The following is a 121896-nucleotide window of genomic DNA, read 5'->3' on the forward strand; positions in this document are numbered from 1 at the left end:
CAAAATCCCCGATAATAAATTATTGATTATAATAAGCCCATATAATTACATGGTGCAAAAAGCTGTACTGTAACCCATAGCAACTAATTATATCCGCTATTAGCAGCCAGACAATGTAAGGTAACATCTGACTGGTTGGATGTAACATGTGTTATATTAGTAGCCTTTAAATACAGAAGTCTGATAGTAAAGATTAGAGCACCTGTTTTCTTTCCTCCTCTCTGCTGGATCTCAGCAGTTAGTAAATCAGCTCTCTACCTGTGGACAAAGAGTACTGAAATTGGTACATACTCACCTTTCTCTCCCAGTTGGCATTGAAAATCACCAACCCTGCCACACTATACAGGCAACTGACACTGCTGCCCTCGTGTGACCACTTCGGAAACTGCAGCTCTTCACGGTTTTCAAAACACCTCTGTGTTCTGTAGAACCTTCGGATATCAGTGTAAACCAAGATTTGCCTGCCCATGACATACTCTTCCCAGGCCGATGCTGGCACTTCTTTGTTCTTCTTTCCCCTGTAGACCCGGGTAGTCCTTCCGGCGGAGCAATGACTGATCTCCCTTAGATCTTCTCTAAGCCCAGACCCAGACGCACACTCTACTCTCCTACAACTTACTAGGTAGAGTGTATCAACTTGTATACTACGACTTTCTCTGTTTCTCAACACCACACGCTTCAGCATTTATTGGTGCACCTATGTCACATTAAGCCAAAATATCTGCACCTTCCGAAACACCTGTCATGTGCGGCAAGTGAGAAACCGAAACGCACAACTTCTCTTGCGCTCTGACACTGATGAACCAACCACCCCAGGAGTTATATGCTCCACTCCCAAACTCATAAAATGGATTCAAACCACGATTCAATCTGAAATGTGAGGTGTGATACAAGATCTCACGCCCACCATCTGACCCACCCCCGAGAGATGTAGTAGTACACGTCCACTATTTTACAGTGGAAGAACAACTTCTAGCATCAGACCACGATTGTCTACTAATCCCTTACTCACGCCACAACCTGCAAATGTGGGCCACAGCTAAAAGTTATTGGAATGCCACTAAGTCCCCCTGCTTCAGTGACAACCTCCTCCTCCGAGAATCCTCCTTCTCCCGAATGGTCCAAAGCATAATCTAATCCTGGGACCAGTCTGGTATAATGTGACTGATCCGGTTTCCGCTCATTCATTTGTTGCACATCTACCTCTCCCTGTTTCTCTCCTTTCCTCTTAGAGAACCAGCAGAACTTCGCAGTGACTGCAGCAATACTCCAGATTGGACATTGATTTGCATTTTACAGGTCTCCTTTACTTGTTGATAACGGTCATACACTATGGGAAATGGATTTCTCTGGACCCTTCCTTTAGGTCTCTCGGCACTTTACTACAACCCTATGGAGTCGATCCTTACTAATGGCTGCTCTTCATCTCCTGTTCTCCAGACAGTGGTGCCCTTTGTCTTCCCTTTTCTTTGCCCCAAGAACGGAACCCTTGGCAGCTTAGCCTTCTGAATAACCCAGATGTCACAGGTATCAAAATCAGCTCCCATGATCACAAATTAGCCCTCTATGCTGATGACACACTCCTCACATTAACCAATCCTCACATCACTGCTCCCAGGGTACTAAACACAATTAACGAATATGGACAACTCTCGAACTTCAATGTTAACACCGATAAGACAAAAACACTCCCCTCAACATCCCCCAGCATCTCTTGCATGTACTGAAATCTAACGTCCAATTTCGCTGGCAACCACAAAAAGTTAAATATCTATGGATCCATCTCACCCAATAATACAGTCAATTGTTCACTGCAAATCTCCCACACTTAAAAAATATCTTCGCTCCTGGACTTCCCAACATATTTCTTGCATTGGTGAAGTGTCAGCGGTCATGGTGAATGTCCTCCCCAGACTACTCTATCTTTTTCAAACCTTCCCAGTCAGTCAGAGCCCTTCCTGTGTTCTCAAAAACCTTCTGAGCAGCATCACATCAATCCCTGAGTTCAAGCCGGGGGACATCCCTTTGTTATAAGTATGACTATTGCCGCCAAGAGCTCATTTTACAACAGAGCTCCCAGGAGCTAGTACTGCGTCGTGTATCAGGGTTTTAGATTTTGCCAAACAAAGGATCCCTGGATTCATTACAGATGAAGAGGATACCATGCTTGGATCTAGGTCGATCTAACAATGTTTTGGCAGCAATGGGTATACAGGTGCTTCTGGTACTACAAGCGCCAGCATGCTCAAACACTTAATGACAGCCTGAACATGCTGGGATCTGTAGTGCACTAGGATTTTTTTTATTTTTTTTATTTAAAACAATTATTCCACCAACCCAGGGGCATGGGAAGATGCTAGTGCTTTCAGTAGTGTTGCCGTTTTATATCTAGTCATTAACTTGAATGACAAGTTTACAACCACATCTATATTTTACATGTCGACATTATGAACGTGTACACATTCTAAAGACTTTATAACCGTGTCAACATTTTAACAGTCGACTTTTCACCTACATTCCGTGACACAGACTTAATGGGAGGTGACAGCAGATTGCCGCATACAATGTGGGTCAGAGCCAAGTTACAGCATCAATGCCTACATCCCTAAAGCTGCAGATATGGAGCTGCACAGGTGACCTGCAGAGAGGGTCCCTGGAGTGAGCCGGGGCTAGAGGAACGCTGCATTATGGCCAGAATCACAATAGAAGTGGTCTGCCGGCATGGGGAGCAGGCTGAACAAATAGTTATTAGGAGCCCCTGACATTAGAATGTCAGATCGGAATAACTTTGAATTCTCTCCCCAAACTGTATACCTCCACTATGAAAGAATTAGGATTACCTGCCGGAGAACACCAGAAATAAGCAAGTAAGAATCTTCCATTCCTGTAAGTTTCCTCAGATGCTGGTTCATGTTCCCGAGTCCATACAGAGAGAAAGGATCAGGTCACTGGTGGGGGCTATGTCAGGCTGTTATTTCTTAAATCACCACATGAGGGCAGCAAAGCTCTATCTCTGAAACATGTATCTGCACAATTTCATAATATCTACATAATAAACATTAAATGCTCTATAAACATGTTCTCTCCATTCCCAGCATTATAATAAATATTCTTTACTATCTGTGGAACTTTTCCTAAACAAACAACAAAACTTAAACAGCCAGGACAGTGGTCCCAAAAGTAAATCACAAACCCTTCAAGAACAAACTGAAAATCCACCGTCCCCTACAGCTGAACGTCCTATAGATACGCAGCCGGGCATCAAGCATACAAGCAATCAAACAAGAAATATTGGGATGATCAGATCACCCTCGCTTGATGAAGTCATTGGGGGGTATAGGAACCCATTGACTCAGCCATATCAAAATTATACACTGTAGCCAAAAGTAGCACAGAAGTGTGCCAAAGACTCTCAGCAGTGGAAGACTTAATAAAGAACTGGGCCATACTCAATTCAAACAGAACCAATTATACATGTAAGAATTCACCGCCGAGGCCCTGAAAAGAAAGACATCCAGCAAAGACCAGCTATTAGTTTCACTGATAACATAACTGGCTTATCTCAGACATTCCAACCTATGTTATGAAAGAGATTAGATCTTGTAGTTTCAAGACTACTCTGCTCATACTGAGATGAAGCAAAGGGTTTCCCTCTAATTTTTAAAGAACTTTATGTCAATGAACTAACATTTGACTTGCAATACCCGGTTACATTGAGGGCAATTTACAATGGAAGACCAGTTTGTTTTCAAAAAAATAAAAAAATATATCACACACACACTTCAAACCTAGCAGTAAATAAATCTTGTTACTCCATATCAAGAAACAAAAAACAAACAAACAAACAAAAAACACATATGATACACTATGTACAGAATATGGTACAGTGACTCTAGATTATCAAAGGAACAAATATTTTCTATGGGGCAACAAATCTGGAAAGTTATTTGCTAATTTGTGTAGACAAATACACCTAAACCCAGTATTTCAATTAAAGTTAATACAAACTATTTTAGATCCCCCAAAAACTCTCTGAGGAATTCTTAAGCGATTGTCAACAACTATATGAACCTGCTCAAGATAATCTTCAAAAAATGTTTTAGAGAGACCTCCTCAGGATGGCAAGAATAGGAGGTAAATTGATTAAAAAGTGTTTTGTATGAAAAAAGTTAAGCATTTTTTCCATGAAGAACAGTTTTAACATTTTAATATTTAAAATCTATTTTTAACAAGTTTCAGCTTCGGTTCCACTGCACATGCAGAAATTGCCTAATTGAGACACAAATGCACAGACCCCAGCAGACTGGACCGGCGCAGTGATAAATTAAGCGTAACACCACATCAGGCCAGTATCGCTGAAGTAAAATTTCAATGATAAATTGCGACAAGGTTTTACACTGCAGCGGTAAAAAATGAAATAAAACTCATTGTTAACGCTGCTTGTTCTTAAACAAACCCCTTAGATTGTATAACGAAGCCACATAGACCCTTAAAAGAAACTTACAAAGGAAGAATGAGAGACCCTTACAGCCTCAGTAAGTGCATTGGGAATTAGGCAACAACACAGCCTCACTACATAATACTCCAGGTCCAGATGTCCTGAGCACAGAGTACTATAAACCGCTCGCTCCACCTCACCCCTTATATATAACAATATTTAACTCTTTCCTCACAGCCAACATGCAGCAAAAGATTTTAATTTAGACATAAATATAGTATGACCCAATCCTCCAAAAGACCCAGAATTGGTGCAGTTTTATCAACCAATTCCTTTACAGAACTAATATATAAAAATTCTAACTAAAATCATTGTTACCAGACACCAAAATATTCCCTCATGTTGCTGCAACCAAATCAAACAGGTTTTATCAAAGGCAGATACTCCGTACACAATATATGCCACGTGATAGCAGACGTCTGACATACATACTTAAAGAAAATAACATTATAGTCAGCCCAGATCAGTCATGTGACACTTAAGGGGCTGCCCAGTACCCTTAATCTCAGTAATAAGTTAAAACAATACATTTAATCAAATAGAGACACCTATATGTAATAACATATCAGCAGGTATGTTAAACAAGTGTTACAAGCTATAAAAACAAACAAAACAACAAAACAAACGGACAATAAAGTATAGTTGTCTACACTCCCAGAATGTCCGGGAGACTCCCGGGAGAGCAGGGCACTCTTCTGGTTCCCGGCCATCTCATTAGTTAAGTGGGAGGGACGGGGCTTAGGACGCAATTCACGCATCATCATGGCCCGCCCCCTTTTTGTAATAGGCTAGAAATTGTGATGGCAGTTTAGGGGTGGGGCCAAATTACAATTCTTCGAACCCCGTCTTCGAACACACACACACCTCCCCCCGGTTCTCTTGGAGGTCATCATGCCAGAGTTGATAAACAAGCAATAAAGCAGGAAGCAGCTGGAGGCCACCGGTGGCGGCTCGGAGGGCCGCCTGTAGCCCACCACTGGCTTAGATGCAGGTAAGGCTTTTGTCCGTATTGCCTGGTCACATCCAATTAGATTATTTAAAACTTCAAAATTGCATCTTGCAGTTATCCAGAACCATGTATGACCAACCCAAGCAGTTATCAGTAATATGTATTAAATAACTTATACACTGAATATTTTTCTCTTCATAGAGGAAAAAGACCATAACATTATCCCTCATTCTATTTAACCTGGCAGTAGAGCATCTTCTAAGGCATTTATATAAGACAACAGACTGGAGAAGAATACAAATTTGTAATACAATACAGAATTTAACATATCAGCTTTGTGATGTACTTTTATATCTACATAATGCTAAGAGAGCCATCCCAATTATTTTAAATAAATTAACGAAATTTAAGTCTATTTCAGGATTTACAATTATTACCACCTTTATAAGCTGTGTGCAGGTAAGCCTTAAGCCCAGATAAATAGCATAGCATTTGATCATGTTAGGACTGACCAGAATGGGAAGACTTTGGCGTGAGTTGGTCAGCTTAGCTTAACATATATTGCAATATGTGGAACTAACATTCCCTGTTTTTAATATAGAACAGTACTTGGTACAGCATTAATTATGTGTTTGGAGAGTGCAGAGTATCCCTGTTTTCTTGTCTATACAATGTGGGCAACCCCCTCTTGCACCCCAGTCTGTACATAGTGAGTGCAGAGGATCTATGTCTGTTTTTGTTATTACCACCAAAAGGAAAGTCTAGCGCTCACCCCAGTAGTTAAGAAAGGTTGGGAGGACGTGCTTCCTTGACGATAGGTACCACACACGCCAATATATTTATTCAGGGGGTCATATGCCCCCGGGCCGGACAGCCTAAGACCATTTTGGGCTAGTGCAGGGACTGGCCCAAATCTCTAGTACTTGGTGGCTAGTCCCACCCTGGGACCAGCCACCTAGCATCGCTGCCCAGGCTAAAGTCTGCCAGCCAGACCAGATGACTTCTGACCAGATTTTCCAGCAGCTATTGAGCCAGGTATAAGGCTGGAACAGGACGGAGGTTTCCATCACAATACGTGTGTATATGAAATATAGAAAGATAGTGCACACTGTGATCTTACATGTACTGCTGGTGGCTGCATTGTGTGACGGAGGTCATGTGATGCAGAACTATACTGCTCTGGGCCAAAATTAAGACCAAGTTTAGCATTATTCATAAAGCAGATAATAAGAGACAGAATATAAAGCAGAGAAAAGGGTCTTCATAAAGTAAGAATGATCTGGGGACTGTCGAACGTTTGGCGGGTCGCCCGTTGCCCTCACATCGCCAGCCAGCATACACAATATTCCTCAATAAATCTAGAGCAGTGTTGGCTAACCTGTGACACTCCAGGTGTTGTGAAACTACAAGTCCCAGCATACCCTTCCAGCAATAAGCTGCTATATACTGGCAAAGCATGATGGGGCTTGTAGTTTCACAACACCTGGAGTGTCACAGGTTAGCCAACACTGATCTAGAGCAGGCCTGTCCAACCTGCGGCCCTCCAGGTGTTGTGAAACTACAAGCCCCAGCATGCTTTGCCAGTAGACAACCTGCTGATAGTTAGAAGGGCATGCTGGGACTTGTAGTTTCACAAACATCTGGAGGGCCGCAGGTTGGACAGGCCTGATCTAGAGCATCACTATATTGCTTATAACAACTGCTTACACTGAGGGATGGGAGGTAATCTCCCCAACAAGAAAGTATATAATTTGGCAGCAAAATGATAGATACATCACAGATTATCAACCCAGATACATAGTCTTATTTGGATAAGGCTTTCAGTCCAGGCATACATCTAATAGGAATACTTCACACAAATCCTAAAAAAAATCTCCCAGATAACCAAGGACAAGCACATATAAATAGATTTAGAAGTTAGACATCCTACAAGCCCATATGAACATAGACAAACATTTGATTTCCAGTTTCTATAGAGAAATCATGTTAGATATAGCATACCTCATAACAATCATTATAAACCTTATCTGCAATTCCCTAATATTCAAGAGTTTTGGGATGTCATACACATGTACAATACCTGAATACGTAAAATACCACTTACTTTGACCGCTGATTGGGCAACGTGGAATATCTGCGGGAGACAAAAATACTCTTAGTTATGTCTGCAGATTCGTGAAAAACTTCTCTCAGTAGATCTAACGAGACATACTATCAATACGTGACAAATGGAAAGAATCAATTCCACATGGATTGGATAGAAACAAATACTAACGCTGGGTACACAGTACAGAACATTACTGCAGATGCCATTTCTGTAGCGATTTTATCAACGACTGAAAGTCCCAATGAGAATACAGATTTATGTGTACACACCTACACGATTTACCTTCAGATCTGTGCTCCTCGTCTGTTATAACCATCGGCTAAAAAGATCCTGACTCTGCACACTCCATAGAGATCTGCCTATACTGCTGGTCGTCAGTGCGTACACACTTCCATGTGCGCCTGATATTGTTCCATCGTTAATAGTGATTTTTAGGAAGTTTATAGAACCAAATGAAACAATACAATGTGCTTTGGTACGATAAAACATGATTGTGATAGTGTACACACGAATGCAATATCTTAGAAAATGGTCATTTATCAGCACGATAATTGGATGAAAAAACTTGTAGTGTGTACGCAGCTTAATTTAGAGAAGTTGATTGATGCATTTTTTTTATAACACGTTTAACTTATGTACATACATTTGCCAGTAAACATCCTTAAAAGGAGTTTCCAACTTACATATTCACATAACTTATCAGTTTAGACTGTCTAACAAGAGTACCGGTTATAGAAAACACTTTCTTAATGTTTTGTAGGTCATTCTCCTGATCAGTTTATTAGCCCAAGGAAAATGACCAAGATTTTATGCATTTTTGACTTGAGTTCTATATTATGTTTTCCCACCTCTTATTATTTACAGTAGGGGGCTCTTAAGCTTCTTCCAGACCCCCACAACATAACATAATTGGGTACACTCTTCACCTATATGCAAGAAGTTGGATGTATGTTTTCATATAGGAGGTTGCTGCTCCTTCCACTATCAATAATCTGCATACCACTATAATATAATCTGTGCTGTGATGAGCATTGTGATGATCTAATTGGCTATAGATTGCTCTATTCTCATATACCTCAAAAAGAGAGACGTATGAACATACAGGAGATGATTTGTTAATAGAAAATATTATATGACCTTAGCCAAACACGCCTTTAAAAAACAAAAACAAAAAACACACACACACACACAAACACAGTCGTTTATGAACTGCAAAATTACAACTCTACAGAGCAAATGTGGCTTTAGACCAGGGGTGTCCAACCTTTTAACTTCCCTGGGCCACATTGGAAGACGACGAGTTGGTTTGGGCCGCACATAAAATACACTAACACTAATACTAGCTGATCATCCAAAAAACCATAGAAAACATAGTTAACATATTAAACTTACTTGGAAATGAAGTTAGTAAGAGTTAGGAAACCTGTTGCAGAATCATGATTAAAGCAGTAGTCCCATTACCAGCTACAATTTAACTTACCTACATCTGCCCCTTAGTGGGGTTCGGGGAATTAAATGCCAAAAACGTTTTTTTCCTCTCTTTCTGCACCCATGAATCAATCTTTTTATTGACCAGTTTGAAATGGTCACCGATATAGGTAGCATCAGGAGGACGAATATAAATCTACAGAGATTTAAAGATAGGATGGTGGGAAAAATGGCTCACGGAGCAGCCTCCGATGAGGGTAACAGTGGGTGATATTTTCACCCTACTCAGCACTGCACATTTAAAATGGTTTAAAATATTAAAAATACAATCATCTCTTAATATTTATATTAGATACATACAGAGAACACAGCTAGTTCATAATTGCATGGTGCAGAAAGTCCAAATTCAGAGTAACAACAATAAGATACTGGATAATCTTTCACTGCTGCTGATAGTTCGCGCGGGTGACTCCTCTGTGCTGCGCTACGCAATGGATGTCGGGTGTGATGACGTCACCCCCGACATTCACTGCGAGCGCCACACGGAGGAGGAGACCAGGGAGGGAGCCGGAGCGCCAGCTGACGTGACCGCAAGGTAAGTATTTTATTTTTATTTTTTTTCCCAGGATTTTTTTTTTCAGTGCTGCCCCCCTGGCCACAACCAAAACTCCTGCTGGGCCACATTTACAGGCATGCTGGGCCGCATGGACAACCATGCTTTAGACCCACTGATTACTAGATGTACATCAGGCAATTTGCTAAAACAGTTCACATACAAAAAGGTCACTGTGCACAATAAAAAATAAACAAAAAAAACGTGAATACTTCACCAGAAAAAGCCTGTAAATTCCTGAAATTGTCTGACATACCTCCCCCAAGTACAAACTTTACTAGAAAAATTGTCTAATGCATTCCATGTGCATCAGCCGCCTGGTCACATACTTTGTATTTCCTCACCTCCCGTCCACAGTGTATATCCCCCTGTGAGATACTGTGCATGTTGTACCCTCCATCATTCACAGTATATCCCCCTGTTATATACTGCATCACCCTATGATACCCTGTGCATGATTTATCGCTCCACCATACACGGTCTACAGCGATCAGCGAGATTACACCACCTACCTAATATTGCTTAGATCCCCCTCGTTCCGGGAGTACAGCTCTGACCCGTGGATGCATGGACTGCACAACACCTCTGAAGGTGTCCTGTGGTATCTGGCACCAAGACGTTAGCAGCAGATCCTTTAAGTCCTGTAAGGTGTGAGGAGGGGCCTCCGTGGCTCGGACTTGTTTTTCCAGCACATCCCACAGATGCTCGATCAGATTGAGATCTGTGGAATTTGGAGGCCAAGTCAACACCTCTTTGTCATGTTCCTCAAACCATTTCTGAACTACTTTTGCAGTGTGATCGGGCGCATTATCCTGCTGAAAGAGGCCACTGCCATCAGGGAATACCGTTGTCATGAAGGGGTGTACGTGGTTTGCAACAATGTTTAGGTAGATGGTACATGTCAAGGTAACATCCACATGAATGCCAGGACCCAATATTTCCCAGCAGAACATTGCCCAACACACTGTCTCCGCCGGTTTGCCTTCCTTCCATAGTGCACCCTAGTGCCCTCTCTTCCACAACACACGCACCCGGCCGTCCACATGATGCAAAAGAAAATGTGATTCATCAGACGAGACCACCTTCTTCCATTGCTCCATGGTTCGGTCTGGCACTCATGTGTCCATTGTAGGGCGCTTTCAGCTGTGGACATGGATCAGCATGGGCACTCTGACTATTCTGCGGCTACACAGCAAGCTGCGATGCACTGTGTGTTCTGACACCTTTCTGTCATAACCAGCACTAACTTTTTCAGCAATCTGTGCTACAGTAGCTCTTCTGTGGGATAGGACCAGGCTGGCTAGCCTTTGTTCTCCACGCACATCAATGAGCCTTGGGCGCCCATGACGCTGTTGCCAGGCTGTTCTTCCTTGGGCCACATTTGGTAGGTACTACTGATAACCAATGCATACCGAAAAAACCTCACAAGAACTGACGCTTAAGAGATGCTCTGACCCAGTCGTCTAGCCATCACAATTTAGCCCTTGTCAAAGTTGCTCATATCCTTATGTTTGTCCATTTTTACTGCTTCCAACACATCAACTTCAAGAACAGACTGTTCACTTGCTGCCTAATATATCCCATCCACTTACAGGTGCCATTGTAACGAGAAAATCAATGTTATTCACTTCACTTGTCAAGGGTTTTAATGTCGTGGCTGATCGGTGTATATATAGATGTACAGTGAGTAGGGCCCCATCCTACAGCTGGAACTACAACAATGCTTCTTGCCTAGCCAGAAGGTAAGGGAAAAGAAAAGGAAGTGCAGTAAACAAAAGAAAAACAGAAACAAAACATTGAGGTAAAGTGAAATGTGCTGTACTAATACACAAGGACCAACACTCCAATGTGATATTCAGCCACCTGAGATCGAGGGGATAGAGGGCCCGGTTCATGTGAGCTTGTAGCAGGGAGTACTTGGAGCCCCCTTTAGTAGAAATAGAATCAACTTACAGGACTATCCATCCAGTGCAGGTAAGTCTGCTCGATTTCCAGCGCTCCTCGGAATTGGCGACAGCAAATATGAACAGATTCGCCGTCAACCAGTCAGTGGCCAGAACGGTAAGCCAATCAGGGCTTACGTCCAGCCATTTGAATTTTGGTGCTGCGGTGAGCCAATCTTGCTCATCACGCTTATACACAGCCAATGTGAGCCAGTCAGACGAAGGAGAAAGACAACAGAGGAGCTCTGGAGACCAGTCAGCGAGATCCAGTAAGAATTGTTGCAGTGAAGTAGCGGTGCAGAGTTCATGCAAGAAGATGGCGGACAAGCCAGAAGAGTTCCAATGGAAGATAGAAAAATGCAACAGGCAGCGTAGAGCCAGAGAACATCAGGATCAACAAAGAAGTCTGCTGGCGGCCTAGACGGAGGAGATTTGTAATGCATAGCAAGTAAACTTATAAGATATCTCTATGGTACGAGATGTTGTTAATACAGAACGAAAACGAGTGTTAACCTTTGCTGAGATCTGTTCTAAGTATGATTTTATTAATATTCCTACTTTATCTGTTCTTCTGATGCAACATTACATGAGTTCGGTAATTCCTAAACTTTTTTTGGTAGATTGGAATAATCCTTTTGATATTGCACTGGGTAACACAAAAGTTATGAAAAAAGCTCTGTCGAATTATTATAAAATTTTACGTATACCTTATTATGATATTGAAAGACAAATGGGTATATTATCTACATGGTTGACACGTTTTCCACATTACACCTTTCTACTATTGAAGAGATGTTTCTTTATTCTAATTGCACTTTAACTGCGAGTACATATCATGAAATGTTTTTGACCTTTTTTATAGGGGATATTTATCACCTAAAAGATCCTATAATACAGGGATTAGCAACGTTACAAAATGTTTAAAATGTCATAAAATGGATGCGTGACTATATCACTGTGTATGGGAATGTTGGTATTTAAAACGTTTTTGGATTCAAGTTAAGGAATATGTTATAACAGACTTAGTAAATTTTGTTCCATTATCTCCTGGGTGGACGGTGTTGGGGATTCTGGATAAATCTTTAAAATGCACTAAAGGAAGTAAAAAACTTCTTCTCATTATCTCAGCAGTTGCAAAAAAGTGTATTTTACAATTTTGGATACAGCCCCAACCTCCTTCATTAACGGTATTTAAAGATAAGCTGGCATATGTGTTTAAAGTGGAAGGAATAGAAGCCTCTATACATAGAGAGAAACAGGTAAATCAACTATTTAGTGTATAGGAGTTAAATAAACTCACTTCTGTTGGATATCAAAGTACAGATCTATAAATGTATCAACTCTACGGATTGGTATAAAACAAGAGCACTGAAAAATAATGAACCTATAGAATTATAGATATTTGGAAATAGTCGTTTCCGCATCATTTAAGTGTCAAATGAGCTTAATGCATAGACCCAAAAGTATCCTACCTCCGAACAGTCCCCATTTTGGAGGACTGTCCAGATTCAGACTCAAGGAGTGTGTCGCCATGAGAATGAGGGCATAGTTGCAGCAGGTGGGGGGTGGGGCTTGAAAATTAACATAATTGGTCCTGCCCCCTAACCTGTCATTGACATTTTTGGCCTACACCACCAGGGGTCGGGACCAGGATGATGCGTGAATCACGTCATTAAGCCCTGCCCCCTCCATTTAATTTATCGAACGGCCGGGGCAGCACGGTGGTGTAGTGGTTAGCACTTCTGCCTTACAGCACTGGGGTCATGAGTTCAATTCCCGACCATGGCCTTATCTGTGAGGAGTTTGTATGTTCTCCCTGTGTTTGCGTGGGTTTCCTCCGGGTGCTCCGGTTTCCTCCCACACTCCAAAAACATACTGGTAGGTTAATTGGCTGCTAGTAAATTGCCCTTAGTCTCTCCCAATGATCTCTGTCTGTGTGTGTGTGTATGTTAGGGGATTTAGACTGTAAGCTCCAATGGGGCAGGGACTCATGTGAATGAGTTCTCTTTTCAGTGCTGCGGAATTAGTGGCGCTATTTAAATAAATAGATGATGATGATGGTTGGGCAGATCCGGGCATGGTTTGAGTAGATCATGGAAGGTACTTATTGTGTCCCAATTTTCCTTTTTAATACGTTAGGCATGTAGTGGCGGCAGCCATTTCTCAAGCTAAAAGGACAAACATGAGAATGCAGCCTATGAATCTACTACTGACCAGTGACATCACAGAGGCACAGACTGATTCTTTGGGTATAAAGTGACATCAGAAAAGCAGATGGACAACATATATATAACAGGCCTGTTGATTCATGTTTACAGGTAATATGGGATAAATGTTTCACAACTTCTTTCCCTCATAGCTACTGATTAGTACAACCAGGGACAATGTGTCGCAGTGATGTCACTGGCTCCTAAAGAGCTTATTGGCTGCATTCTGACAAATACCGATACAGCTCACAAAATGGCTGCCTCTACTGTGACAGGTTTTCAGCTGTGCTCGCATTGCCTTTCTTAGCCATGTTAAGCAACACAATCTGAAGAAAAATTATGTTCTCTGTGCCAAATGACAAATTATTCTTTTCTATTTCAATGTTTGTAAATAATAAACACTGCAAGTGACCTCTCACTCAGAAAGTCTGTGTTCTTTAGTAAGATGCTGGCCCTATGATGACATTTTAATAGCTTTGGACTTAACCTCCTGAAACTTCTCCATATAGTTATGTGAATGTCACCATCAGCTCTGTTAGGTTACATTCATATACACAATCCCTGCGATGATCCGACGGACATACAGCTATGTATACACTGATTTCCGTGTACTACATTATCCAAACATCGCTGAATTCCTACACACCTTTATGGGATGCTCAGAAAAATCAGTGTACATACATGGCCGCTTAGTGCCACCATGACTGTTCTGGATGAACCACGTCCTTGAGAATTGAATCCCCCACCATAAGAATAGATTGTATACACAAGCGTTGTCAAGAGCTATGTGAATCCTCCTTGTGGTTCATAGTCTAGCGCCCCTTAACTTCACCATAGAATCATGAAAGGATATTAACTGCGTATAATACGTCCCAAGCACATTTATGCAGATTTATTTTAACACAACTCTGAATGGTGTTCTGAATTAAAATAATAATTCTAAAAAAAATACTTCTAAACTGCTCAGCAAACATAAAATAAGCGTATACTGAACTCCTATAGGACGTCTGCTGTCTCACCGGTTTGGCATGCAAGGCTTAACTATAAAACAGAGTTTAAGCAGTATGTACACATCCTAATATAGTCCAACTTGAAATTTATGAAGCATAAACCAAAACATTCAAAAACTCTCAAGCTACTGCCACACAAAAGAAAAGCATAAAAAAAATAAAAAAAAAAGTCACCAGTAGCTGAAGAAAACACAGTATTTAATCTCTGCATTTCCCTGCCTCTGTGACCTCTGCAGATTCCTAGGTCATGTCACACATACTGCATTTATTTTTAGCAACATGACATTAGCCCAGCTCTGTCAGATTTGGCTGAACATGTACATTTGAAGACACATAGGGGTATATTTACTAAACTGCGGGTTTGAAAAGCGGAGATGTTGCCTATAGCAACCAATCAGATTCTAGTTATTTATTTACTACATTCTTCAAAATGACAGCTAGAATCTGATTGGTTGCTATAAGCAACATCTTCACTTTTCAAATCCGCCGGAAACTCCCAGCTTGATAAATCTACCCCATAGACATCATTAGTGTAGACGGACAATGACCACATTCACGGTCGGATGCAGCTATTGTGTGACTAAATTTATTATCTGTCAGTGCTCATCATCATATGTTGATGGGGATCTGTGAACATTTTATTATTATATTTTATTGATAAGGCAGCACTAAGGTTCCACAGCGTCGTACTTAGGGTCTTAGAACATTCAACAAAAGTGACAGAATTCTATAAAGGCAAAAAAAGAAATTTACATTAATTTATGGACCCAGACACGCAGATTTGCAGCCAATGTGGGCTAAAATGACACATAAGTCTGACATATTACTATACTACTGATCGGTGAGCAATATACTGAGAAAGTTACAGGAACTGAGCGCTCTGAGCCTCCAGGCAAGAATATGACACCATTAGGAACAATATCACTGATCCTACACATACCATAACATGGTAGAAAACAACATGATCTAGACAAGCGGATATTATGCAGTGTCTCATGTGACACAAAATACATACAGGTAGAACCTATATTTACATATAGTACACGTATTACTGCTTTCCTCAACAGTTTCCATGCACAAACTTCCTTAAAACAACTTTTGATCTATTGTGAAACGAGACCTCTGTCCTGAGAAGCTTACAATCTAATACAAGACTATTATAGCTTTATGAGACCATTCTCCTCAGGAGTGTACAATCTAATAGTAAAATAAAACATTCTTCTCTAGAACAATTTAAAAAGGTACAATGAGATGCTGGCCTGATTAGTTTACAGTCTAATGCAGTGTTGGCTAACCTGTGACACTCCAGGTGTTTGTGAAACTACAAGTCCCAGCATACCCTTCCAGCAATAAGCTGTTACATATTGGCAAAGCATGCTGGGACTTGTAGTTTCACAAACACCTGGAGCGTCACAGTTTAGCCAACACTGGTCTAATGGAATACCAGACCACAGCCCTGCAGTACAGTTTACAATCTGTACAGACAACAGCAGATCCTAGCAATAAGTTTATTATTACAGTATATATCATAGTTATACCCCCATGGCTATACCCTGGCTCTCTGATCAGTAATAAAAGCAGATAGATAATAAAATAATACACTTACCTGGCCAAAGAGGCAGATGTAGGTTTTATAAAGCACCTTTATTCCCCCAACTTGTGCAGACACAGGACTCCTGTCAAGCAGGGAAGTGGTAACAAGACACCCAGCTGTTGTAGATTGGACAGAAGCCTTGTATCCTTCTCACCCCCATCCCACAAGCTCAGACCCTCCCCAAGCTGCTGCAGGCACCACTTTTGTGTATGATGTTCAGAATTGTTGTTGTTTAACCCTTTGCAACACAGGAAGAAGGTGGTTTGGGGGGAAGCTCCGCTCAGGAGGAATGGAACTTAATGTGCTTTTCTGAACAGGAGCAGTCAACAATCTGAATGCAAATGAGATGTATAGAGTGTTGCAGACAGTTTGTAATAACTCAATAAGGTTATGAAGCACCAACATGCTGAGGTTTATGCGAATATATGGTAAATATGTAAATTGTAGACAGATTTTCAGCCCAATCAATTAAAAAAGAAACAAAATGATAGTACAGTGCTGGTGTCTACACAATGATATGGCAGGGTTACTAAGCTTCAGTAAATTTACCAACCATCAGTAACAAAAAAAAGTTACAGTTTCACTGGTCAATAACAACAAAAAAACAAGTCTCACCCCCTTCCGTCACCAAATAAATACATGTAAAATTAATGACCTTTGAAATTTTGTAATGATAAAATCTATTCATATACCTGAGCTCATTCGTGTTGTAGGTGCTGCTTCTTTGTACAGATATAGACACATTTTTGAAAGAGCGTGATAATGTATCAGTAAAGATAAGGCTACCCATCAGTAAATGTCTATAAAACTGACTGACTGTCCTCTTAATGTTGATATATCAGACTTGCCTATTTGTTTAATTCAAGTGGCAAGTGCAGGGAGGGGACGTGGTAATGGGTATCACATGATCATGCTCTGCCCCCACAGCTGGGGGAGGGGCCATGATGACCTGATGCGCCGCACTAGTGAAGTGGGCGAGATGCGGGAGTCCAGGAGAACTCTCTTACATTCGGGAGTCTCCCGGACGTTCCTGGAGAGTAGACAAGTATGTGACACATGTAATGCTGGGAGAGACAGCAGCTTGAGCGTTACAGGTTGTCTATCTATGATCTAGACTGCATAGTAATTTGTTTATATGTGACATCCCAGCGGCAGACCTAGGGCGTGATTCATTAAGGATCTTGACTTAAGAAACTTCTTATTTAAGTCTTCTGGACAAAACCATGTTACAATGCAAGGGGTGCAAATTAGTTTTCTGTTTTGCATATAAGTTAAATACTGACTGTTTTTTCCTGTAGCACGCAAATATCAACTATAAATTTCAGTGTACAAATAAGCTATCAAGTATGTGTGTGCATGAGAAAACAGTCAGTATGTGCAAAACAGAATACTAATTTGCACCCCTTGCATTGTAACATGGTTTTGTCCAGAAGACTGAAATAAGAAGTTTCTTAAGTTAAGATCCTCAATGAATCAGGCCCTTAGACTTTTTGTTAAGGGGTGGATTTAGCATTGTCCCACCTCATCCTTTACATTGATTGTCTCTCTGGGCCGCAATTTAAAGATATGTGAAATACAACTGGGGGGGTGTGGGGTGATTGCCACGATCGCCTCCTTCTGGGCTAGGGTTAGGGTGAGGGTTAGGTTTATCCTACTCTAACACTATTAATATCATTGCATACAACACCCTAACTGAAAAATCAGCTTTGGATGAAATATATTTAATACAACCCGGTTACTTACCTGCAGTGCGGCATTCAGGCTATCTGATGGCTCTCTTGATCCTCAATATCTTCAATATATCCGATTCTCACTCCTTAATGATCCCGCTGGCAGTGTGTTTCCAGGTCAGCCATAGTGAGGAGACTGCAGCGCACATGGTCCATTAAACGCTTCTGGTGACTCTCACAACAAACCATGAACCACTCTTTAAATGGAAATACATACTTAGATTTCAATCTGGATGAGTCTAATTTCTTCTAATTTTCTTGCTTTTTCATTAAAGCATCAATGAAAACATGCAAAAGATAAAACATTCCAATAGTGCAATACCATCAATATCAAATGACTCATAAATAACAAATGTCACTAAAATGGTCAAAATAATTAAATCCGTAATCTTTAGTAATGATCCTCTCTATATTCCAGAGAATGAATCTTCATTCCCATAATGGTATTAAACTCACCAAAGTGGATCTCATTTAGGCCTTATTCATAAATCTTGAATCCATTTGGACAGGAATCTTAGTTTCAAATATCGCAGATTCCTCCTCAGTTACCCATGTTCATAGGGAAGAAAATGAGAGGAAAATATCTAGTACAATAGGTCACTCACATACAAACAAAATATAAAAGGATGTCACAGTATCCAATACCAGATACACAAAGTACTCATGCTGAATGGGTTAGAATAATCAGACAGCAGAAAAATATCTCAACTTCTTCCCAGGGTGAACGGTGCTGGACGATTAACCAAATCCTAGATAGTAGATCAGGTGGTGTGGTTGTGCATCTCTCAAACCCAACGCGTTTCGACTGAGTGTCTATTTCAAGGTGTTAAATTCTCTAACATACACACAAAGACTAGACTCAATTTAATAGCAGTCAAGTAACCTACCAGTATGTTTTTGGAGTCTGGGATGAAACCGGAGCACCCAGAGGAAGCCCATGCAAACATGGGGAGAACATACAAACTCCACACAGCTAAGGCTATGGTCGGGAATCAAACTCATGACCCCAGCGCTGTGAGGCAGAAGTGCTAACCACTAAGCCACCGTGCTGCACACAATGTATGTGATTGTGCATAGTAAGATACGGTTTAGCAAAATCATGCTGATAGAGATCTTTATGAAATGCAGCTATCAAGTTTTAACAGTAGGATCTTGCTGTACTGAATCATATATCTTAAACACAGCTTGGCTGTTCCATCACTGCATACATCGTAGACACAGCGTGACTATTCCTTTGCAGCAGATACTGACTATGAATTTGCAATGCTTTCTTCTTGAGCAGTCAGATTTAAATTTATTGCTCCCATTATATCTCTAAAAAACTAGTATTAGGAGGCTGTCCCTGGCTAATCCTCTAACGTACGTTTCACAAACGCTTCATCATCACTTATTTGGTGATGAACTTATTTAAGAAATTAATGAGGTCAATTTGCGCCCACACAAAATTCATATAGCTTCCCACTATATTCTCACATATTTTATCATTTTATATTTCGTCTTTCAGCTTTACTGGTTTTTAGTAGGTTTAAATAAAAGTTATAGGTATATTAAATAAAAGTTACATTATTCCAATGATTCCACTGCTTTGGGTTATCCCACAATGACCTTGATTTACTTTTGGGAGCCAGGATTATCATAGCTCATTCATCTTTTCATACCATATTTGTTTTAGTGTGCTTCTGAACCATAGTTGCCTACTCTGCCGGAATGTCCAGGAGACTCCCGAATTTCTGGGAGTCCTCCAGGACTCCTGAGAAAGCAGGGCAACCTCCCGGATCATCATCATCATTTATTTATAAAGTGCCACTAATTCCGCAGCGCTGTACAGAGAACTCACTCACATCAGTCCCTGCCCCATTGGGGCTTACAGTCTAAATTCCCTAACACACACACACACATAGACAGACGCACACAGACAGACAAACTATGGTCAATTTGTTAACAGCCAATTAACCTACCAGTATGTTTTTGAAAAGTGTGGGAGGAAACCAGAGCACCCGGAGGATACCCACGTAAACACGGGGAGAACATACAAACTCCTCACAGATAAGGCCATGGTCAGGAATTGAACTCATGACCCCAGTGCTGTAAGGCAGAAGTGCTAACCACTACGCCACCGTGCTGCCCCGGCCGTTTGATAAATTAAATGGAGGGGGCAGGGCTTAATGACGTGATTCACGCATCATCCTGGTCCCGACCCCTGGTGGTGTAGGCCAAAAATGTCTATGACAGGTTAGGGGGCAGGGCCAATTATGTTAATTTTCAAGCCCCACCTCCCACCCCGGAAAACAAATTGCCAAAGTGGAAAGTATGATCTTAACAGTAGGATCTGTTATACCATACCGCCACTTCTCCCACTGTCGTCACGGTAAAACTATCAAATGCCATTTACTTGCATTAGCTGTTAAATTCACTGTTAAATTTCCATTTCATCCACTATATATAACTGCTTCATATTAAAACCTATGTAAAGAATTGTATTTTTGAGTAACACACATACAAACCATATATTTCACATAACAGCTACATAGTGAGTGCTCAGACTCCACTCCTCCAGGCATTGGCAGCTCTTACACTCTCCTGCCTGTGCCCGTAGCTGCTGCTGGGTACATGAGACACACAGATGACAGACATCAGTCACTGCAGGCCCCACCCATAGGTTGGAGCACTAATCATCCCGGAGAGAGCGGACAATGGGCGTGGCTCCGCCCAGTGACGTGTCGCGTGTCCGGCCTGTTCTCTGCTGAATTAGCTGGGCGGGATATATTTCTGATTGACGGGGAGTTCCAGCCAATGGGTGGAGTAGTCAGTGTGTGTTGCCTTAGTCCGGTGTTGCCGGAAGCATGGCGGCTGTGTGAAGGGGAGGAGGAGGGTGAGAGGGGGATGGCGGGGTCGGGAGGCCGGAGCGGAGAAGTTATACACCTCAATGTTGGGGGAAAGAGGTAAGTATGGCAGGGATGTTAGTGAGCACCGGGACAGGACACAGTGTGGTGCTGGGGGGCGGTAACATCCGGGGTCACAGTGTAAAGGGGGGCACTGTGGGTGAGGGAGAGAGGATGGGTCTAATATATATATATATATATATATATACACATACATATACACACATATATATACATATACACACACACGTTTGTGGATGAAAGTGTCAAAGGGAGACATGTACTGAGGGGTGTTCATATCAGCTGTCTCATGTTGGACCACAGTACCTATATCACTCTTTGCTTCCAAATAATACCACTTCTGGTAGATCTATATATAAAACACTCCCCAAATCTAAAACATTTCAGTGATTCCTAGTCTTGATAGTATCTATTTTTTTTTTTAAATTATGGCTGGGGTGTTTTTATTTATAATAAAAAACAAAGCCAATGGTAGAGTGCTCCTGCAAAAGCAGCCTCAAAAGTGTAACTGGAATGTCACCCCTTCATCGCATGTAAAACATAGCATACAAAATAGCACTTCCCATAGGCGCTAATGCTGAAATCACTAGAATATGCAACATTTATATGTGAATGTCTTCATATAGGAGTTGTTATGTTATTACCATATAAATATATGGATTGGATACAACAGTATGACAGTACAAGATGAATTGCAAACCAAAAAAAAGGAAAATAGTTATCAACCATTTAGTACAATTGTCCGCACATAGTGGTCCGCAATAATTGCTTTAGGTGGTAAATTCTTATGGAGCATCAATGGTCCGTCCATATTAGGATTGGATTTTCTCCTATAAGACATCTTCATATTGATATCCTCAAGGAATGTCATCACACCATATATATTGAGAGAGAAATAAAAATTCTAATAGTGTGTTATCATTTAAATAAAAGTCCTTTAAAGGATAACACACTATGCAAATTTTTATTTCTCCATATATTTATATGGTAATAACATAATAACCTCTATGTGAAGACATTCACATATAAATGTCGCCTATTCTAGTGATTTTAACATTAGCGCCTATGGGAAGTGCTATTTTGTATGCAGTGTTTTTATTTATGTAAAGTAAGTTGTGCCTTATGTTAATTTGTACATAGACTGCTGCTGAGTTGCATTTAGGGTTGAGAGTGTCAATTACTTTGGGACATGGAGAAATTAATGTAGGTCTAGGGAACATAAGGTGTGAGTCTATACCTAGGGGAGAATGAGTGCCCCTGTAGGGGGATAAATGTTAGTGGGAGAGAATGGGGATGTATATGGTCCTATGATATGTTAGGGCGTATAGGGTTGTGGGCCAGTGTAAGTGAGATGGAGAAATAAAAATGATTGTGTTTGGGAGGATAGTTAGGGTGAATGGACAGGTGAGAAAATAGGTCAAAGAATATGGGAGTATAAAGTGGTACAGGTTCTCATCAATGTGTAAAAAGTAGGAATACGTCAGGATATAGATGTGTTTGGTCAAAGGGTGAGTGTGAGTCGAGTGCTGGATTGGTTTTGCATTTTATGATGACAATGGTATTAATATGTCGTACAACATGCCTGAGCAGTATCTTTCAGAAGATAATATAATGTAATCCTTGTGCACAGGTTCAGCACTTCTAGGCAGACTTTGACGTGGGCTTCTGACACATTCTTTTCCAGGTATTGTACAATACATATTTGTGCATATATACAAAATGACATCATAATTTATATAAAAGACAGCTAAACGTTTATTCCATTAGTTACCAGTCCTGTAAAATCAGGTCTTCTGGTTCATTAGAGGTTGTGCCTTAGCATGACTAATACATCGCCTTATTTTCATGGTTCATTTGCTACATTGATTACATTAAAGAACACTTTTTTTTTTTTATAGCTGTCACAGAAAGTTGATAAATGATTTGCCAGGAACAATCAGTTCATTTTCTTTTCCAGCCTTCTCAGTGGCCGCATCTCCTCCCTTAAGGATGAAACTGGAGCTGTGAGTTAAAAGAGCTAATATTAATTAGAAATGGCAGCCTCTGCTAGGTCTAAAATGTTGCCCTGTTTGTCTTGTCATGTCAGATCTTCATAGACAGAGACCCGATAGTGTTCGCTCCAATACTGAACTTTCTACGTACCAAAGAGCTTGATACAAGGTTGGTCTGTGAAGTTGGCATATGTCTACTCGCGGTAACACTCGACTTTCATCACCCTTATTATTTGTATGTTTGGTATCTTCCAGAGGTGTGAACAGCTCCCTGCTGCTGCATGAGGCCGAGTTTTATGGCATCACCCCACTAGGTAACCCTGTTCTTTTCCCTGCGTTTGTTGCTTGCCTCAGTATTGAGCAGAGGTAACTAACCGTATCCCTTGTTGCAGTGCGACGCTTACAGCTGTGTGAGGAGTTGGAGCGCTCCTCGTGTGGGAGTGTGCTATTCAATGGATACCTCCCACCCCCAGGTAAGTGCACTTTGGTCTTAGGAGGGACTATCCCAGTTCGTAGGAAAAAAAGAAAGAGTTGCGCTGTAGAGAAACTGGATGTGGTCTATGAACCAAAATTAATAATAAATGCAATATGTCCGGAGTTTCTCTTTCTCTATTTAATAGTATTACATAACATTTATTGCTTAAGAATAGTAATATTATACAGATGAACAGAATAAAATAGATATGTCACCAGCAAAATACTAAAGGCACATACATACCATATAGAGTGAATATAAAAATAAACTTCAGTACTGAGGTAATTAGACTAAATGGCCAAAAATATTGGATAACAATTATAATCTGCGTATAGAAAGACCTTTTAGGGCAAATCAAGGAGCTGTCCCTCCAGTGTATAATCCAATCAATAATAGTTGCCAAATCGTATGACGTTGAAAGAGCCGGAGGTTCTTAATAGTAATCACAGATCCGAGGCTAAACTTCCTCCAAGAGTTATTCCGGCGTATAAAACACAATCACGGCCCGGCTGCTTCCTAATAGATAATGTGAAAAACTAAACCTCCATGGTTGGCTCGAAATACAGTCAGTTCAAATATGTATTCACTTCGCTTACCAGTATTGTGTTCAACCCTCCGGAGGGAGTTTGTACGACAAAGCGGGCTCCAATCACAAGCCTGACTCAGATCAGACTTCAAACACGGTCCTCCGTTCTTAGCGCGGTTGTGCAACTTCAAATGCCTATCCCAGTTGGTGTTACTGTCATTACTGCACTCTGGCCTTGGGAAGAACTCGCCATTAAATGTGTCCGGCGTTAGTAGGCTTCCCTTTTAAATGACCAATAAACATTAAAATAAATTTATATTATTTTTTATTTTGTTCTCCCAATTCCCCTACCCTCTCCCCCATTGTTACACCCTAGTCCTAGAAATAAATGATCCATTATATTGTCACTTTGGTCCCAGTGACAAGATCTTTTGTGTTCCAGTGTTTCCAGCAAAGAGGAGGAATCGGCACAGTGTGTCCGGGCTGCAGGTCGGCTCTAGGAATGGGGGAAGTGAACGGGCACCTGTCCGGAGGAGTAACACCATGCCCCCCAACCTGGGAGGTGCCGGCATCCTTGGGCGCTTGTTAGATGAGAGGAGTTATGGAAGTGGGGGAGGTTTGTATCTCATTATAAACACTTTTATATTCAAATTATTCAATAATATGTGATCGGAATGTGTGTAGGAATCTTATTTACTGCTTATAGTGCAGCAGATGTCAATAGTGTGTAGGATGTTGGGTCAAGCGACGTATAATACATGGATTTTATACTCTAGATGACATCACACATACTACAGCAATGGATATATGATATTGGGGTGTGGGATTAAGAATACATTGCCCAAGAGATGGGGTCACAAACATAACACGAGTGGTTCACATGACATAGTATGCAGAGACAAGCACGTGTTTCGTGGATGTAGTCATACCCTTATTACATGGGTGGTATATAGTTATGTAATATTTCCTTAGTATCGGAGGGCTAATATATATATTCTCAGATAATGATGTGATTTTGTGGCCACATTTCGAACATACATAATTGTAATTGTTTCATTTTAGGGAGCTCCAGTGACCCCGGCATGGTTCGGATCATCTGTGGACACCATAACTGGATTGCCGTTGCTTTTGCTCAGTTTATAGTCTGTTACAGGTAATTTTAGACTGTCGGAGTCTGCTCTGCCTCATCGTACATGTCCTATGAGCTCATTGTATTCAGTAGATTTATAAGCTACATATACAAATATATATATATATATATATATATATATATATATATATATATATATATATATATATATATATATATATATATATATATATAAATATAATCCCTTAGGCACTGAGTACTAAAGCCACCAAAGTTGTAGTTACAGGATCCTGACTCTCCAAAAAAAGCAAACCATAAAATATGTTAACAGGACTTATTATTATTATTATTATTATTATTATTATTATTATTATTATTATTATTATTATTTATTTGTTAGGCGCCACAAGATTTCCGCAGCGCCGTACACAGTACAAACAGTAGACTATACAGGGTGAAACAGTACAGAACAATAAACAAAAATACCAATACTTCAGAAACTCCAGGCAGGCTGCTGCAATAAGCACGGAGCAGAAGTACAGGTGAGGAGACAGGAGGGAAGAGGGCCCTGCTCATGTGAGCTTACATCCTAAGGGAGGGTTAAACAGACCAGGCACAAGGGGAACCAGAAGGGAGAGCGAGTAGCGGAGGTGAGGGGTTAAGTAGATGGTTGGTAGGCTATGTGGAAGAGGTGAGTTTTTAGTGCACGTTTGAAGCAGCACAAAGTAGGAGAGAGACGGATGTACGAGGGAGGTCATTCCAGTGAAGGGGGGCTGCACGGGAAAATTCTTGGATTCTGGAGTGGGAAGAAGTGATAAGAGAGGAGGAGAGGCGGCGGTCATTGGCTGAGCGCAGGGAGCGGGCCGGAGTGTGTTTGGAGAGGAGGTTAGAGATGTAGGGGGCAGTAGAGTGGGAGAGAGCCTTGTAAGTGGTGGTGAGGAACTTGAAGAGGATTCTGTAGGGGAAGGGGAGCCAGTGTAGGGCGAGGCAGAGGAGGAGTGGCGTGAGAGGAAGATGAGTCTTGCAGCCGCGTTGAGTATAGAGCGGAGGGGAGAGAGGTGGGAGTGGGGGAGGCCAGTGAGGAGAAGGTTGCAATAATCCATGCTCCAAAGAATTACAAATAGGACCATTTTACCTGTGGATATAATGAATAAAATCATACTTATTAAAACATAAAATGTGCTTCATTAAAAAAACATATTTAATAAGTTCATATATAATCCACTAGCTGGCACTAATAATTCAGCACTGATTATAATAGCACAAAGCACAGCAAATAAGATCTATTGTCCTCAAAATGACAGCAAATCATTCCATTGGCCTAGAAATCCATTGGGAAAAGGGAAGGACTTCCATAAGTGTTCCCATAAATTTAATCCAGTGACTAGGAGTAGAAGCTACCATAAGCAAATAATCACTTTGTGGCGTCACAGATTTATATCTCCACTTGTCCGTCCTGATTCCAGGTTATGGTCATCGTAGCGTTGCGGTCATTTCCAAATCTCAGTCAAAATAGGTTGTAACACCTAAAGTAATAGTAATGCTGTTGACGTGCAGATGATCTTGCACTACTGTGCGAATTCATGTCAGTCATGTGAAAGCTCAATTCGTTTGTGTGTCATTAAATTAAAATGTGCTTACGCGTTTCTTCGTGCTGGTGATCCAATTTGGCAAGTCAGACATTTTAAAGTGTTGTTTTAATAGTTTATTTTATGCTGTCATTGGACCATTCGACGACTAATAAAATAAATGTTATAAATATTTAAAATAAAACCCAATAAGATAAATGGATGACGAGGATGTCAGTTGTAGTGTGTGTTACGGTCTCCGCTGAAAGGCTGTGTCATGTGTCCTCTTTTTTTTTTTGTTATTCTAGAATGAAAGAGACCTCTGGCTGGCAGCTGATTTTTACTAGCCCCTGTCTGGACTGGGTGATTGAGCGGGTGGCGCTGAACGCCAAGACCATTGGAGGGTCACTGGGAGACAATGACAAGATGCTGGCTGTCTCCTCTTGTAGCGAGATTATCCTATGGGCCATTACTGGTGACGGCACTGGGAGTGAAATAGGTGAGAGAGACTACCACAGAGAAGACGGGCAGCAGTGGGTAGGAGAATGAGCGAGATGTCCATCAGGAGTGGGTGGGAGAGATTAAATATGGTATAGTCTGTGGAGGGTCAGTCGGTTTGACTAAGATGGTCATTATAGGAGGGGTCCTTGCCCTCCCCAGTTATGTCTGTCATTTTTGTCTGGGGAGACATATACATTTTCTAATATGTAACATTTTCTAATGTGTGTCCTGTCAATTCTAAAGACATTTAGTGTGTTGTGTTGTTTGTTTGTGCCTAATGCAAACTATATCGCATCTGTTTCAGGGATTTTTAGTCTTGGGGTACCAGCAGAAGCTTTGTTTTTCGTGGGCAATCAGTTAATAGCCACAAGCCACACTGGAAAAATTGGGGTATGGAATGCAGTGACCAAACATTGGCAGGTGAGCGATTTACATTCTGGTGTGACTTCATGTTTATCCGTGCTCTGTGCTGTCATTTTAATATGTACAAACTCAACTCCGTTCACCACTTGCTATAATTTTGCCTTTGAACCATGGCTCACTAAAGCAAAAACTTACTTATCGGCATTTTCATGAGGGTGCAGTTCCTTATATTATCCTTTTATTTGGTGCTGTGTCATCAAAAAACCTTTATAGACTACAGCATCCGGGAAAGACAAGGGTCTCCAGTCATATATAATCAACATTATTCGGTATTTGGGATAATTTATTTTACACAAAACTTCACTGAAAACTCTACATTGCCTTGTCATAAAGGAAGGAGATCTAGGGCTGCTTCAGGGCATGTGTAAACAAAGCTGTCCGATCATTGTGTATTAATAGGATTTCACGAGAACTCGCTCTATCCAAATTTCTCAAGAATTTCCAGACTTTATGTACACTGTTATCGTTCCTTTCTCTAGTTTGGTTGTACTTCTTATGTATTTTTCTCTACACCTCTTCATGTTTACACATGTACCCCCTCTTCTTTTTCCTATGTTGAGACCATCTAACTTCCCCATTTTGTGATAGATCCAGGATGTGGTGCCCATAAACAGCTATGACACAGCCGGCTCCTTCCTGCTGCTGGGGTGTAACAACGGGTCCATCTACTATGTAGGTAAGTGTCTTTGACGATGGTCGTGTTCTCCTTTGCGGCAGACCATGGCATTGACTTCTGTTGTCTCCTAGTATTTATCTTCTGTGCGAATGGTGCAGCTGAAGGGTCTTTCTTATGGAATATTGACAAAGCAGCCCTAATTTATTAATCTGCTCTTCCATGTGACGGTGAACCGGACAATACATTCTAAGTACAGTTTCCCTCTCTTCCCGCAGATGTCCAGAAATTTCCGCTGCGCATGAAGGACAATGATTTGCTTGTTACTGAGCTTTACCGCGACCCCACAGAGGATGCTATAACCGCCCTCAGTGTCTACCTCACGCCCAAAACAAGTAAGAGACTCTCCCCTTATCAGTGTTACCTCACTCGCAGAGACATACACTCCTCTGTGTCACCTCCCACATGTACGAGAGATGTCACTCCTCCGTGTTCTCTCGCCTGTCTTGATCCTGTTCCCTGTAATTGTCTCATCTCATTCCGGTGATAAACCTGTTCTCTGCAGGTGACAGTGGTAACTGGATCGAGATTGCATACGGCACAAGTTCCGGTGTTGTCAGAGTTATAGTTCAGCACCCCGAGACTGTTGGATCCGGCCCTCAACTTTTCCAGACTTTCACTGTCCACCGGAGCCCGGTCACCAAGATAATGCTGTCCGAGAGACACCTCATCTCAGGTAATCGTTGTTCTTTTATTTGTGCACTTAAATCCTTGTCGGTAATCTCCTATTCATCCTTCATTGGCAAAAGCAAGTCTGACCACTTCTATCACGTCAGACTGTAGTGTGCAGGTTTTCTCTACCCAGTACTTAAATGGTCTGCATTAAAGTGATAAAAGGCCGGGATTACAGGAATCATTGGCTGCAGTCAAGAATACACAGCAAGGTAGAAGGATGGCAATAATCGTATAACAGGGGATTTGTAGAAATAATATTTACTATTTTGTAATCGGTCAAACGTAAATCAACATATCATTCGTCAGTTTTTCAGACTTCCAGTAAACATTGTGAAATCACACATTTCTGAGTGATAAATGCAGGATAGATCGGTTTAGTTAATCAATCATGGAAATTATCAAAAATCTTTTCACTAGTCTCAGCCAACTAATATTGGCTCCGACCCAATGAGGTGGGGATCTGTGTAGGTACAGACATTAAAATGAATGGGTACATTCATTAACGTGGTATTTACTTAGATGCACTAATAGCTCCATTGAAGTGAACAGGTGCTTTTGAACTGAATGTTAATAGCTCCATCTATGCATTTTTCCATTACTAACAAAATGGACCAATTATAGAATAGTTTGACATCCGTAAACCCTTGTGGACTTGTTAGGTGAATTTTTTGCTTTGTGGATTAGAGCTGGGGTAAAGAATTTACTTTTGTTTTGTCTCCCATTCCCTCAACTGGCTCCTCTTGTGCCTGGTCTGTTTAACCCTCCCTTAGGATGTAAGCTCACATGAGCAGGGCCCTCTTCCCTCCTGTCTCCTTACCTGTTCTTCTGCTCCGTGTCTATTGCATCAGCCTGCCTGGAGTTTCTGAAGTATTGGTACTTTTGTTTATTGTTCTGTACTGTTATACCCTGTATAGTCTACTGTTTGTACTATGTGCGGCGCTGCGGAAACCTTGTGGCGCCTAACAAATAAATGATAATAATAATAATAATAATAAGCATGGCATTGAGCAGGTCAGGATTACAGGAATCCAGATGCATTCAGGAATACAGAGCAAAGGCACATGGATACAAAGTGTAAGCATAGAGCAGGTCGGTATTATAGAAATGTAACAGTGGTTGTAGTAAGGGAGTACAAAGCAAGATAATCAAACTTGAATTGAAAGCCCCAAGCTGGGCAAGGCAGGAATCCGACAGGAGCTGCTGTCTGGTGTATAGAGTAAGTTACCTGGATACCAAATGTATAGCTGAGAATAATGCCGGGCCTTATTTCTTAGAAGTAGCACAGTCCTTACATTTCTACCTTGGTAACGTGTATAGTAACGCCATCTAACGGATACTCTTTGGCCATTATATGGTTTAGTTATGTTTTCTGCATATTGCGGTGCATTTTTGCAAACACTATGTACCTGCAGTTATCCTGACATTGTGTCTGCAGCCTTAACCTCCTATGCTATTATCTCTCGCTCAGTTTGTGCGGATAATAACCATGTGCGCACGTGGACGGTGACGCGCTTCCGTGGCATGATCTCCACCCAGCCTGGATCCACTCCTCTGGCATCGTTCAAGATCCTTTCCCTAGAAGATATTGACGGACATGCCGGCTGCAGCGCAGGGAATGATATTGGTAAAGACCGCAGATATTTTCTCGTAGCGATGATTGTACAACTAGTAATATCTCCAGTAGACTTGTAAAATCTCCTTTATTCTGGAATGTAGTAGGATGTTCCTGCTAACAATGTGATTTCAACTATTGCTGATCACCAGTGTGTTTCATAGGGCAGAGCTGCCCAGTAGATGGTCTGCTTCCTATCAGGCCTGGCTTAGTCCAGCTGCTTATTGAGTTGGTTTTAGATCAAGGTTAACATTTCACCAAGTAAGTAGCCAAATCCAAAGGTGGATTAGGTAAACATACAAAGCTCACAAACCAAAACCGGGCACTGTGACATATAATCCAACTGCATTACTGTAGGAATCTGGGACAGTTCCAGAACTGTGGAAGAAGTTTAGTAGGTAAACATGCGGTGCACTGGGTAGGGAACATGGAAGTCTAATAGATCAAATGACACTTTTAATGATCAAATAGGCATGCAAATTACATTTACATGCAACAAGCCTTGGACATTTATACAGCTGTACCAGCATTACATAAGTGTATCTAGGTTAACACGCCCAGGCACTCTTTTTGATTCATGTTCAGGAAGACTCCTCCCCATTTATCAGACATCCTGGAACAGCTTGCTGCTGAGTGTAGAGTCAGGTATATAAAAGCTGATCTCATTAACGTAAACTAGGCTAACTACCACTTTGAAGCAATTTGCATAAAATCCATTCATACTACAAGTAATAAAAATGCATATATAAAATGAATGCATATAAAAACAAAACATTAGTGAGGTTTACTGAAAAAAACAAGTGATATGGTCATTGGCCTTTAAGTTTACAAACAGATTATAGGATCATTAACCCCTGGAGGAGGGGATGTCTATGTGTGTAGGGGTTATTGAAAGTTAGGAGCCAGCCAAATCTTTTTTAGGAGCCAGAGAAGAAGTACCCTCATGGACATGTCTAGATATACACCCAAAAAGTTACTGCAACTCCTGGCGTTTGTCCGGCCCACTGTAATTCTATGTTCTGTCCCGCACATTGATCTGCAGGTCCTTTTGGTGAACGAGATGACCAGCAGGTCTTCATTCAGCGCGTTGTACCTGATTCCAATATTGTCTATGTCCGTCTGTCCTCCACTGGGAAGAGGTAATCTCTATCATGTGACCCCACCCCCCTAATCACACACAGTGGTATAAATGTACATCATATGCATAAGGCAATATACACTTTTGTGCTATTGTGTACAATAATACACAGCTATAACTTGTATTTATTATTCCAACTGGTCAGAAAATGCAGCCTCTTTCTCCTGGTATAACGGCTTCCTCATTCTGTTCTTCTGTTTTAGGATCTGTGAGGTCCGGTCTGTGGACTGTACCCCCATTACTTCCTTCACCGTCCATGAGTGTGAGGGCTCTAGCCGCATTGGCTCCCGCCCACGCCGCTATCTCTTCACTGGCCACGCCAGCGGATGTCTTCAGATGTGGGATCTGACCACTGCTATGGAGGTGGCAACCAAGGGGGAAGGTGGAGGTATATATGCGTGTCTGTTTTTTTGTAGTTAGAAGATTCCTTAAAAGCGCATTGTTTTAAACACTCTGTTATGAGGAATCTAATGGTTGGTTAAAGCAGGACCTCCTGTTTGGCATGGCTTAGTAATTATGTGCCCCACTCACTGACCCTGTACCGTGTTCTCATCTATGGTCGCGATCCTGTACCACGCAGGCCTCATTGGTTTAATGTTCCACCCTGTTGCTGACCTTGTAAGTCTTTGTATATGCTTCTCTGATCCCCTAAATGTGCGTTCACAGTCCCGCTAACCTGGTTACTGATCTGGCCTCTATGCCTCCCCTCCCCACTTCCGTTGTATGTCTGAGTAGCCCCCCCCTCCCCTCCCCTCACTGACTTTGCATTTATGTGAGTGAGTTTGTATGCCTATATCTTCCCCTCTATCACTTATGTCATTATCTCTCCCGCCACTTTCAGCAGAGCTAGGGGGTCTTACTCAGAAAGAGCTGCTGGAACAGCTGGAGCAGTGTGACCTGGCTCTCACCCGTACCCCAGAAATGAGCCCTGCTACATCCGTCTCCCATACCGCCAACCACCGTGCATCAATAGCCAGGTAAAATCTGACAGTGTAACACCCAACAGAGGATAAGTAGTTCTAGAATGCAGTGTGCTCTCTGAAGGCAGTAACATTCCTGTGTACTGCCTACTACTCGTTATGTAGTCCAAGACGCTCTCTCAGATCACAGCAGGACGATGCTGCAAATCAGAATTGTATTTATCTGGTCGGATTTGTACAATTACAAACTTTTTTTTTCTAAATGATTTCAAATACATGTGTGTATGAGTTGATATGTTATAATGAGTAAGTGCTCAAGTTCAGAGGCTGCAAGCTGCCTTCTAAATGAACCCTTCAAGCTCCCCAAAGTGAACTGTAAATATTTCCGTATATTATAATCCCAAAATCGACAGATCATAGTGGTGTTGGAATAAATGTTGATCTGTTTGTTACAGCGTATGTTTTATCTGTTGTTTAGATTCTATGGAAGCTTTCAGCACAAGTAATACACTATTCTAATGGTCTCATAATATATTTATGAGGAGACATTTGTCTTCTCTTTTGTCCCTGTTCCCCCTCTGCTGCGAGCGCTGGCTTTGTACAACTTGTTTTTCTTTCCATCTTGCAGCTTGCAGTCCCAGCTGAGTGACAGCACACGTGATCGATTCTCCAGGCTGGTGTCGCCCACCTCACATCGCCCCCAGGCTGTGGCTTCTCGCCCCTCTGAGGGTTGGGCTTCTCTGTGCAATCTGCAGCCGCACCTCTCAGGGAGCTATAGTTCTCTGCACAAGTCAGACACCCAGCCTCATTCCGGCACAAGACCCAGCAAAACTCCGGGCATCCAGTTGAGAGCTGAGGGCCAAGGTTTGGGTACGGCCTCTGACCCACCATCTCCCTGTATCAGCGGCAGTTTTGTGGAGCGTTGCCAAGAGCTTGCCCGCTTCACAGAGACCCACCAGCCTGACCCACGCCGATCCAGCATTGAGGGGGCATGCGCCAGGGGCAAAACACCATGGGGCTCTGCACCAGTTAGACGACCATCCTCCCCAGCCCCTCCTCAACCCTCACCTCTCTGTGTTGCCCCAGTGCCATCTTCCTCATCCTCTGCTGCAGTATCTGATATTCCCACACCTTCACCTTCCCCGTCGCCTCCTAAACTGCCCCAGAAGCCCAGGCTGAATGAGACGTCTTTCTAATTCTGGCAATACCGAGGGGCAAACTGGCTGGCGGAGAAGGAGAGTGGGATAAGCGATAGCAGCCGTTTTATGGTCCACGAATATATATTGATAGTATTAACAGCTGGTTTTGCAGAGTTGCACGCTCATAGTTGCAAAGCACTCTGGGAACAATCTGCCTGAAAAAGCAGCCGCCAGCTCCACTCATTCATAGCAAGTTTATTTATTGTGCATTCCTTTACCTATATTTTATATTATTGTTTACTTATTCCTTTTGCCAAAATGGTTTTATCACAGCACAATGAAGAAGTGGGATGGGAAAGAGCCTCTCTGCCATACTCCGCCGATTCAGAAACAAGCCGCAGATTTGTGCACACCCTGCCGATTCCATTTTGTGCCTTCTTAGAACAGTGCGCCTGAGTGGCATTACCCAGCAGTGCCTTCTCCAAGTGCCACTTCTGCTTTGGGCATTATACCAACAGGCCTGAGAAAGCAGATTGAGTTAATTTTTGTTACATTGTCCATAACCTCACCTATAAGAAGACACAGACCTTCATTTTTATGTTGAGAGCACCACTAACGTCTCCTTGAACTAATCGCACCCTATGAAGCTGTGCGACCTCTGAACTGTTCACCTGGCAGACCCTTTAAATGCCCCCCATGGTCAACCTAGAAGAGACATGCATAGGAGAATGGTTCTTGGGTATTTTGTCATCTTACATTAACAAGTGTCATTGTAGTTTTAGTACAGTCATGTTTTTTGACTTGTCATTGTATTACCATCTAAGCTTCCAATTCTACAATGTTCAGACAGGATCTGGTACTGGCAGGATCCAAAAAAAAATAAATGTTAACAGATTATACTTCCTATTTAGGCATTACTAGCCCTTCCGACTCTTAAGGGCAAATGCACATGGGCTTTTTTGTTTTCATTACAAAAAAATGCCTCTTTAAAACACATTTTTTCAGATTTATTCATTTTATTAAAAAAATAATCAATTAGAAAAAAATACTTTATTACTTTTTTTTTTTTTTTGTCTTTTAATAAAGTAGGACTTTTTTATGTTTGCTTGGCTAAATGGCTTGTGCAATACATTTCCGGAACGAGGGCCCATATGTGGTTTGTGCTGGTCTCCTATACACGTATGGCAGCACTAACGCTCTCTACCCGAATTGGATGAACCATCTCTTTTTGTCATTTGAAGTAGGACACAAAACTTGTATATATTATTTTTCTACTTTATCATTTTTGGATCCAATTTTTCAAAACCATGGAAGAAAACCCAGTTCCTGTGCATTGCTATTGCTTTCATCGTAGGATAACATCTACTTTTATTTGGGTCCTTTATCCTCCAGTGATTACCATCCTGTCTGACAGGAAAGGAGAGTTGCTATCGGAGTCTCTATCTATTCCGTGTAGTACAGTGTTCAGCAAATTGCATTATCGGTGCCACTAGACATTTATTTTAATTCTCTTTGTATTTTAATATAATGTGTCTGACATTTTCTTTAACTCCTTTTTTCTATAATAACAATAATAAAAACAACCTTTTCATTTGTATCCTCTTTTATCATTAAAGGTGTTGGACGTGCTCCTGCTGCATTTTCTAAATACATTAAACGGGTTTCCCACTTTAGAAGACATAACGCTGGTCTCTCTGTACAATTGTATGCTGTGCATAGAGATTAGCATACATGTTGTATTCCAGGGCTATAAAGTAGACCACTGTAACACCAGTGAATTAAAGTTATCTGGAAGTAGGAAAACCTGTTGGCTATGTCTAGGAGCTCTGACCTGCTTTGGCTGCAGAGGTCATGTCTGCATATAGTAATGGAAAAGTGCTGAACAATCTGGACCTCACATTGTGCTGTGCATTCAGTGTGCTTAGTATTTGCTTTGGGTTTGTCCCGGGGCTCCCATGTGGTCTGATCAATGTATATAAAGATGTATAGCTCTCTCAGGAGAAGCCTCTGCAAAGTAAAAGTAGCTTACGGTCAGACACTTTTTGTTTGTTTTATGTAGAGCTTTATTTTACATGGGGGTAAAATGTGTTTAAAAAGATGCTTCTCCACCAAAGCTTAACATGCATACCATTAAAATTATAGGATTAGACCCTGATCTTGGTCATCTCAGAGCTGCCGTAGAAAGTCCCCCTGATTGGAAATGGCTGTACGAACTTGAACACTCATAAAAACGCCCTCTGGAATCTGATGAGTTCAGATTTCTTACCTGGAAGGTGTCCCTATTATTATTATTATCAATTTTTATTTATAGGGATACACAAAGACAGCAATCTACAGGAACAAACTGTAGGACAGTACAAGGTATAACAGTACGGTACAATAAACAAATAACACTATAACTCCGGTACCTAAAAGCATAGCTAATAGGAAAGGGTGAGGGAAATCCAGCACAGCAGGGAACCTGTGCCCAAGAGTGTGGGCGTAACTAGCAGGGTAAGAGCCACTGAAAAGGTGCAGAGAAAAGCAAGAGAGGAGTCAGTGGGTAGAAGGCTCAAGAAGGAGGTGGGCAGAGTATCTGGAGAGCAAAGTTAAAAGTGATGGAAACAAGAAGAGAGAAGGCCCTGCTCAGAGGAGCTTACAATGTAAATGATTACAATCTCTATTATTAACTATATGTTCGAGACGAGTGTCTGAATTGGCTGCCCCGTCTTGTAGGTCGCCCTTTTATTGCTTTTCACTCTGACAGAACTGTTCTGCGCACCAGGACTTATTTACAGCCGAAGATGGTGTCAAAATTTCATATCGACTATGATATTGTCATCCCTGCGATGGGCTGGAATCTGGAAGTCAAGACTCCCTTCTCCTGCTGGATGTAGTTAGGACCTTGCGGGTCTATGTGGGCTGCTCGGCTTCTTTACATAAAACTGATAGTTACTTTGTCCTGTCCGATTCACAGCAGTGGATAGCTGGAAACAAAACAGACATTTTCAATTTACATTTTTTTTTGGAGTTTGCATGTTCGTCCCATCTTTGCGTGGTTTGTTTTTGGGTGCTCCGGTTTCCTCCCACACTCCAAAAACATATTGGTAGGTTAATTGGCTGCTATTAAATTGCCCTTAGTCCCTCTCGGTCTGTGTGTAAATGTTAGGGATTTAAATTGTAAGCTCAAATGGGGCAGGGACTGATGTGAGTGAGTTCTCTGTGCAGCGCTGCGGAATCAGTGGTGCTATATAAATAAATGATGATGACAGTTGCCAGGTGGGTCAAGGCTACTATCCGTCAAGCTTATCTCTGGGAAGACTCTCCAGTTCCTGATGAGATTTCTACTCACTCTACCATATTAGTTCGCGTCTCCTGGACGGCGTGAAACGGAGCCTCAGTCGGACAATTGTTTTGGTCAGCTAGCTGGTCTTTTTTGTCACACATTCACCAGATTTCAATGTTTTTGTTTCCAAAGACGCTTTGGCCGCAAGGTTTCGCGTTCCACCCCTAGAGGCAGTTGTGGAACGTCCCCATGGTTAGCAGAGTCCCCCAAATGGAGATGTATGAGAAAAGAGGATTTTTGTACTCATCGTAAAATTTATTTCACTACATCCATTTGGGGTACACTGCGCTCCCACCCTAATGTTCTGGGTTTTTTTTGCTTGTATGTTTGAGTGTTACTTTAGTCCTATCCTTAGGGACTTGAAAGTTGAAAACTGAAGGACCTTTGTACAGGGAGCTAAGAGGGGAGGAAGCAGGCCAGACAAACTGTTTTATTTTAGTGCCTTACTCCTGGCACAGGGCTCTCTATACCCCATGGTAAGCAGTGTCCCCCAAATGGATTCAGAGAAATGAATTTTTAAGACGAGTACAAAAATCATAAATGAGACCTAGAAACTCTGTTTCTTTATTTTGTCTGTAAGAAAAGCAATTAAAAAAAGTGTATTTTTATTATGTCCTTTTTATTTTTTAGAAATTCCTATTAAATGGATCATGTGCATTCTGATGTGGATTGATTGGTTTAGCCCCAAAAAATCTCATCTATATACACGTACAACTCTTATTGCAGTTCTGCCTTCCAGCAGTTTAACAATAGATCTGGAATGCTGCATTTTTAAATATTTACTATTACTTTGAAGGGTTTTTAGATGTGTTTTGTAGTGTTGAAAGCGCCTCTTTTATCCACTATTTAGCTATTGCATGTCCATACATAACCAGTGTTGATGTGGGATAAAGAAACCTGAATGTTGGAATGTTACCAGCAGTTCGGAATATTTCAACTCTGTCAACGCCTTTGTGTCCATCTGTAGATGTTTGAAGTGGAAGGGGCTTGGCTACATGTTGACCTATCAGTATATCTCAAAGTTAACCAAACTGATTAGTGAACTGGTACGGGAAGATACTCCTCTATTGTAGATACACTAAGGAACGAGCTGTAGTGGGAGTTAGTATTTGTGGCACATACACATACTATCTCCTTCATCTAGAGTAAACTAGTAAAATGGCCATGGAACAGTGTTATGGGGTCTTTTGATGTCCTATGATTCGATGCGTTTGGTGGTGTTGCACTGGAGCCAGAGATCTGCAGTATTCTTCTTGAGGGTGAGGTATTTGGGAATACAGAAAACGAAATACTCAGAGGGGGAGGAATGGATGTGAGTAAAGGAAAGTGCTTAGAAAATGTAATGGAGCTGTGGGGGTCAACTGTGCAAGGCGGGTAGGCAATGGATGGGAAAGGAGATGTGGGGAGGAAAGGGGGAGAAGGGAAACGTTAACAGAAATTGGATTAAAATTAGAGAATATTGTGTATACAATGAAGCGGAAAACAGTTGAAAGTGAGAAGATTAAGAGTTATAACAGGAATGGATGGGACGGTCAGCGGGGCATTGGAGACAGGTGGGTAAATGTAGGATAAACAGGTACAGTCTGTATATTTGGGCTGATGGTGACAAGGTACCACTAATCTCTGTAGGTCTTTTGCTTTTTTGTGTGGTAGCAAGGGGCCTATGTCTTCATCGCTTTTAAGGATGTTCTAGTGCTTCTATAGTATTTTCTTTGTTATACTGTGTAATAAATTGAATTGTACTTACTTTGGGTTGTTCAGAAGTGGGTGGGGTATCTTGTTTTTTTACGGTTTAGACCTGTTCTACCTTGGTTCTAGCATCATTTAGCATTGTTCAGTTGTCAAATACATCTCTATATGAAACAAAGTATATACAACCAGCTTGTTTCAGAAATAATTGTTTTATGGTCTTCGTTTACAAATAAATTACTAAATGAATGGACCAGGACAGGTTGGGCAGATGGCGAGATGGTCATGTCATGTTCACCAGGCTTACCCATGGAGGACCAGCAGATCTGTGGACATTAAGGTACATATTAGATATACTACTAGGAAGTGTATCTGACCAATGGAATCTTGCTTTATTAATTCACCACTGTTGTGGATTAACTCATGAAACCCTGAAGTGTGCACTCACTTTGTACACACCCACAGTTGAGTCCACCATCTGCCATGGTGTATGTGGCACCTAGCAGTGTGTTTTCTGGCTGTACGGAGGCCTGTGTCCTGCACATTTCCCGATGCCCCTATCACTGTGCGTTCAGAATGTACAGATGCAAACCACTCCCAGCACCATGATATTGCCCACCGTAGCTAGAATAGCTATCCACAGCCAGACTCTATCACTGGCCGTGATCCCCCTGTCGGACTGTTCTGTCCTCTGCGCCGATCCAGAGCTGAGAGTGGAGAGAGAGGACTGGAGAGATAGGTCCCCGTTGTAAGAGGCATACAGGAATATCCCACTCATCGCTGATAGCTGTGGGGACAGAACAGGACGGTTAACTACAGTAAGATCAATAATTATTATACAGCACTTATGCAGCTGCCTGGGTCCACACCTATATAATCTTGCCTCCATAACCTTGTCTATGTGAATTATGGTTACTAATAATTGATACTGATACTATATTTCAGCAGTTGTTTGCTTGTAGTGTTCTACTTACTGAAATTGTGGCCTCATGTATTGCTCTAAAAAAAGTTTCTTAAAGTGGAGAGTACAGGATTTATTATAATTTAAAATATGAAAAGCAAAAAGTGTGACCAAATATTTTGAATCTATAAATAACTAAACCAAAATGCGCTCCAAAGACCAATAAACCTCCGAAGCCACCGTCACAAAGCTCCAATATACAAATTACAACAAACAATGAATGACAAAGAGTGACGACGATATTGTCCGTTATAACATGCAAAAAAAAAAATCTAATTCAATGACAAAAGGACCTTGAGAAAGATATCACTGTATCAAAACGCGTTGGTCATTGCTGACTTCCAGCGGGACTTTATTTTTTGGGGAACATTCTAATCTGGTTCAACTTTTAACATCTATACAAGAAAATGATCTATAATTTTCATGTACCTTCCATCTGGTAGGAGTCCTAATATACTTTATCTAAGGTGTCTGTTGTTTTTAATTTTCATGTATTATTGAAATGTTTTAAACAAGCTACACAAGAGGATTTACTACTCTTTTCTGTTACGTGTTGCTGGAGATCGGTACATGCTTCTGAGATTAAAGGGTTTTCCAGAAAAGGATGACTATATACGTGCTGATTAATTTCTATGTTCACGTCAGTGTAAATTCGTTAGTTACTGCATGAACCTACAATCTAACGGTATCATACTATTGTCATTTCTCTTTTTTGTTTTTTTGAGGATATGATCAAAGTTTTATCAAGACACATTTTTTTCATTGTATGTTAATTTTTTTGGTGCAATTGCGCCGTCGCTCTTTTCCTTTCATTTTTTGTTGTTGTATTTTAACCGAATTAAATAGAATGTCCAACAACGCCCCTCCTTCCTTAACATAGTCTGCCCCACTGTGTAGCACCCACCTGTTATCTGTAGACAACCTCCATAACAATATGGGTGTGGTAATTTTGTGGTTTGAAATGCCTCTCTACATGAAATAATGTTTCCACACGACAGACGTCTCAGATCCCTTTTGTATTCTGCTTCATTCCCCTCCAAAGATCATGGGCCTGAATCATTAAGGATCTTAACTTAAGAAACTTCTTATTTCAGTCTCCTGGACAAAACGATGTTGCAATGCAAGGGGTGCAAATTCATTTTCTGTTTTGCACATAAGTTAAATACTGACTGTTTTTTCATGTAGCACACAAATACTTGATAGCTTATTTGTACACTGAAATATAAAGTTGATATTTGTGTGCTACATGAAAAAACAGTCAGTATTTAACTTATGTGCAAAACAGAAAACTAATTTTCACCCCTTGCATTGTAACATGGTTTTGTCCAGGAGATTTAAATAAGAAACTTCTTAATTTAAGTTCCTTAATGACACTGCAGCCTTGTCCTCACTAACCTAATCATACAGGAGGACAGCTCACTGTCTCTCACACAACATCAAACACCGCTACTGAAATTATCTGTGCTGCTGTCTACATTCCGCTGCTCTGATTGGCTATATGTTCTATCTCCCCAGCCCACTGCGAACTGAAAAAAGGTACTTTGACCCTAGTCTTAGAAATACCCCCCAAAGTGTCCCAAATGAGTAATATTTGTCACCTCCTTGTACTAATTTTGGACTTTTCTGGAATTTACTATGCCCCCTCTTATTCCATGCCACTAGGCTACACCCATAAACTGTTGTATTGTTAGAGGATTATTACAGCTCAGTAAGACTGATAGGATATCTGAGGGAAGATAAAGGAATTATGTGCAACTCCTGCTTCTAAATCTGTACATTCAACAGGAATTAATCTGTCATTGTAGGCAAAAATCACAGATATGTGCGTCATCTTAACAACTACGTAGTCAATTAGCTAAATAGCAGAATAATGCTAGAATCAGGGGAGTCTGTCATCCCAGCTCCATGATCGTAATGATTTCTTGTACGTACGTTGCTATCTAATCTGTATTATACATAAAATGTACCGATCTACTGTCATGGGTTTTGCTGATTAGAGGCTTTCTTAAACTGACCGATGCTATAATGTGTATTCTGAGAAAAGCTAGTACTTCAGGATTAAGGCTGGGTACACACTACAGAGTTTTCAGCTGATTATCAGAACAATCACGCGATAAACAGCCATCCGGCCCGACATCGCATTAGTGTGTACACTGCACCAGTGAACGATTATCGTCCCAAAGCTCGTTGTATTGTTTCCTTTGTTTTTTAAATCGTACTAAAAATTCCGTTCAGCGATGGAACAATGTTGTTCCAATTCTGCAGTGTGTATGCACTCAGGACCGGCAGTGTCCATAGATCTCTGTGGAGTGTGCAAAATCATGATCTTTTCAGTCGATGGTTATGACAGATGAAGAGCACAGATCTGAAGGTAAATCCTATAAAATGTGTATAGTGTGTACACATAAATAGGCATTCTGACCGGGACTTTTTTTTGGGGGTAAAATCGTTAAGGATATCGCATAGGGAGAAAATTTGTATAGTGTGTAGCCAGCCTAATAAAGAGACTCAACTGGTCTCAAAAAAGCGTGTGTGTAATATAAATATATAATATTTATATTCTCTCAAGTAGATGGAATTCAAGCTAGTAAAGTGGCCTAAAAAATGGAAGGATAACGGCCCTATAAAAAAAATTAAACGTTTTTCTTAGTGTCCGTGTCACTGTGCTATTTGGAATGAGTTGCCATAGCTACTTTTTGAAAACATGCACTACCAACTAATTATCATATTTTCATATTTTTTGCACACATTTCTCTTACTTTCCTAATTAATTTACTGTTTTACACAAGTTAAACATAATTAAAAGAAAATAAATGTAACTGTGAACAATAGGTAAGAAAGTCTGTCTAAAGTACTGCAAGTCATCCAGCCATTAAATGCTATTTCCTCTCGTCAGTCTTCTGTCCACCAGTTTAGGAACTATTACGGATGTGATAGCATGCTCTGAGATGCTCTGCAAAAATGTTATCTGTGGAGGGGTGGACTGAACATTGCTATGTATGGCAGATATTTTTTTTTATACAACTATGTTCATCAAAACAAACAAACATTTTTTTTTTATTGGTTGTGAGCTTATTTCCCAGAGCTATAAATATAGTGATTTTCCCCCTACCTGATCATCCACCAGAGAGAAATCCATTGTTATAGCCTCACGCCAATCACAGCTCCGCTGCCTGCACAACCAGGGAAGGATTGATCAATCCACTATATGTAATGTCATATCACTTGTATCACTCTCATAAGAGGGGAATCTGCCTGCCCCAATGTAATCGTAGTCTCTGTGCAGAGAAAGAGAAACTCTAATTTATTAAATCTCTCCAGATGTTCGCCGGCTGATTGCATTTGGTTTGTCAATAGGATTACAAAAGTCTATTTCTGGCCCCATCCAAAAGCTTTATCCTGGCACTGTATAGAGGGCAGAGCCTAGAGGACACTCTGACCTCTAGGATAGAGGCAGGCGGACACCATGGTCTTATAGGATGCTCAAACTTGTAGGACAGCAACAGGAAGAAAACACTCTCTTACGTGTTACTCACACCTCAATCTTACAGGACACTCTGACCTATAGGACAGACCCAGGAGAACACATCATCATCAGCTATTTATATAGCACCACTAGTTCCGCAGTGCCGTATAGAGAACTCGCTCACATCAGCCCCATCGGAGCTTACAATCTAAATTCCCTAACATACACACACACAGCTGGAGAGAGACTAGGGTCAATTTTAATAGCAGCCATTTAACGTACTTGTATGTTTTTTTTGAGTGTTGGAGAAAACCCACGCAAACACGGGGAGAACATACAAACTACACACAGATAAGGCCATGGTCGGGAATTGAACTCATGACCCCAGTGCTGTGAGACAGAACTGCTAACTACTGAGCCACCGTGGAGCCCCATTATACATCTCTTTCAGAGTGGACATGTCACGTTCTAAGAATATTAAGTAATAAAATATACCTCAACCATTATTAAGTCTAGAAAAATAATAGAATTAGTGATTGTCACTAACAAGAAGGGAAACTGAACTACTTAATTGGTGAACTGAACAGACTTCGATTGAAACAACTCAGTTTGTCTTAAGGCGCCCATACACGCTGCAATTCTGCCACCCAATAAGTAGTTTCAGACCTAATTGGCAGCAAATTGGAGCATGCATGTTGTCAAAAAGACCTGCTAAATATTATTATTATTATCTTTAATTTATAAGACGCCACAAAGGGTCCGCAGCGCCGTACATAACATACCAATAACAGTGAGCCATGACACAACATGATACAGAAAGAACACAAATTAACAAAAATATATACACAGACACAGGTAAAATGGTAATGCAAATCAAATTATTACTGGGACAATGAGTCAAAGTGATGGTAGAAATCACAGAGAAGTAGGCTTAAGAAAACAGGGCTAGGGAAGCAGGCCAAGAGGTACAGAGGGTGATGGAATAGTAGAAGATGCACACAAAGAAAGAGGGCCCTGCTCCTCAGAGCTTACATCCTAAAGGAAAGGGGAGACACAAATAGGGTGGTACTAACTAGGGGAGAGAGCTGGGACAAGGGAGTTAGGAGGACTGATAGACTTAAATAAAGAAATGAGTCTTAAGGGCACGCTTGAAGCCTTTGAGAGTAGATGCTAACCTGATGGAATGTGGAAGATCATTCCACAGCTGGGGAGCAGCCCGGGCAAAGTCTTGGAGACGGGAGTGAGAAGAGGTGATCAGTGAAGCAGTGTAATCAGTCCCAAACTGTGTGTTCCCTTACTGTAAGGGAACACATAGGATTCCAGCCCAAATCTCACACTCACCTATTCCTCTAAGGCTACAGATTTACTGGTCCCTTTCCCAACACAGACACTCGCTACCACACCTCTCTGCCAATTACCACCAGCTACGTATAAGGCCTGTAGCAAACCTATGATTCAATTAACCCCAGCCAAGCAATCTCTCCCTGCTAAACAGCCAGTGGATTTGTTTAGAGCAATAAGGACACAAACTATTACATTTTTAGATTTAATATACAAAAAGTACAATGCTTATAGGTTAATAAAAAAAACCAATTAATAAACAATTGACATAACATACACAAGCAAAACAGTTTAAAAGAAAGGGATTAAATTCGGAGTATAACTTACATCGAAGTGGTATATTCTGAGCCAAGGGAAATTGGCTTGAAGATGGACAGCTTATCAATAATGATTGATTTCCCAAAAGACTGACAATATATTGTCACTGGTCTTAGCTTTTTAAAGACACCTTTACACATTTCTCCACCTCCAGGAGGGCTGTGGTCTAATCACCGTTTGCATGTTACCTGATTTACTACCCAATTCTACTATGTGGCCTAACTTTTCTGTGGAGTGTCACAAAGGCCTAATTTTATTATTAATAGATCCCCTATTAATTTACCCATCTATTGATACTAAACAAGCCTAGGTACAAGGTATCAGTTGAGCTTATACTCATTTCCTCAACTTCTCTGTGTGGCAGAATTCTTAATTTGACAGATGAGTTGCCCTTCATCATGCTATTGAGGAATATGTCTTTGATCCCTACTTTTATTGATTTTAAGTGGCATATTTGAAACTACATTATTTTTGTTTATATGAAATATAGCCAAGTCAGCACATGGTCTCCTTGAGCTAGACATCATGCTGAGCGGTTCCTAAAAGTCTATTCAGGTGTCAAAACTCCATCCTTTTCCAGGATATATCTCACCGCAGGAGCCTTTCAAGCTGCCACAGGTTACACTGCTATCTTCTAACACTGGAATGTGCAGAGCCACCGAATATACACACAACAGACTCTTACACTTTAGTAGCTCAATTTATCAATGGATTAATTTGATATATCATATTTATACTGCAGATATGATTTAGACCTTGTTCCCCACAAATATGTGATAGGTTAACTCTTATAATTAACTGTAAGTTCTCTATGTTCACAACACAAACCCACAGACCATCTGATATTTCAGGTTAGTCAAGCTTGTAAACTACTGATAGGCCGAGATTGGAAAAAGACACCAATCCCCCTTACCAAACTAAAACTGATAAATAGATTATGTCACATTTCATCCATATCACAGCCCTCCTAAACAACACACTTACAAAATTCAATGAGACATGGACCCCATGGTACAGACTACATAATTCCCCCGTTCTGGTCAATTTGTAAACACGAACTCCTGACCCTCTCCACCTCTGCCCCCCCCTCTTTCTCTCCCTTTCTACCAGGTTCTCCCTCTAGTCCTTTCTCCTTTACAATATTACTGGAACACCCGCTTTGTTGTATTTATCCCCTTTGATAAGACATAACATGGAATCAATTTACAGTATTTTCTCATTGAATATGTTCTACACTGTTGTCCTTTGAACAAAGTGTGAAAATAAAGAGATTAAAAAAATAAATAAAAGAAGTGAAGAAGGAGGAAAAACCGAAAGTAAAGAAAGAGGAAAAACTGAAAGTAAAGGAGGAAAAACCGAAAGTAAAGAAAGAGGAAAAACTGAAAGTAAAGGAGGAAAAAATGAAAGTAAAGAAACAGGAAAAACTTAAAGTAAAGGTGGAAAAAACGAAAGTAAAGAGGAAAAACTGAAAGTAAAGGAGGAAAAACTGAAAGTAAAGAAAGAGGAAAAACCGAAAGTAAAGAAAGAGGAAAAACCGAAAGTAAAACAGGAAAAACCAAAAGTAAAGGAGGAAAAACCGAAAGTAAAGAAAAAGGAAAAACTGAAAGTGAATATTACCTTTTATCTAAGCAAGTGCATATTCAGTATTTTTATATATAATTTTTTTTTGCAGTTAAAAATTATCTCTCTCTCTCTCTTGTCCTGAATTTGGGTGACGCTCTTGCTTAGTCAGTAGTGTACACAGTTTTGCCTGTGTATTTATCTTAAATGATAACCCACTGTCTTAAGTGCCCCAGGCCCCCACACCACCCTTTGCAGCGCTACATGGTATTAGATGGGCCCCAGTCATTGGTTTCCTGGTGGGCCCTTCATGTCCCAGTCCGACACTGTCAATCTTTTGCCCATTTCAGCCTATCGGTGGGTGGGGGCGGGCCAGGATGACGCGTTTAGCTCCACCCACTTCACAAACGAGGTGAACTGGACCCGGGATGTTGTCCTGCTCTCCCAGGAGTCCGGGAGAACTCCCAAAAATTCGGGAGTCTCCCGAACATTCCGTGAGAGTAGGCAACTATGCATTAATCCCACTTTTTCGTTTGCACCATCACTCCTTTGGAAGTGTAACACCTATAACTGGTAAAACAGTAGATTAAAAGGTTGGCTGATTACTAGCTGTTGCACCATTTAGCCTAAGCTGGACCTAGAATATAGGACACAAAATTTGCTCTTGCCACGTTCCAGATTAAAATTCTGCAGACATCTGAATCACTGATTGCTTGTTCAGACGAGTGGTAATGTAATCTGGTCAGCTTCTATTGCCGAAAAATTGTGTGAGCATGATTTCCCAGAAATTTTGCTTTGGTGTGTGGTTATTACCGCAGATGCCCACAAGGTGGCAGTTAAAGATCACTTATGTGATTGTGATTGGCACTAGCATTTCTTTTTATAATACTATGTAATATGGATAATCAATTCACACAAAATGGAAGTTGAATTAAAGCTGGTTATAAAATCATAGTAGGATGCTTAAGAGTTAACGAGCTACAGTGCATATATATATATATATATATATATATATATATATATATATATATACATATATACAGTGTTGATTAAAGTGTATGTAGAAACTTGTCTTAAGTGTATTGCACAGCGTAACGTATTAAAAATGAAATGTGCCCTCCGTTGATAATATCAGGGAACAGGGAAGCTGTGGTACAGTAAGTTAACGCCTGATAAGATATGGCCAGGTCTACTTGGATGTCTGCCTATATCTGGGGGATGATGGGAGATGTTGATAGACCCTGATATGTGGAGTGATATTATTGGTCAAAAGTCTTATATGATAGTTTGTGGTTTTAGGGCATAAAATTCCTGCAAAAGTTATATGAAATTGCCATTGTCCTATTTGAATTGAATGGTCTGTATCGCGCATACATAATGAAATAGAGAAAATTCTGAAGAGACTTCGTTTTTTGGATTATTTCAGAATTTGTCCATAACATTATATTTGAAAATTTATTTTTTTACTGCAAATTAATAAGCACATTATTAATCATTTATTATATTATTATATTGTACAAATCCCCAAATTATAATTTTCACAAAAATAGTATTATCTAATTTGCACACAGTACAATTAAAATAATTAAAAGCTCAAATTATCAATGGAAAATGGGTCATAGGTCTAATTTGCAGACATGAACGAGACATTTGTCACCATCGATTTACAGATTATTCTGCTGGGAATTTGGGAAGTAAAGCCAGAAACTGGACGTTTTCCTGCGTGATGAGAGGCGTTGTGTGTGTCCTGTATGAAAATCCACCATCACTGCTGGTACACAAGATATGGGAAATCCTGAAAGTTTTTGGAAAGATTTTGTGGCAACAACTGAGGGCTAGATTTACTAAACGGCGGCTTTGAAAAATTGGAGATGTTGCCTATAGCAACCAATCATATTCTAGCTGTCATTTTGTAGAATGTACTAAATAAATGAAAGCTAGAATCCGATTGGTTGCTATAGGCAACATCTCCACTTTTTCAAACCCGCACTTTAGTAAATATACCCCTGAGACTGGAATTGGACATCAATTTGCAGCCAGTTCAGCTATGCCATCTGCACTGCATTAAGTTGATTCCCCATCCTCAACTAATCGCTTTCTGGACATGGAAAATCCACACGGTTTAACAAACAATAAACAACATTTGAGGACAACCAGCAACAATCTTCAGCTGCCACATCCATCATCTGAACAATTCATTTTGCCGATTTTTATTCTCTCCAATTCAGTTATTTATTTGTCTTAGTCATTTGCAACTTCTCAAATCCCTATCAAATCTCACAATGTTTACTAAAGTGTTTACCGTACTATCCTTCCATGGCATTATCTTTAGAATTTATAGAATTTAGAATCTTTACAATTTACTTAACACTCCTGGGGGTAAATTTATCAAGCTGCAGGTTTGAAAAAGTTGAAATGTTACCAATAGCAACCAATCAGATTCTAGTTATCATTACATTCTACAAAATAATAGCTAGAATCTGATTGGTTGCTATAGGCAACAACACCGCTTTTTTTAAACCCGCAGCTTGATAAATTTACCCCATGGATTTCCACTTCACCCACAGGTCAAGGGCTGGAAGCAGACAAAGAGATGTTTGGTCTCCTCTTACCACTATTTCACATTCACATTGATTTTGTTTTGTTTCTGATTTATTTGAAAGCTCTTTCCCTCTCTCAGGCCACCGCCTGATCTTCTGCATTTGCTTCTCAACCACCTGACTCTACCAAGCCTCCTAATCCCAACAGAAATCTCAGTTCTAATAATTTGTAAAAACTTTCTGCAGCAACCACTTTCCCCAATTTCTGCACCCTCCTGTCCTCATCTGGCAGTAGCACATCGTAGTCACCCCCTAGCAACAGCCCTTGGTCAAGTGACTCCATCTACTTTTTCTTCTTTGATTTATTAAAATTTCTAAAAAAGGAAAGGTGGAGGCATTGCGAATAGTAACCAATCAGATTCTAGTTATCATATAGTTAGTACATTCTAGAAAATGATAGCTGGAATCTGATTGGCTGCTATGGACAACATTTCCATCTTGCCCTTTTAGAAGTTTTTAGTAAAACTCCACCTAGATCTTTAAAGCTAGGAGTGTCCCTGCCAGGGCCGGATTAACCCGAGGTCTAACTGGGCTATAGCCCAGGGGCCTCGGGCATCCAGGGGGCCCTTCAAACTCCTCAGCAGCATTATTGATCGGTCGGGGGCGGGGGCGCCCCCGGCCCGATCGATGCTGCTGAGTACTGTCAGTGCAGTCCTCCGTCTCGGCGCGCTGTAGTCTGCTTACTGAGGATATCTCGCGAGAGTTCATGAACTCTCGTGAGATCTCCTGAGTAAGGAGCTTACAGCGCGCCGGGACGGAGGACTGCACTGACAGGTAAGTGCTTGGGGGGGTCCTCGCGGGGGGTGGGGGGCGGCGGACGGCTCACATTGGGGGCCTCGCGGGGAATGGAGGGCCCCTTAGCCCAGGGGCCTCCATTCCCTTAATCCGGCCCTGGTCCCTGCACAAGTGGCAAAGATTCATTTGAAATATGATTTTTATATAAAGCTCACATTGAAAAAAATATGTTAATATGGTCACATACGCAGCCAGAGAGGCAAGTAACTGGATCACCGTACCCCTGTGGACAAATTGGAGATTTTGCCAATCGGCAAGTAGCCAGATTACTTCTGCCGTCAATGGGGCCTACCTGATGACCGCACACAGAGGTCAATATAGGTCGTCATCTGGTAGCATTTACCAACATGATTTGATAGGATCCTTAGGGCTAGATTTACTAAACTGCGGGTTTGGAAAAGTGGAGATGTTGCCTATAGCAACCAATCAGATTCTAGCTGTCATTTATTTAGTACATTCTACAAAATGACAGCTAGAATCTGATTGGTTGCTATAGGCAACATCTCCACTTTTTCAAACCCGCAGTTTACTAAAATATACCCCTTAATGTGCATTATGATTGTTTTGGGGAAACACAAGTGGTGATATCAGGACAATTGCTCTATGCACAGTATTGCATCTACTGTCATTTATGTTGTATCTGTTGTTCTGTATATACGAATAGTGGTACAGTAGAAATTTTCTTTTGTGTGCATGCTGGATCTAATTAAGTATTAGTATAATCATTCTGTGTATATACACAAACACGCACAGTGCCACTTCTCTAGTTCTTTATCATGGATATAATTATCCACACATGTTGCTATGCAAGAATTGACAAATGCACAGTACAACTCCTTTTCTTGCACATGCTTGGTGCAATTCCTTATTCTGTATATGTGGGGAACCAAGTGTACCAAGCAGACAGTAACACTACTCTCCTATATGCTTGATAGCAATTTTATTATCTGCTCTTACTATTTTATTATTTACACTATCGTAGACATAGGCAAACCAAGTGGAGTTTCCTAGTGCCTGGAAACCCCCCTCCAAGCCTGGGGCACTGTATAATTGAGGTGGCTGGACCCTGCCCCCGCTTCACACGGCTCTGCTTGAAAAGGGAGAGCTGCATGCACCTAACAGTAGTGCACGCAGCATTGCCCATGTATATTATGGGGATAGGAAGAGTTGGAGAGCAGCCAAGCACTCTCTAAAATTATAGCTACGTCCCCATGCATGCTGGTCACACCCACTGGTGGCGTGGTGTGGAAACCCCCTTCTACAAATCCTGCGTTTGCCCCTGGTAGAAATGTATTTTGTTGTATCACAATGTAATGGTGGTGGTGTAAACCCAGAAATCGGTCCCCGTGGGTGGCACACATAGAGTGCCCAGTTCGTTGGCGAAGTGTACATGGAGATGGTCTTTAAATGTTGGCAGATATGCAAAACTGTATTACAATGCTATGATCAGTGGCCTGTACTCCGGTATGTTGTGTAAGTGAACGCTGGTGTGCGCATAGATCGTGGTTCTTAGGTATCACTGAGGTTTAATCAGCATTCAGATTTATTCATTAACTCTCAGCCCCACCACCGCTGTGGAATGGAAAATACACTTTTATTATGCAGCTCCACTCACACCAGAGTATCTGATGCTTGCCAGCTCCAGTAATGATTAGCGCCAGGCACTAACGATCTCTACTAATTAACAAACACATCATCTTAATTTGGGGGCTTCGATTTTCTATCAGTTTTCGCACTGATGCTTAACCCTTCGCTGCTCTCCCTCTGCCACAATGTTCCTCTGTTGTAAGGTTCTTTTCCGCACGTAGAAAACAGCGTTCCGGGATAAAAATAAATGGCGCTAGCTTATTCTTAAAGTAGGGATCCAAGGTTTCAATTAAAAAAATAAAGTAAAAAAAATAGGATGTTATAAGGTTTACAGTAGAATTTAAATTTAATTTATTGTATCCACTGGTAGAAGATGATTGTTATACAAGTGATAGATTTTTTTTAATCTTGCTGTGTAGAGAAATTGTAAAGTGGGGGGTGGTCTTGAAAGCAGTGGGGAATTTCAAGTAATCTATTTAAAATATTTAAAAAAACAATGTTTATTTGCAAACATTATTATTTTTTTTGGTAGAAGATTGGAATTAATAAATGTTACCATTTTGGGCATATTGAATATGATTGAACATGACATTCTGTAAAATTTGGGAAAAACGAATGAATCGGTTTCACTGTGGATAGTAGCCCTTGTGATTTTCAGCAGGTCAGGTTAGGCCAGTCTGGAAACTGTGCAACATTTAAATAAGGCAGGGTAATCTAGGGTGATGTTTTCTTTAAGATGTGTTAGTCTGGGAAATAATGTACAGTCCAGAGCAATTCAACAATTGCCCCATTAATATAATCTAGAAATTATTACACAAAAAATGTCCTTTTCCTAAAACTACTTGAGGATGAATAATTTGGTTTATAATAAAAATCTTTTTAGCATTGTATATGATCTCTAATCTGTAGTCCTAGGGGCATATTTACTAAACTGCAGGTTTGAAAACATGGAGATGTTGCCTATAGCAACCACTCAGATTCTAGCTTTCATTTCATATTTACTGCAAAATGACATCTAGAATCTGCTTGGTTGCTATAGGCAACATCTCCACTTTTTCAAACGTGCAGTTTAATAAATATACCCCCTAGTATCTAGAAATCTAAGAAACTCAGATCTAACAAGAAAAATTCATAAATGAAATTCAAGTCAAGTTGTGTGGTGGAACCCTGTGAGATCCTTGTTCTGTTCTCCTACAATAGCTCATGAATTAGTTTTGGAGTAAGATGTAACTGGTTCAGGCTTGTTGCAGATCCTTCTCCCGTGGTCACCTGAGGAAGGGACGGAGCACTCGAAATATTGAACACTATTATTGTACACTTGCTGTTTTGGAAGAAAATGACTGATATTGGAGAATTTTCGTTTTCATCTGAATGAGTGGTGACTTCTTGGTTATTTTTGGTTGTGAGGAACTGCCTATACCTCAGAGACATAACCGATGAGATCTGGTTGTCTGGTGGAAGTGATGTCTCTTCCTATGTAGGACAATAGAGCTAAAACGTATGGTTCTACAAGGAACATTGTTTAGATACGTTGTATAACCTACATTAGTGGATGTTTTCACAAACAATGAGCAGTTGTAGATTTAAAAACAAGCAAAAACACATTACAGTTTTCATTATTGTTATATTTGGGTGGTAGCACCTGAAATCCATCCTTCATGAGACACAATCTGCTTTTTGAAGGTTGACAGCACTAAAAGTATGTTACATCTCAAATCTATATACAGATGAATGGAAATGCGTGTGATCTACTGTTCTTACGCCCCAACAGCAAATCTTCCAGTATGACAACCGGTCTAGTATAGAGTCTGACTACAGTAACCCAAATGTTCATGTTAGTCTACTGAAAGTTGCAAATCTTTCCTTTAGTTTAAATGGAAGCTGCTATGTGGTGTCCAGACATTTTAGTGTTCATGGCTCAATCCAAGCTTTTTCCCGGTGGCTCCAGAGCAGTTACATTTTGGCTTCCAGCATTTCCAAAAACAGTTTGTGCATTGGGATTCTCCCTTCCAGCCGGATCTGGCAGAAGGTGCGGACGGCTTCGTTTGCAGTCTGGCGAAGTAGCGGCAAGGTCATGAGCAGTTTGCCGGAGCGGTGGGGGTCCTCAGCGTGGTGCTCTCTCTCGTAGTCCTGCAGGGCCTCGTGAAGACGGTCTTGTAGGCTCAGAACAGATTCCGCATTCTCAATGCTGCTGGAGTCTGTACAAGAGAAAGCAGCTAGTTTAACAATCAGGGTGGAGGTACCTTCTCAAATTCGTATTCTCCCAATTAATTGGCACTTTCTTGCTTACGCCAACTTAAATATTGTTTTCTTTCAATCTAATGTTTACTATAACTACAGAAAATTGACAAATCTGGATTCAAGTAGGACAAGTTCTCCTTTATACTACTTTATACACAGCCATAGTCAAAGTCGAAATTTAGAAGTGTCGGTATGGAAATTTTAAATAAATGGAGGTTGATAGTGTTACAATGAAGGCAGTAGGAGAAGTGGCAGTATGTCATACCACCGTATACCAGTCCAATTTCACCACTGATCCATCAATGATCCATGCAAGCTGACCAAATAAAAGATTTTTATACCAAATCTAATGCAGTTTCCACCCTGAAGGATTCATTAAGTATCTGCTGTTCAGTGTAACCTTGTACAATGGATTTTTTTCCCCCCAAGTGTAGTCATCAACACTTGACTCACTTACAGCATTAACCAATTAAAATAATACATTTTTACTTTCTAGATATTGAACTTCTAACTCTTCCCCTCTGCGATATAAAACAAACCCCAGTTTATGTTAAAATCATACATCTTTTGCTATTAAATTCCTATTACCTTCTAATTATTTGTTCCTTCATTTTTACTCCCAATTTTCACCTAGTAAATAGGAGGGGTCTGCCGACTTAAAAACCATTAGACATTCACTAATCAATACCACTGATGGGTTATGCAATTATAGAGTGATCAACCTTGTGGTTGTAGACCTTGTGGTTGATATTCAGATTTATGTGTCATTGTTGCGCTAGTTGACAAATTATACCCAAAAATAGTTTGCACATGACTGCGCACAATGTAAGAATAATATTGTATTTTAGACTATTGCAAACTAATGTAATCCCTCTCTCCAAACAGCAACACAACTGCACAGACACTAGGGCAGAATCCTATTTGTTTTATTATGCTAATAGGATTTTAATTGCAAAAAAGGCACAGATATAACATATTTCTGTTTAAAACTATGGTAAAGGATACAAATATTCCATGAGTGAAGGAAGGGATAAGCTGCTGGTGTATTAATAAAAAGGAATATTGTTTTATAATTGCCTGACCTGATCTGTAGCTCAAATCTCTATGATCACAAGCTGAAAATCAAAAGTTACAAAAAGGTGTTTGCAGCCATATAAAGCACTGACACAAATCTAAATTAAGCAAATCCATTTGGTGAATGGATCGCTCGAGGCTTCAAAGCATTTGCTTACTCTGCGAGGAGAGGACATCCCCCCTCCTCTCCTGCTCTCTTTTGTTCCGATCCATCCCACACACAAAACACCTCAGGACATTATTGATTGGCCGTGCCAGACTCCAAGAGACGGCCATCGATAACGCAGAGCTGTCTATTTGTAAAAGCCTGTGACAGCTGTCGGTGGAAATATATGGGGGCTCAAGCATAACAGATCAAGAAGGGATTGGATGAGATAGGCCAGAGTGGTGAAGGAACTGTGAAGCCATATTGGTGGTCAGGTGACCTAGGCTCTTCAGAGGCCAATCCACCAATCATGGCTCCCTCTGAGTACTTTTCCCCCCTTGGGGGAGTGGCTTCACTGCACATATGCAAACTACAGCAGGGGGCTCTGCAGAGCCCATCACCAGCCCAGTATCCACCAAACAATTTATTTTAAAAAAAAAAGTCAAATTAAGGGCATTAGTTGCAGGGCCCTATACTTTGGTACCAAAATACATAGTTCAGAAGATTGCAGACAGCTTTGAAAGCAAGTATTGCTATGCATATTTACTGATGGGACTATGGTCTAGAGATGGTGATGAGGGCATGTGTTTATCCGCTACAGTGCCATCCATAATGGGAGACTATTTGCACCCTCTATTGTGCTGTATGTGATTATTGCTATTTATGTCACAGAACTACCGATAAAGATACCGCCTGGTGTTACTGGCATACTTACCAGCTACACCATCCAGCCACATGGCACAAATGTAAATTAAAATGCCTTGTGTAAAACAGATATTTATATTGATTCCTGAAATCTCTTCGCCTGGGTTAGCAGCAAAGCTGTGTGTGACATATTAGTTTTCTATGAATTAATCAGCAGACTCGTTTAACGTGAGCTTTGTAAGATTCGGACGTGTATCCTGTTTAAGGCTTGATTAGAGCCGAACACACTTTTTTATTTTTAGATCTAATTTGCAGGGAAGGTCAGGAATGGTGGTCTCTGTATTATTCCACATTAATCAGATATTTCCTGTACTAAGCCTAGGGTTGCAGAGTTACATGGACTCACTCTATTCACGTTGCTTTATTTCTTACTTTACATATCAATAATTATTTATTATAAACATGTAACCATCGGCTCCATTACGTTGGGATAATAACAAAGTATTTATCTTACACAGATAGGAAGCATTAGAGCAGAGGTGCTCAAACCCAGTCCCCAAGGGCCACCAACAGGTCATGATTTCTGGATTTCTGTCTGTAGAAACAGGTGGGATAATTGCTGATCCAGAAAAACAAATTAACTCACCTGTGCATGATTAAAGTAATCCAGAAAATATAAACTGTTGGTAGCTCTTGAGGACTACATTAGAGGATGGAAATGGCGAAGCACAAGAAACGTAAATGGTCACATTTAGACTGGGCTGGGAACTCTGTGTCTTTCATACATGTCAGACAATCCGAATGCTTGGGAGAGTGACAGGACACCAGCTCCATTGAAGGGCGACGAAAGACACTATTTCTATATACAAAGGCTGTATATTACTGACCAGAATCACATACATGAAAAAACTGAATGGTTTATCGAAATATGTCCATGGTGTTCTCTGTCACTACCCTGCTGCAGATTACCAAGTTAGGAGGAAGGTACTTCTATTACTAGAGTAAGCAGAGAGTGACTGACATCCGGGCAGACTTGCGATTAGGTGGATTCCACAGAGGCAGTATAAGTGCATGGCATTCTCTGCATTTTCAACTGTATTAGATCCATTTAGGACATGGTGCTAAAGAAATGAGAGAAGCTTCATCTGTCTGTAGATTGGAGGGTAATTATTTTTACTTTTTAACAGAGCTGCAGTAGAGTGTCAGAGAAACACTGAGCAATGTACTTTACATGAATGTATTACATCTGAAACCATCACTATTGGGGTTTAATGGTCCTCAAGTCCACATCAAGCAAGCACTGAACACCTCACCAGTTATAAAGCCATTCACCACTTATACCCTTAATAGACATAACTATCCCCCAAGTCAAAGGCCAAAACAACCGAATCATCCCCTGTCTTACCTAAGGCTTTATTTGCATTTTGTGAAACCCTGTAAATTCCACAGTTGCATGGTCAGTGTAGTCTGTATGCGGCATTAAGTTCACCAATGTCTGGAATTGTGCAGGAGGGGTGCAGACACATTCTTCCACAATAACTGACACCTGGTTTAAGGTGGTAGAAAACGGTCTCTCAGGTGTCGTTCCAGAATATTCCATAAATGCTTCATTGGGTCAGATCTGGTGACTAAGAAAGCCATGATGACCTATGGATAACGTCCGTGTCATGCTCATCAAACCGATGGGCAACCAACCACATGTGCTATGTGGATGGGGGCACTGTTAGCCTGGAAGACACCCCTCCAATCAGGACCGAAATAGTGCAACATGGGATGGAGATGATCACTTGGGACCATAAAGTAGTGATCAGTTTTCCTTAGAACATTTTTCTTTCGCGCCACAGTTTGAAATTTGCCGTCATATGATCTGCAGTTGATTCCTTGTTTGTCTTGCACTTCAATTTAATAAATGGATATCACAATCCGTGAATATGTGCTCCACCTATGGATGGCTCCTGCCAAAAGCACTCAAACAATCATCCATCTTTCAAAGCCACTGAGGACTCTTCTTCCCGCCATGCTAGTTGTATAGAATATATATATTATAGCCAACCAGGGCAGTTCAGCATTTTTACTGACAATGCTGGGATGTTATTTGCTTCATTAACACATGAGTGCTTGCTATCAAGATGTTTGGTGTCCAAATTTTACCCAGGTGTTTCCATATTGTTTGTCCCCCACCTATAGTAATAACATTAGAGTGATTGATGTACAGTAAACTCCATATGATATAATCCCTCGATGTGGCATCTGTACTTAGTAGTCTTCTGTAGGTCACAGTTCCTACACTAAGGGGTATATTTACTAAACTGCGGGTTTGAAAAAGTGGAGATGTTGCCTATAGCAACCAATCAGATTCTAGTTATCATTTATTTAGTGCATTCTACAAAATGACAGCTAGAATCTGATTGGTTGCTATAGGCAACATCTCTACTTTTCAAACCTGCAGTTTAGTAAATATATCCCTAAGCCATAGAGGGAATCCAGAACCTTGCTTGCTACTTTAACAGTGGAATAGGAAGATAAGTGGGCAACAATAACTACTATAAATTTGTTGTGTCGGGCAGGAGACAGAGACTGATATGATGGTCAGTACCTGAGTTGGCGAGAGCCATGGCTTTCAGAGTGACAAATTCCTCCTTGTCTAACTTTGTCTTTCGGTATTTCCTGATCAGCTGTAGGAGGACAGAATGGAGGTTCAGGAGGCCAGAGCTGCGACACTGTTCTCTACCCAGCAGGAAGTTCTCTGCCACCGCCAGCTCATCGTTTATCTGTAAAGAGCGATAGACGATGCCCAGGACCAATACTTCCATCCATGCACTCTGCAGAAGGCCCATCTGGTCCACCAGGGAGAGGACGGAGAAACCTAATTAAAAGGCACATCCAGAAGAAGACTTAGACCTTTACCATCTAAATCAAACAAACAGTAACAGTTATGGTGAGATCTTATATGAAGTAATAGGAGAACGTTTATGACGGTTATAGGAGGAGATATAGGGAGAGGTGTTATATAGAGTATTAGAAGGAGTTATTGGGAGGGTTCATATAAAATAATAGGAGGATTTTTAGAGAGTGGCTATGTCGAGTATTAGGAGGAGATATAGGAAGGAGTGATATAGAGTAATAAGAGGAGATATGGAGAAAAGGATAAATGGAGTAACAGAGAGACTTGTAAGGAGGGATTGTATTAAAGCGCTACGGAATTTGCTGGCGCTATATAAATAAATGTTGATGATGATGATGATGATTGTATGAAGTAACAGAATGAGTTGAAGTACACAGAGTGATAAGAAGATTATAGTAAGAGACTGTATGAAGCTAAATGGCGGGGTTATGCACAGTAATATGATGATTTACAGGGAGGGATTATATGGAGTAATAGAAGTTATAAAAGTAATAATAGGTATTAGAGCTTGGATTATATAGAATAATGAGAGGAGGTATAAGGAGAGTCCATATGGAATAATAGAAGATATTATAGGGAGGGGTTATACATAGTAATGGCAGAAGTTATATTCTTATTGTTTATCTATATAACATCAATCATATTACACAGCACTGTCTGGAGCATTTGTAAACATTCACATCAGTCCCTGTTATATAAGTTATATAGACTAATAGTAGTATCAGCTGGGAGAGTTTATATAGAATACCAGAAGAAGTTATGGGGATGGTTTATTTGGAACGATAGAAGGAGTTATAGGGAGAGGTTATATGTAGAGTGGGAGTGGTTATGTAGAGTAATAGGAGGAGTTATACATTATTAGATGGAGTGATTGGGGGACTTATAGGGAGAGGTTATATGTAGAGTGGGAGGGGTTATGTAGAGTAATAGGAGGAGTTATACATTATTAGATGGAGTGATTGGAGGAGTTATAGGGAGAGGTTATATGTAGAGTGGGAGGGGTTATGTAGAGTAATAGGAGGAGTTATACATTATTAGATGGAGTGATTGGGGGAGTTATAGGGAGAGGTTATATGTAGAGTGGGAGGGGTTATGTAGAGTAATAGGAGGAGTTATACATTATTAGATGGAGTGATTGGGGGAGTTATAGGGAGAGGTTATATGTAGAGTGGGAGCGGTTATGTAGAGTAATAGGAGGAGTTATACATTATTAGATGGAGTGATTGGGGGAGTTAAAGGGAGAGGTTATATGTAGCAAGGGAGTGGTTATGTAGAGTAATAGGAGGACTTATAAATTATTATATGGAGTGATTGGGGGAGTTATAGGGAGAGGATATATTTTGAAACAAGTATAGGGAGGGGTTATGTAGAGTAATAAGAGGAGTCATAAAGTGTATTATGGAGCAAAAGGAGGAGCTATATGGAATGGGTTACAAGGACTTATATGGGTAGTTACAGAGACTATTTATATGGAGTAATAGGTGAAGTTATAGTGAGGTATTATGTACAGTAACAGGAGGAATTATAAGGTGTTATATGGAGTAATATGAGTTATTGACAAGGTTTATATAGAATAATAGCAATTGTTAAACAGCTTAATAGAATGAGATATGAGGGGGGTTTAATAATGTAATATACACAGTTATAGGAAGTGATTATATGGAGTAACAGGATGAGTTATAGATAGAATACAGATGGAATAATAGGAAGAAGAATGGAGTAATGGGAACATTTATAGGTAGGAATTATATGCAGTAAAAAATAAATACTTTAAAAAATTAATAAAAAATAATTATATACAAATGATAAAAACAAGTCACACATTCTATTATGTATATTTAATGAGCATATTCAGTGTACAGTTATAGGGATATATCTCTGATCAGCAGCAAATTCCACCTTCATCAATAACCTTCACTGCAATCTGGGTGAGTTTTGTTGTGAATGTCAGCAGGAACCCTCTGCCCTGTCACGTACTTCCATTCCTTTCAATTAGCTCCCCTTTGTGGTGTCAGCCTCCATTACCTGCCTCTTTCACAGCGCGGCAATACAATTGTTTCTTTATATATTGAGTGCTCCATTTAATTGGGAAATATTGGAGATTGCTATCACAGGAGGAGGGGACTGTGCGTTGTCACAAATGGTGAAGACACCCTGAATAACTATTAATTTGGAGATGATAATCTGTGTCCTCCTTGGAACCACTCTACAGATGTCAGGGTTGATAGCACAGATCCCGAATTGGAGAGGAATCAACGGCCGCCGCAAGATGTCTTGTTAACCCGATGATCGGAGGACAAGACAGGGCCGGATTCATCACAGCAAGTTGTCCATCCGGTTCTGCTGTTTTATTGCCAAACTGATTTCTTCCTGTAATTCAGGGACCGTCAGAATTCTTGTGACTGCACAATTATTTGCTTTTATCAAATTTTTCTTGTCAAATCTGTCAATTTGTCATTCAATCCCTAACTCCACTGTTTATATTCTTCTGAATAGGGCATACATAGGTGCATGTGCCCCTTCCAATGTTGCCCCTATAACAACACTCTAGGGTATATTTACTAAACTGCAGGTTTGAAAAAGTGGAGATGTTGCCTATAGCAACCAATCAGATTCTAGCTGTCATTCTGTAGAATACACTAAATAAATGATAGCTAGAATCTGATTGGTTGCTATAGGCAACATCTCCACTTTTTCAAACCCGCAGTTTAGTAAATATACCCCTTTGTATATGAGTGGGATTCTTGTAATAGCACAAAAGAGTCAAAAAATTACTTCAAAGTCCAATCTGTTATCACTTAACGGGTCAACCCCTTTATTCATTGCAACGTGCTTGGTCAATCCTAATTTATGTCATAAATAAATCATAAGGGGGTATTGGGACTGTCGTTATTAGATGTGTCACTACCATTTTATTACATTGATGTAATTGTGGATATAAATGCACTTTCCTATAAATAGCACCTGGTTCACAGTAAACGTGCCCCACTGGATGTGTAGGCAGACTCCTGATTTCTGCTACATTCATGTCTAGATCTGAGGTAATTTTTTTAGGCTAAAAATGCTCTGCAGCAACCCACTAAATAAAAGGGTCCCCCAAATGCTCTTGAGGCTTTGAGGCAACTCCAAAATCTTGTTTTTTTGTATGTGACTGATATATGAGGCTCAGGATTCCCCCTACGATTCAGCAAAGAAAGCCTCCATCCACCCAGCTTCTCCCATCAGAGGAAGTAAACTTGTGCGCCTCCTGTTGACACTATTCCATGCAAACATGCACATTTCTGCAAAAATCGGTGGGCGTCACTGTGGCACAATGGTCAGTATTGCTGCCTCAAAGCATTAAGGCCACGGGTTCAGTACATGGATTTTGTAAGTTTCAGTGTTCTCCTCCTATTTGCATGTGTCTCATCCAGGTGCTCTGGTTTCCTCCCACAGTCCAAAAACATATTGGTAGGTTAATTGGTTCCTGACAAAATGGACTTTAGTGTGTTTGTGTGGTAGAGACTGTACGCTCCACTGGGCTAGGGATTGCTGTGAATGATTACAATATTATCCGCAAGGCACCGTGTAATACGTTGGCACTCTATAAATAAAGTAAAATAATAATAATAATGTAACAACATGTATGTTATATTTTATACTCAAGACATGTAAGGGAGAACTATCACCTAAATTCAAATTACTGAAATAATATGTACAATTCAATATAATTCTATATCCCCATTCACGCTGCTTGAAAAACTTGCTTAGTTTTGATGACATATTGTAACAGATGACATCAAATGATTAATGTACGGCATCCATAGGACGTACGAGGACTGTACCTGGTACGTGTTTGGCCCAGCCAATGGTGATGAGCAGCTCGCGGTTCATTAGCTCACAGAGAGTGGTCAGTGTGCGCAGATTGCTGTCTGGAAGATCGAGGTCAGGACTGGCAAATACCTCCCCGGGTTCAACCAAAATCAAATGAGACACCACTTTGTTTGCTGTAAGAGATCGGAAAGAGCAGAGTCAGCATATCCTGGATATGTGTAGGTCCCATTGTATGTTACATGTCAACAGACTTAACTCCCTCATGTTCCACAAAACCTACTTGTCTTCTTCCCTATGAAGGAATGATGGATAGTGTGGTAAGAGCAAGCGTCCGGGGCCTCCACCTCCACTGGACGTCTGTACTTCTGTCTCCCGCCTCGCACCCGATCCAGCCTCACGCCTAGGAACAAGAGTTTCATGTATGTCAACAAAAACTGTCTTGTGTGACCAAACATCACGTTCCTGCATCATGATTTTAGTGATCAAGAATAGGCCAAGTAAGCGGATAGAGAAGATTAGACTTCATGTTGGACGTCACCCATAAGAACACAGTTCCCTTAAATTCTGCATATATTTAGGACAAATGGGGTCACAATAATTCCCATTTGGGGCCCACTGTTGGTTTCTACGTGATAATCAGCAGATCCAGGAGGAACATAGTGAGAAATGGCACAATGTTTATGGAGTTCAGAGAGTGTGAAGGCCGAATCCCAGGTAACGCAGTGTTACCAATATTACCGTACACTTGTAACCAGTCATGTCACCAGAGTCATACAAGGTCTCCGTGATTTCTCTTTATGTTTTATTTCAGTGAATTACCCCTAGGGAAGGTGGTCAGGTATAGTTCACTCACAATACATATATGACCCATATACTCAGACCTCATTAATCCCCACACATGATATTACAGGTACATAAAGAGCCCTCCTCTGTCAATATATCTTCATTTATATCATTTATTTTATTCATATCTTCAGGGGCAGCATGTTGGCTCAGTGGTTAGCACTTCTGCCTCACAGCACAGAGGTCACGATTTAAATTCCCAACGATGGCCTTATCTGTGTGGCGTTTGTATGTTCTCCCCGTGTTTGCGTGAGTTTCCTCCGGGTGCTCCGGTTTTCTCCCACACTCCAAAAACATTTTGGTAGGTTAATTGGCTGCTATTAAATTGCCCTTAGTCTCTCCATCTAAGTGTGCATATAGTAGGGAATTTAGACTGTAAGCTCCATTGGGGCAGGGACTGATGTGAGCGCGTTCTCTGTACAGCGCTGCGGAATTAGTGTCGCTGTATAAATAGATTATAATGATAATTTATCCTGCAACAGCCTTTCACTATACAGACACCTATTACACCAACCATTTATTTCAATAGAAATTAGTAGAGTCAATACAGCTGTAAAGTGTTTAATCACGGTTAAGACTCAGGAAAATTGCCGGCATGAGCAGATCTCCCTTCCACGAACACTCCTCCCGCAGTGACATATACGTCCATGTTGCTCAGGACACTTACCTTCCTTCATCATCCCAACTTTCAGGCACTTGTGGAAGCGGCAAGCTTGACAAGACTTCCTCCGCCTTTTAGTGATTTCGCAGTCATTCACCACAGGACAGCTGTACTCAATGTTACCTGAGAGAGAGAGAGAGAGGTAGAGGGGTTATATGGAGTAATCGGAGGATCTGTGTTTAAAATGTGTTCACAATATAAACTATACCTTAGCTAAGCTTAATTCTTTTACAAAACAATGCGCTTGTTTTAATTAAAAAAAATGATTCACTGCTGGATTAAAGCATATTTTTCTTATGCAAAGTTTTTCATATTTTTTTTACCAAAATCTCTGCTCCTTTTCTCTCATGCCCCATAGAGATGTGATCAAGAATGAGCAGAGATTCCTCACCGAAGTGGCCAGCAATATACACAGCCGGACATAGAGGCGACGTCCAGCAGCACAGTTGAGACCAATTGCCCCCCCCCCCCCCCTCCTCCCAGGTCTCGGGATGTATCCAGCTAGCTGTGAGCACATAAATACCTCCTGTTACTCTTACTGCCCTATAATCGAGGAACGCATACACTAAACCAGTGGTAGCCAACGTAATAGATTTTGGAGGCCTCACTTGTTCTACAGAGCCAAAGAATATTTTTATGCTACATTTGTAAATTTGAATTTGTCCAAAGTGCATTCATCAGAGGCAATCTATACTTACAACTCAGACAGATGGTGTTTTGGGGAACAATGATATTTTGATCATGACAACAATTAACATAAAACTTATTGTATAATAATAATTTTATAATGAAATGTATTCAGCTTGCACCATAACATCACAACGCTACCTGATCAGATCCACATCACAGCAGTTACATAATTCAGTACTGTCTGATCTTACATTATTCTGCCACCAATACAGAATTGATAGGTTCATAGCAGGTGCTTGAAAGGGAGGTGTTATCCTGAAAGGAACAAATACAGAGAAATCCCCCAGCACACTGCTATAATCAGCAAAGGAGCTGCTATTTCTACCTGTACATAAAAATGCAGAAGTCTCAGTTGCACACATTTGCAAATGTATGTTAAGCCCCCCGCCACTCCACGGCGCTTCTGCTAATAGGGTGATCCTAACTCTAAACAATGAAAGTCCCTATATTGGCCCATACATATGTGTTTTTAAATTGAGAGCTAACTTACCAAGAGGTACACGAAGCCTCCAAATAACAATACAGCACCAACACTCCCCCTCAGCTACTGACACTAACATGCCTCTCAAACAAACATACAGAAGTGGAAGTTCCTCAATCAATTTACACGTTATTCTGCCAACACTCACACATCCACGTATTCAATAAACGAAACCCTGGACCACAGATTCCCTAACATCTATATATAGTCACAGAATGTTCCATTGCACAAATTTCTTTGCTATATGAGCTTTGTTTCACCAGTTTTTACAATAAGTTTCTATTTTCTATTATTAATACAATTATTATTAATATATACAACACCTAAAATGTTAATGTTTAGTTCATTTCTGAAACAAACAGGTATTCTTTAAAAAGTTAGGGAATCTAAAAATGTTCTTTAAAAGGTCTTTGATGGAACAACAATCCAATTTTCCACAATGCAAACTCTTTATTTAGAATAAGAAGAGTTGGCAGAGGGGATGCATTATACCTTATCATTTCAGTGGTTATTAGTGTGTAATATGACATCAGAATTCACCAATTATAAGCTACTAGCTGAAGTACCAGACGTTGCCCAGGTTTAAATCTTAAACTTATTAAGTTATCAATGAGTTGGATGTAACTGTTAACATATTAAAAATAATTAGCAGCTAAGATGTCATCCAAATCTATCCAGTAGAAGGCTCAGAACAGGCTCCCGGGTCAAAGTTCTGCCCAGCGTACACCAAAGGGAGGTCCGTCCAGGAGCTTAACCCCGCTAGAACCTGGCCAGAATCCAACTGGACCACAACCTGTTGGTTTCATCCTATCCTGTGCAGAGGTGTCCGAATACATAACCAGACAGACAAATAAACAAGCAGACCAATGATTTGCATGTATAAGATAGCTTCATATTCTTTGTTTATACAGCTATTATGTACAGGAGATTATACATATATTAGCATCCTTTATTTTTTTATTACACCTTTGAGGTGGAAATGCTCAAATCAGGTACCTGTCCTCCCAAAGGCTACAATGGTCCAGCACTGCACTCATACAGCTGTTTGCTGTATATAAACAAATGAGAATTTCATGGGGTAGGGAATCGACAATCAGCTGTGTGTATGAAACAAGCCTGCTTTAGTAGGAGAGATGACTGCGGAGCTGGACTGAAAACAAGTACAACAGTGCAGACCACGAGATTTTATTGTACTTCACCCAATACTACATTTAAAGATTTGGATGATGTTTGGATGATGGGCAGCACAGTGGCTCAGTGGTTAGCACTTCTGTCTCACAGCACTGGGGTCATAAGTTAGATTCCCGACCATGGCCTTATCTGTGTGGAGTTTGTATGTTCTTCCCGTGTTTGCGTGGGTTTCCTCCCAAACTCCAAAAACATACTAGTAGGTTAATTGGCTGCTATCAAAAATTTACCCTAGTCTCTCTCTCTCTCTGTATGTGTGTGTGTTAGGGAATTTAGACTGTAAGCTCCAATGGGGCAGGGATTGATGTGAGTGAGTTCTCTGTACAGCGCTGCGGAATCAGTGGCGCTATATAAATAGCTGATGATGATGAAGGTGATGTTATATCATAATAGAACAGGCCTGGCCAACCTGTGGCTCGCCAGGTGTTGTGAAACTACAAGCCCCAGCATGCTTTGGCAGCAGATAGCCAGCTGATTGTTGGCAAAGTATGATGGGACTTGTAGTTTCACAACACCTGCAAAGCCACAGGTTGGCCAGGCCTGTAATAGAATATTACATCTCACAAATACATTACTAGAAAAATCTGTCAAATGTGTTTGTTTCATTCACCAATGCAGAAAGAAAAACAATTCATCCTTCCATCTTTCCCTTGTATTCTAGTCAAGACACCGCAAAACCTTAATTCATGAACTCATTATCTCCCGCATAGCAATTCCCTTCCACCCCCAAGAACAATTGATCCAGTGCTCAATGGTAGACCCAGGCACTTGGATATTATTGTGATGCCTTTTTCTATCTTGTGCATGCCTATATCTTTTCATTGACTGCTCTTTGGTCTTCATTTTCACAGCTTTCCTTCAGAGTCTCAGTATGACCAATGTTATTTGAATTAGGGGGGGGTCTTTGATCCATAAAAGATGATTCACAGATAGAGGCTAATTGAAAGCCAATTGTTATCTAATCTGTGTAAATTTAGAGCTTCCACAGCACAGGGGTTGAATACTGCGGCGAGCAGCATTTTTCAGTTTTTATAAAAAATAAATAAAAAAATCTGCAGACAAATAATGAAATGTGAGTTTGAACATTTACTGTAAGAGCCTACTGGTTAGCAATAAAAATACTGCCTGGGAACAATCTGTGTGTCATTAGTAATACAGACAAATCTGTTGACCTTTTAGCTAGGTTTGCAGTCAGTGTGTGCCTGATTCATTAAGGAACCTTATTCCCATTGTGTGCTGTATTCTGCATTAAGTTGCTTTGCGTATGCGCAGAAACGGACCTTACACTAATGAACGCAAATTCCTGCAATTCAAGTTCTAACGCAAGTAACGCTTCCGACAGCCTATGACTTGTAGTGCGGAACGGTTGAGGGGGGGGGGGGGCGTATGCACGTAGGCCATGTACTGTACCGTAGGGGCGCACCATGGTCAAGTGCACTCACATTCGGCCAATTCAAGCACTGGGCATCTCCGAGACAGGTGTACATGCCTATCTATAGTGATGACTGACACGTATGCACGCCAGAACATGTGTTTGTAATTAAGAGCAACTGTAAAAATGCATTTTATGTACAGTAAGCACTAATAACTTCCTGATGTATGTATTACAAGTTAAAAAAATATATACATAAAACGTATTTCTATTAATGTTTATAGTATTAACAGGTGTATTTAATATATTTTTTTGTGTGCATTCTGGTGAGACTTTATATTGCACATATGCATCGTGTATATCACGTCTGTCTGCATAAGGAAAGTGCCGTATAGGTAGAGTGTACTAATACCCGTATTCAAATGGAAATGTTTCTTCAGATCCCCCTGCACTTGAAAACGGAAGGAAGTGCGGACAACTTCCATTTATTTTTTAAAAAGAAATGCAAATTGCGTTCCTTGATGAATCAGGCCCTGTATGTGCCACGTGTGCAGTCAGGACACTGTTAAATTCTGTCTACATGAAGCAAATACATTTCCAATGCAATAACAAGTGTGATAATATTGCTGCATAATGTTTCTTTATCATCATCATCACCATTTATTTATATAGCGCCGCTAATTCCACAGCGCTGTACAGAGAACTCACTCACATCAGTCCCTGCCCCATTGGGGCTTACAGTCTAACTTCCCTAACATACAGACAGACAGACTAGGGTCAATTTGTTAGCAGCCAATTAACCTACTAGTATGTTTTTGGAGTGTGGGAGGAAACCGCAGCACCCGGAGGATACCCACGCAAACATGGGGAGAACATACAAACTCCTCACAAATAAGGCCATGGTCGGGAATTGAACGCATGACCCCAGCGCTGTGAGGCAGAAGTGCTAACCACTAAGCCACTGTGCTGAATATAATCAACCCATCTTATCAGCCCATAATAGCTTTCTGCAGGTGTGAGTGGTACCAGCGAAGAGATCTAGGCAGTGATTGCACCAACAACATCTGTAGGATAGATGGAGGTACTGCATGTGAATCAAACTGCGTCTAGAGGCAGTGCTATTAGGGGGGGGGGGGGTCATTTGGGGTGAGCTCACCTCCCCATCACCCCTCTTTTTTTGTATCCTCTTACTCGCTTTTCCTCGGCCTTCCCTTTTCTCCTCTATAATGTTCCTCTTTCCCATATGTGTCTGCTCTCTCATTTATTGTACTTTGCTATATATTGGAAAACCATTAAAATAAAAAAATCTTTCTATAATATAAACGTGTAGGTGTAGGATCCATTATTAATTTTAAACAACATATTAAAAATTAGTGATACAACCAGTATAACAGAGAACATATAACCCATATAAAATGTGCTAAAATAACCTTATTTTAACATATCAATATAGATTGACTTATTGATGGATTTTAGCTGCGTCCATGTGATTGCAGTGTTCTGGGGTCAGTTATGTAGTTAGACACACGGCTTCCTAACCCCTCTTATCACTGTTAGGGACACAATATGGGGAAAATATGGCATAGGGGAGAAGTTTCTCCTGACATGTCTATGTGTAATAATGCTGTATACAGACATATAGTGACAGTAAGAGGAAGACAGATGTAAACATGATATTGATGCTCATCTCTCTCCTCCCCGATCCCCCTTCCCCCCTTCATTCCTTTGGGGTATCTTCAGCTTATTTAATTACGAATGAGAATAAACAGAGAGAGGAAGTGGAGGAGAGGCAGAGCCTGGTGTCCCCCCTGGGGGGCCCGTGTTAGAATGTGAAGGGCCGCTCTGCCACTCAAAGGCTGCACACACTAATGAATATTGACTGCTCTCTTTTGCCTGACGGATTCCTCCCCGGGTCCATGTGTGAGGATGGAGAGGGGGACCAACCCTGTGGAAACTTGGTGTAACCTCCCATCAATACATCAATTAGCTGTTGGTGCCTCAACGGCAGCGCGGGATTAAGGAGTTAATCCAGAAATTATTCTGAGTGACTGAACCGGATCGGGGAGTGGGGGGGGGTTTGTTAAGTGGGCACATGAAGGGTCATTTATGGAAGTAGAAATGTGCAAATCCACAGCGCAAATGCTCTGTTGTGACATCACGTGGCTATTTTTACACCTGTTATTATGTGAAAGTGCATGGATTTGAGGAGCAAGATAGCAGCTTCTAAAGGGGTGCAGGAGTTTGCAGCAGCCGATAAGCGGAATTGGACAGGTCGAGGCTGTTACTTGCATTGTGCAGAGTTTGGCGGGATGGGATTATTTGAATGAGGTAAAGGGGTTAAGAAGGCACATTTACAAGGGCGTCCTCTGATTTCTGGGAGAGGTCACAGATTTTTTCTCCTTACAAAAGGACCTGAATTTTCTGTCGCTTCTGAGGTGACGAGATCTCACCTATATACTTGGATGGGTTTTTGACCTCCCAGTTGCACCTCTATGGGTAACCACAGTTCTAGGTGTACTTCCAGCAATCTAATAGAAAGCTTCAATCACCCAAGAGTGACTTGTAATAAAGTCTTAGGGCTAGATTTACTAAACTGCGGGTTTGAAAAAGTGGAGATGCTGCCTATAGCAACCAATCAGATCCTAGCTTTCATTTGTTTAGTGCATTCTACAAAATGAAATCTAGAATCTGATTGGTTGCTATAGGCAACATCTCCACTTTTGCAAACCTGCAGTTTAGTAAATATACTCCTTAATGTCCCCTCAGGTTTAACTTCAGCTATAAAGGAGGTGAAACAAGGATTATTTTACAAGACAAAGGTCTTCACTGATGAAGGGGAAGAAGTAACGTGGAATTTGGTTTGATTTGAATGTGATGTCTTTTTCCCCGTTTTCTACTATGAGCAGTTTTTCACGGTCCCCCCCCCCCCCTGTAAATCTGGGTATAGATTGATTTTACAGGGGTGTGTCCAAAGAGGATGAAGTGGGCGTGCACCTTAAAAGTAGGTAAGTAGGTGCACAGAGAGCCGCAATGCTGGTCTGCTATTCGGAAATTAGCCGTTTTCCCCCTTAAGTGATCAGCAGCAGGTAAAATAGAAGAGAACCCTTTAAACAACGTTAACACTGTTATCTGTAGATAGCATAGAAAAACAAACAAACATCTGAAATGCAGGACTTTTGCTCTCCAAACTGATCAGACCCGATCATTACAATCTGATCACATCTGTCAAAGGCAAATTGCACAGATCTGATCAATGAAAGCTGTGAATAAGCACTGGAGAATGGTCTGGGGGTTAATTTAAACCTCCCAGAACTGGAGGTATGTAATGAATTTGCATCTGATTGGACAAGACATGACGGTTACCCTATTAGGCCCTACATTCAGTTGACACATCTAGTCACAGCAGCTTCTGTTCCCTGGATGGGTCCATTTGTCCTATAGAGTGTGAGCTTGCGAGCAGAGTTCTCTTACCTCTCTGTCTGTATGTATTACCCAGTATTGTCTTATTAATGTTTGTTCCCAATTGTAAAGCTCTACGGAATTTGCTGGCGCTATATAAATAAATGTTGATGATGATGATTACCCTGAAACAACATGAACAGCAGCTCTTTTCTTGTAGCTCTGGGATTCCCACATGAGGAACCCTCATTAAATAGCTACACCAATAGTTATTATACATGGGGCTGGTTCCCAAACTGGACACCAATCTGCCATCATCATCACCATTTATTTATATAGCGTCACTAATTCCGCAGCGCTGTACAGAGAACTCAATCACATCAGTCCCTGCCCCAATATAGCTTACAGTGTAAATTCCCTAACACACACACACACAGACTAGGGTCAATTTGTTAGCAGCCAATTAACCTACTAGTATGTTTTTTTTGGAGTGGGGGAGGAAATCAGAACACCCGGAGGAAACCCACGCAAACACGGGGAGAACATACAAACTCCACACAGTTAAGGCCATGGTCGGGAATTTAACTCATGACCCCAGCGCTGTGCGGCAGAAGTGCTAACCACTGAGCCACCGTGCAGCCCACTCAACTGAACTCTGCACATTCAGAAATTAAGCTCCACTAATTCTAATGCAGACATGCAGCAAGTGCAGTGTTGTCTTGTTGAAAATGGAAACTTAGCTGACTAATTTGCTCAATAGAAGGTATGGAGCCGCTCTGGGATACCTGTTGGCTGATCCGCATCACATGTCTTATCTGAACGGTGAACAGGCTCAGTCACTGTGAGATCTCTCACAGAATATATGATTCATCTATGATGAGAGAGCTGAACCTGGTCAGTCAGGGTCTGTGAAGACCAGTTTTGTAGCTCTCTTGCTAAATACTACAACCAGTATATCTAGATCGAACGACATGTTTACTGATCAATCAGTCTGATCTCTGTCCTAACCATTTGCAAGATCCTGTTACCAATAAAGGGACACAGTACCTCAGGGGTTAATCGCTGATGGACAGGATGACACAGAAGCCATCTAATGCCTTTTCCCTTTCACTGGCCATATTGAGCTTTCACACGCAGATCAATGAGATTATTCAACCAATTTAAGGCCTTGGCTGACTCACATAAAGATCCATAACCTTCCAAGGGGAACAAAACTAAGTGAAATCTGGATATTTGCCAGTGTGTGACTAGAGAATACACCTTGTTTACACCTGTCTTTATCACCTCATAAAATAAATAAATAAGTATCACCTCACCCCAGACTCTTCAGCATGTAGCTATCACCTCAAACCAGGCTCTTCTGCTTGTAGCTATAACCTCACACCAGGCTCTTCTGCCTGTAGCTATCACATCACACCAGGCTCTTCTGCCTGTAGCTATCACCTCACACCAGGCTCTTCTGCTTGTAGGTATCACCTCACCGCAGACTCTTCCGCCTGTAGCCATCACCTCACAGCAGACTCTTCTGCTTGTAGCTATCACCTCACCGCAGACTCTTCTGCTTGTAGGTATCACCTCACCCCAGACTCTTCTGCTTGTAGGTATCACCTCACCCCAGGCTCTTCTGCTTGTAGCTATCACCTCACCCCAGACTCTTCTGCTTGTAGGTATCACCTCACCCCAGACTCTTCTGCTTGTAGCCATCACCTCACCCCAGACTCTTCTGCTTGTAGCTATCACCTCACACCAGGCTCTTCTGCTTCTAGCTATCACCTCACAGCAGAATCTTCTGCTTGTAGGTATCACCTCACCGCAGACTCTTCTGCTTGTAGGTATCACCTCACCCCAGACTCTTCCGCCTGTAGCTATCACCTCACAGCAGACTCTTCCGCTTGTAGCTATCACCTCACAGCAGACTCTTCTGCTTGTAGGTATCACCTCACCGCAGACTCTTCTGCCTGTAGCTATCACCTCACACCAGGCTCTTCTGCTTGTAGCTATCACCTCACAGCAGACTGTTCTGCTTGTAGGTATCACTTCACCCCAGACTCTTCTGCCTGTAGCTATCACCTCACACCAGGCTCTTCTGCTTGTAGCTATCACCTCACAGCAGACTCTTCTGCTTGTAGCCATCACCTCACAGCAGACTCTTCTGCCTGTAGCGATCACCTCACACCAGGCTCTTCTGCTTGTAGCTATCACCTCACACCAGGCTCTTCTGCTTGTAGCTATCACCTCACACCAGGCTCTTCTGCTTGTAGCTATCACCTCACAGCAGACTCTTCTGCTTGTAGGTATCACTTCACCCCAGACTCTTCTGCCTGTAGCTATCACCTCACACCAGGCTCTTCTGCTTGTAGGTATCACCTCACCGCAGACTCTTCTGCCTGTAGCTATCACCTCACAGCAGACTCTTCTGCTTGTAGCTATCACCTCACAGCAGACTCTTCTGCTTGTAGCTATCACCTCACAGCAGACTCTTCTGCTTGTAGCTATCACCTCACAGCAGACTCTTCTGCTTGTAGGTATCACCTCACCGCAGACTCTTCTGCTTGTAGGTATCACCTCACCGCAGACTCTTCTGCCTGTAGCTATCACCTCACACCAGGCTCTTCTGCTTGTAGCTATCACCTCACAGCAGACTCTTCTGCTTGTAGGTATCACCTCACAGCAGACTCTTCTGCTTGTAGCTATCACCTCACAGCAGACTCTTCTGCCTGTAGCCATCACCTCACAGCAGACTCTTCTGCTTGTAGGTATCACCTCACAGCAGACTCTTCTGCCTGTAGCCATCACCTCACAGCAGACTCTTCTGCTTGTAGGTATCGCCTCACCGCAGACTCTTCTGCCTGTAGCCATCACCTCACACCAGGCTCTTCTGCTTGTAGCCATCACCTCACAACAGACTCTTCTGCCTGTAGCCATTACCTCACAGCAGACTCTTCCGCTTGTAGCCATCACCTTACAGCAGACTCTTCCGCTTATAGCTATCACCTTACAGCAGACTATTCCGCCTGTAGCTATCACCTCACAGCAGACTCTCCTGCTTGTAGCTCTCACCTCACAGCAGACTCTCCTGCTTGTAGCTATCACCTCACAGCAGACTCTCCTGCTTGTAGCTATCACCTCACAGCAGACTCTCCTGCCTGTAGCTATCACCTCACAGCAGACTCTCCTGCCTGTAGCTATGACCTCACCCCAGACTCTCCTGCCTGTAGCCATCACCTCACCCCAGACTCTCCTGCCTGTAGCCATCACCTCACCCCAGACTCTTCAACTTGCATCTATCAAATCGTATCAGAAACCTCCACCCATCTCTGTAACATTAACACCCAGCACCTCAGCCTGTATCTGCACTAGACACATTAACCTGTATCTAGCATCTCAAATGAGACACCTCCACCTGTATTAATCACCTTATAGGAGACACCTCCACCTGTAATAATCACCTTATAGGAGACAAATCCACCTGTATTAATCACCTTATAGGAGACACCTCCACCTGTATTAATTACCTTATAGGAGACAAATCCACCTGTATTAATCACCTTATAGGAGACAAATCCACCTGTATTAATCACCTTATAGGAGACAAATCCACCTGTATTAATCACCTTATAGGAGACAAATCCACCTGTGCCTCGTTCCAGACAGTTCAACCTGTATCTATCAATTCCTGTCACACAACTCTGCCTGTATTTATTACCGAATACACTTCAACCCGTATCTATCAAAAGAAATTAGCTCAGCTGGTGTCACCTCACACCAGACATCTCCTCAGTGGCGGATCCAGGGGGGGGCGATCGGGGCATTCGCCCCCCCTAGCAGCAAAAAGCTAGGTCCCAGCCGCCGATTAAAACGGGAGGGGCGGAGCTAAGCGGGGCGGGGCTAAATGTGTGCCAGCCAATCAGAGTGGTCCCAGCCGGCGACCACAACGGGAGGGGGCGGGGCCAATCGCGAGCGGAAGGCGGGGTTAACGCAGGCTAGCCAATCAGAGCAAAGGAGGGGCGTGATTATGCAAAATCGTCCCCCCTAAACATAAAGTCTAGATCCGCCCCTGCATCTCCTACACACAGTTATGTTACCTCAACCTAATAACTTTTTCCTCTCTACTCTCTTTACATCACATAATCCTACTTTTCACGGTTTCCCTTAAATATCTCATCTCTCCTCATTATCCTGCATCTTATTCTCTCTCACATTTTATCTAAATGCTTCTTCAATGCCCAGACAAAAGTACATCCTGTCCTATCAAATGTCGCTTTCAGATATCCTCCACCTCTTTCTATATTATACTCTGTCTTCTACACCAGTACGGACAGGGTTAATGCTGGGACTCCTTAGAACGGTGGATGAAAGGATTTCTCTTCACCTGTTTAGTTATGAAGATTAATCAATAAAGATTTAATTATGTTGTTATAACCTCTGGCCTCGTCCATCAGGGAGATGTCAAATAGTATTGTGTCTGTGTGGACCTGGAGCAGGCAAAATGGCAGCAGGATCAGTCTATAGTTACAGCTATAGACAGGCTGCCAGGTTATTCAATGCAATATTAATATTCATGACAACTCCCCATACGCTCCTTCTCAGCATCAAAAGTTACTGGATAGGACCAACATCTACTGATGAGAGAGCCCTATGTAATGGGTCAGTCCCTCCTAGGACCACAGTGTACTAATGTCAGTAACATGTTTAATGGGTCAGTCCATCCTAGGACCAACATCTACTGATGAGAGAGCCCTATGTAATGGGTCAGTCCCTCCTAGGACCACAGTGTACTAATGTCAGTAACATGTTTAATGGGTCAGTCCATCCTAGGACCAACATCTACTGATGAGAGAGCCCTATGTAATGGGTCAGCCCCTCCTAGGACCTCAGCATACTTATGACAGTAACATGTTTAATGGGTCAGTCCCCTCTAGGACCACAGCGTACTAATGACAGTAATATGTTTAATGGGTCAGTCCATCCTAGGACCAGTGTGTAATGACACTGACGTATTACATGGGTCAGTTCCTTGTAGGTCCAGAGTGTTGTAATGATAGTGATATGTTTATCAAGTCAGTCATTTATAGGACCAGTGACATGTTTATTAAGTCAGTTCCTGCTAGAACCAGAGTGTAATAATAACAGTGAAACACATATATGGTATATATATGATACATATATGGTTTATATATGATACATATATGGTTTATATATGATACATATATGGTATATATATATATATGATACATGTATGGTATATATATATGATACATATATGGTATATATCTGATACATATATGGTTTATATATGATACATATATGGTATATATATGATACATATATGGTATATATATGATACATGTATGGTATATATATGATACATGTATGGTATATATATGATACATATATGGTATATATATGATACATGTATGGTATATATATGATACATATATGGTATATATCTGATACATATATGGTATATATCTGATACATATATGGTATATATATATGATACATATATGGTATATATATGATACATGTATGGTATATATATGATACATATATGGTATATATATGATACATATATGGTATATATAAATCCTGCACTGGTATAACCTTTACATTATACAATAAAGATAATTTTGAATTAAAGGGCTCTGCATTGTTATCTGCTGGTTATAATTTGTTGATACTTTGAGCCTCTAATGTACTCTGCATAACGGGATTCCAGACACCAGTAATGCCCTAACCAGGCAGGTGGTAGTGACACTGTATTGTGAATGGATGTTTCCAGGATCCCTAATCAGGTTTTATACAGTACATTACAAAATAACGAATGTAATGTTCTTTATTTATGTGCTTATCATTTACTAAATATGTCATCTGTATAAAATGCACAGAAGGAAATCACCAACATACATTGAATGCATATTATACTTAATGATAATGATGATGATAATAATAATAATAATATTATACATGCACATATACTCTAGTTATCTTGTGGCTCCTACCTTGTATTGTACGTTTAAAAAATGCTTTGCAAGCCTCACAAGATGCGACTCCGTAATGATATCCCGATGCTGTGTCCCCACATACAAGACACAGTCGCTTGGGGACAGACCTCAGGACACACTGCATGGTGGGGTCATCTCCGAGCGACGGGGGGCTATCTGCAAACAGCTTCTCCCCATTATCAGAGAATGCAAGTAACGCAGTCGGAGAGTCCAGTCCCTGAGACTGTCCCCCAACAGATAGGCCGTAACTACTGCTGGTGTCAGACATTCCTCCTGGGCTAAAATACCCTCCTGTGTCCATCTGTAGCCGGGGGCTGGTGGGCTCAGCTTTGACCTGAAGGCTCAGGTTGTGTGATATCCCACACAGAAACCTAAGAGACAAGCGACAAGGATGTAAAGAAACAGCGTTTATACTGAAATACAGTCATAGGGGTCAATTGCTAACATTTAGGTGCAACATTTGAACTGTAGCACCCAGCAATTAGCAATCAATTAGATCAATTGTCTGATTGGTTGCTGAGGTTCAGAGCAAATTTTGCACCTAAAACGAGTTCTATAATGTACAAAACAACATTTTCAATGTATACTGGAGGTGGTGTTACATCACTGTTCATCAATGGTAAGATCTCACCTAGAGCATAGCATACTTGCCAACTCTCCCGAAATGTCCGGGAGACTCACAGATTCCGGGTAGGTCTCCCGGACTCCCGGGAGAGTATGGAAACCTCCCGCATCTGCCCACTTCCTAGTGAAGTGTGCAGAATTAGTTCCAAAATGTCTCGATTCCATGAGAATTGCAGCATTTGGCCCTGCCCCCCCTGTAAAATGGAGTGGTTTGCATAGCCCCCAAAATGCCCACTTCCCCCAGGCAGCTCCCGGACGCCGTGAGAAAGTCGGCAAGTATGGGGTATAGTGATCAATTCTATCTACAAGGGCCCTGATTCATTAAAGAAAGTAAAGCAGAAAAAAGAAGTAACTGCACCTTGGCAAAACCATGTTACATTGGAAGGGAATTAAATTTAAAATGTGATGACAGATTTATAGTTGGGGTAGGTCCATGTCCTAGATCAACTTTAAATTTCAGTGTAAAAAATAAAGTATTTGTGTGCTACATGAAAAAGCAGCCAGTATTTATCTTATGTGCAAAATAATAAACTAATTTGCACCCCTTGCATAGTAACATGGTTTATCCACAAGAAAACTAGCACAGAGAGATCCCCAGCACACTGCTATAGCCAGCAACAGATCTGCTATTTCTACTGTTGATAAAAATGCAAAAGTCTCAGTTGCACACATTTGCAAATGTATGTTAAAGCTACTCCACGGCGTTTTTGCTAATAGGGTGGTCCTAACTCTAAACAATGAGAGTCCCATATATTTGGGCCATACATATGTGTTTTTAAATTGAGAGCTAACTTACCAAAGAGGTACCCCAGAAACCTCCAAATAGCAATCCAATGTCAGTACTCCCCCTCAGCTACTGACACCAACATGCCATACTTGCCAACATTTTTTTTTCTTTTTCCGGGAGATGCCGGCTGGGACGTGGGCGTGCAGGGGGCGGGGCTGCGAAATCGCGTCATTTTGGCCCCGCCCCCGTGACGGAATGACGCAAATCGCGTCATTTTACAGCGGGGGCGGGGCTAAACGCCGCGATTCCGGGTGAATCGCGGCGTTTAAACTGAATTTTTCCCCCTTCCTATCAGGGAGATTGCCACACTCGTCCGGGAGACTCTCGCAAAATGCGGGAGTCTCCCGGACAATCCGGGAGAGTTGGCAAGTATGCAACATGCCTCTCAGACAAATAAAGAAATGGAAGTTGCTCAAATCAATTTATAGGCTATAGCAGGTGCATGAAAGGGTGGGGTTATCCTAAAAGGAACAAACTTTTGCATTTTTATCTACAGTAGAAATAGCAGATCTGTTGCTGGCTATAGCAGTGTGCTGGGGGATCTCTCTGTGCTTGTTTGTTCTTTTTAGGATAACCCCACCCTTTCATGCACCTGCTATACCCTATAAATTGATTTGAGCAACTTCCATTTCTTTATTTGCCACAAGAAAACTGACTACTTTTTTTTTTTTGCCTTACTTTCCTTAATGAATCAGACCCCAGATCCCCAGGACATAGAGAGGAGTGATATCACTTTATATACCACCAGTAAGATCTCACTTAGAGTATAGTGATCACTTCTATACAACACAGGTCTGAGTCATTAAGGAGAGCAAAGCATAAAAAAAGGAGTAACTTTGCACCTGGGCTAAACTATGTTGCTTTGGAGGGGGAGGTAAATTTAACATGTGGGGACATATTTATAGTTGGGGTAGGGCCTAGATCAACTTTAAACTGCAGTGTAAAAATAAAGCTATCAAGTATTTGTCTGTTTGATGAAAAAACAGCCAGTATTTATCTTATGTGCAAAATAATAAACTAATTTGCACCCTTTGCATTGTAACATGGTTTGTCCCAGAGAACATTTACTCCTTTTTTTGCCTTACTTTCCTTAATGATTCAGGCCCCAGGTCTCCAGTACCTTAGCCAGTGATGTATACTTTATACTATAGAGCTCCTACTTATACCTAGTAAGGTTAGTGGCATATGGATGTTTTGTGCGTAAATAATATTTTTTAACATTAGGAACACTGTTCAGGCTCAGAGCATATGATGTGAATGAGTTCTCTGTGCAGCGCTGCGGAATTAGTGGCGCTATATAAATAAATAAATAGATGATGATGATGATAGTCTAGTTACTGTGAATAAAGCACTGATACAGCCTTATATATACAGCGTGGTGGATGCAACATTGTGTATTATATCTGATAGTCTGTCGAATAATAACACCATATCCAGCTCTCTACACACAGCTCCCCCAAGAAGAGTATCTGAGACCCCAAACAACCTCCTGATTGCCTGTGCCTGGCAGACCCCACTCTGATGAGTCGGCATGGCGACGGGTGAGGGATCGCCCTGATAGGAGAGACAGAAGTGAGACCCTATTATAGAAGATGACTTGAAAGAAGAACCTGTCTCAAACCTTCTTCCCCTGACATCCTGATCAATACCGCTCGATGGCCTTTGAAAGAGATGCTTAACATAGATTCTGTCCATTTGGATGACACCCCCAGGAGAATTTGGGAGGTAGGGACAGGAACCTCCTAGTCTTTCAGAACATCACAGCCCCTATTTTGTTTATCTGAACAGCCAACATGTCATTCTTTCACCGCCATATAGACATGAGATCAGGATCAGACCTGAACGGATCCTCAGTGTACCTGCGGCATTCACCACCACATACAGGTACTCAGGCACTGCAATCTGCACCGCTCACATCCCCCAATCTCTGCACGGCTCACATGCCCCCAATCTCTGCACCGCTCACATGCCCCCAATCTCTGCACCGCTCACATGCCCCAATCTCTGCACCGCTCACATCCCCCAATCTCTGCACCGCTCACATGCCCTCAATCTGCAATCTCTGCACCGCTCACATGCCCCCAATCTGCAATCTCTGCACCGCTCACATGCCCCAATCTCTGCACCGCTCACATCCCCCAATCTCTGCACCGCTCACATCCCCCAATCTGCAATCTCTGCACCGCTCACATCCCCCAACCTGCAATCTCTGCACCGCTCACATGCCCCCAATCTCTGCACCGCTCACATCCCCCAATCTCTGCACGGCTCACATGCCCCCAATCTCTGCACCGCTCACATGCCCCCAATCTCTGCACCGCTCACATCCCCCAATCTCTGCACCGCTCACATGCCCCCAATCTGCAATCTCTGCACCGCTCACATCCCCCAACCTGCAATCTCTGCACCGCTCACATCCCCCAATCTGCAATCTCTGCACCGCTCACATCCCCCAACCTGCAATCTCTGCACAGCGCACATGCCCCCAACCTGCAATCTCTGCACCGCTCACATCCCCCAACCTGCAATCTCTGCACCTCTCACATGCCCCCAACCTGCAATCTCTGCACCGCTCACATGCCCCCAACCTGCAATCTCTGCAGAGCTCACATGCCCCCAACCTGCAATCTCTGCAACGCTCACATGCCCCCAACCTGCAATCTCTGCACCGCTCACATGCCCCCAACCTGCAATCTGTGCACCGCTCACATCCCCCCAATCTGCAATCTGTGCACTGCTCACATCCCCCAATCTGCAATCTGTGCACCGCTCACATGCTCCCAATCTGCAATCTCTGCTCCACTCACGTCTCCAACCTGCAATACGCACCTCCCTCATATACCACCAACCTGCAATACGCACCCCCCAGATGCCCCTCCATACCCATAATAAAACACATGATCTTCTTGACATCTTTCCCAAGAATTCTGATGACTTCACCTTGTCATCACTCTTATGTATGTGTATAGGACAAATATTTATGAGATGCCCTTCACATCCAATGTACCCCACAGATGTCCACTCTGCAATTACATCACTCCTGAATACCCACCCTACAATCAAACATGTGCTACACCCCAATGACCTCTCTCTGTCCCGCCCCATACACCAGCTTCATATCTTCCCAAGTGCAATAACTGCACCCTCACCCCCACATGCTATCAGTGCATCGTGCTCCCCTCTGCATTCAGGACACCCCTCAGATGCCCCCACTTGTAATTGTAGTTTCCCTTCCACGTGCTATAATTGCCCCCCCCCCCCCTCAGATGTCTTGCCTCTGCAATTCCCTTGCAGATGCCCCACCCCCTGCAGTCAGCGCTCCGCCCCTTGAAATGAGAGCAGCCGACCTGTTATTCAGTGAACGCACCTTAGTAAACTCCCTGCAACCAGTTACTTCCACCAGAGAAGTTTGTTGTCACCACAAAAACAATAAATGTTTAGTTTTAAACACGTGATATGATCTGTACAAGAACTAAGGGCTGTGCTGAGCTGGATGGCCATTAGCCAACATGGTGTCCTTACAACCTGAGCTAGGGGTTGACCTAGATGCCATTGTACTTTGGACACATTCCTTTCCCCCTTTCCAGGGGGTAACTAAACATTAGTGGGCTACATAGCAAATTTTTGTAAGTGCCTCTGTGAATCCCCCTAGGGTGAAAAAAAGACATATTAACATAGAGCTTCAACAGGGGCTAAGGCCAAATATCTCTCTTTACCTCTCATATGGTGACATGTCATATTACTACTTACTACTGTCCTGATTAGGTCATGCCTAGCACTAGGCATGACCCCGGGAACGCCCACTCTGACATGAACACGCCCCTAATACAATGCAGCCACACACTCACTTTCGGAAGAGACGTGGGCATGTCCCGATATGGACATTGCAACTGTTGGGAGGTATGACAGGAGTTCACTTTAAGAACATATGTCATTCTATACCAGTGTTGGCTAACCTGTGACACTCCAGGTGTTGTGAAACTGCAAGTCCCAGCATGCTTTGCCAATATATAGCAGCTTATTGCTGGAAGGGTATGCTGGGACTTGTAGTTTCACAACACCTGGAGTGTCACAGGTTAGCCAACACTGTCTATACCAATGACTTAAAGTGTACCCTTCACTCTTCACAGTGGTGGCAGGTAGCTTTTTTTTTTTTTTAGAGTGAGGCAATATTCATGAGAACGCGGCCTATCAATCCAATAGTGACCGCACTTTAAACCATACTTGCCAACTCTCCTGGGATGTCCGGGAGACTCCCGAATTCCGGGTAGGGTATCCTCTCGCATCTGCCCACATCCTAGTGAAATGGGCAGGATTAGAGCCACTATGATGCTTTTCTTAGGTAGTCGCATCCGCCCCTGCGGTAAAATTACGTGCAAGCGTCATTACGTCTGGTGCGGGGCCATAATTGACATGATTCTCCAAGCCCCACCCCCTCCGTACATACCTCCCACCTCCCCTCTCGGAGGGGAACATCAAAAAGTTGGCAAGTATGCTTTAAACAGATGACTGATTCTATGTGAAGAATATTTTCAAACAAAAAAAACTTTGATTACATTACATGAAACATTAATTTAAAAAAAACAACAACACAAAGCCGATGTGTCAGTAAGTGTTACAATATCAAGAAGGCTGGGTGCCACATTCCTACACTGCTTATTCCTCTAGCACCCCTTCCACCCAAAATGTGGATTCATCTAGTTCCCAGACAGACTAAGTGCTGAATGCCTTGTGCGTCTATGTTTTTACATTGTTGCACTGTGAATATATGAGCATTTATAGACGTGTATAAATCTATCCGTGAAGAAAAACCGATTGTGTCATTAACTGGATAATCTTAGGATCTAATACTGAAGGAATTTCACTAATTGGTGATCTGTAATTGGGTCCAATGCATATGTACTCGACTGTTGTCCGTAACGTTTATATTTTAAAAGCTTCTATCATTTTCTCATACAAGTTTAGTATTTTTATTCTTGATTCTGGTGGGAACTTCCCAGAAAGCGTACCCAGGTTTTTATTCGGACTGCATATAAGTGTAATCTCATTATAACACTAGCATTGTCCAATTTCTGACATGCTCCATCCATACACAAATTATAATATGTATATAAAAGACAAGTAATCAAGTAAAATATTAGTGAAGGTTTCAGATATTTTCGTGAACTATTTTAAACACTGCTACAGTTATCTCTTTAACATCAACATAGTTCATTTGTTGTGTTCTAAAATAAAAGTAATAATTTATGTCACAATAACTAATATTGTGTACTATGAGGCTGGCATATCTTTGCTTTACTTTGGCATTTAATATGATCAAACATTACAGCATCAGACCATATAAAGAATTCCTATAATTGGCTGCAAGATTACCCCATACGGTGCCGCTAGACTAGCTGTTGAGAACCTGTGGCTCTCCAGGTTTTGTGGAACTACAAGTCCCAGGATGTCCCGTAAGTCTTCCGGGATATGTAGTTCCACAACCGTTGCATTAGATTGGACACAATGTGTTTCTCATTTATAATCCTGTAAATATATGCAAAAAATAACATTATATAGAGTAAAACCTAACTTTTACAAACCCGCATCCTGACAACTCATTCTTCACATAACAGTATTATGTCAGATCAGTGGATGCATTTAACCCAATAAATTATATAACAAATGTTGATACCCCAAATTCTCCGGGCTTTACCCACAAATCTCAGAACATGAGGGTATCCCTCTCCCCAAACAAAATTAACTTGAAATTAAGCAGATTTTGGTTCATTCAGTGATCATACATAACCTAGCATGTCTTGAATGATCTCTTTTTTTTTATGTTTTGTGGGGGATCCACACAGAACAGCCTCCCAGCAGAGGTGGTAATATGCAGAACAGGCTGGTTACTTACGAAGCAGACGGATACTTCTCCTGCTGGCTCACTGGTATATCCAGCCAGGATAACTCTAAGTAATCCATGTGAAGGGGAGCTGTAGAATCCTTATGGACAGACAAGACCCCAAGCTGTGAAGTGTCTCCTGCACACTGAGATGGGAGAGCCGGACCACTCACACCCCCTCCCTCCTCTCTGGATTTGCATAGAGAGAACACTGTAAAGGGGGGAGATGGGACACATAATTGCAGACACACACACACACACACAAGTCTATAGGGAAATATTAACCTGTTTAATAGTAATAATAATTAGAGTGTGCAAATTAGCATGGTGGATCCATCCCCCAGCGTGCATGCGGTATGATTGTTTATGTCACATTTGACTGTCACTTAGAATCTCATCATTTACACTCAGCAGGGAGAGAACACTGTAGGATTCTACACAGCAATATCATGGGCATCAGGAAGAAGACACGCTCACTTAGGGGTATACAAGTGTAACACTACGGAACAGGGGGGCTATTTATTAAAGGGTGGAAAGCACTAATCTAGTGAAAACTAGAGTTATCGAGATTTCGGGCTTCTCCCTATTTATCAAAGACCACTTTCATTAATGAAATAAATGTGAAATTTTTTTTTTCTATTTTTTAAAATTATTTTTAATTTATTCTTATTTTTTGTGGCATCGGAAGCCCAAGTTCAGCGTTCCAGGTCCACTGCATGTGCGTAAACCTACAACTCTTCCCTACTGGCCTGGTGAAGAGGTATATTCAACCTAAAAGCTGTCAGGCAGTCCCGGGGTAAAATGTACTGATTAATAGCAGCACAGTGGCTAAGTGGTTAGCACTTCTGCCTCACAGCACTGGGGTCAATTCCCGACCATGGCCTTTTCTGTGTGGAGTTTGTATGCTCTCCCCGTGTTTGCATGGGTTTCCTCTGGGTGCTCCGGTTTCCTCCCACACTCCAAAAACATACTAGTAGGTTAATTGGCTGCTATCAAAATTTACCCTAGTCTCTCTCTCTCTCTCTGTCTGTCTGTGTGTGTTAAGAAATTTAGACTGTAAGCTCCAATGGGGCAGGGGCTGATGTGAGTGAGTTCTCTGTACAGCACTGCAAAATCAGTGGCGCTATATAAATAAATGGTGATGATCATGATAGACAATCTTTAATATATCTGCTATTTGATAATTAGACCCACAAAATTACTAAATGGTGCTCAACATCCCCACAGTATACACACAGGCCCAGAACAGCAAACAGAGCTGGTATCCAGCTATTGTGAATGACTGTAAGCTCCTTGGCCAAGATCAGAAATGATCACGTTATGGAATATGTAAACACTGTGCAGTCCCCTCTGAGTCAGTTTGAATTCTTTTATCTATTTATGTCAGATCCACGATTAAGTGACTATGTGATTTCATCCACAAGTTGAAAAATCTAGACATTGGGTTATCTAGATGAAGATAAACCTAATTGCAGGAGAATTTTAGACGTACAGTAAATCCTGGTGTAACTATAACTCGTATATGACTAAATTTCCTACTTTGCTTCTGGGAGATGCGGGGACAAGGTAGGAAACCAAGAGGGGGATTGTTGACACAATTTGTGTGGTGAACGGGCAAGGTGGGAAGTGGCAAGGTGATACCCAAGACAGAAAACACTGAGTGGCAAGGGCACCATCACGCCCTAACCACCTGACATTCACTGAAGTCAGTGGGACTTAATGACGTAATTGGCATCATGCCCTTGCCGCCAGGTGAGCTCTCCGGAAGAACTGCCTTAACTCGCAGGAGTGTGAGAGGTCTCCCCCTAATATGGGAGTCTTCCAGACAGTTTGGGAGAACGGGCAACTATGATGTAGATACGTGGTTCATGACCCCCAACCAAAACAAGGCCTGAACGAAGCAGGACACTCAGCTAGGAATGGGTTTTATTGAGAGAGATTAGGTAAATGGTCAACACTGGGTAACACATATATCACTAATATTCCATGAGGTTGGCTGTTGGCTTAAACTGTATTTGCTAAATCTCAGAACTGATGTCTGTACATATATTGTTATGAATTAGCCTTAACTGTAATAACTGTATACAATCCTAGCACAATAAATAAGATCTAGTGCCATTTCCAATCCATACACAAAAAATTGCAATATTTCATTACTAAGCAATTGTCCCTTTAGGAATTGATAACTAAAGACTATTACCCATTCTGTTTTGATACTGTTAATCCATTGCCCCTCAGCAGGGGGGGATGTTCAGTTATCAGTGTAAGATAATATTAGGTAATGACCCTCAACGTCGTTTCCACATTTCTCCCTATCAGGTTCTATCTGAGAGTTTGATGGACTTCACCAGGCCAGGACTTTTTTTTATCTTGATCACAATCTTGGAGTGTACAGTAATGTATAAATCAGTAGTACCACTTATCTGTATATGGTGATTTTGTTGGTCGCCCTTGGCTGGGTAGGTTTGTTCATGAAGGGTTCCGATAGGGAAACCTTGGCGTCTGGACACTCTCAGTTGTTGCTGAAGTCTCTCCTGTTGTCCACTGTGGTTGGTGTCTCTGGTTTCACTTCTGGACCTCCTTACTCTAACTTTCTCTCACCTGCACTTTTATGCTCTGTCCCTTATTCTCCCTGAGGGGTAAATTTATCAAGCTGAGAGTTTTCCGATGGTTTTGAAAAACCAATCAGATTCTAGCTATCATTTATTTAGTACATTCTACAAAATGACAGCTAGAATCTGATTGGTTGCTATAGGCAGCATATCCACTTTTCACACTCGCCGGAAAAAGTCTCAGCTTGATACATTTACCCCCTAAGTCACTAAGTCCTTGGTGCTTTCCCTCTGTCAGTGCTGAATCCCTCAAATTGCTCCATTGTGCTGCCTGTCTGTTATTGGTCTCGAAGTGTCTCTATCACTCAAACTTTCCTGTCTCTCCTTCTTTTCACTTACTCTTTCTCTATATACTCTGCTCCAGAGTAAGAACATTTGCGCTGCGCATGCCTACGCACAGAGTGCGCCTATGAGCGCAGGCGGAGTTGCTCATACTTATGACTTGAGAGGCGGAACGGGGAGGAGCGGCCTAATGCAGACTGAGAACAGTGAGGACGTGTACCTGCGGCTGAGACAGACCAGCCAGGAGACATCTTTTTCTTACCTGCCAGAGGGCGGGAGCAAATACACGCTGATAACCGCCTGCAGCACTAGCTAGCCTCTTCTGATTGGCCGATTGCGAACTCACCTCTGAAACTGATAGGTTGCATTCATAAAGGAGGAGAATTATATCTTTTGCATATGTGATTACACAGTTCTATTGAACACCGCTGTCTGACGATGGTCAAATAACTACATACTCCATCTTATTTCTATTTACATCCTCAATAGTTCAGATGATTGGATGAATCATAAGGCAGAACTGCAGTATAGCAAACGTTTTACTTCATGTAATTCACACGTTGTGTGCACAGACCTGAGTAAAAGTTTTCAATATAAAAGCAAAACAAAAAGAATATTAGTGAACTTGTTATGGCACCAGGACTGCTGTTAGCAGGGATTCCCCAAAATGGCTGCACAGCACTAATCAATCATGCTTGTCTGGGTATAGGAGGTGGGACAGAGGCCAATTTCATACCTGACCTCAGAAAGATTTAAGAGCCCACACGTGGTTTGACCCTAATCTGCCAGATTAATCACCAATGATCAGCTTTTCTCTCCAAGCGATGGCCTGACAGGTTTAGTATTGGCCCCGTTTGCAAAATTTGGGAAGCCGCTCTCTCGTACTAAGTCCCTATTTCTGGTCGGCTATCAGTTCTAACAGTACCGGACTCGTATAAAAAGGATTTCAGCTACAAGAGCCATTGCCAAGTTGAAATTACTGTAATGCCTATTGTCCTTAGTCTGAACTGGGGACCCAGACTACCAAACATGGATAATAGGAGACAGCCTTCCTGTACAAGCATAGACCATAAACCATGTCAGCCATCTTTCAGCTTGTCATACTGCACTCCTAGCTATGCATCTGGTATGCTATAGGACAGGCCTGGTCAACCTGTGGCGCTCCAGATGTTGTGAAACTACAAGCTCCAGCATGCTTTGCCTGTAGATAGCCACAGGTTGGCCAGGCCTCCTTTAGGGTTCTGGATATCAGAACTATACACTGCCCTCACTGGATGCATGTAGTTGTCAGAAAATAGAACAGGAATTGGAATTGAGATCCTGAGGTCAGAGCACCTGTCACCTCACAATGTGTGGTGGAGCACGCTAGTGTGTACGCAGTCATGGTGCGCTGGCATTGGAGTCAATGACCCCATTCCCTGCTGTATTCTATGTGTGCTGGGTATGTCTGACCTCTATCACACTCTAACTCACAGTTCTATGCCCGAACAAGCCCTGGAATAATACGGCAGAAAACACCCAAATGTGAAATTACTTTTCAAAGAGTTAAAAATCCACAAAAAGACCTGTGTGAGTCTGTGTATAAGTGCCCATAATACATGTGTAACAATGACAGTATGAGTATCCATCTGCAGTTCCCAATAGATATCCCAACAAATACAAATGGAAACAACTTTATTTTGATTTTCTAATTTGCTCTCCCTCCTGGCACCTTCATCCTGACTGCTGGGTAGTTGGAAAGTATGTCTGCGCTCCTCTGCCACTGGAGCACCAGCAATTCAAAGGTCTTTGTAGTGGAGAGTTTTTGGCGCGAGCTAGCGACTTGGTAGCACCAGGCATGCCCGCATGGGACGTGGCACATGGTGTAAACACACCCATTTTTTTTGTAAAAATTTGTACTAGGATCAATGTTCGGAGGAGGTATGTTGTGATGAAATGATGAGATGCTATAGCAGTGAACACCTAAATGTAACTATATAAATAGGACAGCCAGTGGGAGAACCTAATTCATTCTCACTGGAGAATTGACCTCTCCTGCAGACACAATTACAATGAGAAAGGGCTATCCCACATAAGACTGATTGCTGCTTACACACATTGCACTGCTGCAGTATGTTCGGTCCGAATCACCATAATGGATCATTATCAGACATGTTGATAAATGGGATTGAACAATATTCGCCATTGTCCTGTGTGCGCAGTCATCTTTCAGCTGCGCTAACCCGTCCCTGTGACATTAGACAAGATCCGGCTGACTGGCATTAGCAAGAAGCTAGATCCCATTGAATATGACAGGTAACACCGTCCTGAGATGACTGTACCTTGCTGCGGAAAGCAGAGCGTTTCAAACTTTAATAAATTGGAGAACTTGACAGACCCCATATTGATATATGGGATCTGCATTAAGAAACTATTTAATGGGTTCTTGTTTTCTTCTCTGTAGCAGATACACTGATAACAGCCCTAATAATCTATTACATCCCAGAGATTTCCTTAGTTTAGCAAGCGGTGCATTAAAGACATCTATACCAAGCAACTTTGAAAAATAACTAGATTTCAATAATACTTTACCGGGGAATATCACCAAGTGTAACACCCTGCCGGGACCTCTGCAAACTGCTGTACATTTCCCAATTCATAAACTGTGACCTGTTGGACAGCACATAATCTGACATAACGGTGCCCTCTTGTGGCTAAAAGCAATACAAACATGTATATCATCCCAACCTATTAGGACTAGAGATGTTCACTGACCCCCTGTGTTCTGGTTTTGGATCTGGATTAACTTCGTGTTTTGGTTACCGATTTTTGTTCTAAAAGCCCTTTTTTTTTTTGCTAAATTCACCTATTTTTGCACCCCCCCCCCCACATTATTAACCTCAACAACATTAATTTTAAGTAATTTACAGTCAATTTTAACCACCTCACAAGTCACAATATTATTTTCATACACTTTCAAACAAAGACTGCAGATTTAGAAGACCAAGCCTACCAGACCTATTATTATTTCAGCAATGACAATTAGTAATGGAGCAATGGAGCTCTCCTCTTTGTGTGTTACCTATATAACACAGTACAATGTTACTGTAGATTTAGAAGACCAAGCCTGCCAGATCTATTATTCCTATTTCAGCAATGACAATTAGCAATGGAGCTCTCCTGAAGGTCACTGGAGACTTTGAAGAACACTGCTACCCCTCCTCTTTCTTTTCTACCTATGATGCTGCCCAACTGCACTAGAGGCTGCCAAGAACTGTGCTACCCCTTCTGTGTCCCTGTGTGAAGTGGCGCTGGATCACCGTGGAGGGCGGTACTTATAGAATCCAAAGCTTGCGAGATCCGACGACGTGATGATAATGTTTTGCCTTGTTTTCAATTCCGAGGGCTCGAAAGTACCGAACTGGCTCTGTACTCCGATCTGCTAAGTTGGGGTGTGTTCGGTTCTCGGGGAACCGAGCCTGAGCATCTCTAATTAGGACAAGAAGAGCATCCTCATCTGAGGTGGCACAAAGAGTCCTACAATAAGAACTACTTTAGCATAAAGCAAGTGCATCAATTTCCAGTCTACTGTCTTATGTATATAGACCTGATAGTTGTCATATTACACAAACCAATATACACTTTCTCTTATTCCTTAAAGACTGACACATTGGACATCGGGAGGGCTGAATTTGGAGCTACCTCCTAGGTCAGCTTTTCTTAAATCCGATCCTTGGGGAACGCTAACAGTGCATGTTTTGTGTATCTCCTAGCTGGATCACATGCGTATTAACTAGACGGACGTTTTATAAAGATTTACAAGTGGTGCTGATTATTCCACTTGTGATCGTGTGAGGAGACTTGGAGAACAGAACTGTTAGGGGTCCCCGAGGACTAGGTGTAAAAAAAATAACCAAATGCAATATTCAGAAGCTTGAATTAGGAGACAAGTTCACCACAGGTGGAGAAGGAAGATATTGGCCACCATTCACCACTGGATAGCGCACAAGCTGAATAACATCATTTATAATCCATGGAAGTTATGGCTTTGAAAAATGAAGACAGTGAACTTAGAAAACCTATTATGGATGGAAACAAGGGGACCCAACAGAAGTCCCAACAAATAAGATGTAGACTTAAACCGGCCACATGCTACAATGGTTTATGAGCTAAAATAATTAAAAAAGGGAGAAAGAAAGGTGAAAACATTAGTAACAATTGATCAAATACAGGCAAATGTAGAGAGCCAAATCAGATTTAGAAAGCAGATTGAATAATATATTGTATATTACACCTATCCTATAGTCAGGGGTTGGCTGGGCAGAGCGGGCACCCCTGGTCGCTCCCATAGTGGGATACCTGCATTTTCGAATAATCTGAGCCTTGCCTCCCCCCCCCCCCCCCAGCTTAACATTTGACAGAAAGCCCCTGCCTATAGTATGCACTAAAAATGTGCTTCTGCCCCGGCAGATTAATAAGCTGATTTACTGGGAAAAATGTGATTGTAAAAAGCGTACCTCAGCTGTATAGTCATTGATTGTATATAAATATAATTGTCTGAGGTTCAGTGACATCATTCAAGGATATTGACAAGAACAGACCCCACAAACAGCAGCAGTCTAATCTGTACAGTGATGCGGCAACGCGGTTATATGGAGCTGGCGGTGGGGTTCAGTGGAAATTTTATTTTTTTAAAAAAACAAAGTGACTGGAATGACACCTGTGAAAACATTTTTTGTTCTCACTTATTTAAGGAGCATTTCCACCCAGCAGCTCTCTTCATGCGCACGGTGCTAAGTGTTTAGCACTTCTGCCTCACAGCACTGGGGTCATGAGTTCAATTCCTGACCATGGTCTTATCTGTGAGGAGTTTGTATGTTCTCCCCGTGTTTGCGTGGGTTTCCTCCCACACTCCAAAAACATACTGGTAGGTTAATTGGCTGCTATCAAAAATTGACCCAAGTCTCTCTCTCTCTCTGTATGTGTGTGTGTGTGTGTGTGTGTTATGGAATTTAGACTGTAAGCTCCAATGGGGCAGGGACTGATGCAAGTGAGTTCTCTGTACAGCGCTGCGGAATTAGTGGCGCTATATAAATAAATGGCAATAATTATAATAATAATGCGCACACTGAGGTGATCCCTGGTGCACACCAGGACAGACACTGAAGTTGATGGAATCGGCCATTTTGTCAGACCAATGTAACTCATCAAGTAAACTGGATAGAACCCTTTAGAGTCATACACCGGCTGCTCTCTGCTGTAGGACAATTGGGACATTAATGAAAGTAGTTTGTGAGATAAATTACAATAATGATATTCAGCACAGCTTCATAACAATAAATCAGAGGCGGCAGTAAGTTTTCATTGGCTGCACAAAAAGGGATAGATGTGGTTTAGTCAAAAACTATCAGAAGCCACTGACCGTAAGACAGTTTGGGTGGGGAAGTATTACTTCTGACAAAAACACAAATAATCAAAAAGCTGGCATTCATAAGGCTCTTGTCCTATGTAAAGTCACACCCGGCCCTCAGCAAAATAGCACTTGGTATCTGAATGGACCTGCTTGAGATCAGGTGTGTGGGAAACATAGAATTTGACAGCAGATAAGAACTACTTGGCCCATCTAGTCTGCTTATTTGTTAACCTCAAACCCTATTTGTTCCTTTATTCTTTGTAAGGATATCCTTATGTCTATCCCCAGCATGTTTGCTCTGCTGTATTAGCCTCTACCACCTCTGATGGGAGGCTATTCCACTTATCCACTACCCTTTCTGTGAGCAGTTTTTCCTCACATTTCCTCTAAACCTGCTTCCCCCCAGTGTCAGTACATGTCCTCGTGTTCTAATACTTCTCTTCCTGTGAAGAATGTTTCGCTCCTGCACCTTAAAACCCTTGATATATTCGAAAGTTTCTCTCTGTCCCCCCTTACACGTATCTGCTCCAAACAATACATATTAAGATCTTTTAGTCTTTCCAGGTAAGTTTTGTGCTGTAGACCATGCACCATGTCAGTTGCCCTTCTTTGTACAGTCTGTAACGTATTTATATCCTTATAGAGATATGGCCTCCAGAACTGAACACCGTATTCTAGATGAGGCCGTACCAATGACCTATACAGTGGCATTATTACTTCTTTCTGTCTGCTACTGATTCCGCTCCCTGTGCAACCAAGTATCTGACTTGCCTTTCTCAATGCTTTGTGAAAGGACCACCACAGTGAGCACTAAGGACAGGTACCATACATAATGCAAATACAGTACATGTGGCGATATCCTCTCTCTCGAGGGAAACTATTATAATTACACAGGATCTGTGGAAAACCCTTTTTCATCTCACACTTGTTAAAGGAGCATTAAAGTTTTACAAACAACCCCCCCCCCCCTTAATCAAACGTACAGAAATAGGTGGTCTTAGTGGAAGCCCCATTATTACCTGAATCAGGGAGTCAGTTTTCAGAGTTTTGTGTTTAAGGAAGGGATGTCCAAAGTGGGCATCCAACTTCATTCCTGAAGTTAATTCAGGGTATGTCCATAGTACACAGAAGAAACCCTTTGAATAAATTAAACATCCCTTTAAATATATTTATCTCAAACATAAGTTGTGGACTTATGTTTTCTAGGGCTTCAGATGAAGGGAATAGTGCAACTAAATATATAAAAATAAAGCCTTTGGGAGGTATTCAATTGTTAGCGAGAACCGCTAAAATCCCGCGCTCGAAAAATATTACCGTTAATACGGTAATATCTCGCTGGATTTCAGCTCGCAGCTCCCTGAGCTGCAAGCTGAAATCCAGCGAGTAAATTACCGTATTAACGGTAATATTTTTAGAGCGCGGGATTTTAGCAGTTCTCGCTAACAATTGAATACCCCCCTTTGATTGTGTCCTTCCTTAACACGTATACACTGGCGTTAAACATGTGTTTATAACGCACGTTAAAGAGTATAAACAGATGTGTATATAACAATTACTGTACCAAACGAGAACGTACATTTTTGAATTATGCCGACCGCTCCTTGTTCCATGCCAATGCTTCCAACACCCATTAACGCAGTTGAAAGTTTACATGCAAGTATCTTGTCTGCCTCTGACACACTTCCCCATAGGAATTCAAACAAACAGAAACTACAAGTGAATCATATATTATATAGTTCTTAATATAATGCACCATGAAATGTAAAACGTATTTCTGAGAATTAATGATCATGAAAAAGTACGCAAAATTAGAATCTGACCTTACTTAACATGACATAACAGACTTCTCCTACAAGAGTATCCTAAAATCATGCCGTTAGTTAATGTATTCATTTCTAAAGGGAGGTGGATAGTTAGCACCATCTTTAATGGGTAAGGATTCAGGAACGGCTGTCATAGGAAGATCTGGAGATTTTCCAAATAATCAAGACAGGTACAAATCAGTAAGAGGAGTCAAAGTAGAACACAAACCACCACTAATACAACAAGCAAAAATATTTTAGCAAAAGAGTCCAATGATGTGAGGGAATCAGGATTCCGAGATAACGCGTCACTACAGTGCAACAAGATTGTCAGCAGCGGATTCATTTACAAATCTAAAAACACACGCTAGAAAAAGGCTGTACATTATTATACCAAAGCAGAACCCCCCATATTACAGCAATATAATACTTGCCTTGGTAAGAGGACAGTTTGTGTCTGGGGTTACAAGCGAACATTTTCCTACTCACTAAGTGCACTTACATGGCTGTGGTCTGGTTGCTGTGGTGTAAAGAATGCCAAGTGCCAGCTGCATCCAACGAACGCACCACAGCGACAGGGCAGGCTGCACACAAGAGGACAGGAAGGTGCTAATCCAATTATATCAACCCACCCGCTGGACAAAGTACAGCTGCTGTTTGGTACGCTTCCTCTAGGATGTCAAAACGTCACATCCAATTTCATCTTCAGCCTCCTATTGTCCACCATAGAATATCGGACACTGCTTCCATCACCTCTGTTGGTGTCAGTGAGCCCTTGTCTATAATGAACAAGAGTCCTACAGGTTAGTAAGCCAGGCCTGTTGTATCTACATACATGTGGGATGCGAACGTGTCTCCACCCCGAGTGAAAGTTTCCACATGGCTATTCTGAAGCAGGTCGGTGGGGTGAGATGTTAATTCAGGAAGGGATAATCCCGAGGATTAGAGATACCGGTGTTTTATGCTGATCCAGACTCGTAAGACAATATCTAACATGTAAAGGAAAAATTACAAGAGCACATTTTTCTAGATGCAGAGCGTTCAGAAAGAGTCCCCCCCATTGAACGGTTTAATAGTGACATGAGCGGAACAAGAGTAGCGCTGGTAATGCTACCATAGCGATATTTTCCCGGTGAGCTGTCACAGGCTGAAGATACCACCGCTGACCCCCCCCCTCCCACCCTGGCCGTAGTCCAGCAGATTACAAGCTCGTTTGCAGAGCAGCATATGGTGTACAGAAAATCCCTTCTATCCTGTTAAAGGATGTACCTGTGTGACAGGCAAGTGTCCGAGAGCCGTTCACATCACACACATCCTGCCCTGGTGGCCTATTTCTAAGGCACTTATGCTCTCCGCCTACCCAGACTCCTATAGCTGAACTCTGTGATATAGCCCAATATCAGCACATTGGGGGTTACAGGAGCTTATATTGAAATATTAATCTAAAGCAGCCCCTGGCCAACCTGTGGCGCTACAGGTGTTGTGAAACTACAACTCCCAGCATGCCCTGCCACTTATCTAGTGGCAACACCTGGAGAGCCAGAGCTTGGCCAGGGTTGTTCTAAAGTAATGTGAGGTAAAACTCTGTTCAAGGGGTATGGACATTAGCAAAGGCAAACAATAATTCTACAATTTCCTGTCAAAATTCAACTTCATTGATGGTACGTAATATGTGGTTAAGCAAACAGTACGGCACCTGTCGCTCATATTTAAAAGGTTTTCCAAATACATACGACTTGAATTTATTAGTCTGTATATGCCCCTCCTGCAGCCTTTACTAAATACATTTCTTTGTCCCCTCTATGACTGGATAGCATCAGGTAAACTTGTTTAATTTCAGTGCTCCGGGATAGGACTCAAAGCTGCTCTCTGAATACCACTGTGCCCAATACAGACAGCACAACAGAGCAATGTCAGATCTATAGATCAAAAGTTGTACAAGCCAATAATCCAGATTCAACTGAAAATGGGAAAATCCCTTTAATAAAATGTGAATATGCAGATAAAGGAGGATCTGAAGACACAATGACCCCATGCCTGCATCTTTTACTGAACATCTATTTAAACAAAAATAAAATTACTATAGATAATAAAATAATTACTATTTTTACTTTGAAACAGATAGAGGAGCTGGAGAAAGGACATCAGCCTGTAATTAATATGACACTAGCAATACCGCTTTGTTCACAGAGCACCATATGGGGTATCAATATAACTTGGGTGACCAGGAGCGGAAAGAGTGGTTCTAGGACCTCTATAGTCCAGGGTCAAGGAGATGGTGCAGGATCCCGTTGTTTTTTTTATTCCACATCCTAATATATCTCAACCGGTCAGAATATGCAAAACACAGAAGGTGGGGGAGGCTGAGCTGAGGAGGGGATTACACCAGGATCAGTTTAACAAGATACAAGGGATTAGCAGAGTTTAATTTAGGTGATCCGTATATAGGCCGGGTTTCCCCTGCTCACCCTGTACATCGAATGGATCCCCCCTCAGAGAACCAAAAATGCCAACATACACACGCTGTGTTCTAATAAAATATTTAATTATAAAAAAAACAAAAAACACCACTGCTAGTATTACCGCGGTAATAAATAAGGTGGCAGTGAGACCACCCCGCGAGTGGCCTCTTCCTTCCCTGCAGAGTGAAACAAGTCCAGCCAGCCAAAACAATATACAGCATGGTCTGGTGTGCTAGCTACAAGACAGCTGAACCTGGATGGTCCTGTGTGCGTTCCATTCAAAACCAAACAACAGTTATATGAACATTATACGGTCTTCCTTCCCAGCCGCTTAAAGACGCTGACGCTGCCAGTGTTATCCATCTGAGCGCTGCTATTGTCGCTGGAACTGCTCACGCGGGTGTTCCCCAAAGTCCTCTTGATGGTGACTCTAAACGCCGTCAGAGGTGTCTTAGTGCTGGTGATCTTGCTGTCCTGAGCAACGGCTTGCTGCTTTCCAAGACGCCGTGCCAGGGCAGCCGATGGCACCTTCCTTTTTCGGTCTTCTTCGGGGTTTACATGCTGGACGGTGCCCAGCCTTTGCGCCAGGCTGATCTTTGGTGCGGGGAGCTTGGCGGGGACACTAATGGGAGGCTTTGTGGCCAGTTTCTTGATTGTGGTGATGGGGGGCAGCTTCTGCTCCGAGCTGGTGGCTTTGGCCTTGACAGTAATCCCAGGGGCCAGCCTCTCTCTGGAAACGGTAGTAGCCTTTCTCTTTAAAACACCAGCATACTGCAGAACGCTATTATTATCCTCATCACTTTCTGCTGATCGCTGGGTGGTATCCCCCAAGCGACTAAATACTCCGGTGGGCTGCAGAAAGACAGACATTGGTATGAAAGTGGCACAAAGCTTAAATGTACCCAGAAGAAAACAAATCATAGTCTCTACTCACCTTTGCTCCTGTAGCGGTATCCGATTTGCTTTCTGCCCCCAGCCTGTCAAAGACGGACGTTCTGGGCACGCCTGCAAAATGTTCAAAACCAAGATGATCATTTAGGATATATTTCTCTCTCTAGAAATGGACAAGAAAGAATCTGTGGCCAGTTGCGGTGGCTCAGAGGGTACGATCCAACCCACCTTTTGCCGCTTGCTCCTCCAAGATCTTTTTAGTCCGTGCTGTGGTCCCTTTGGGCATATTAACAACATATTTCCCCTCCATTTCAGCCGTCACCCTGCGATGTTTCAGTGGTACCTCAGCAGTGTCGTCTGCTGGCGGAGATAAGGCTATAACAAGAGAACGCCCATGAGAAACAGGCAACCGATTAAAACACCCACAGATTTAAAAGATGAACATAAAAGCAAAGAACGTTAAAGAAAACGCCAGCCTAACTAGTTCTCCCTGGCAGGGTGGCAAGCCACAATTTCGGGATATGAAGACTACCTGCTTGTGAGTTCTTCAGAGCCACTTTGTTGGAGACAGTCACAGAGATCTTGGATGTGCTTGTTTCAGGTCTGCGAACGGGAGTGGAGGGTGGGGAATCTCGACTCAAGCTATTAGCAATCATTCTTGTAGCCGCTGGTATGAAAAGACAAAAGTATATTAATATCTGGCTATGCCACAACCAGAAAGGTACCCGGATACTATATATCAACCCCATAATTTTCCAAAACTACAATTCCCACCACTGCTGGACCTATCATCAACAGTGTCTTAGAAAACGCAAAATGATGCCAAATAAACCAGAAAATAACTATGAGAAGAGAGCGATGACTTATTAACAAAAGCCACAGTCCCAGAACAAGGAGCGAGGTCAGAGCAGGACACACCCTCACTTACACACCTGCCTGTATCCACCCTATATACACAAGTATTTACAGCAGAATGGAATACTTTCTTCATAAATACACAATTAACCAGCCAATCCACCTGCACTCAGAGCGTAAAGAGCACACAAACGAGTCTCCAATATGCAAAGCTATGTATACCTCTGTTCCTAGATGCTACAAATATAATCTAAATTTCCACCTCCCTATATTACTGGCTATCTGCAAAACGTTAAGTGTGGTGTATGGTTACTTACGGCTGTTGGCGTTCCGACGTAGCTCTGTCTGCATGCTGGTCTGGCTGGTGGGCTCTGTCAAAGCTTTACATATATCCTAATGGAGAGGTAATAAGACACAGTTAAGCTCACCACTGGCTGACTCCCATCACTAGCGTATACACTATTGTTTGCCGGCTAATAATACTTCTGCTGGGAATCCACTAACATCCTCTACCGGCGGATCAATGACCTCTGTCAGTTATTTAATGGTCAGAGTAAAGGCGTCGGCAGTTTTATTAAAACAAACCCTTACGGACTCCTAGGGGTGAATTAAATTGGTCGCGTTACTTGAAAAAGTAACGCAGCCTGTGCACTATTACCGTTATTACAGTAATAGTGCACGTAAATACAGTTATTACGGTAATAGTGCGCGTAAATACAGCTATTACGGTAATTTTAACGCCGGCTTTTTGCTGCGAGCAGAAAGCCGGGTTAAACTTACCATAATAACGGTAATAGCTTTAACGCAGCAGTAGTTTGGGGGAATTGAATTCCCCCCTAGAGACAGAACAACATGTTAAGAGTTTAGACTCCAGTCATGCTGGTTCATGGAGGAGCGTAGCCATATAAATCAGAAAACAAGGAATGGGATTAGAGGCTTCCAGCTCTATACAGTGGGTAAAAAACCCATGCCCATACATCCATGTATAATCACACATACCTGTCTGTGGACCACCTTGGCGTGTTTGAGAATGGCAATAATGTCACCCACTGCGGTTATCCCCAACTCATTCATGATATCCTTATTCAGATCCATCAGCATTGTTTTTTGGATCCTTTAAGAAAGAACGTCGGTCGATTATCAATATTTTGTAACTCTTGAAGGAAGGCAACAAGTCAGGGTAATGGCTTATAAAAAAAAGACTACATGGGGTAAATTTATCAAGCTGTGGCTTGAAAAAGTGGAGATGTTGCCTATAGCAACCAATCAGATTCTAGGTATTTATTTAGTACATTCTACAAATTGACAGCTAGAATCTGATTGGTTGCTATAGGCAACATCTCCACTTTTTCAAGCCCACAGCTTGATAAAATAACCCCTATATCTAAATAGGTCCATATAGCAGGATTTGTTTTGTTATTTATTTTAACAGAATATGATAAACTTATTAAGTTGTGTGTAAACAGCATTTTTTTAAACAGAAAGAGATTGATGAAGTAGTCTCTGAACACAAATGACGGACTCATGCGGTAAAAGCAATTAAGCAGTAAGCTATATGTTTCAACATGAAGACCTGGGGGTAAATGTATCAAGCTGAGTTTTTCGGCGGGTTTGAAAAACCAATCAGATTCTAGCTATCATTTATTTATTACATTCAACAAAATGACAGCTAGAATCTGATTAGTTGCTATAGGCAACATCTCCACTTTTCAAACCTGCTGTAAAACTCTCAGTTTTACCCCCTTGTTCCTCTTACAGAGAGGTCTGTCTTCTCACCTGTTGTCCACAAACATCACGGCGTAGTTGACAGCAGGCCCGGCAGGGATCCCAGCCTCTTTGAAGAAGCTGATCCATTCAGACGTGGCTGGAAATGAACAAACAGCTGTAATTCTGCCCCATCAAATGCAGGACATGATGCTGCCGTTTATCAGCTAATTAAACGATACTCAGATTTATGGAGACACTGGGCACAAGGGAAAAAATCAAAGAAAATATACTGCCTGATCTAAATCTTACCCAACGTCACAGATGCCATGGTGAGATCTCAAAGCAGATGGATAGCTGGAAGGAAATCACAGATCATTAATGTGTACATGGTATATAACATCTTTTGTGGTAAAAATTAATGGAGTACACATAAGCAGGTATTGAAAATAAGAGAAATACTATACGATCTGGTAGAGAAGAAAGGACCGGACACAGGGGGTTGGACATGTGGATCTGCCTTCCCCACACACACAGGACAGCAGCTGAGAGCCAGGAATAGCTCCTGACTACACACAAACCATGTACTCTGTTTATGGCCAGGAATGTGATATAGCCGTTACAAACAGACACAGCTCAATGTTACCTCATAATCTGCCAGTGGGTTTACATATCATTAGTTACTGCACACATTATTTTATGACAAATATTCTATTTTTTTCTAATATAATAATAAAAATCTGGACCGTTTTAACAGAATGACTACAAATGCAGATATATTTTTTTTTTTATTTCAAATCTGCAGTACGCTGACTGACTATACTCAGCGGAACCATTTTGTGGAGGGGCAGAACTATTCTAATATTTAGTTGCCACTACCGCCAAGTGAGACAGGTCTCTAAATATGAACAGGGGCATACATTTTACTCTGATCACGAGAAATATCATCTGTAGTCTCAGAGATCCCAGTGACTAAACAGCAACGAGAAATTGTGAACTACTTAAAGAATAAATTGCACCCAAAAGAGAAGCATGAAGTGAAGCCCGTACCCCAAAAGGTACTTAACTTAGGGTCTAACATTCCAGCTCCTGCAGGCTTCAATCAGAACAATACATGGTCGTCCAGAGCGAGGAGAGTCCAACAATCTGTACTGCACTCACTTCTGCACACCCAGTATATTTACTAAACTGCGGGTTTGAAAAAGTGGAGATGTTGCCTGTAGCAACCAATCAGATTCTAGTTATCATTTATTTAGTACATTGTACAAAATGACAGCTAGAATCTGATTGGTTGCTATAGGCAACACCTCCACTTTTTCAAACCCAGAGTTTAGTAAATATACCACCGTGTCTTTTATCAGACTGATAGTGTATAGTCCACCGGCAACACACTGCCAATGTACACATACAAGGACGCAGCTGGGGCTGGCTAAGGAACTGCAGGAGCCCACAGGGGAGCCCGAATGCCAGACCATGGCTAAGTACAGTTGGGTGTCTGTGTTTCAGGATACTCCACCCAAAAGTTTGTTTTCAACATTGTGTTTTGGGTGGTGCCATCATTTAATTTACATCACCTTTTCAGCAATGTGTCAAACACAAAAGATTGCCCTTGTTCTGCACAGCAAGATTAGCATCATAACACACATTGTATTTGAATGAAATTATGAAATTTCCCTCCTCAGTATAAATAAACTGTATATAAGGTCACTAAGAGAGGAAAGCCTTGGGATGCTCTTCAGGCAATTAAACTCACTATGGAGTTTTCAAAAGTGCAGTCTTGGAGATTTACAACTCAATAATAAAAATTATTTCCCACACCATGTATGTGGAATAATTGCTTGTGGCTGTATGTTTGTATATGAAATTATTGTTTCTTGTTCAACATACATGACACCACTGCTTCTTGCCATATCTATGTACATGAAGTATTTGTCACTGTATCTATGCATGTATGAAATAATTATGCCTGGCGGTAAGTATGTACAAGGGAGTAATTGCCTCTGGCTGTATCTATGCATGTACATGAAATAATTACTCATAGGTGTGTGTGTGTGTGTGTGTGTGTACATACATAGGTACATCAAGTAATTGCTCTTGGCTATATGTATGGTAGTACATAAAGTATTTGCCTGTGTGTGTGTGTATATATATTTATATATTATATATATATAATATATACATGCGTGTATATTATATGTGTGTGTGTATATATATATATATATATATATATATATATATATATATATATATATATATATATATGGAGAGATAGATACTTGGTGTAATTGCTCTTGACTGTATGTGTATATATATATATATATATATATATATATATATATATATACTTGCATGCATGTACAATAAATAATTGTCCATGCATCTATATAATAATGACGTGTGTAGTAGTAATTGCTCCTGGCTGTAGATATATATATATATATATATATATATAAATAAATGTAATATAACGATAATACATACACACCGATCTCACACCCGCTGCACCGTCCGGGATCCTCTTCCTGTCTTCTCACCCGGACCCTACGTCACCTCCCCCCCAACCACCCAGCTACCGCTCTCCTCGTCCCCATCCCGCTGATTGGTCGGCGTCACCACGTCACGCGGGCCCGCTGCCGCAGAGAGTGCCGGGAGTTGTAGTCTGCAGACGTCATCCAACGTGCAGGGGATTCCTGCTGGACGGGCCAGCGCCATCTTCATCTCCAGCTTGTTCCCGCCCCTATCCGGGTGTGTGCTCACGTAAGCCTGCTGGCCGGGTTGTTTATATGGTCCGTACTCCCCCAGCCACAGGGCTGTGTACACATAGACTATGGTAGGGCATGCTGGGACTTGTAGTTCTACAACAGCTGAGGATGCTGTGCAGACATCTTTAGAGGTCTAGCTTCTGCTTTTGTTTATACTTAAGCAGTGTCACTGTCCAGTCCATTCTTATAATCTCCAGTTGTATGTATGATCTCACATTTATTGGTGTAGCACCAACCTATACTAAATGTGAGATAATACATACATACATACAACTGGAGATTATAATGATATTAGACGTTATCAAGACTTTCAGTAGCCATAACATGCTCAATGATGCAGTGACTTTTATAATATCTATAATTTAATGTAGAAAGTATATTATTCCTTATAATACACAAGTTTTAATTTACGCCAGAACCGGTACCTGTTTGACCGGGTGACCGTTGTGTTCCCACCATCTCTGCCACCTGGTCCCGGCTCGGTCCTACAACCAAGCCGTAAACCCTCGCTGCCACCCAGGCTGATTAGCCCGGTGGCATATTCATTAACATTGTGGCCTCGCAGTCTCAAACGCCACTGGTTATTCAGTCTAAAAATGGTTCTGTTAATCGCCCGCTCTTCTCTATAGCCGAACTTGCGCATGTAACTTAATGCCTGTAAATAGTAATATTTTCACTAAACTAAATGCACTGTTCATCTGCATATCTATTGGTGAGTTAATGATCCTAACTGTCTTTCACTTTACAGTGCACAAATTATGGTACATTTTCTAACTAGCTACTTAGGGGGGAATTAAATTCCCCTCGAAGTACCGCCGCGTTATAGATATTACCGTTATTACAGCAATATTAACCCGGCTTTCTGCTCGCAAGCCGGTGTTAGAACTACTATAATAACGGTAATTACGCGCACTATTACCGTAATAACGCTAATAGTTTTAGCGCGGAGGTACTTTGGGGGAATTGAATTCCCCCCAATGAGTGGTATTTAAAGTAGCAATTCCACAAAAAAACAAGGGTTGTTTTTTTTTTTTTTTTTAACATAAATCACTGGCAGGCTATAAAAATTATTGGTATTTACCTTTTTTCTTGGTTTGTTACTTCAGGCTGCTATTAATGATATAGAATTAGTGTCATGTAACTATCATGGCAACCACAATCACCTGGAACATAATATATAGTAAGTAGAGAGACTTTGGGATGCCCCACTGTGACCATCTGCTCTGTGTACTGTAAAATCCTAACATAACATACTGAGAACTGTGAGTCTGTGTGTGTGTAACTGGCAGCCATACTTTATGCCTTCCTGGAGAGCTTTTGAAAAGGAGATAACAAAAAATCAGATTCATGCTTAAAAAGTACTTAAGTTGCTATTTAAATAAAATAAAAAAAAGTGTTATGTGGGATTGCTGCTTTAACAGAGACAGGGCGTATGCAGACTGTCCCACCTTGTCCATTTCCACACTATGATAATGTTCTGCATCTCCTTTTTCTAATTGCAAAAATCTGCTCTGATTTAGGTTATTGATATTAAGAAATACCTTTAACACTAATTAATTCAGACTAGGCCATTGTAACTGGATAATAAGTGTGGGAAAAAGGGAACAGTACATTATCCTACTTTGCACATGGGTCACGTTGGCAGGTCTGGGTAGCATACTGCAGTAAAGATTGCCTAACGCTAGCCTGTATAAACATGACTAGCTTAGAAAACCAAGCTGCTCCTCCTACTCCCTCCTCTTCGTGTGCATACAAGGCAGGTTCAGTCAGCTGCTTCTTATTGTACAGATGATTGTAGACAAGAGCACTTCCTTGTGTGTACTGGGTATGTATGTCTTTGGCGTCAAATAATTCCTTTTCATATGTTATAGTGTGCTAGTGGCAATTTCCTGTTGTCTTACTGTCTGTTTGCTTAAATACACTAGTTGCTCTTTGAAATGATGCAAATTGATGCCTAAATGTTGACAGTGCACAAAAAGATCTGCTTTGTACAACACGTAAAACTATGCATCAGATTTTTCCATGTATTGCTGTATCAGTATAATCTTTTTTTTATGTTTCTTTTGCAAGTTTTTAGTTAGTATATCACGCCTTATGCTGATAATCTGTTCTAATTGTCCCAGGTTTCTAAACCATTTTGTTTTCACAGCTACGTTACTGACCACAGTTGTGTTTCTTTATGATGAATGAATGTCTCATGATCTGTGTGTACAGATAGTAAACTACAGCAAACTTGTAGTATCATGAAGTCCATGTTAAGGGAAGATGGGGGGTTTAAATGTATGTCATGTGCCCAGTGACATTGTGTAGTGTGGTGCTTAATGTGGACAATCAGTAGAGGCTGTCATGTTGTGTAGACGTTACTGGGTCCACTTTAAGTGTAGTGTAACATGGGTTCTTTAAAGCTCCGTGTACGATCACTCCAACTTAAATCATTTATTAGAATAATACAAAGATAATTTCATACAAATACTTTAATCACTTGAGTGATTTCTGCAGCTGTGTTTTAGACCAGTGTCTTAAGTTCTTGTTGAAGGTGCTATCTGAATTCCATCATATTTCTGCAGACTCTGTCACACAGAGCATTTTAAATGCTCATCACAAGTTGTGAGCTATAAAACAACTGATTTTTTTCCAGCTAAGATCACACAATAAACATTAGGCATGAGTGCATTTGAAGCTGGTTAAAGCACAGGTGAGCCACTACCCTGTATATGATCCCTTGGTCTATATATCCAATATATTATTTTTCAAATTGATACATGCAGAGTATATAGACTTCATACTCTCGTAAGATGCATAAATGTTTATGTCCCAGCTGTCCGTGTAAAAGAGGTATATCTCTATATATGCTGAACTGACACAGAGGTGCAGTTTGACAGCTCTTATCACTTGACTTCCTTCTCAGGGATTTTGTAATTGTTTTGGGTTTTGCAAATTCTGAACTGTCATTTGCGGGACTGATTGATAGATATATGAAAAGATGTAGTGCTTTAGAAGGCTGGATAATTGTTTGTCCATATACAACTACATCCATTTATGTGGTGCCCTGAAAGTATCTATTCACCTTGGATAATCCCATTGATGACGTTTTAAGGAGAACAGAGGGCAGATTGGTTCAGCCTACGTAATTACTACCTATACTGCATGCAGGTGATGGGTGCACTTAACGGGGAACTACGTCTTATTTGTCTGTTCAGTAAAACATGTCATTGGGTATCCTGCAAATATAACCCTTTTTGTCATTATAATGATGCCATGCATGCAATTAAAATAAATGTGTTATTACTAAGTCAGTCAAATTATCTCTGCTTCTAAAGACCAACAGCCTTTCAGCCTTCCAAATAACTGATTATTTACAGCATCAGACTGTTTATTATTTATGCTGGAAGCTCGTGCCCTCACCGCTCTACCACTAAAGCAGTGTTTTCTAGCATTATGTATGATCTTGAGTGAATTATTATTTTATCCTTTATTTCTTAAGCGCTAACATACTATGTAGCGCTGTACATTGAGGCGATCATGATGCAGATATCATACAGTGACTTGAAACAGAAGATCAGGACGGCCCTGCTCATATGAGCTTACAATCTAAGAGGTGTGGGGAGCAATTGATACATAAGGAAGTGGAATAACGGCCGTAGCTGTTGGTGGGGAAAGTGTGTTGTGGTTACTGTAGAAGCATCACCAACACCAGAGCAGCCATTGGCAGTGAATGGCCCTGTTGCCATCTATTCCTTTATTTCCAGGGATAGTAGCAGACTTTGGTGGTCTGTCTGGAATTGTATGTCTGACACAGAGAGGTATTTGTTAAATTGTGGCTCTGCAGCACTAATGCCATTTTGTGATGTTTTGATGGGCGAGCTGTGCGGATTGAGTGATCTTCGCTGAATGCGGGGTAGGAACAGCAAAATGCTCGTGTGCAAAAAAATAAAATCTACCCAAAGCTCTCTTCTTGTAGTGCATGCTGTATTTATTTGATATTTGCATGGAGAGCTGCTTCATACCATATCCAATTAGTATGTGACATTTGATTTGTTGATTGAAAGTGTCAAAAACAAAATAATGTAATTCTTTAACTCTTCGCTCCCAGTATTTGTCCAGCCAATCTTATCAGTATCCAGATCGGTTCTAATGTAAACATTCTGGTGGGCTTGTGTATGGTATCTGTTCACTACTATTATTATCCAGCCCCAGTGTCTCCTCTTTATGTTGTTACTGAGGGTGCAGAGTTGATTTAAAGTTTGTGCCCATTCCTCTTGGTACAACTGGTATTGTTAGCTTCAATTGGGAACAGCTGTTCAGCAACATCCTTCTTACAAACATTAGTAAGTTGCTCATAGTTTGCTGTTCGGCAGGTGGAAATTTGACAAAGAGCATGGAAGGGAAATCATGGAAACTAGAGGCACTCATTGATTGAAATAATACTGATTAAAACATAATACTTTATTAGATAAGTTAAAAAATGTTCCCTAATTGGCCAAAGTGCCACAAGTAGCAAAATATTTTAAAACCATAGTGACAGCAATACATGTGCTTAAAAATGGCAGCACCTGCTGCCCTGCCTGGCTGTGTTACTTGTATTGTTGTGGTGGGCTGATAACCACAATAACTGTTTATTGGATCCTAGTAGTAAGGTTATTTATCTTTCAATAAAGATTATATAATCTCCTATGATGTCTTATTTTATTGAATGCAGAAGTGGCTGCTTATGACTTCATGCAATAAAGATAATACAATATTAAATCTCAGAATGCTACTGGTTAATGAATGAAAGAGAGAGGAGCTGCTGTTGTGTGTACAGTGGTCCAGGTTTGGAGCGCTCTAAGCAAATGCTGCCTAAAATGTCTTAATACCCTGAATAGAGGGCTTTTCTCTTTCTTAGTAGAACACTATAATGCTGACACAATATAATCTATATCATTTTCAGTAGCCCACGCTGTGATAATATAATCAGAATAGTATGCTACCCTATGCGGTTCACGTCCTGGTTGATAAAATTACCAGGGGTAGAGCCGCTGATCCAAGACCTCAGTAGTTAGAAATTAAGGATCTATTACAGTGTTGGCTAACCTGTGACACTCCAGGTGTTGTGAAACTACAAATCCCAGCATGCTTTGCCAATATATTTTTTTGCTGGAAGGGTATGCTGGGACTTGTAGTTTCACAACACCTGGAGTGTCACAGGTTAGCCAACACTGATCTATTATAATAAAACACAGCGAGGTGAACATTGAAGCGCATTTCGCATACTCTCTCTTACAAGCGACACATTCCCAATATGACTAATCACTGGATATAATACAATTTAATTTATACATTCTCCAACCACTGGGCGTGATCATAATACAGTGCATCTGGGATAGTCTATGTAGGAGAAGGAATGAGGTTTTAGTCTTGGCTCTTTAAACTAAGCTACAGCCCAGCATAACATGAGCACTGGCAATATGCTGCTTCTATAGGGAAGGTTTACAAAAAACCTTTAATGACATTTCTGAAAAGCTGACCTCTGTGCATGTGGGAGTCTTCATGGTAACATATATGCTGTCTGCTGAACTTGACCAACAAGCTGATTTTGAATTGGGAAATTTGTATATTGGGAAACATCAGTCACAATGTGACTGAACCAGCAAGACAAGTGCTGACTAATCTGCTGACTCTATGACTACCACTGCTTCCTTGTTACAGAATGGTACACAGCGGTTTATGACTAAGAAATGTGTCGCCCTACCACAACTGCTGCAAACCTCAAGTCACACCCTGACACTAATAATTACATAAAAAAAATATATATATATATATTGCAAAAATGATAGTCCGACATGTGTCCGAGCATAATACAACTGTCTGGAGTATTCTTAGTCATTGGAAAAGGAGGTTTGTGAATAAAGAGGGCACAATGGCAAGCCAAAAATAATCTAAATTTCTTTGGAATAGTTTTTTCACAGATTTAAAGCATCAATCACAGTAAAACTCTTTTTTTTTTTTTTTTTAAGCATAAATCACTATAGCTATGAGAAGAATGTTGGTATTTACCATTTTTTTGCCCTGGACCCCCCCCCCCTTTCTACCTCCTCTTCAGGTTCCTATTGATGATATATGGTTCTGGACTACCATGGCAACCACAGTCACATTGCACATTATATAGTGAGCATAGAGGCTTTGTAATGCTCCTCTAAACAATGTGACACCCCCCACACACACACACTCTCTCTGCCATCACATGACATGAGAGCTGTGAGACTGCGGCCATGTAGCAGACTGACTGTAGCTGGCAGCCATGTTTGTTTGCAAACCAGAGAGCTTTTGAAAAGGAGATAATGATTTTTAGGAGGATAGCTAAGAAAAATAAGATGTGTGTTTTAATAGGCACTTTACTTGGTATTTAAAGCAAAAAAATATCTGTGGGATTGCATGCTTTAAGGTCGCAACATCAAACAGAAGGCAACGCAAGCTTCAGCAAATAATACTTTAATACATTAATAAAAGATAAATGCTCCTTTAAAATTAATATCTTCAGAACTGCACATAAGTGGTAGCTCTTCAGAAGTGAATACTTATGTAGTTTCTCCACTGATGTGGTAGAGAAATGTGTCGGGTATACAGTGACACCAAGATAAGAAAATTTTATTCTGTTTCTTCAACTACTCATAAGTAGTTTATCTTTTGAAGAAACTACACATAAGTGGTGAAGAAACGCAGAAGAAATACGGGACATCAAGATAAGAACTCTTTTTATTACTTTTGTTTTGTAAAGCTGCCTGTTTGCCAAAGTAAAGACTCCTCCCTGGTAGATTCACGTTGTGAATCATAGTGAAACCCTGTAGATGTTCCAAAAAACATACTCAAATAGGAGAAATAAATACCCCATTTCCCAAAATGAAGCAAAAGGTCCCCTCCGTCTTCCGCCCCCATAGAAATGCACTTACAAGACTCCAGTGGTAAACATTCATATCATCTCAAAAAACGATAATCTCCTTTTTCTTTCCAGCATTCTTCTAAATCATCGCTCTCCACAGATGTTCACAGTCTCTTTGGTGATTGTCTCAATTGCCAAAGTGGGAAATTTGTATTTATTTCTCCTATTTGAGTAGTTCATATGTTTTTTGGAACATCTACAGGGTTGCACTAAGTTGTTGTCTTTTAAGTCTTTCATGTCACAACGTGAATCTACAAGGGAGGAGTCTCTACTTTGGCAATTGAGACAATCGCCAAAAAGACTGAACATTCTTTTGCAAACGAACGAATTGACATTTAAGAAGTCTTTGTGGACAAGACTTCTCTTTTGTGTACTTACGTTTTAGCTATAAGCTTTCATATTTGGTCATTTAGTTTATGGTGCTCGCTAGCACCATACCTGTGTTGTATGTTTGTGTTCATATCTTATTAATATTTTATGGTGGCAGAGAGCGACTTCTATCTTTATCCCAGAGATAGATCAACGCTAGAAGACTTTGTTATTTTGGTATCATTTCTTGAGACTTTGTAGCGACTTGTTTTTCAGGCTGCAACATTAAATGCAAAGGAATTTAAGTATTGATTAATTTTTACATTATAGACTCCTTCTCTTTCTATAGGCACATAGAATATCTATTTCCTCATTGTATACCACACTTTGCCGTACTGTATACATAATATAACATTTCGCAACTGTAGATGACAAACTTTTTTTTTTTCTTTTTCTTCTATGAACACATCTGTTCCCTAAACACATATTTCAGATGCCGAATGTACTTTTGTTTGGTGTTTTTTGTGCAAACTTGGCAGATTTTCCTGGGCCATTCCAGTCTTTTGTAGGCTGAAGGTAACACAAATGAATTGTGGTCACTAGTCACATGCAGAGCTTCTTCTATGAAACTGATTACACAGCCCGACCACCAGGAACTTCTGCAATGCCGCTGGATGCTGCTTGCCACCTAGTTTGTCTCCTCGTTAGTAAACCACAATGATCTCTTGGATATGCAGTGCTAGCCTTTAATATGGGTCCTTGAAATTCATTGATATAGCAAAATATTACATGATCCCTGGCAATGTTTACATGTCATTAATGTAACTTTTTCATAACACATTGTAAGCACATGACAGCAGATATCTAATACAGTAGTGAAGCTAGATAGATTTGTCACTGTTACAATGTGTGTATGAAACTGAGCTGCAGCTTAATGTTCATGTAACTTTCTATAATTCACCATATCTGGCTGTAAATACAAGAATATATGTGTGAACCAGACTCTAAAGTTTAATAGCTGAAACAAGTGACCATATATTCTTCTGTGTGCTTCCAGGACTGTGACTTGGTGACGTAATAGAGCTGGTGAAGCGATGAAGCCCAAAGTGGTATACAAGCCGGTGAGTATTTGCCAGTTTTTGTATTTGATCTCTTCCTCTTTATATTATGTGTGTTTACGTGTGTACTGCTCACGGCACTGTGTATTCACGGGTACACAAACCATGCTGGCTGCATGCTTGCCTCTACTAGAACTCTTCTGAATGTGTGCATGTCCTGGGTAAAGCTGGGTACACACTACAGAATATTACTACAGATGCCATTTCTGTAACAATTTTACCAACGACTGAACGTCCCGATGAGCATGCAGATATATGTGTACACACCTACACGATTTACCTTCAGATCTGTGCTCCACCATAACCATCTACTGAGAAGATCGTGACTCTGTTAGTTCTATGGAGATCTGACTACAGTGCTGTTCATGAGTCCGTACACACTCCCACAGTTGCCCGACATCGTTCCATCATTGATGGTCATTTTTAGTGAGTTTCATCATCGTTTATTTATATAGCGCCACTGATTCCGCAGCGCCGTACAGAGAACTCGCTCACATCACTCCCTGCCCCATTGGAGCTTACAGTCTAAATTCCCTGACATACACATATACACACAGACAGAGAGAGAGAGAGACTAATTTAATCAAATCAAATGATTCGATGTGCTTTGGAACAATAAAACAGGATCGTGGGAGCGTACACACTAATGCGGTATCGTGCCGAACGGTTGTTTATCGTATGATTGGCACGATAATTGGATGAAAAGCCTGTAGAGTGTACCCAGCTTAACGCAACCATAATACACAAGCAATACAAATATATGTATAGACTCCTGTAATTATATCTGTATCGGATTCAGATCTGCCTTCATTAGGAACACTTGTGTATTATAAGGGATAACACATAGATATTAGAAGTCACCTCGGATTTCCATGACATTTATAACCACTCTCCAGCCTTGTGCTTGTTTTTTTTTTATTATTATTGGTGACTTGTAATATTCGTTTTTACAGTAGTAGATGCACTATCCCATATAGAGTCGTGTATTTTTTTTAACCACTATCTACCCTTTCTCCACCAGCTTCATAATGTCTTATTTGGATAACTGTATATTGTGTGCTTGCTTCTTGCTGCAGATTTCCTCCCCAGAGGAACCAGAAGATCATGTCATTGGCTTGGGGCGCCTACAGGACAATGCTATAAGGGTAGGTATATCCCAGAACATGCACCTTATAGAGAGATCAGTTCTCCCTCTGCCAGCTTTATAGGATTATTATATAGGACGCTGATCTGTTTCCAAAGTATAGAAGTGGACTATACGGTGGAACAATACTTGTCTGTGTCCAGCCTACAGTTTCTATATGGACTGAACATTACAGAGTATGATGAGTAGTAATAATACCCCTTCTCTTGCAGTATTACCGGTGTGCACTGGTCATCGCCGTTCTGGTCACGGTGCTGTTCTTTCTTCTGGCCGCTCAGCTTCTCCTCCTACCGCTGTTGTGTACGAGCTCCAGGGTGAGGACAGAGACTGTGCTCAGCCAGGAGAACGCGTGTAGTGATCCGTGCAAGTAAGTGATCTCACAAGCGACTTGTGGGGTTTATTTGTAGATTGAAGCCTCTGTATCGTTGCCCATCTCCAGGATTCGGGATTCAGATTTCTTTTGCCCTGCTATGAGGAGGTCAGGACAGGGGTGTTTTTGGTTTTTATTTTTGGGTATATTCCTTCACCACTCATCGGGGTTGAAATGACAGATGTCCGTGGCCTGGTCCCTCGGCCATGAGGGGTATGTGTACTGTGCCTCTGGCCTGTGAGTTTCGCATGCGTCAGAGGACGTACCCAGCTCTTACCTCTGCACCTTCTGGTCCTAGAGGTGTAAGATGAGGCTGTGGACTCCTTCATGGCTAAGCTGGAGTAATCTGATAGTCTCACAGTAAAGGTGTTGGGGCTTCAGTGGTGAATGTGGGCTGGTATACTGTGGTATGCCATGGGCTGGTATACAGTGATATGCCATGGGCTGGTATACGGTGGTATGCCATGGGCTGGTATACAGTGATATGCCATGGGCTGGTATACAGTGATATGCCATGGGCTGGTATACGGTGATATGCCATGGGCTGGTATACAGTGATATGCCATGGGCTGGTATACAGTGATATGCCATGGGCTGGTATACAGTGATATGCCATGGGCTGGTATACAGTGATATGCCATGGGCTGGTATACAGTGATATGCCATGGGCTGGTATACAGTGATATGCCGTACCGCCACTACTACTGCTTTCATTGAAAACTATTAAACGATCAAATTCCATTCAATTCTTATTTTCTATACCACAACTTTTAAACTTCCACTTTGACCACTACTAAAGACCCTTCATCTTAACAGTTCCTTTTGCCCCATTCCCTCTGGGATTTAGCGGTATCCCATCCTATGGTTCAGCCAGTAATGTGAAGACCTCTGCGGTTCTAGAGGTAAAGTTGTAATAGAGCTTTGTCTCTATAGAGTACAGATTATACATGGGAAGTAATACTGACTAGACAAACACTGTGGGGTAACTGTATCAAGCTGCGGGTTTGAAAAGTGGAGATGTTGCCTATAGCAACCAGATTCTAGCTGTCACTTTGTAGAATGTACTAAATAAATGATCATTTAGAATCTGATTGGTTGCTATTGGCAACATCTCCAATTTTCAATCCTGCTGGAAACTCGCAGCTTGATAAATTTACCCTGAGTCCTCTGTGGGATTATTCATCGTATGTGAGCCTAATTGTAAGCGCACATGAAATGTATATGTCTATAGTCCTCCCAGTCTGTGAGGTAGAGAATGGAGGGAAAATATTATCTCCTCTCTGAGATTAAATGAGGTTAAAAAAGAAAAGGAAGTAAAATGTTTCATTTCTCGGTTTTCCCAGAGCAGTCTCCACTGGTTATATGGTTATATCATACTGTATTCTGTGTTATATGTCTTGCTGTGATCACTGAGTATGAGGTAGGCTTTGCTTGATTGCCTTAAATTTAGTTATATTCTTCTATATCTTTCTTGTACAATATGGATATGATATGTAGCTCATCTTACATTTGCATAAATCAGTATTTACCTTATATCTCTTATACCATTAACACCAATACCATGGAGTGGTAGAAGTTCTTATTCTGTCAGTGTCTCATACATCCTGGTCAGTGAGAAGCTTCTGTCCTCACAGCTAGTTATAGCCAATATACTGTACACTGTACCCATAGGCCTAATGGGTACTATGTATATTGGCACAATGTTCATACAATGTAGGAATCTCCCTTTATTATCCCTTTATTCTACTTCTGCTGTTTCCACATAACGCAGCTACCAGCATTTTGAATGGGAGACCATTGATATTGAAGCTGTGGCTCTTTCAACCTATAAATCTATTTCATTCCCAGTGACCGGTATTTACTGCACATGCCTAACATGGATGGCTTTTGAGCCTTTCTTACTTTGCAGTGTGTTGTATCTCTTGCACTGTATTTCCAGTGACTTCATGAACACCAGCAGCTATTTATATAGCGTGACTAATTCCGCAGCGCTGTACAGAGAACTCGCTCACATCAGTCCCTGCACCATTGGAGTTTACAGTCTAAATACACACATACACACACACGTCAATTTTTGATAGCAGCCAATTATCCTACAAGTATGTTTTTGGAGTGTGGAAGGAAACTGGAGCACCCGGAGGAAACCCACGCAAACACAGGGCGATCATATAGATAAGGCCATGGCCGGGAATCAAACCTATGATCCCAGTACTGTGAGGCAGAAGTGCTAACCACTAAGCCACCGTGCTGCTCAATCTACAGAATACAAACAGCCAACACCATGGAGGTGAATAACTAGCATAAATCCGTTTACGTCCAATAGCTCTGCTAAACAGGAAGCCGAATCCTACGGGACGGAGATTGCTGTTAATAAAGAGGAGGGATTTTTATTTTGTTTTGTTTTTAATTATTTATTTTTTGTCCTGCATCCACTGGTGGCACTTACTTGTTGCACTGTCACTATGGGATGACAAGAATGGGGTTTAATCTCCATGTCCCTCTAGGTTTGCAATACGACTGTATATAATTTATTCTCTTGATGTGCTTATTAATGCTGTAAATTAGATTGTTGTCTCTTTGTAAGGCTATTCATAAGGATTTCACTATGTTGTAATCTGTAATACACAACCTTCTGTATTACCATTGGGGACAGAGCTGTCCTGAAAATCAAGTATACAAATTTAAATCTTTTTATTTTGAAGGAATTTTAAAGCTGATTTGAATCTAGAGGCAGAATATTTGATTAGAAATCCGATCTCTCTGAAGTGGTGGCAATTACTTCATTATAGTGGTGATATATTCTGTGCGCACATTAATTGGCAGCTCAGGGTTCTTAACCCTCTTCTCAATTAGATTAATTTAGCTGTACATGGATCATGGAAATCCTGGGAGGTGAGGTGCGGCCCAGGAGACTGAGTGATAGTCCGGTGGGGTATGGTCGGCAGCCTACAGGTTATGTAAGACGAGGAAAGCAGAGGATGGCAGTGTAATTGGAGAATATATTGCATAGGAAAGAATATCAGGGTGAAAAGATGTGACGTGACTTTATAGATTATTTAGTTCATTTATGTTGCTCTAGATGCATCTGCCTGTAAGTGACAGGAACCAAGTGAAACGTTTATCTCTGTTGATTGAATTAATAATGTGTGTCCTCTGTGTTCCTAGCATCGTTCTGGTGGAGAGCATACCCGAGGGACTAGTGTACCCTGCAAACACCACAACCAATCCCTCAGTATACGAGACCTGGATGGACCTTCTAAGTCAGGCCAAGAGCAGCGTGGACATTGCATCTTTCTACTGGTCCCTGACCAACAACGACACACACACCAAGCATCCCTCAGCCAATCAGGTAACAAAAACATTGTCGTCTTTTACCTTTAATTTTACATAGTGAAGACGAGACTATGCAAAATGGGGCAAAAAAAATACTTTGTGGAATTTTTGGGGAAAGAGGATGCACAAGTTCCTGTCACTTTTACATGTATGTAAAACTGAATCAACACTGACCAAATGGACTATTTAAAGTAAAAATCATTTGACCTGGCACGACGGGGAATCTGGGATGCCCTTTTTACCATCTTTTTAGGGATTGGGAACACAAAAAATAGTATAGAATATGGAGTTAAAGGTCCAGTTATCATGGGGTTTCCTCAAATTCTTTGCATCAAAATTGTCATTATTAAATGCTCTGCTCTTTCTGTCACTTAAAGAAACAAATGTGAAACCACTGATCTCTCTTACAGGGTGAAACCGTCCTGAAAGAATTGCTGAAACTTAAGCAGCGCGGAGTCACCTTGAGAGTAGCTGTCAACCAAGATGCATCTCCCAAGAAAAGCGATGATCTCGAAGCGCTCCGATACAGTGGTAAGAAGTCTCACTCTAATGTAAGCCTTGAGATTAGTGTGTTTTAATTGATTTGATACAGCCCCTGTGTAATTGGCTGCACCAGGCTAAAGCAACCTCTGGCTCTAGAGCTGTCGTGTACCTTGGTCCCAGCATCCTCCGGGAACCTCCGGATACCAGGTGTTGTGACACGAGGCTGCGTCTTGTAATTCTGCTGCAGTTTGCTTCTGCACTAAACCTTCCTAGCCTTGTGCTGAAGACCTCTGTATTCCATTTAAATAACCATCCCACAGATTTTTCTTTAAACATTGTGAATTTTTGTCTCCGATGACCCACCACCATCCTGTGTTCTTCCTGTCATTCTAGGAGCGGAGATTAGGTTTGTAGACATGCTGCACCTGACTGACGGTGTCCTCCACACTAAATTTTGGGTGGTGGATGGCAAGCACTTGTATATTGGTAGTGCAAACATGGACTGGAGGTCATTAACACAGGTACAGTATTTACCTGGAGGTAGCATAGAATGAAAGCCACTGTCTGAGTATAATTTACTCTTAAAACCTTTTGATAGGTAGTCTTATTAACTTTGACTTTAAACCAAACTGGCACAAAATTGCTTCCGCTAACAGCCTGTGGTTGTGGGGAGGGGATAGCTGCATTTTATATATTTATCCCTCCCTTTTCTCCTGCATTTGGGTCCCGTTCCACTTTCCCTCCTCATCTATTACTGTTTCTTGGTCCACTTTGCAGCTTGCCTGATCAAACTGTTTATTTGCCAAACCTATAGTGAGCTGTGTTTACCCAGCTTTTCCTACTGAGGCCCTTTACACGAGGATAAATTCTTACTGGATCTTCATCGTTCCTGTATAATGATCTGCCAGTGGCCAGTGTGTATGTGCAGTCGTCGGCCTAGCACACTGTTGAGCCTTTTGTGTTCTATTTGTGTGGCCCAAATGTGTCTATTTGTACCTCCAAGTGGGAAATTGGAGCTGATTTATGTCTCTCTATAAATCTGACTGACAGGTTAAGGAGTTGGGATCCACTGTCTATAACTGCAGTTGCCTGGCTCAAGACTTGGGGAAAATTTTTGAGGCATATTGGACACTGGGCGAAGTCAATGCCACTATTCCCTCTCCATGGCCAGACAACTTCTCCACCATCTTCAACAAAGAAACTCCCATGGAAGTGACTCTGAACAACACGCAGTCTCTCGTTTATCTCTCGGTGAGTGTTTCTTATAATCGTCCCCACATGCAGCTTAAATCGGCACTATGTGACCTTTTTGTTTGTTTTTGGTTTTTCTTTTGCTTTGTCTATATTCCTAGAAGTTTTTGTTGCTTTAGAATAGATTGTGTGGTCCAGTCGCTCTACAAGTCAGGTCTCCTGTCTTCATTCTCAAGCTCTATTCATTCAAAGTCTGCTGCAGTCTCTAAACTACGGACTATTCGTGATTTATAGCAGTGCTCCTCAACCAGTGTGCCACGGCGCACCGGTGTGCCACAAGATGTTGCTGAGTGTGCCACGGCGCACCGGTGTGCCACAAGATGTTGCTGAGTGTGCCACGGCGCACCGGTGTGCCACAAGATGCTGCTGAGTGTGCCACGGCGCACCGGTGTGCCACAAGATGCTGCTGAGTGTGCCACGGCGCACCGCTGTGTCACAAGATGTTGCTGAGTGTGCCACGGCGCACCGCTGTGTCACAAGATGTTGCTGAGTGTGCCACGGCGCAATGCCTCCAACAGGGGAAAAAACAAGATTTATGGCGGGACATGCGTTATACTATGGTTAACTGGATCACCTTGACTTTAGGAAATAATTTCACCATTTATTCCATATGTTTTCTTTGCAAAATATTTTAGTGAAATAAAGAGATAATAATAATTATTAATAATATTATATTACGGGGTGACACTTATGAATGTATCACGTACGTGTGACGTTTTCGCAAGCGGTAATTCCTGCTTTTTTTTTTTGTATATTTTTGCTTTTGGTGTGCTGTGGAATTCTGGGAAGGGCTTGGGTGTGCCGAGGGTGAGAAAAGCTTGCGGAACACTGCTTTATAGTATTACTGCAGGTTCTGTCCTATAGAGACATGTAGTTAAACACAATGTAGTCTTTAGATTGTATCTGTATGAAAAGCCTGTACTCTCCTACATCTTATAAACATACATATGCATATATACATAACATTGTATTGCTCAGATTGCTGTCATTTGTGGGTTTGTCCTTTTTTTTTCCCCCTTTATCAGAGTTCCCCACCACCCCTCTCTGCTAAGGGCAGGACAGATGACCTCCAGTCCATCCTCAGCATTATAGACGATGCCAAGAAGTTTGTATATATCTCTGTCATGGATTATACCCCCACCGAGGAATTCTCTACACCAAGGAGGTAATCCACACAATGCATGTCCCCTTTAATTGGAACATTGAAGCAAATAAAGTTATTTTACAGGCGTCCGTAGGGAAAGTCACCTTGGTTCTCTTCCTCTTTATGACTAGAATGCATTGCTTAAGATATATTTGCAAACCAACATATTTGTTTACAAACCATTACCTGTTTGACAGTATCTTGTCATAACATTGTGAATGTAGTCTCTGTACACTTACTAGCACAGTAACCACATGAAGCTTGTATGTCCAGGCTTTATATTAAGTACAGAAATATCCTGAATGCATGTACATGAGTCAGTCTGCTATATAAGACTGCTTCCTATTTTATTTATGTACTAACTTTCTCTCCAATTCCCCTCTCCCCTTAAATGTCTACCAGGTACTGGCCAGAAATTGACAGTCGCCTGAGAAAAGCTGTGTACGAGAGACATGTAACTGTCCGACTGTTGATCAGCTGCTGGGGACATTCTAAACCGTATATGTTCCCCTTCTTGAACTCCCTCGATGGACTGCACAGCAACAAGACCCATTACAACATAGAAGTGGTAGGTCTCTGTGTGACTGATTACTGTACTTGGTGTTAGGAACACATCTAATTGTATTATTATTAATAATAATAATAATATTTCCTTGTTCCTGACCTTGTGTTTTAACGAGTGCGGTTCTGTGTCCCAGCTTTCCCAGGACAGTCCCGTTATTATCATTCTGACCCTTTCTCCTTATCTTACAGAAAATTTTTGTGGTACCAGTGTCTGCAGAACAGAAATCTATCCCATATGCCCGAGTGAATCACAACAAGTACATGGTGACAGACAGAGTGGCGTATATAGGTATAATTATCAGTGTGAGCGCATTAATGTACAAGGGCTGCGGCTCTGGACAGCTTTAGCCATGGATCCCTTATAGGTGTTTATTTCTATAGAGCCACTGTTTATACAGCATTTTATAAGAAACAATGCAAGTGCAAGGAAATATAATGGAACTATAGGAGAGGAAGTCTCTGCTCCGGAGAGCTTTAATGCTAATTGGTTGGGATACATTTACGGAGACAAAAGGTGGAGGAGTAAATGACTGTGCTTGGCCACAATAGTTGCCATCTATGACTGATTCTGATTGTTGGAAAGCTTCATTCATGAGGTGTCTTTAGTGTGGACTTAAGGTTGAGGAGAGCTGGTTCTTGACCTATTAAGTGAGAGTGCAATCCATAGGGGAAGGGCGTACAAGGGAAACAGCAGTAGAGATCAAGGGGGTGAATCCATTCTAAGCAGGAGATTTAGGGACATGGCAAGAAGTTAAAGCTGATTTATTGAGGAGCCAATCAGTGGAAGGTCTTGAGGGTTAGCCGCTGCCCCTTGTAGGCAATGCTAGACATGATGGAGAGCTACTGGAGATATGTGCGGACGTGTGCTGGGAGCGATCTTGGAGAATATGCAGTTATTTTTGCTACATAAGAGAAGGGATAAAGCTGAAATCAGGACATTGTGTGTAGAACTTGTGTAAGGAGAGTAATCTGCGTTATCAAAGGCAGCTGCCAGATCAAGTAGGATAAGCAAAGCAGACTGAACCTTAGATTTAGCACTATGAGTGAGGGCAGTCTCTGTAGAGTGCTTTGTACGTCAAATGCGTAATACACTAACCTGCAATGGTCAGTTGTGGTTTTATGTGTTTACTGACAGCAGCTATTTGTCCACTCAGGTACTTCCAACTGGTCTGGAGACTACTTCATCCGTACGGCAGGATCTGCACTGGTGGTAAATCAGACCTGCGCAGCCAATGCCACGAACACCATGCAGGAGCAGCTGAGTGCCGTGTTTATGAGAGACTGGAGCTCAGGCTACAGCCATGCAATGCACTCACTGACCTCCTTTAAGGAAAAGTGCATCTTCTAGGGAGTTTTATCAGGACCGCGGTGAGCTCAGAGGAGTCACTCTCCAGCAGTCATGGTTATATCCCTTTCACGCACTGTGGGGATTAAACTGGGATACTGACTGGTAATACGGTGCGTCCAGGCTAAGCGAACATGATGAGAGTAAGTGCTCAAGTATTATAAAGTGATGAGCAGAAAGGGTTTCCGTTAATTGTCTGAGTTGAGGTCAACACCACACAGCACTTTATAAGGAGTTTTCACTACCTCAGACAATCGGTTGGGGTTCTTCTCTGTATTAACGTAGAAAACAAATCTCTCCAACAAAACAAATATTTTGGTTTTATTCACAGTTAACATTACACTTAACAGAGATCGGAAAGGTCTTTGTATGTTGATCACAATTCTGGTTCGGCTATAAGCTTTGCTCTGGGGCACTGCTTTAACCACTTGCAGATTTCAGGGGAGGTGAAGAAGCCACATGTCCTGGATTTGGGAAGCTGTACCATAAAATAAGGGAGATCTGCACAGAATGCGAATAAGATTGTACGGGTGTTTTTAATCTTCTAGAACTAAATTGAGCTTGGGTGTGTAGAATCCAGATTTTTTGTGGAAGGAGTCCGGAGGGGGGCGTTAAGTCCCAAAATTGCTGTTCTGAAAGTCATATGACCAAATACAGTGAAACAGACCTGCTGCTTATAATTAGACTATTTGTTGATCATATTTTGTACTGAAAGCTGTATAAGCCCTGTATATTATTTTAAATGCTGTTCTCCAAATTTCTGATCGGATTTTTATAAACATCTTCAAAATTTTTAATAAATCGTGACGTGACCAAGTCTCCTGTCTCCAAGGCCTATTCATCGGCTGTGTCTGTAAAGCCATTTGTGAGGGGATGTGTTTGTCAAAATAATATTACTTTACATTCCATTCTTAATTTTTGATCCATATATGACAAATGTAGATGAACGGACCAGTACAGGCTTAGCAGAAATATCAAAACATTTAATAAAGTGTAAAATACGTTGGAGAATCATGAGGGCGTGATTCTGTAACATAACTTACAC

At 41.4% G+C, this 121896-nt stretch overlaps 5 protein-coding genes and 1 long non-coding RNA gene across 23 annotated transcripts in view; 2 read left to right on the plus strand and 4 right to left on the minus strand.

Annotated features, from left to right (window-relative positions):
- LOC142102296 (G-protein coupled receptor 4-like) overlaps positions 1-20891 on the minus strand; it is a 51022-nt gene extending 30131 nt beyond the window's left edge. For 2 of the 5 annotated variants that reach the window (XM_075187077.1, XM_075187081.1), the window contains exons 1-3: positions 20584-20891; positions 18093-18276; positions 7552-7581 (exon numbers count right to left, since the gene is read on the minus strand). In XM_075187077.1, the coding sequence (XP_075043178.1) occupies positions 7552-7581; positions 18093-18106 (44 nt within the window). In that variant the 5' untranslated portion in view covers positions 18107-18276; positions 20584-20891. Of the gene's footprint in view, positions 1-7551; positions 7582-16361; positions 16681-18092; positions 18277-18535; positions 19013-20583 lie in introns of those variants that run through there. The other 3 variants (XM_075187080.1, XM_075187078.1, XM_075187079.1) reach the window with 3 other exon arrangements.
- Positions 20892-20915: 24 nt separating this feature from the next.
- On the plus strand, positions 20916-34597 carry SHKBP1 (SH3KBP1 binding protein 1). Of its 2 annotated transcripts, none has more exons than XM_075187073.1 (18): positions 20916-21021; positions 22613-22666; positions 22940-22985; positions 23069-23142; positions 23229-23287; positions 23366-23446; positions 24417-24590; positions 25037-25127; positions 26941-27131; positions 27438-27553; positions 28145-28232; positions 28448-28564; positions 28735-28905; positions 30373-30528; positions 31559-31655; positions 31858-32042; positions 32496-32631; positions 33203-34597. In XM_075187073.1, exons 1-18 carry the CDS (start codon positions 20963-20965, stop codon positions 33768-33770), a joined length of 2463 nt encoding a protein of 820 aa, XP_075043174.1. In that variant the 5' UTR covers positions 20916-20962; the 3' UTR covers positions 33771-34597. The 2 variants fall into 2 exon arrangements, with proteins under 2 accessions (XP_075043174.1, XP_075043175.1); XM_075187074.1 differs by having other exon boundaries at positions 32499-32631.
- A 4307-nt stretch (positions 34598-38904) lies between these two features.
- LOC142101524 (uncharacterized) lies at positions 38905-42960 on the minus strand. Its single transcript, XR_012679028.1, has 3 exons — positions 42801-42960; positions 39176-39514; positions 38905-39053 (listed from the first exon to the last, which is right to left on the minus strand). It is a non-coding gene; the product is annotated as an uncharacterized LOC142101524 (long non-coding RNA).
- Positions 42961-52959: 9999 nt separating this feature from the next.
- LOC142102285 (estrogen-related receptor gamma-like) lies at positions 52960-95172 on the minus strand. 7 transcript variants are annotated; one of them, XM_075187047.1, is made up of 8 exons: positions 94700-95172; positions 84122-84320; positions 76815-77188; positions 63689-63805; positions 62459-62578; positions 62190-62351; positions 58057-58326; positions 52960-53553 (listed from the first exon to the last, which is right to left on the minus strand). In XM_075187047.1, exons 1-8 carry the CDS (start codon positions 94749-94751, stop codon positions 53309-53311), a joined length of 1539 nt encoding a protein of 512 aa, XP_075043148.1. In that variant the 5' UTR covers positions 94752-95172; the 3' UTR covers positions 52960-53308. The 7 variants fall into 7 exon arrangements, with proteins under 7 accessions (XP_075043148.1, XP_075043149.1, XP_075043150.1 ...); XM_075187048.1 differs by lacking the exon at positions 84122-84320 and having other exon boundaries at positions 94700-95165; XM_075187049.1 differs by lacking the exons at positions 84122-84320; positions 94700-95172 and adding an exon at positions 78238-78308.
- Positions 95173-96721: 1549 nt separating this feature from the next.
- On the minus strand, positions 96722-102688 carry C9H19orf47 (chromosome 9 C19orf47 homolog). Of its 4 annotated transcripts, none has more exons than XM_075187060.1 (9): positions 102595-102688; positions 100422-100466; positions 100182-100269; positions 99405-99519; positions 98723-98798; positions 98083-98217; positions 97779-97925; positions 97594-97664; positions 96722-97511 (listed from the first exon to the last, which is right to left on the minus strand). In XM_075187060.1, the coding sequence occupies exons 2-9, from the start codon at positions 100438-100440 to the stop codon at positions 96966-96968; spliced, it is 1197 nt and encodes a 398-aa protein (XP_075043161.1). In that variant the 5' UTR covers positions 100441-100466; positions 102595-102688; the 3' UTR covers positions 96722-96965. The 4 variants fall into 4 exon arrangements, with proteins under 4 accessions (XP_075043161.1, XP_075043160.1, XP_075043164.1 ...); XM_075187059.1 differs by having other exon boundaries at positions 102591-102681; XM_075187063.1 differs by lacking the exon at positions 102595-102688 and adding an exon at positions 100577-100913.
- A 70-nt stretch (positions 102689-102758) lies between these two features.
- Positions 102759-121668, plus strand: PLD3 (phospholipase D family member 3). Of its 4 annotated transcripts, none has more exons than XM_075187056.1 (12): positions 102759-102854; positions 111157-111220; positions 112294-112362; positions 112574-112728; positions 115897-116080; positions 116475-116595; positions 116941-117068; positions 117598-117798; positions 118824-118963; positions 119345-119510; positions 119696-119795; positions 120661-121668. In XM_075187056.1, the coding sequence occupies exons 2-12, from the start codon at positions 111194-111196 to the stop codon at positions 120852-120854; spliced, it is 1485 nt and encodes a 494-aa protein (XP_075043157.1). In that variant the 5' UTR covers positions 102759-102854; positions 111157-111193; the 3' UTR covers positions 120855-121668. The 4 variants fall into 4 exon arrangements, with proteins under 4 accessions (XP_075043157.1, XP_075043158.1, XP_075043159.1 ...); XM_075187057.1 differs by having other exon boundaries at positions 102787-102866; XM_075187058.1 differs by lacking the exon at positions 102759-102854 and adding an exon at positions 102921-102939.
- The last annotated feature ends 228 nt before the right edge of the window (positions 121669-121896 follow it).

The sequence above is a fragment of the Mixophyes fleayi genome, chromosome 9 (genome assembly GCF_038048845.1).
Source record: "Mixophyes fleayi isolate aMixFle1 chromosome 9, aMixFle1.hap1, whole genome shotgun sequence".
Classification (NCBI taxonomy): Eukaryota; Metazoa; Chordata; class Amphibia; order Anura; family Limnodynastidae; genus Mixophyes; species Mixophyes fleayi.

What these genes read in the sequence shown, in the direction of transcription:
- LOC142102285 (XM_075187047.1), bottom strand. Translation starts at nt 94,751, where the DNA reads ATGCAGCTGGCACTTGGCATTCTTTACACCACAGCAACCAGACCACAG. An exon ending in AGCAACCAGACCACAGCCAT is followed by an intron (nt 84,321 to 94,699) that starts GTAAGTGCACTT and finishes CCCCCTTTACAG; the next exon opens with TGTTCTCTCTATGCAAATCC. An exon ending in CTTCATAGGGAAGAAGACAA is followed by an intron (nt 62,352 to 62,458) that starts GTAGGTTTTGTG and finishes GATCTCTTACAG; the next exon opens with CAAACAAAGTGGTGTCTCAT.
- SHKBP1 (XM_075187073.1), top strand. Translation starts at nt 20,963, where the DNA reads ATGGCGGGGTCGGGAGGCCGGAGCGGAGAAGTTATACACCTCAATGTT. An exon ending in ACCAAAGAGCTTGATACAAG is followed by an intron (nt 23,143 to 23,228) that starts GTTGGTCTGTGA and finishes GGTATCTTCCAG; the next exon opens with AGGTGTGAACAGCTCCCTGC. An exon ending in AACCAAGGGGGAAGGTGGAG is followed by an intron (nt 32,043 to 32,495) that starts GTATATATGCGT and finishes CGCCACTTTCAG; the next exon opens with CAGAGCTAGGGGGTCTTACT.
- PLD3 (XM_075187056.1), top strand. Translation starts at nt 111,194, where the DNA reads ATGAAGCCCAAAGTGGTATACAAGCCG. An exon ending in CCAAAGTGGTATACAAGCCG is followed by an intron (nt 111,221 to 112,293) that starts GTGAGTATTTGC and finishes TTCTTGCTGCAG; the next exon opens with ATTTCCTCCCCAGAGGAACC. An exon ending in GCGTGTAGTGATCCGTGCAA is followed by an intron (nt 112,729 to 115,896) that starts GTAAGTGATCTC and finishes CTGTGTTCCTAG; the next exon opens with CATCGTTCTGGTGGAGAGCA.
- C9H19orf47 (XM_075187060.1), bottom strand. An exon ending in CCAAGGTGGTCCACAGACAG is followed by an intron (nt 98,799 to 99,404) that starts GTATGTGTGATT and finishes CCTCTCCATTAG; the next exon opens with GATATATGTAAAGCTTTGAC. An exon ending in ATACCGCTACAGGAGCAAAG is followed by an intron (nt 97,512 to 97,593) that starts GTGAGTAGAGAC and finishes GTCTTTCTGCAG; the next exon opens with CCCACCGGAGTATTTAGTCG.